This window comes from Salmo salar, chromosome ssa02, assembly GCF_905237065.1.
Source record: "Salmo salar chromosome ssa02, Ssal_v3.1, whole genome shotgun sequence".
Lineage (NCBI taxonomy): Eukaryota > Metazoa > Chordata > Actinopteri > Salmoniformes > Salmonidae > Salmo > Salmo salar.
The window spans coordinates 18455309-18599487 of record NC_059443.1 but is presented as its reverse complement, the minus strand read 5'-3'; the positions used below and the strand labels follow the sequence as shown (position 1 = coordinate 18599487).

General features: G+C 46.1%; 5 protein-coding genes and 1 long non-coding RNA gene across 13 annotated transcripts in view; 2 read left to right on the top strand and 4 right to left on the bottom strand.

Annotated features, from left to right (window-relative positions):
- The window catches only part of LOC106605884 (small conductance calcium-activated potassium channel protein 2), a 128870-nt gene extending 126198 nt beyond the window's left edge, over positions 1–2672 (bottom strand). Inside the window, exons 1-2 of the mRNA XM_045698956.1 lie at positions 1988–2672; positions 223–1345 (exon numbers count right to left, since the gene is read on the bottom strand). Of these exons, the coding sequence (XP_045554912.1) occupies positions 223–1311 (1089 nt within the window). The 5' untranslated portion in view covers positions 1312–1345; positions 1988–2672. The remainder of the gene's footprint in view (positions 1–222; positions 1346–1987) is intronic.
- Positions 2673–39188: 36516 nt separating this feature from the next.
- Positions 39189–62388, bottom strand: LOC106573969 (double-stranded RNA-specific adenosine deaminase). 4 transcript variants are annotated; one of them, XM_045698936.1, is made up of 16 exons: positions 62290–62388; positions 56592–58382; positions 56017–56264; positions 55633–55822; positions 55304–55452; positions 54533–54668; positions 53990–54222; positions 53645–53801; positions 53309–53477; positions 53100–53193; positions 52624–52740; positions 45815–45942; positions 45284–45466; positions 43312–43424; positions 41091–41290; positions 39189–40922 (listed from the first exon to the last, which is right to left on the bottom strand). In XM_045698936.1, exons 2-16 carry the CDS (start codon positions 58236–58238, stop codon positions 40553–40555), a joined length of 4134 nt encoding a protein of 1377 aa, XP_045554892.1. In that variant the 5' UTR covers positions 58239–58382; positions 62290–62388; the 3' UTR covers positions 39189–40552. The 4 variants fall into 4 exon arrangements, with proteins under 4 accessions (XP_045554892.1, XP_045554893.1, XP_045554891.1 ...); XM_045698937.1 differs by having other exon boundaries at positions 56592–58535; positions 62290–62381; XM_045698935.1 differs by lacking the exon at positions 62290–62388 and adding an exon at positions 59989–60165.
- LOC106605885 (neuronal acetylcholine receptor subunit alpha-7) lies at positions 59907–98625 on the top strand. Of its 3 annotated transcripts, none has more exons than XM_045698944.1 (10): positions 59907–60159; positions 80685–80824; positions 80940–80984; positions 81122–81231; positions 91355–91434; positions 92160–92327; positions 92423–92617; positions 93231–93317; positions 93404–93513; positions 96936–98625. In XM_045698944.1, exons 2-10 carry the CDS (start codon positions 80747–80749, stop codon positions 97836–97838), a joined length of 1776 nt encoding a protein of 591 aa, XP_045554900.1. In that variant the 5' UTR covers positions 59907–60159; positions 80685–80746; the 3' UTR covers positions 97839–98625. The 3 variants fall into 3 exon arrangements, with proteins under 3 accessions (XP_045554900.1, XP_045554906.1, XP_045554898.1); XM_045698942.1 differs by lacking the exon at positions 59907–60159 and adding an exon at positions 73088–73397; XM_045698950.1 differs by lacking the exon at positions 80685–80824 and having other exon boundaries at positions 59968–60159.
- A 17349-nt stretch (positions 98626–115974) lies between these two features.
- Positions 115975–120476, top strand: LOC106605886 (neuronal acetylcholine receptor subunit alpha-7). The gene is made up of 9 exons (XM_045713613.1): positions 115975–116148; positions 116307–116351; positions 116491–116600; positions 116741–116820; positions 116969–117136; positions 117234–117428; positions 118479–118565; positions 119285–119394; positions 119650–120476. Exons 1-9 carry the CDS (start codon positions 116071–116073, stop codon positions 120457–120459), a joined length of 1683 nt encoding a protein of 560 aa, XP_045569569.1. The 5' UTR covers positions 115975–116070; the 3' UTR covers positions 120460–120476.
- A 7340-nt stretch (positions 120477–127816) lies between these two features.
- On the bottom strand, positions 127817–130078 carry LOC123739014 (uncharacterized). Its single transcript, XR_006767595.1, has 3 exons — positions 129719–130078; positions 127890–127947; positions 127817–127833 (listed from the first exon to the last, which is right to left on the bottom strand). It is a non-coding gene; the product is annotated as an uncharacterized lncRNA (long non-coding RNA).
- Positions 130079–135174: 5096 nt separating this feature from the next.
- LOC106605892 (sorting nexin-27) overlaps positions 135175–144179 on the bottom strand; it is a 77960-nt gene continuing 68955 nt past the window's right edge. Inside the window, exons 9-13 of one of the 3 annotated variants that reach the window (XM_045698913.1) lie at positions 139331–139480; positions 139033–139161; positions 138856–138915; positions 136095–136157; positions 135175–135963 (exon numbers count right to left, since the gene is read on the bottom strand). In XM_045698913.1, the coding sequence (XP_045554869.1) occupies positions 135919–135963; positions 136095–136157; positions 138856–138915; positions 139033–139161; positions 139331–139480 (447 nt within the window). In that variant the 3' untranslated portion in view covers positions 135175–135918. The remainder of the gene's footprint in view (positions 135964–136094; positions 136158–138855; positions 138916–139032; positions 139162–139330; positions 139481–144179) is intronic. The other 2 variants (XM_045698911.1, XM_045698922.1) reach the window with 2 other exon arrangements.

The window sequence follows — 144179 nt, the reverse complement described above, 5'->3', positions numbered from 1 at the left end:
GCCAACCATTTCTCACATCAAGTTCAGCAGGTACAAATGAGAACACATTCTGAAATGGAAAACAGAAATCATCATTCTAATTGGACAAGTTATTGGACAACCGTTTTTAAGCCTACTGCACCATGACACTGGACACATCCATTATTAAGCACACCCATTATTAAGCACACCCATTATTAAGCACACCCATTGGGTCAGATGAACCCCTCCCCTTCAGCTCACCTTGTTGTAAACACCCCAGGACAGCTCTGTCTCGATCACCATGACGACGATGCCAAACATTCCAAAGATGAGTGCGTAGTCGCTCAGCCTCTTCCTCTTTTCGAACAGCGCCCTCCGGTGGCCCAGTTTATAACCAATGTTCTGGTTCTTACGTTTAGAACTAGAAGCCTTGGAGCAGCTCCCCCTCGGCCCTACAGCCCCAACACCTCCTACACCTCCCTGCCTGCTGCCCCCTACCCCGCCTCCTGTGCCCCCGGCACTGCTTAAACCTCCCCTACTCCCCGCCAAGGCGTGGTTCTGATGGTATATTGACATCTGATTGGAGGATGAGTCGGTGATATCATAACCCCTTGCGTATGGCGAGTCCTCTTTTGATGAGATCACTATCTCTGGAGGATTCTGGGTTGGTTGATTGGAGGATGGCAAGGATGAGGAAGTGGGTGGAGCCTCTCTGTCCCGGTCCCGCCCTCCAATGGCAGTTGTGCCGGTAACAGGTGCTGCCCCGCCCTCTTTGGTGTCGCTGCCGCTGTCTGATTCGATGAGGTTGCGTCTGGAGGCGCTGAGGCGACTGAGAGGTTTCATCACGCCGCCTGTGTATTTACAGGAGCTCATGGCGATCTCCGTGAAAGGGTTGCTGTCTCTCCGATGGACCAGCGGGCTGGCCTGGCGGTGCTTACATCCCCTCTCTCTATCCCTGTCCCTCTCTCTCTCCATGGAAGGGGAGTGTGAGGAGTAGAAGAGGGCGTTGTAGACTGGGGAGTTGTCTCCACTCAGGCTGTGCTGGGAACCCAGGCACGAGGACAGAGGGGTGCTGGTGGGGTGAAGGGCATTGGGGAGGGGGGGCAGGGGTTGACCCCCCACTGAGGACAGAGGCAGTTTGGGGAGGGAGGCCTTGGGCATGTTAGGTGTGGTGGGGGACCCATTCAGCCGGTCCAGGCTGGATCCCCCCCTGTGGTTGGAGTGGTTTGATCCCGGGTAGTTGCCGGTCATGGAGGAGTGGGAGATTCCACTCAGAGGGAGGGGGAACCGTGGGTCCTCGTCCTCACTGCCTCCCAGGAGAGTCAAGCTCAGAGAGGGAGGGGGCTCCATGGTGGGGGCCGGAGGGTGACAGGCCACTCTCTACCTAATGGAGAGACAGAGGGAGGAAAAGGAGAGAGAAAAATGGGAAGAGAAGTACAGAAGAAACATTAGAATTAGAAGAGAGATGTGGTTTAATTAGGAAACAATGGAGAGAGGAAGGAAGAGAGAGATGGAGGAAGGGAGGCGTGGAAGAGATGGAGCACATGATGGATGAGAAGTTGAAATTAGTAGAGAACTGATCAGCTTCGGAGAGAATATTGACTTCCCTATTGCACTGAGTCAACTGTCCCTGTCATCCTCACATCTCCCCCTCCCTTTCTCTCTCTCTCTTTCTCTCACTCTTTCTCCCACCTTCCACCAATCTCTGTCATACTAATGTAATCTGTTCTACATTCAGATAGGATAGACTATAGCAAATTATCTGGACGTGACTAAAAGCAAATCAAATCATTAATGTTTCACAAATTATTATTTTCAAAGTATTTACTTTATTGAGCGCACAGTTGAATACTGGTCCCCCTAGAATGCATGCTTCCGTTAAAACACGGCAAGGATCTTTCAATTAACTTTTATTCATTCTTAAACTACCTTCCTAAAATCTCACAGATTATCTCCCACCCAAACACCATGCATTATTTGTCTTTCTCTCCCCAAAACCCCCCTCTCTCTCTCTTCCTCCTCCTACCTTCTCTTCCCCTTCTCTGTCCCCCAGGTCAGTCGTGTTGAATCACTGGCTGGATGAAAATAGACCCCCACACTTTTTCTTTTTCATGTTGTCACGGCCATTCCATCATCTTTTGCTTCCCTTCTTCTAGGTGCTAGACCAGCGACAGGTCCTCACAGGAGACAGAGCGCCTTGATTTCTCCCAAATAATTCACTGGTTCCCTTCCTTCCCTCTGTGCTGGATGATTCCTTCCCTCAATTCGCCGTTGGAAAATCAATCCGTCTTTATCTCCGTCAGTCCAGGGATCAATGAATTGATATCACGCATATCGATTATTTCAAATGTCCTTAAAAATGAAAGAACTGAATAATCTTTCATGATTATTTTATGAACCTACTGTTGATATGAAAATCTCCGTCAGCATTCTCACCATATAAAATAACTGAATCGCTAGACTACTCGACATCTACATGCAAACATGCTATGCTAAACGGAGAAAGGTTGCCTATAAATGACAAATATGATTTCCTATGCAACTCTTCCTTTACCTCACTCACTCATTCTATCGCTCACACTGTCTCTCCGAATATGTCTCTCTCAACTTCACTCTCTCTCGCTTGCTCTCGCTCTCTGCCTTCCCTCCCTGTAATTCTCATTGGACAGTCACTGGGTAATTATGAAGACAAGAAAAACTACAAATACATTTTTATCAAGCCATCCAGACGTTCTTTCCCGTTGAACCCCATAATAACAACGCGAATATAAATGATATTACGCTATTATGGATCATGATCATATAGGCTAATATTGCTACTAGCTTATGTAATGCAACTGTTACATTTGCTCCCAGTTCTCCGGGAAACTGTGTCATATAGCCCGCATCCTCTCCGACAGGGTGAGTAATTCATTCGTTCACGGGAGTAGCCTACACACAACTTTGTATTTATTATTCAGCAGCTCGTGAGCATGGGTGAACACGTTTTTTTATTTTTACAAAAATAAGTCTTATTTTCTAATATTTTATTTAACTTTTTATTTTTTACAATAAACAAAAACATACACAGACAAAAACAATAGACAAGTCTTATTTTGACGGGCAGAATTAGACAGCTACAGGTGAAAACCATTAGGCTTTTCGACCTTTAAGCTAATGTCAGCAAACGCTGTCAAATTAAGATAGGCCTAACTGAATGATGGAAAACGGGTCATTGCTCGACAACAATTCATTGTTCACTAGTAAACAAAGACATAGAGAGCTCAATAGTCAAGAGAGTGGGAGATATAGAGGGGCGCGCCTCTGCTAAGTGAGCGGGCGGATGAGGCCGCCTCCGGCAAGTTTCCTGTGGTCTCTGATTGTGGTCACTTACGGCAACTGGAGTCTACCTTCTCGAGGGGTAAATTGTCCGTGGTCAGTCCGATATAAGACATCGCAATCAGGATGAGGGAAATGAAGGTGCTGAGTTTGCAGAGCGACACAGGAGACTTAGAGACGCGTAATAATAGGCCTATTCCCAATCAGAGTTAGACCGAGGAGCGGCTGTTAGCCCACCTATCTGATAGCCAGTGGTGGAAAAAGTACCCAATTGTCATACTTGAGGTAAAGTAAAGAAACCGTCATAGAAAATGACTCAAGTAAAAGTCACACAGTAAAATCTACTTGAGTAAAAGTGTAAAAGTATTCGGTTTTAAATATACTTAAGTAGTATCAAAGTAAATGCAATTGCTAAACTATACAAAAAATAAAAGTACAAATAATTTCAAATTCTTTATATTAAACAAACCAGACAGCACAATTTTTGTTTTAATTTACTGATAGCCAGCAGCACACTCCAACACTCAGACATAATTTACAAATGAAGCATTTGTGTTTAGTGAGTCCGCCAGATCAGAGGCAGTAGGTATGACCAGGGATGTTTTCTTGATAAGTGAATAAATTGGACCATTTTCCTGTCCTACTAAGCATTCAAAATGTAATAAGTACTTTTGGGTGTCAGGGTAAATGAATGGAGTAAAAAGTACATCATTCTCTTCAGGAATGTAGTAAAGTAAAAGTACAAAATATAAATAGCAAAGTACAGATGCCCCAAAAAACTACTTAAGTATCTATTTTACACCACTGCTGATAGCCTACATCAAGAGTCATAATCAGCCTACATAGTCCTATAGTGCATGATGCTTATGATAGGGCTATAGCCTTCTAGCCTATCATCAGATTGCAGGGCCATTTATATGAAAAACAATAAGCGCTAATATAAATGTTACTTGATTGAGCCATGCTTATAGGCTGATAGGATAGTATAGCCATGGTGTTACAGCCTAGTTTTTCCTTCACATAGGCTACCTCAACCAGCCTTAGGAGTTTTGATGTCATAGCATATTATCTAAGTAATTATCTTATTTTCAATCATGAGCCTATGATTATGCACAGTGTAGGGCTATACACACTCTCATGTGTTTTCCATATTGTGCTTTTTCTTAACAGAATATTAAGCCTATGCGCTCTAACCGGATGAGGGAATAATGTGCGCGTGGAATTGTGTTGTGTAGGAGAAGATTATGAAATGTGACAGCACCTTTTCTCCCTGTAGCCTAATAATCTTCTTTGCGATTAGGGAATATTGCAGATAGTAAAGCGCATCATGTCGTCTGGGGTACGATTCCAACGGATTACTAAACTATTACGGCACCTGCCATATGTCAACTCTCCTTCCCTGTAGGGAAAAATGTAAATGATACCTGTATCACAGCCGGTGCCTCATCGCCGACCGACCGTAGTCATGGTAATAGAGACGATGGGGGCAAAACTTCCGGACCTTAACAGTGAACTGAACAGTCATGATAATATTAAATGGCAGTTTGTAGACGGGCAGAGAGGTATGGAGAAATAGAGGAGATGCCACTGAATTCACAGCTTGGGAAAGAGAGAGAGAGCCAGGAGAGGGGAAGAGGAGGAGGGAAAGTGCAGGAGTGTGGAGCGAGGATGCTCTGGGGTCGGGGCGACAGGTCACCATGGGAGAGTGGCGGGTCCAGCGATCGCGCGACCAAGATAAAAGCCTCGGGGAAAGGTTGAGGGTCACGGGGAGAGAGAGACATCCCAGGAAGAATACAGTGACGTCAAGGGACGTCGCTGTCCATACAACTTTACCAGACAGAGAGAGAGAGAAACTAGACGGAGACAATCAGTGGTCAGAGGGGGAGGGCAGGCCCAGAAGGAGAGGGCAGGCCCAGAAGGAGAGGGCTGGCCCAGAAGGAGAGGGCTGGCCCAGAAGGAGAGGGCTGGCCCAGAAGGAGAGGGCTGGCCCAGAAGGAGAGGGCTGGCCCAGAAGGAGAGGGCTGGCCCAGAGAGAGGTGGGGAGAGGTGAGTGATCAAGAGAGAAATTGGGAAAGACAGAAAAATGGAGGTGGATACCTATGCCCCCCATAAAGGTTAGGGGTCTGCAAGAAAGATGGAGAGATTGGTGTAAAGACCTTGAGAAAAAGTGATTTGGGTGCTTTGTATTGGAAAGGTTAAGCCACACCTCTGAAGCATATGTCACACATGGTGTGAAACAGATGTGACAGAGGAATAATACAACAGATAGAGCAATAATGGTTGGAAAGGCAGTTGCTATGCCAACCCCACAGTATACAGATTCATTCTCCCCCTTCTCTGTCTGTAAAAGCATGTACAAAGCAACACAGCGTTGTTGTGTTCTAAGGACAGCAAATGACATACGGATTTAGCTACGAAACAGAGAAAGGGGAGATGGACAGGCAGAAGGGAGAGAGCGATCAGCCCATCCATGGATCCGATCAGCCATAACACACACACACGTTCGTTCACTCTTACTCTGTTTCTTTCATTCCTCCAATCTCTCGTAGTCCCCTCAACCTTTACAAGCGGGATGAGAGGCACAGGTACCCCCCAAACACACACACACACAAGCACACAGTGTTGTTTGTGCAACGCCCGTTCCTTCCTTCCTTCTAACCTTGTCACAGACCTTAACAACTAACCCTGAATTATCATGTTCATGTTCCAGAGCCTTTGACTAAGTCGTCATGACGAACAAACAGTGGCACTGAGCAGATGGCCACAGATCAAATGTGAACTGATGAGCAAGTGAAGTATAGGACCTCCTCAATAAAGCACTAGACAGGGCCTCAGTCCATCAGACAGTCAGTTACAGCTGAGCTCCACAGCTTCCATCATATCCTAATGGTTGTGATTGCATTAGTGGCCTGAGAGCTGTGTGGGCTCACCCAGGGCTTCATACTAATCACTGTATGCAGATGGATCCAGCCACAGCCCAGCGTTCTGCTCTCTATCTGATGGCTTAATCAAGTAGAACAGAGAGAGAGAGAGAGAGAGAGAGACGGAGGAGAGAACAGAGACAGTGAAATGATAGAGAAAATATAAAGAGAGGGAGAGAGAGAAATAGAGGTAGGGGAAATATAGTGAAGGATGAGAGTGAGAGCGGGAGAGAATGGAGGGAGAGAGCTCTCCGTAATGTGTTCCTGCTCCCATCTAAGTGGAGGGCCAGCAGCGCAGAACATCTCACCTTTTAATGAAAGGACACTACATATAACACACACACGCACGCACGCACGCACGCACGCACACACACACACACACACACACACTAAAGGCCCTTCCATTCTCATACTGCGTTTTGAGCTAGGTGTCATAGCGTCAGTGAACAGGGAGACACAGTCACAGCTATTTGACAGTATGTCAGTAGTGAATACAGTCCAATTCACAATGATTTAGTGAATAGTAGTCAGGTTACAAAGGGTTTTGTATGCTGATAATGGGATTAATTGATACAGTGGCTATGCCAGTCATAGAAGTCTTCTCTATTGCCAAACTTTGTCAACAGACTCATGCACCAGTTTGAGTATCTGTTTCTTTATTATTCCAGGTTTTTGATCATAAAGCAACACTGATTATTTCTCCCTAAGCAGCTGAATATATTTTGATGTCCAGTTTGTTCTTGCTACTTGCTGACAAAAGCCCACTAATGCAGCTATGATGCAGCCTCACCATGTGCTGCCTGTGTTTGCAGGTTTTATTGTCACGTGGACAAGGACAGTGAAATGCCAATCAGTGTAGGTGAAGGGGAGGAGACAGGTTAAAGAAGGATTTTTAAGCCTTGAGACAATTGAGACATGGATTGTGTATGTGTGTCATTCAGAGGGCAAGACAAAAGATTTAAGTACCTTTGAACGGGGTATGGTAGTAGGTGTCAGGCACACCAACCAGTTTGTGTCAAGAACTGCAACGCTGCTGGGTTTTTCACGCTTACCCGTATCAAGAATGGCCCACCACCCAAAGGACATCCAGCCAACTTGACACAACTGTGGGAAGCATTGGAGTCAAAATGGGCCAGCATCCCTGTGGAACGCTTTCGACACCTTGTAGAGTCCATGCCCTGATGAATTGAGGCTGTTCTGAGGGCCAAAGGGCGTTCCTAATGTTTGTACTCCCTGTAGAAGTGTGAGTGTGTGAGAGAGTGAATATAAGAGGGTGTGTAGGTGTGTATGTTGGGGAGGATCAACCGTTTGAAGTTGAGGTGCCATTGCCATGAGCTGTTGGGGATGTCACATCAGAGGAGTCAGTGTGTCTGTCACTAATGCTACTTGGAAGTGTCTGAGGAGTTCAGAGGCTAACCAGTATTTTGCAGTGTCAGTGTGAGACAGGAGGAGAGTGTGTGAGCGTACACGGGGGTGGAGTGTGTGTGTGTGTGTATTTGAAAGGGTGTTACATATTCTTACTTAGTCAGCTGTCTGCAACCTTTCGGCTAAGTGACACTGACAGATTCTCTCTCAACCACACACACACACGCATACACACACACACACACTCTCTTTCTCATCCTCCCATTGTTCCTACAAAGTGATCCCTCTCTCATGCTCTTCACCACTGTAGCCATGACTACCATACACACTTTTCTCCTCTCTTATTGTTTGCTATTCTTTCTGGTCATTTCTGTCTACTTCTCCCTCTTGTATTCCCTTATTCCCTTCTCTCATTTATTTCCATCTGAGTGCATTGATAAGCCATTCAGTCTGGACTAATATTTCACTCTATCCCCCCAGCTCTCTCTCCCTCTCTCTCATTAGTCACGCCTTCCTCCCCTCTAAAGGTGACTGATTGCATTGGAGAGACAGAATAAATCCACCTGACAGGTCAAGAGATTGTGGTGGAAGTATATTATATAGAACATTTTAAGTAGACCCACACAAGTGCACATAGGCTGGACACAGGAGGTCAGGAAACACACACACTAAAGGCCTTTTCTTTCTCATACCGCGCTTCGAGGTAGGTGTCCTAGCGTCAGTGACCAGACAAAGTGAACAGATAAACACACACACACAGAGCAGCTTGATAGAGCAGACAGACTCGCCAACAGAGCATGTTTATCATTGTTTTATGAGTTATTTGAAGCGAAAAATAGATGTGTAATGAATTCAAATCAAACCAAATAGGGCTTCATAACACGGCTTAATCTGGTTTACTGATGTAATACGCAGAAAACAAGGTACTCATAAGACAAGTCTCTCACAGATTCTGTCTGTTTCTAACAGGTTGTTAAGCATGTGACTGATGCATACTGACACACACACCATCTGGGCCTGCAGTTGGTGATTAGGCTCCATCTGGTGGTGAGTGATGGCACTGCAGATCTGTCTTCTGGTCAGACTTTCCACAGACCTAGCCTGACGTTCATTTCACACAGCTCTCCAGACCTAGTCAAATCAAATCAAATGTATTTATATAGCCCTTCTTACATCAGCTGATATCTCAAAGTGCTGTACAGAAACCCAGCCTAAAACCCCAAACAGCAAGCAATGCAGGTGTAGAAGCACTGTGGCTAGGAAAAACTCCCTAGAAAGGCCAAAACCTAGGAAAAAACCTAGAGAGGAACCAGGCTATGAGGGGTGGCCAGTCCTCTTCTGGCTGTGCCGGGTGGAGATTATAACAGCACATGGCCTAGATGTTCAAATGTTCATAAATGACCAGCATTGTCAAATAATAATAATCATAGTAGTTGTCGAGGGTGCAACAAGTCAGTAACACAAGAGTAAGTGTCAGTTGGCTTTTTCATAGCCGGTCTTTGAGAGTATCTCTATTGCTCCTGCTGTCTCTAAAGAGTTGAAAACAGCAGGTCTGGTACAGGTAGCACGTCCGGTGAATAGGTCAGGGTTCCAGCAGGTCTGGGACAACAGGTCTGGGACAGGTAGCAAGTCCGGTGAACAGGTCAGGGTTCCATAGCTGCAGGCAGAACAGTTGGAACTGGAGCAGCAGCACGGCCAGGTGAACTGGGGACAGCAAGGAGTCATCAAGCCAGGTAGTCCTGAGGCATGGTCCTAGGGCTCAGGTCCTCCGAGAGAGAGAAAGAAAGAGAGAATTTGAGAGAGCATATTTAAATTCACACAGGACACCGGAAAAGACAAGAGAAATACTCCAGATGTGACAGACTGACCCTAGCCCCCAGACACATAAACTACTGCAGCATAAATACTGGAGGCTAAGACAGGAGGGGTCAGGAGACACTGTGGCCCCATCCAATGAAACTCCCGGAGAGGGCCAAACAGGTAGAATATAACCCCACCCACTTTGCCAAAGCACAGCCTCCACACCACTGGAGGGATATCTCCAACCACCAACATACTATCCCGGGACAAGGCCGAGTATAGCCCACAAAGATCTCCGCCACGGCACAGCCCAAGGGGGGGCACCAACCCAGACAGGAAGACCACGTCTGTGACTCAACCCACTCAAGTGACGCACCCCTCCCAGGGACGGCATGGAAGAACACCAGTAAGCCAGTGACTCAGCCCCCGTGATAGGGGTAGAGGCAGAGAATCCCAGTGGAAAGAGGGGAAACCGGCCAGGCAGAGACAGCAAGGGCGGTTCGTTGCTCCAGCCTTTCCGTTCACCTTCACACCCCTGGGCCAGACTACACTTAATCATAGGACCTACTGAAGAGATGTGTCTTCAGTAAAGACTTAAAGGTTGAGACTGAGTCTGCGTCTCTCACATGGGTAGGCAGACTATCCCATAAAAATGGAGCTCTATAGGAGAAAGCCCTGCCTCCAGCTCTTTGCTTAGAAATTCTAGGAACAATTAGGAGGCCCGCGTCTTGTGACCGTAGCGTACGTGTAGGTATGTACGGCAGGACCAAATCGGAAAGATAGGTAGGAGAAAGCCCATGTAATGCTTTGTAGGTTAGCAGTAAAACCTTGAAATCAGCCCTTGCCTTAACAGGAAGCCAGTGTAGGGAGGCTAGCACTGGAGTAATATGATCACATTTTTTGGTTCTAGTCAGGATTCTAGCAGTCGTATTTAGCACTAACTGAAGTTTATTTAGTGCTTTATCCGGGTAGCCGGAAAGTAGAGCATTGCAGTAGTCCAACCTAGAAGTAACAAAGGCATGGATTAATTTTTCTGCATCATTTTTGGACAGAAAGTTTCTGATTTTTGCAATGTTACGTAGATGGAAAAAAGCTGTCCTTGAAACAGTCTTGATATGTTCTTCAAAAGAGAGATCAGGGTCCAGAGTAACACCGAGGTCCTTCACAGTTTTATTTGAGACGACTGTACAACCGTCCAGATTAATTGTCAGATTCAACAGAAGATCTCTTTGTTTCTTGGGACCTAGAACAAGCATCTCTGTTTTGTCCGAGTTTAAGAGTAGAAAGTTTGCAGCCATCCACTTCCTTATGCCTGAGACACAGGCTTCTAGCGAGGGCAATTTTGGGGCTTCACCATGTTTCATTGAAATGTACAGCTGTGTGTCATCCGCATAGCAGTGAAATTTAACATTATGTTTTCGAATGACATCCCCAAGAGGTAAAATATATAGTGAAAACAATAGTGGTCCTAAAACGGAACCTTGAGGAACACCGAAATGTACAGTTGATTTGTCAGAGGACAAACCATTCACAGAGACAAACGGATATCTTTCCGACAGATAAGACCTAAACCAGGCCAGAACTTGTCCATGTAGACCAATTTGGGTTTCCAATCTCTCCAAAAGAATGTGGTGATCGATGGTATCAAAAGCAGCACTAAGATCTAGGAGCACGAGGACAGACGCAGAACCTCGGTCTGACGTCATTAAAAGGTAATTTACCCCCTTCACAAGTGCAGTCTCAGTGCTATGATGGGGTCTAAAACCAGACTGAAGCGTTTCGTGTACATTGTTTGTCTTCAGGAAGGCAGTGAGTTGCTACGCAACAGCTTTTTCTAACATTTTTGAGAGGAATGGAAGATTCGATATAGGCCGATAGTTTTTTATAATTTCTGGGTCAAGATTTGGCTTTTTCAAGAGAGGCTTTATTACTGCCACTTTTAGTGAGTTTGGTACACATCCGGTGGATAGAGAGCCGTTTATTATGTTCAACATAGGAGGGCCAAGCACAGAAAGCAGCTCTTTCAGTAGTTTAGTTGGAATAGGGTCCAGTATGCAGCTTGAAGGTTTAGAGGCCATGATTATTTTCATCATTGTGTCAAGAGATATAGTACTAAAGCACTTTAGTGTCTCCCTTGATCCTAGGTCCTGGCAGGGTTGTGCAGACTCAGGACAACGGAGCATTGGAGGAATATGCAGATTTAAAGAGGAGTCCGTAATTTGCTTTCTAATGATCATGATCTTTTCCTCAAAGACATTCATGAATTCATCACTGCTGAAGTGAGAGCCATCCTCTCTTGGGGAATGCTGCTTTTTAGTTAACTTTGCGACAGTATCAAAAAGAAATTTCGGATTGTTCTTATTTTCCTCAATTAAGTTGGGAAAATAGGATGATCGAGCAGCAGTGAGGGCTCTTCGATACTGCACGGTACTGTCTTTCCAAGCTACTCGGAAGACTTCCAGTTTGGTGTGGCGCCATTTCCGTTCCAATTTTCTGGAAGCTTGCTTCAGAGCTCGTGTATTTTCTGTATACCAGGGAGCTAGTTTCTTATGACAAATATTTTTTGTTTTTAGGGGTGCAACTGCATCTAGGGTATTGCGCAAGGTTAAATTGAGTTCCTCGGTTAGGTGGTTAACTGATTTTTGTCCTCTGACGTCCTTGGGTAGGCAGAGGGAGTCTGGAAGGGCATCAAGGAATCTTTGGGTTGTCTGAGAATTTATAGCACAACTTTTAATGCTTCTTGGTTGGGGTCTGAGCAGATTATTTGTTGCGATTGCGAACGTAATAAAATGGTGGTCTGATAGTCCAGGGTTATGAGGAAAAACATTAAGATCCACAACATTTATTCCATGGGACAAAACTAGGTCCAGAGTATGACTGTGGCAGTGAGTAGGTCCAGAGACATGTTGGACAAAACCCACTGAGTCGATGATGGCTCCGAAAGCCTTTTGGAGTGGGTCTGTGGACTTTTCCATGTGAATATTAAAGTCACCAAAAATTTGAATATTATCTGCGATGACTACAAGGTCTGATAGGAATTCAGGGAACTCAGTGAGGAACGCTGCATATGGCCCAGGAGGCCTGTAAACAGTAGCTATAAAAAGTGATTGAGTAGGCTGCACAGATTTCATGACTAGATAGCTCAAAAGCTATACTGTTACCTAGTGTAACAGTATAGCTTCTGTCTCTCTCCTCGCCCCTACCTGGGCTCGAATCAGGGACCCTCTGCACACATAGACAACAGCCACCCTCGAAGCATCGTTACCCATCGCTCCACAAAAGCCGCGGCCCTTGCAGAGCAAGGGGAACAACTACTTCAAGGTCTCAGAGCGAGTGACATCACCGATTGAAACGCTATTAGCGCGCACCCCGCTAACTAGCTAGCCATTTCACATCGGTTACACTAGCTTGACAACATTCAGTTCACACAGCTCCCCAGACCTAGCTTGACAACATTCAGTTCACACAGCTGTCTGTCTGTGTCTTCCTGACTGGTGGTTATTTACATACTTCTTGAACTGTCTGTATCCTCCTGACTGGTGGTTATTTACATACCTCTTGAGCTGTCTGTATCCTCCTGACTGGTGGTTCTTTACATACCTCTTGAGCTGTCTGTATACTCCTGACTGGTGGTTCTTTACATACCTCTTGAGCTGTCTGTATCCTCCTGACTGGTGGTTCTTTACATACCTCTTGAGCTGTCTGTATCCATCTGACTGGTGGTTATTTACATACCTCTTGAGCTGTCTGTATACTCCTGACTGGTGGTTCTTTACATACCTCTTGAGCTGTCTGTATCCTCCTGACTGGTGGTTCTTTACATACCTCTTGAGCTGTCTGTATCCTCCTGACTGGTGGATTATTTGCATACCTCTTGAGCTGTCTGTATCCTCCTGACTGGTGGTTATTTACATACCTCTTGAGCTGTCTGTGTCTTCCTGACTGGTGGTTATTTACATACTTCTTGAACTGTCTGTATCCTGCTGACTGGTGGTTATTTACATACTTCTTGAACTGTCTGTATACTCCTGACTGGTGTTTTTTACATACCTCTTGAGCTGTCTGTATACTCCTGACTGGTGGTTCTTTACATACCTCTTGAGCTGTCTGTATCCTCCTGACTGGTGGTTCTTTACATACCTCTTGAGCTGTCTGTATACTCCTGACTGGTGGTTATTTACATACCTCTTGAGCTGTCTGTATCCTCCTGACTGGTGGTTATTTACATACCTCTTGAGCTGTCTGTATCCTCCTGACTGGTGGTTATTTACATACCTCTTGAGCTGTCTGTATCCTCCTGACTGGTGGATTATTTGCATACCTCTTGAGCTGTCTGTATCCTCCTGACTGGTGGTTATTTACATACCTCTTGACCTGTCTGTATCCTCCTGACTGGTGGTTATTTACATACCTCTTGAGCTGTCTGTATCCTCCTGACTGGTGGTTATTTACATACCTCTTGAGCTGTCTGTATCCTCCTGACTGGTGGTTATTTACATACCTCTTGAGCTGTCTGTATACTCTTGACTGGTGGTTATTTACATACCTCTTGAGCTGTCTGTATCCTCCTGACTGGTGGTTCTTTACATACCTCTTGTGCTGTCTGTATCCTCCTGACTGGTGGTTATTTACATACCTCTTGAGCTCTCTGTATACTCCTGACTGGTGGTTATTTACATACCTCTTGAGCTGTCTGTATACTCCTGACTGGTAGTTCTTTACATACCTCTTGAGCTGTCTGTATACTCCTGACTGGTGGATCTTTACATACCTCTTGAGCTGTCTGTATACTCCTGACTGGTGGTTCTTTACATACCTCTTGAGCTGTCTGTATACTACTGACTGGTGGTTCTTTACATACCTCTTGAGCTGTCTGTATACTCCTGACTGGTGGTTCTTTACATACCTCTTGTGCTGTCTGTATCATCCTGACTAGTGGTTCTTTACATACCTCTTGAGCTGTCTGTGTCTTCCTGACTGGTGGTTCTTTACATACCTCTTGAGCTGTCTGTATACTCCTGACTGGTGGTTCTTTACATACCTCTTGAGCTGCCTGTATCCTCCTGACTGGTGGATTATTTGCATACCTCTTGAGCTGTCTGTATCCTCCTGACTGGTGGTTATTTACATACCTCTTGACCTGTCTGTATCCTCCTGACTGGTGGTTATTTACATACCTCTTGAGCTGTCTGTATCCTCCTGACTGGTGGTTATTTACATACCTCTTGAGCTGTCTGTATCCTCCTGACTGGTGGTTATTTACATACCTCTTGAGCTGTCTGTATACTCTTGACTGGTGGTTATTTACATACCTCTTGAGCTGTCTGTATCCTCCTGACTGGTGGTTCTTTACATACCTCTTGTGCTGTCTGTATCCTCCTGACTGGTGGTTATTTACATACCTCTTGAGCTCTCTGTATACTCCTGACTGGTGGTTATTTACATACCTCTTGAGCTGTCTGTATACTCCTGACTGGTAGTTCTTTACATACCTCTTGAGCTGTCTGTATACTCCTGACTGGTGGATCTTTACATACCTCTTGAGCTGTCTGTATACTCCTGACTGGTGGTTCTTTACATACCTCTTGAGCTGTCTGTATACTACTGACTGGTGGTTCTTTACATACCTCTTGAGCTGTCTGTATACTCCTGACTGGTGGTTCTTTACATACCTCTTGTGCTGTCTGTATCATCCTGACTAGTGGTTCTTTACATACCTCTTGAGCTGTCTGTGTCTTCCTGACTGGTGGTTCTTTACATACCTCTTGAGCTGTCTGTATACTCCTGACTGGTGGTTCTTTACATACCTCTTGAGCTGTCTGTATACTCCTGACTGGTGGTTCTTTATATACCTCTTGAGCTGTCTGTATACTCCTGACTGGTGGTTCTTTACATACCTCTTGAGCTGTCTGTATACTCCTGACTGGTGGTTCTTTACATACCTCTTGAGCTGTCTGTATCCTCCTGACTGGTGGTTATTTACATACCTCTTGAGCTGTCTGTATCCTCCTGACTGGTGGTTATTTACATACCTCTTGAGCTGTCTGTATCCTCCTGACTGGTGGTTATTTACATACTCTTGACTGGTGGTTATTTACATACCTCTTGAGCTGTCTGTATACTCCTGACTGGTGGTTCTTTACATACCTCTTGAGCTGTCTGTATCCTCCTGACTGGTGGTTATTTACATACCTCTTGAGCTCTCTGTATACTCCTGACTGGTGGTTATTTACATACCTCTTGAGCTGTCTGTATACTCCTGACTGGTAGTTCTTTACATACCTCTTGAGCTGTCTGTATACTCCTGACTGGTGGATCTTTACATACCTCTTGAGCTGTCTGTATACTCCTGACTGGTGGTTCTTTACATACCTCTTGAGCTGTCTGTATACTACTGACTGGTGGTTCTTTACATACCTCTTGAGCTGTCTGTATACTCCTGACTGGTGGTTCTTTACATACCTCTTGAGCTGTCTGTATCATCCTGACTAGTGGTTCTTTACATACCTCTTGAGCTGTCTGTGTCTTCCTGACTGGTGGTTCTTTACATACCTCTTGAGCTGTCTGTATACTCCTGACTGGTGGTTCTTTACATACCTCTTGAGCTGTCTGTATACTCCTGACTGGTGGTTCTTTACATACCTCTTGAGCTGTCTGTATACTCCTGACTGGTGGTTATTTACATACCTCTTGAACTGTCTGTATCCTGCTGACTGGTGGTTATTTACATACTTCTTGAACTGTCTGTATACTCCTGACTGGTGGTTATTTACATACCTCTTGAGCTGTCTGTATACTCCTGACTGGTGGTTCTTTACATACCTCTTGAGCTGTCTGTGTCTTCCTGACTGGTGGTTATTTACATACTTCTTGAGCTGTCTGTATCCTGCTGACTGGTGGTTCTTTACATACCTCTTGAGCTGTCTGTATACTCCTGACTGGTGGTTCTTTACATACCTCTTGAGCTGTCTGTATACTCCTGACTGGTGGTTCTTTACATACCTCTTGAGCTGTCTGTATCCTCCTGACTGGTGGTTCTTTACATACCTCTTGAGCTGTCTGTATCCTCCTGACTGGTGGTTATTTACATACCTCTTGAGCTGTCTGTATACTCTTGACTGGTGGTTATTTACATACCTCTTGAGCTGTCTGTATACTCCTGACTGGTGGTTATTTACATACCTCTTGAGCTGTCTGTATACTCCTGACTGGTGGTTCTTTACATACCTCTTGAGCTGTCTGTATACTCCTGACTGGTGGTTCTTTACATACCTCTTGAGCTGTCTGTCTTCCTGACTGGTGGTTCTTTACATACCTCTTGAGCTGTCTGTATACTCCTGACTGGTGGTTCTTTACATACCTCTTGAGCTGTCTGTATACTCCTGACTGGTGGTTATTTACATACCTCTTGAGCTGTCTGTGTCTTCCTGACTGGTGGTTATTTACATACCTCTTGAGCTGTCTGTATCCTCCTGACTGGTGGTTATTTACATACCTCTTGAGCTGTCTGTGTCTTCCTGACTGGTGGTTATTTACATACCTCTTGAGCTGTCTGTATCCTCCTGACTGGTGGTTCTTTACATACCTCTTGAGCTGTCTGTATCCTCCTGACTGTTGGTTCTTTACATACCTCTTGAGCTGTCTGTATACTCCTGACTGGTGGTTCTTTACATACCTCTTGAGCTGTCTGTATACTCCTGACTGGTGGTTCTTTACATACCTCTTGAGCTGTCTGTATACTCCTGACTGGTGGTTATTTACATACCTCTTGAACTGTCTGTATCCTCCTGACTGGTGGTTCTTTACATACCTCTTGAGCTGTCTGTGTCTTCCTGACTGGTGGTTATTTACATACTTCTTGAGCTGTCTGTATCCTGCTGACTGGTGGTTATTTACATACCTCTTGAGCTGTCTGTATACTCCTGACTGGTGGTTATTTACATACCTCTTGAACTGTCTGTATCCTGCTGACTGGTGGTTATTTACATACTTCTTGAGCTGTCTGTATCCTCCTGACTGGTGGTTATTTACATACCTCTTGAGCTGTCTGTATACTCCTGACTGGTGGTTTTTTACATACCTCTTGAGCTGTCTGTATACTCCTGACTGGTGGTTATTTACATACCTCTTGAGCTGTCTGTGTCTTCCTGACTGGTGGTTATTTACATACCTCTTGAGCTGTCTGTATACTCCTGACTGGTGGTTCTTTACATACCTCTTGAGCTGTCTGTGTCTTCCTGACTGGTGGTTATTTACATACTTCTTGAGCTGTCTGTATCCTGCTGACTGGTGGTTATTTACATACCTCTTGAGCTGTCTGTATCCTCCTGACTGGTGGTTATTTACATACCTCTTGAGCTGTCTGTATACTCCTGACTGGTGGTTTTTTACATACCTCTTGAGCTGTCTGTATCCTCCTGACTGGTGGTTCTTTACATACCTCTTGAGCTGTCTGTATACTCCTGACTGGTGGTTCTTTACATACCTCTTGAGCTGTCTGTGTCTTCCTGACTGGTGGTTATTTACATACCTCTTGAACTGTCTGTATCCTCCTGACTGGTGGTTCTTTACATACCTCTTGAGCTGTCTGTATCCTCCTGACTGGTGGTTTTTACATACCTCTTGAGCTGTCTGTATACTCCTGACTGGTGGTTCTTTACATACCTCTTGAGCTGTCTGTATCCTCCTGACTGGTGGTTCTTTACATACCTCTTGAGCTGTCTGTATACTCCTGACTGGTGGTTATTTACATACCTCTTGAGCTGTCTGTATCCTCCTGACTGGTGGTTATTTACATACCTCTTGAGCTGTCTGTATCCTCCTGACTGGTGGTTATTTACATACCTCTTGAGCTGTCTGTATCCTCCTGACTGGTGGATTATTTGCATACCTCTTGAGCTGTCTGTATCCTCCTGACTGGTGGTTATTTACATACCTCTTGAGCTGTCTGTATCCTCCTGACTGGTGGTTATTTACATACCTCTTGAGCTGTCTGTATCCTCCTGACTGGTGGTTATTTACATACCTCTTGAGCTGTCTGTATCCTCCTGACTGGTGGTTATTTACATACCTCTTGAGCTGTCTGTATACTCCTGACTGGTGGTTATTTACATACCTCTTGAGCTGTCTGTATCCTCCTGACTGGTGGTTCTTTACATACCTCTTGTGCTGTCTGTATCCTCCTGACTGGTGGTTATTTACATACCTCTTGAGCTCTCTGTATACTCCTGACTGGTGGTTATTTACATACCTCTTGAGCTGTCTGTATACTCCTGACTGGTGGTTCTTTACATACCTCTTGAGCTGTCTGTATACTCCTGACTGGTGGATCTTTACATACCTCTTGAGCTGTCTGTATACTCCTGACTGGTGGTTCTTTACATACCTCTTGAGCTGTCTGTATACTCCTGACTGGTGGTTCTTTACATACCTCTTGAGCTGTCTGTATACTCCTGACTGGTGGTTCTTTACATACCTCTTGTGCTGTCTGTATCATCCTGACTAGTGGTTCTTTACATACCTCTTGAGCTGTCTGTGTCTTCCTGACTGGTGGTTCTTTACATACCTCTTGAGCTGTCTGTATACTCCTGACTGGTGGTTCTTTACATACCTCTTGAGCTGCCTGTATCCTCCTGACTGGTGGTTATTTGCATACCTCTTGAGCTGTCTGTATCCTCCTGACTGGTGGTTATTTACATACCTCTTGAGCTGTCTGTATCCTCCTGACTGGTGGTTATTTACATACCTCTTGAGCTGTCTGTATCCTCCTGACTGGTGGTTATTTACATACCTCTTGAGCTGTCTGTATCCTCCTGACTGGTGGTTATTTACATACCTCTTGAGCTGTCTGTATACTCTTGACTGGTGGTTATTTACATACCTCTTGAGCTGTCTGTATCCTCCTGACTGGTGGTTCTTTACATACCTCTTGAGCTGTCTGTATCCTCCTGACTGGTGGTTATTTACATACCTCTTGAGCTGTCTGTATACTCCTGACTGGTGGTTATTTACATACCTCTTGAGCTGTCTGTATCCTCCTGACTGGTGGTTCTTTACATACCTCTTGAGCTGTCTGTATACTCCTGACTGGTGGTTCTTTACATACCTCTTGAGCTGTCTGTATACTCCTGACTGGTGGTTCTTTACATACCTCTTGAGCTGTCTGTATACTCCTGACTGGTGGTTCTTTACATACCTCTTGAGCTGTCTGTATACTCCTGACTGGTGGTTCTTTACATACCTCTTGTGCTGTCTGTATCATCCTGACTAGTGGTTCTTTACATACCTCTTGAGCTGTCTGTGTCTTCCTGACTGGTGGTTCTTTACATACCTCTTGAGCTGTCTGTATACTCCTGACTGGTGGTTCTTTACATACCTCTTGAGCTGTCTGTATACTCCTGACTGGTGGTTCTTTATATACCTCTTGAGCTGTCTGTATACTCCTGACTGGTGGATCTTTACATACCTCTTGAGCTGTCTGTATACTCCTGACTGGTGGTTCTTTACATACCTCTTGAGCTGTCTGTATACTCCTGACTGGTGGTTATTTACATACCTCTTGAGCTGTCTGTATCCTCCTGACTGGTGGTTATTTACATACCTCTTGAGCTGTCTGTATCCTCCTGACTGGTGGTTATTTACATACTCTTGACTGGTGGTTATTTACATACCTCTTGAGCTGTCTGTATACTCCTGACTGGTGGTTCTTTACATACCTCTTGAGCTGTCTGTATCCTCCTGACTGGTGGTTATTTACATACCTCTTGAGCTCTCTGTATACTCCTGACTGGTGGTTATTTACATACCTCTTGAGCTGTCTGTATACTCCTGACTGGTGGTTCTTTACATACCTCTTGAGCTGTCTGTATACTCCTGACTGGTGGATCTTTACATACCTCTTGAGCTGTCTGTATACTCCTGACTGGTGGTTCTTTACATACCTCTTGAGCTGTCTGTATACTACTGACTGGTGGTTCTTTACATACCTCTTGAGCTGTCTGTATACTCCTGACTGGTGGTTCTTTACATACCTCTTGAGCTGTCTGTATCCTCCTGACTGGTGGTTCTTTACATACCTCTTGAGCTGTCTGTGTCCTCCTGACTGGTGGTTCTTTACATACCTCTTGAGCTGTCTGTATCCTCCTGACTGGTGGTTCTTTACATACCTCTTGAGCTGTCTGTATACTCCTGACTGGTGGTTCTTTACATACCTCTTGAGCTGTCTGTATCCTCCTGACTGGTGGTTCTTTACATACCTCTTGAGCTGTCTGTATCCTCCTGACTGGTGGTTATTTACATACCTCTTGAGCTGTCTGTATACTCCTGACTGGTGGTTATTTACATACCTCTTGAGCTGTCTGTATACTCCTGACTGGTGGTTCTTTACATACCTCTTGAGCTGTCTGTGTCCTCCTGACTGGTGGTTATTTACATACCTCTTGAGCTGTCTGTATCCTCCTGACTGGTGGTTCTTTACATACCTCTTGAGCTGTCTGTATCCTCCTGACTGGTGGTTCTTTACATACCTCTTGAGCTGTCTGTATACTCCTGACTGGTGGTTCTTTACATACCTCTTGAGCTGTCTGTATCCTCCTGACTGGTGGTTCTTTACATACCTCTTGAGCTGTCTGTATCCTCCTGACTGGTGGTTATTTACATACCTCTTGAGCTGTCTGTATACTCTTGACTGGTGGTTATTTACATACCTCTTGAGCTGTCTGTATACTCCTGACTGGTGGTTATTTACATACCTCTTGAGCTGTCTGTATACTCCTGACTGGTGGTTCTTTACATACCTCTTGAGCTGTCTGTATACTCCTGACTGGTGGTTCTTTACATACCTCTTGAGCTGTCTGTCTTCCTGACTGGTGGTTCTTTACATACCTCTTGAGCTGTCTGTATACTCCTGACTGGTGGTTCTTTACATACCTCTTGAGCTGTCTGTATACTCCTGACTGGTGGTTATTTACATACCTCTTGAGCTGTCTGTGTCTTCCTGACTGGTGGTTATTTACATACCTCTTGAGCTGTCTGTATCCTCCTGACTGGTGGTTATTTACATACCTCTTGAGCTGTCTGTGTCTTCCTGACTGGTGGTTATTTACATACCTCTTGAGCTGTCTGTATCCTCCTGACTGGTGGTTCTTTACATACCTCTTGAGCTGTCTGTATCCTCCTGACTGTTGGTTCTTTACATACCTCTTGAGCTGTCTGTATACTCCTGACTGGTGGTTCTTTACATACCTCTTGAGCTGTCTGTATACTCCTGACTGGTGGTTCTTTACATACCTCTTGAGCTGTCTGTATACTCCTGACTGGTGGTTATTTACATACCTCTTGAACTGTCTGTATCCTCCTGACTGGTGGTTCTTTACATACCTCTTGAGCTGTCTGTGTCTTCCTGACTGGTGGTTATTTACATACTTCTTGAGCTGTCTGTATCCTGCTGACTGGTGGTTATTTACATACCTCTTGAGCTGTCTGTATACTCCTGACTGGTGGTTATTTACATACCTCTTGAACTGTCTGTATCCTGCTGACTGGTGGTTATTTACATACTTCTTGAACTGTCTGTATCCTCCTGACTGGTGGTTATTTACATACATCTTGAGCTGTCTGTATACTCCTGACTGGTGGTTTTTTACATACCTCTTGAGCTGTCTGTATACTCCTGACTGGTGGTTATTTACATACCTCTTGAGCTGTCTGTGTCTTCCTGACTGGTGGTTATTTACATACCTCTTGAGCTGTCTGTATACTCCTGACTGGTGGTTCTTTACATACCTCTTGAGCTGTCTGTGTCTTCCTGACTGGTGGTTATTTACATACTTCTTGAGCTGTCTGTATCCTGCTGACTGGTGGTTATTTACATACTTCTTGAGCTGTCTGTATCCTCCTGACTGGTGGTTATTTACATACCTCTTGAGCTGTCTGTATACTCCTGACTGGTGGTTTTTTACATACCTTTTGAGCTGTCTGTATCCTCCTGACTGGTGGTTCTTTACATACCTCTTGAGCTGTCTGTATACTCCTGACTGGTGGTTCTTTACATACCTCTTGAGCTGTCTGTATACTCCTGACTGGTGGTTCTTTACATACCTCTTGAGCTGTCTGTATCCTCCTGACTGGTGGTTCTTTACATACCTCTTGAGCTGTCTGTATCCTCCTGACTGGTGGTTATTTACATACCTCTTGAGCTGTCTGTATACTCTTGACTGGTGGTTATTTACATACCTCTTGAGCTGTCTGTATACTCCTGACTGGTGGTTATTTACATACCTCTTGAGCTGTCTGTATACTCCTGACTGGTGGTTCTTTACATACCTCTTGAGCTGTCTTTATACTCCTGACTGGTGGTTCTTTACATACCTCTTGAGCTGTCTGTCTTCCTGACTGGTGGTTCTTTACATACCTCTTGAGCTGTCTGTATACTCCTGACTGGTGGTTCTTTACATACCTCTTGAGCTGTCTGTATACTCCTGACTGGTGGTTATTTACATACCTCTTGAGCTGTCTGTGTCTTCCTGACTGGTGGTTATTTACATACCTCTTGAGCTGTCTGTATCCTCCTGACTGGTGGTTCTTTACATACCTCTTGAGCTGTCTGTATCATCCTGACTGGTGGTTCTTTACATACCTCTTGAGCTCTCTGTATACTCCTGACTGGTGTTTTTTTACATACCTCTTGAGCTGTCTGTATCCTCCTGACTGTTGGTTCTTTACATACCTCTTGAGCTGTCTGTATACTCCTGACTGGTGGTTCTTTACATACCTCTTGAGCTGTCTGTATACTCCTGACTGGTGGTTATTTACCTACCTCTTGAGCTGTCTGTATCCTCCTGACTGGTGGTTCTTTACATACCTCTTGAGCTGTCTGTGTCTTCCTGACTGGTGGTTATTTACATACTTCTTGAGCTGTCTGTATCCTGCTGACTGGTGGTTATTTACATACCTCTTGAGCTGTCTGTATACTCCTGACTGGTGGTTCTTTACATACCTCTTGAGCTGTCTGTATACTCCTGACTGGTGGTTTTTTACATACCTCTTGAGCTGTCTGTATCCTCCTGACTGGTGGTTATTTACATACCTCTTGAGCTGTCTGTATACTCCTGACTGGTGGTTCTTTACATACTTCTTGAGCTGTCTGTATCCTCCTGACTGGTGGTTTTTTACATACCTCTTGAGCTGTCTGTATCCTCCTGACGTGTGGTTCTTTACATACCTCTTGAGCTGTCTGTATCCTCCTGATTGGTGGTTATTTACATAGCTCTTGAGCTGTCTGTATCATCCTGAATGGTGGTTCTTTACATACCACTTGAGCTGTCTGTGTCTTCCTGACTGGTGGTTATTTACATACCTCTTGAGCTGTCTGTATCCTCCTGACTGGTGGTTATTTACATACCACTTGAGCTGTCTGTGTCTTCCTGACTGGTGGTTATTTACATACCTCTTGAGCTGTCTGTATCCTCCTGACTGGTGGTTCTTTACATACCTCTTGAGCTGTCTGTATCCTCCTGACTGGTGGTTATTTACATACCTCTTGAGCTGTCTGTATACTCCTGACTGGTGGTTATTTACATACCTCTTGAGCTGTCTGTATACACCTGACTGGTGTGTTTTTACATACCTCTTGAGCTGTCTGTATACTCCTGACTGGTGGTTATTTACATACCTCTTGAGCTGTCTGTATACTCCTGACTGGTGGTTCTCTACATACCTCTTGAGCTGTCTGTATCCTCCTGACTGGTGGTTCTTTACATACCTCTTGAGCTTTCTGTATCCTCCTGACTGGTGGTTATTTACATACGTCTTGAGCTGTCTGTATCCTCCTGACTGGTGGTTATTTACATACTCTTGACTGGTGGTTATTTACATACCTCTTGAGCTGTCTGTATACTCCTGACTGGTGGTTATTTACATACCTCTTGAGCTGTCTGTATCCTCCTGACTGGTGGTTCTTTACATACCTCTTGAGCTGTCTGTATCCTCCTGACTGGTGGTTATTTACATACCTCTTGAGCTGTCTGTATACTCCTGACTGGTGGTTATTTACATACTCTTGACTGGTGGTTATTTACATACCTCTTGAGCTGTCTGTATCCTCCTGACTGGTGGTTATTTACATACTCTTGACTGGTGGTTATTTACATACCTCTTGAGCTGTCTGTATACTCCTGACTGGTGGTTATTTACATACCTCTTGAGCTGTCTGTATCCTCCTGACTGGTGGTTCTTTACATACCTCTTGAGCTGTCTGTATCCTTCTGACTGGTGGTTATTTACATACCTCTTGAGCTGTCTGTATCCTCCTGACTGGTGGTTATTTACATACCTCTTGAGCTGTCTGTATACTCCTGACTGGTGGTTCTTTACATACCTCTTGAGCTGTCTGTATACTCCTGACTGGTGGTTCTTTACATACCTCTTGAGCTGTCTGTATCCTCCTGACTGGTGGTTATTTACATACCTCTTGAACTGTCTGTGTCTTCCTGACTGGTGGTTATTTACATACTCCTTGAGCTGTCTGTATCCTCCTGACTGGTGGTTATTTACATACCTCTTGAGCTGTCTGTATACTCCTGACTGGTGGTTATTTACATACCTCTTGAGCCGTCTGTATACTCCTGACTGGTGGTTCTTTACATACCTCTTGAGCTGTCTGTATACTCCTGACTGGTGGTTCTTTACATACCTCTTGAGCTGTCTGTGTCTTCCTGACTGGTGGTTATTTACATACCTCATTGAGCTGTCTGTATCCTGCTGACTGGTGGTTATTTACATACCTCTTGAGCTGTCTGTATCCTCCTGACTGGTGGTTATTTACATACCTCTTGAGCTGTCTGTATCCTCCTGACTGGTGGTTCTTTACATACCTCTTGAGCTGTCTGTATCCTCCTGACTGGTGGTTCTTTACATACCTCTTGAGCTGTCTGTATACTCCTGACTGGTGGTTATTTACATACCTCTTGAGCTGTCTGTATCCTCCTGACTGGTGGTTATTTACATACCTCTTGAGCTGTCTGTATACTCCTGACTGGTGGTTCTTTACATACCTCTTGAGCTGTCTGTATACTCCTGACTGGTGGTTATTTACATACCTCTTGAGCTGTCTGTGTCTTCCTGACTGGTGGTTATTTACATACTCATTGAGCTGTCTGTATCCTGCTGACTGGTGGTTATTTACATACCTCTTGAGCTGTCTGTATCCTCCTGACTGGTGGTTATTTACATACCTCTTGAGCTGTCTGTATCCTCCTGACTGGTGGTTATTTACATACCTCTTGAGCTGTCTGTATCCTCCTGACTGGTGGTTCTTTACATACCTCTTGAGCTGTCTGTATACTCCTGACTGGTGGTTATTTACATACCTCTTGCGCTGTCTGTGTCCTCCTGACTGGTGGTTATTTACATACCTCTTGAGCTGTCTGTATCCTCCTGACTGGTGGTTCTTTACATACCTCTTGAGCTGTCTGTATCATCCTGACTGGTGGTTATTTACATACCTCTTGAGCTCTCTGTATCCTCCTGACTGGTGTTTTTTTACATACCTCTTGAGCTGTCTGTATCCTCCTGACTGTTGGTTCTTTACATACCTCTTGAGCTGTCTGTATACTCCTGACTGGTGGTTCTTTACATACCTCTTGAGCTGTCTGTATACTCCTGACTGGTGGTTATTTACCTACCTCTTGAGCTGTCTGTATCCTCCTGACTGGTGGTTCTTTACATACCTCTTGAGCTGTCTGTGTCTTCCTGACTGGTGGTTATTTACATACTTCTTGAGCTGTCTGTATCCTCCTGACTGGTGGTTATTTACATACCTCTTGAGCTGTCTGTATACTCCTGACTGGTGGTTTTTTACATACCTCTTGAGCTGTCTGTATCCTCCTGACTGGTGGTTATTTACATACCTCTTGAGCTGTCTGTATCCTCCTGACTGGTGGTTATTTACATACTCTTGACTGGTGGTTATTTACATACCTCTTGAGCTGTCTGTATACTCCTGACTGGTGGTTATTTACATACCTCTTGAGCTGTCTGTATCCTCCTGACTGGTGGTTCTTTACATACCTCTTGAGCTGTCTGTATCCTTCTGACTGGTGGTTATTTACATACCTCTTGAGCTGTCTGTATACTCCTGACTGGTGGTTATTTACATACCTCTTGAGCTGTCTGTATACTCCTGACTGGTGGTTATTTACATACCTCTTGAGCTGTCTGTATCCTCCTGACTGGTGGTTATTTACATACCTCTTGAGCTGTCTGTATCCTCCTGACTGGTGGTTCTTTACATACCTCTTGAGCTGTCTGTATCCTCCTGACTGGTGGTTCTTTACATACCTCTTGAGCTGTCTGTATCCTCCTGACTGGTGGTTCTTTACATACCTCTTGAGCTGTCTGTATACTCCTGACTGGTGGTTATTTACATACCTCTTGAGCTGTCTGTATCCTCCTGACTGGTGGTTCTTTACATACCTCTTGAGCTGTCTGTATACTCCTGACTGGTGGTTCTTTACATACGTCTTGAGCTGTCTGTATCCTCCTGACTGGTGGTTATTTACATACCTCTTGAGCTGTCTGTATACTCCTGACTGGTGGTTCTTTACATACCTCTTGAGCTGTCTGTATACTCCTGACTGGTGGTTATTTACATACCTCTTGAGCTGTCTGTATCCTCCTGACTGGTGGTTCTTTACATACCTCTTGAGCTGTCTGTGTCTTCCTGACTGGTGGTTATTTACATACTTCTTGAGCTGTCTGTATCCTGCTGACTGGTGGTTATTTACATACCTCTTGAGCTGTCTGTATACTCCTGACTGGTGGTTCTTTACATACCTCTTGAGCTGTCTGTATACTCCTGACTGGTGGTTTTTTACATACCTCTTGAGCTGTCTGTATCCTCCTGACTGGTGGTTATTTACATACCTCTTGAGCTGTCTGTATACTCCTGACTGGTGGTTCTTTACATACTTCTTGAGCTGTCTGTATCCTCCTGACTGGTGGTTTTTTTACATACCTCTTGAGCTGTCTGTATCCTCCTGACGTGTGGTTCTTTACATACCTCTTGAGCTGTCTGTATCCTCCTGATTGGTGGTTATTTACATAGCTCTTGAGCTGTCTGTATCATCCTGAATGGTGGTTCTTTACATACCACTTGAGCTGTCTGTGTCTTCCTGACTGGTGGTTATTTACATACCTCTTGAGCTGTCTGTATCCTCCTGACTGGTGGTTATTTACATACCACTTGAGCTGTCTGTGTCTTCCTGACTGGTGGTTATTTACATACCTCTTGAGCTGTCTGTATCCTCCTGACTGGTGGTTCTTTACATACCTCTTGAGCTGTCTGTATCCTCCTGACTGGTGGTTATTTACATACCTCTTGAGCTGTCTGTATACTCCTGACTGGTGGTTATTTACATACCTCTTGAGCTGTCTGTATACACCTGACTGGTGTGTTTTTACATACCTCTTGAGCTGTCTGTATACTCCTGACTGGTGGTTATTTACATACCTCTTGAGCTGTCTGTATACTCCTGACTGGTGGTTCTCTACATACCTCTTGAGCTGTCTGTATCCTCCTGACTGGTGGTTCTTTACATACCTCTTGAGCTTTCTGTATCCTCCTGACTGGTGGTTATTTACATACCTCTTGAGCTGTCTGTATCCTCCTGACTGGTGGTTATTTACATACTCTTGACTGGTGGTTATTTACATACCTCTTGAGCTGTCTGTATACTCCTGACTGGTGGTTATTTACATACCTCTTGAGCTGTCTGTATCCTCCTGACTGGTGGTTCTTTACATACCTCTTGAGCTGTCTGTATCCTCCTGACTGGTGGTTATTTACATACCTCTTGAGCTGTCTGTATCCTCCTGACTGGTGGTTATTTACATACTCTTGACTGGTGGTTATTTACATACCTCTTGAGCTGTCTGTATACTCCTGACTGGTGGTTATTTACATACTCTTGACTGGTGGTTATTTACATACCTCTTGAGCTGTCTGTATACTCCTGACTGGTGGTTCTTTACATACCTCTTGAGCTGTCTGTATCCTCCTGACTGGTGGTTCTTTACATACCTCTTGAGCTGTCTGTATCCTCCTGACTGGTTGTTATTTACATACCTCTTGAGCTGTCTGTATACTCCTGACTGGTGGTTATTTACATACCTCTTGAGCTGTCTGTATCCTCCTGACTGGTGGTTATTTACATACCTCTTGAGCTGTCTGTGTCTTCCTGACTGGTGGTTATTTACATACTCCTTGAGCTGTCTGTATCCTGCTGACTGGTGGTTATTTACATACCTCTTGAGCTGTCTGTATACTCCTGACTGGTGGTTCTTTACATACCTCTTGAGCTGTCTGTATACTCCTGACTGGTGGTTCTTTACATACCTCTTGAGCTGTCTGTATCCTCCTGACTGGTGGTTATTTACATACCTCTTGAGCTGTCTGTGTCTTCCTGACTGGTGGTTATTTACATACCTCTTGAGCTGTCTGTATCCTCCTGACTGGTGGTTATTTACATACCTCTTGAGCTGTCTGTATCCTCCTGACTGGTGGTTATTTACATACCTCTTGAGCTGTCTGTATCCTCCTGACTGGTGGTTCTTTACATACCTCTTGAGCTGTCTGTATACTCCTGACTGGTGGTTATTTACATACCTCTTGAGCTGTCTGTATCCTCCTGACTGGTGGTTATTTACATACCTCTTGAGCTGTCTGTATCCTCCTGACTGGTGGTTCTTTACATACCTCTTGAGCTGTCTGTATACTCCTGACTGGTGGTTCTTTACATACCTCTTGAGCTGTCTGTGTCTTCCTGACTGGTGGTTATTTACATACCTCATTGAGCTGTCTGTATCCTCCTGACTGGTGGTTATTTACATACCTCTTGAGCTGTCTGTATCCTCCTGACTGGTGGTTATTTACATACCTCTTGAGCTGTCTGTATCCTCCTGACTGGTGGTTATTTACATACCTCTTGAGCTGTCTGTATCCTCCTGACTGGTGGTTCTTTACATACCTCTTGAGCTGTCTGTATACTCCTGACTGGTGGTTATTTACATACCTCTTGCGCTGTCTGTGTCTTCCTGACTGGTGGTTATTTACATACCTCTTGAGCTGTCTGTATCCTCCTGACTGGTGGTTCTTTACATACCTCTTGAGCTGTCTGTATCCTCCTGACTGGTGGTTCTTTACATACCTCTTGAGCTGTCTGTATCCTCCTGACTGTTGGTTCTTTACATACCTCTTGAGCTGTCTGTATCCTCCTGACTGGTGGTTCTTTACATACCTCTTGAGCTGTCTGTATACTCCTGACTGGTGGTTTTTTACCTACCTCTTGAGCTGTCTGTATCCTCCTGACTGGTGGTTCTTTACATACCTCTTGAGCTGTCTGTGTCTTCCTGACTGGTGGTTATTTACATACCTCTTGAGCTGTCTGTATCCTCCTGACTGGTGGTTATTTACATACCTCTTGAGCTGTCTGTATACTCCTGACTGGTGGTTTTTTACATACCTCTTGAGCTGTCTGTATCCTCCTGACTGGTGGTTATTTACATACCTCTTGAGCTGTCTGTATCCTCCTGACTGGTGGTTATTTACATACTTACTGTCCTCTTGAGCTGTCTGTATCCTCCTGACTGTTGGTTCTTTACATACCTCTTGAGCTGTCTGTATACTCCTGACTGGTGGTTCTTTACATACCTCTTGAGCTGTCTGTATACTCCTGACTGGTGGTTATTTACCTACCTCTTGAGCTGTCTGTATCCTCCTGACTGGTGGTTCTTTACATACCTCTTGAGCTGTCTGTGTCTTCCTGACTGGTGGTTATTTACATACCTCTTGAGCTGTCTGTATCCTCCTGACTGGTGGTTCTTTACATACCTCTTGAGCTGTCTGTATCATCCTGACTGGTGGTTCTTTACATACCTCTTGAGCTCTCTGTATACTCCTGACTGGTGTTTTTTTACATACCTCTTGAGCTGTCTGTATCCTCCTGACTGTTGGTTCTTTACATACCTCTTGAGCTGTCTGTATACTCCTGACTGGTGGTTCTTTACATACCTCTTGAGCTGTCTGTATACTCCTGACTGGTGGTTATTTACCTACCTCTTGAGCTGTCTGTATCCTCCTGACTGGTGGTTCTTTACATACCTCTTGAGCTGTCTGTGTCTTCCTGACTGGTGGTTATTTACATACTTCTTGAGCTGTCTGTATCCTGCTGACTGGTGGTTATTTACATACCTCTTGAGCTGTCTGTATACTCCTGACTGGTGGTTCTTTACATACCTCTTGAGCTGTCTGTATACTCCTGACTGGTGGTTTTTTACATACCTCTTGAGCTGTCTGTATCCTCCTGACTGGTGGTTATTTACATACCTCTTGAGCTGTCTGTATACTCCTGACTGGTGGTTCTTTACATACTTCTTGAGCTGTCTGTATCCTCCTGACTGGTGGTTTTTTACATACCTCTTGAGCTGTCTGTATCCTCCTGACGTGTGGTTCTTTACATACCTCTTGAGCTGTCTGTATCCTCCTGACTGGTGGTTATTTACATACCTCTTGAGCTGTCTGTATCATCCTGAATGGTGGTTCTTTACATACCACTTGAGCTGTCTGTGTCTTCCTGACTGGTGGTTATTTACATACCTCTTGAGCTGTCTGTATCCTCCTGACTGGTGGTTATTTACATACCACTTGAGCTGTCTGTGTCTTCCTGACTGGTGGTTATTTACATACCTCTTGAGCTGTCTGTATCCTCCTGACTGGTGGTTCTTTACATACCTCTTGAGCTGTCTGTATCCTCCTGACTGGTGGTTATTTACATACCTCTTGAGCTGTCTGTATACTCCTGACTGGTGGTTATTTACATACCTCTTGAGCTGTCTGTATACTCCTGACTGGTGTGTTTTTACATACCTCTTGAGCTGTCTGTATACTCCTGACTGGTGGTTATTTACATACCTCTTGAGCTGTCTGTATACTCCTGACTGGTGGTTCTCTACATACCTCTTGAGCTGTCTGTATCCTCCTGACTGGTGGTTCTTTACATACCTCTTGAGCTTTCTGTATCCTCCTGACTGGTGGTTATTTACATACGTCTTGAGCTGTCTGTATCCTCCTGACTGGTGGTTATTTACATACTCTTGACTGGTGGTTATTTACATACCTCTTGAGCTGTCTGTATACTCCTGACTGGTGGTTATTTACATACCTCTTGAGCTGTCTGTATCCTCCTGACTGGTGGTTCTTTACATACCTCTTGAGCTGTCTGTATCCTCCTGACTGGTGGTTATTTACATACCTCTTGAGCTGTCTGTATACTCCTGACTGGTGGTTATTTACATACTCTTGACTGGTGGTTATTTACATACCTCTTGAGCTGTCTGTATACTCCTGACTGGTGGTTATTTACATACTCTTGACTGGTGGTTATTTACATACCTCTTGAGCTGTCTGTATACTCCTGACTGGTGGTTATTTACATACCTCTTGAGCTGTCTGTATCCTCCTGACTGGTGGTTCTTTACATACCTCTTGAGCTGTCTGTATCCTTCTGACTGGTTGTTATTTACATACCTCTTGAGCTGTCTGTATACTCCTGACTGGTGGTTATTTACATACCTCTTGAGCTGTCTGTATACTCCTGACTGGTGGTTCTTTACATACCTCTTGAGCTGTCTGTATACTACTGACTGGTGGTTCTTTACATACCTCTTGAGCTGTCTGTATCCTCCTGACTGGTGGTTATTTACATACCTCTTGAACTGTCTGTGTCTTCCTGACTGGTGGTTATTTACATACTCCTTGAGCTGTCTGTATCCTGCTGACTGGTGGTTATTTACATACCTCTTGAGCTGTCTGTATACTCCTGACTGGTGGTTATTTACATACCTCTTGAGCTGTCTGTATACTCCTGACTGGTGGTTCTTTACATACCTCTTGAGCTGTCTGTATACTCCTGACTGGTGGTTATTTACATACCTCTTGAGCTGTCTGTGTCTTCCTGACTGGTGGTTATTTACATACTCATTGAGCTGTCTGTATCCTGCTGACTGGTGGTTATTTACATACCTCTTGAGCTGTCTGTATCCTCCTGACTGGTGGTTATTTACATACCTCTTGAGCTGTCTGTATCCTGCTGACTGGTGGTTCTTTACATACCTCTTGAGCTGTCTGTATACTCCTGACTGGTGGTTCTTTACATACCTCTTGAGCTGTCTGTATCCTCCTGACTGGTGGTTATTTACATACCTCTTGAGCTGTCTGTATCCTCCTGACTGGTGGTTATTTACATACCTCTTGAGCTGTCTGTATACTCCTGACTGGTGGTTCTTTACATACCTCTTGAGCTGTCTGTATACTCCTGACTGGTGGTTATTTACATACCTCTTGAGCTGTCTGTGTCTTCCTGACTGGTGGTTATTTACATACTCATTGAGCTGTCTGTATCCTCCTGACTGGTGGTTATTTACATACCTCTTGAGCTGTCTGTATCCTCCTGACTGGTGGTTATTTACATACCTCTTGAGCTGTCTGTATCCTCCTGACTGGTGGTTATTTACATACCTCTTGAGCTGTCTGTATACTCCTGACTGGTGGTTCTTTACATACCTCTTGAGCTGTCTGTATACTCCTGACTGGTGGTTATTTACATACCTCTTGCGCTGTCTGTGTCTTCCTGACTGGTGGTTATTTACATACCTCTTGAGCTGTCTGTATCCTCCTGACTGGTGGTTCTTTACATACCTCTTGAGCTGTCTGTATCATCCTGACTGGTGGTTCTTTACATACCTCTTGAGCTCTCTGTATACTCCTGACTGGTGTTTTTTTACATACCTCTTGAGCTGTCTGTATCCTCCTGACTGTTGGTTCTTTACATACCTCTTGAGCTGTCTGTATACTCCTGACTGGTGGTTCTTTACATACCTCTTGAGCTGTCTGTATACTCCTGACTGGTGGTTATTTACCTACCTCTTGAGCTGTCTGTATCCTCCTGACTGGTGGTTCTTTACATACCTCTTGAGCTGTCTGTGTCTTCCTGACTGGTGGTTATTTACATACTTCTTGAGCTGTCTGTATCCTGCTGACTGGTGGTTATTTACATACCTCTTGAGCTGTCTGTATACTCCTGACTGGTGGTTTTTTACATACCTCTTGAGCTGTCTGTATCCTCCTGACTGGTGGTTATTTACATACCTCTTGAGCTGTCTGTATCCTCCTGACTGGTGGTTATTTACATACTCTTGACTGGTGGTTATTTACATACCTCTTGAGCTGTCTGTATACTCCTGACTGGTGGTTATTTACATACCTCTTGAGCTGTCTGTATCCTCCTGACTGGTGGTTCTTTACATACCTCTTGAGCTGTCTGTATCCTCCTGACTGGTGGTTATTTACATACCTCTTGAGCTGTCTGTATACTCCTGACTGGTGGTTATTTACATACCTCTTGAGCTGTCTGTATACTCTTGACTGGTGGTTATTTACATACCTCTTGAGCTGTCTGTATACTCCTGACTGGTGGTTATTTACATACCTCTTGAGCTGTCTGTATCCTCCTGACTGGTGGTTCTTTACATACCTCTTGAGCTGTCTGTATCCTCCTGACTGGTGGTTATTTACATACCTCTTGAGCTGTCTGTATACTCCTGACTGGTGGTTATTTACATACCTCTTGAGCTGTCTGTATACTCCTGACTGGTGGTTCTTTACATACCTCTTGAGCTGTCTGTATCCTCCTGACTGGTGGTTATTTACATACCTCTTGAGCTGTCTGTATACTCCTGACTGGTGGTTCTTTACATACGTCTTGAGCTGTCTGTATCCTCCTGACTGGTGGTTATTTACATACTCCTGACTGGTGGTTATTTACATACCTCTTGAGCTGTCTGTATACTCCTGACTGGTGGTTATTTACATACCTCTTGAGCTGTCTGTATACTCCTGACTGGTGGTTCTTTACATACCTCTTGAGCTGTCTGTATACTCCTGACTGGTGGTTCTTTACATACCTCTTGAGCTGTCTGTATACTCCTGACTGGTGGTTCTTTACATACCTCTTGAGCTGTCTGTATACTCCTGACTGGTGGTTCTTTACATACCTCTTGAGCTGTCTGTATCCTCCTGACTGGTGGTTATTTACATACCTCTTGAACTGTCTGTGTCTTCCTGACTGGTGGTTATTTACATACTCCTTGAGCTGTCTGTATCCTGCTGACTGGTGGTTATTTACATACCTCTTGAGCTGTCTGTATACTCCTGACTGGTGGTTATTTACATACCTCTTGAGCTGTCTGTATACTCCTGACTGGTGGTTCTTTACATACCTCTTGAGCTGTCTGTATACTCCTGACTGGTGGTTATTTACATACCTCTTGAGCTGTCTGTGTCTTCCTGACTGGTGGTTATTTACATACTCATTGAGCTGTCTGTATCCTGCTGACTGGTGGTTATTTACATACCTCTTGAGCTGTCTGTATACTCCTGACTGGTGGTTATTTACATACCTCTTGAGCTGTCTGTATACTCCCTGACTGGTGGTTCTTTACATACCTCTTGAGCTGTCTGTATCCTCCTGACTGGTGGTTATTTACATACCTCTTGAGCTGTCTGTATCCTCCTGATTGGTGGTTCTTTACATACCTCTTGAGCTGTCTGTATCCTCCTGACTGGTGGTTATTTACATACCTCTTGAGCTGTCTGTATACTCCTGACTGGTGGTTCTTTACATACCTCTTGAGCTGTTTGTCTTCCTGACTGGTGGTTATTTACATACCTCTTGAGCTGTCTGTATACTCCTGACTGGTGGTTCTTTACATACCTCTTGAGCTGTCTGTATCCTCCTGACTGGTGGTTCTTTACATACCTCTTGAGCTGTCTGTATACTCCTGACTGGTGGTTCTTTACATACCTCTTGAGCTTTCTGTATCCTCCTGACTGGTGGTTATTTACATACTCTTGACTGGTGGTTCTTTACATACCTCTTGAGCTGTCTGTATCCTCCTGACTGGTGGTTATTTACATACCTCTTGAGCTGTCTGTATACTCCTGACTGGTGGTTCTTTACATACCTCTTGAGCTGTCTGTATCCTCCTGACTGGTGGTTCTTTACATACCTCTTGAGCTGTCTGTATCCTTCTGACTGGTGGTTATTTACATACCTCTTGAGCTGTCTGTATACTCCCTACTGGTGGTTATTTACATACCTCTTGAGCTGTCTGTATCCTCCTGACTGGTGGTTATTTACATACCTCTTGAGCTGTCTGTATACTCCTGACTGGTGGTTCTTTACATACCTCTTGAGCTGTCTGTATACTCCTGACTGGTGGTTATTTACATACCTCTTGAGCTGTCTGCATCCTCCTGACTGGTGGTTCTTTACATACCTCTTGAGCTGTCTGTATACTCCTGACTGGTGGTTCTTTACATACCTCTTGAACTGTCTGTATACTCCTGACTGGTGGTTCTTTACATACCTCTTGAGCTGTCTGTATACTACTGACTGGTGGTTATTTACATACCTCTTGAGCTGTCTGTGTCTTCCTGACTGGTGGTTATTTACATACCTCTTGAACTGTCTGTATACTCCTGACTGGTGGTTATTTACATACCTCGTAAGCTGTCTGTATACTCCTGACTGGTGGTTCTTTACATACCTCTTGAGCTGTCTGTATACTCCTGACTGGTGGATCTTTACATACCTCTTGAGCTGTCTGTATACTCCTGACTGGTGGTTCTTTACATACCTCTTGAGCTGTCTGTATACTCCTGACTGGTGGTTATTTACATACCACTTGAGCTGTCTGTGTCTTCCTGACTGGTGGTTCTTTACATACCTCTTGAGCTGTCTGTATCCTCCTGACTGGTGGTTCTTTACATACCTCTTGAGCTGTCTGTATCCTCCTGACTGGTGGTTATTTACATACCTCTTGAGCTGTCTGTATACTCCTGACTGGTGGTTATTTACATACCTCTTGAGCTGTCTGTATACACCTGACTGGTGTGTTTTTACATACCTCTTGAGCTGTCTGTATACTCCTGACTGGTGGTTATTTACATACCTCTTGAGCTGTCTGTATCCTCCTGACTGGTGGTTCTTTACATACCTCTTGAGCTTTCTGTATCCTCCTGACTGGTGGTTATTTACATACGTCTTGAGCTGTCTGTATCCTCCTGACTGGTGGTTATTTACATACCTCTTGAGCTGTCTGTATACTCCTGACTGGTGGTTATTTACATACCTCTTGAGCTGTCTGTATCCTCCTGACTGGTGGTTCTTTACATACCTCTTGAGCTGTCTGTATCCTCCTGACTGGTGGTTATTTACATACCTCTTGAGCTGTCTGTATACTCCTGACTGGTGGTTATTTACATACCTCTTGAGCTGTCTGTATACTCCTGACTGGTGTGTTTTTACATACCTCTTGAGCTGTCTGTATACTCCTGACTTGTGGTTATTTACATACCTCTTGAGCTGTCTGTATACTCCTGACTGGTGGTTCTTTACATACCTCTTGAGCTGTCTGTATCCTCCTGACTGGTGGTTCTTTACATACCTCTTGAGCTGTCTGTATCCTCCTGACTGGTGGTTATTTACATACCTCTTGAGCTGTCTGTATCCTCCTGACTGGTGGTTATTTACATACGTCTTGAGCTGTCTGTATCCTCCTGACTGGTGGTTATTTACATACTCTTGACTGGTGGTTATTTACATACCTCTTGAGCTGTCTGTATACTCCTGACTGGTGGTTATTTACATACCTCTTGAGCTGTCTGTATACTCCTGACTGGTGGTTCTTTACATACCTCTTGAGCTGTCTGTATACTCCTGACTGGTGGTTATTTACATACCTCTTGAGCTGTCTGTATCCTCCTGATTGGTGGTTCTTTACATACCTCTTGAGCTGTCTGTATCCTCCTGACTGGTGGTTATTTACATACCTCTTGAGCTGTCTGTATCCTCCTGATTGGTGGTTATTTACATACCTCTTGAGCTGTCTGTCTTCCTGACTGGTGGTTCTTTACATACCTCTTGAGCTGTCTGTATCCTCCTGACTGGTGGTTATTTACATACCTCTTGAGCTGTCTGTATACTCCTGACTGGTGGTTATTTACATACCTCTTGAGCTGTCTGTATCCTCCTGACTGGTGGTTCTTTACATACCTCTTGAGCTGTCTGTATACTCCTGACTGGTGGTTCTTTACATACCTCTTGAGCTGTCTGTATCCTTCTGACTGGTGGTTATTTACATACCTCTTGAGCTGTCTGTATACTCCTGACTGGTGGTTCTTTACATACCTCTTGAGCTGTCTGTATCCTCCTGACTGGTGGTTCTTTACATACCTCTTGAGCTGTCTGTATCCTCCTGACTGGTGGTTCTTTACATACCTCTTGAGCTGTCTGTATCCTCCTGACTGGTGGTTATTTACATACCTCTTGAGCTGTCTGCATCCTCCTGACTGGTGGTTCTTTACATACCTCTTGAGCTGTCTGTATACTCCTGACTGGTGGTTCTTTACATACCTCTTGAACTGTCTGTATACTCCTGACTGGTGGTTCTTTACATACCTCTTGAGCTGTCTGTATACTCCTGACTGGTGGTTATTTACATACCTCTTGAGCTGTCTGTATCCTCCTGACTGGTGGTTATTTACATACCTCTTTAGCTGTCTGTGTCTTCCTGACTGGTGGTTATTTACATACCTCTTGAACTGTCTGTATACTCCTGACTGGTGGTTATTTACATACCTCTTAAGCTGTCTGTATACTCCTGACTGGTGGTTCTTTACATACCTCTTGAGCTGTCTGTATACTCCTGACTGGTGGTTATTTACATACCTCTTGAGCTGTCTGTATACTCCTGACTGGTGGTTCTTTACATACCTCTTGAGCTGTCTGTATACTCCTGACTGGTGGTTCTTTACATACCTCTTGAGCTGTCTGTATACTACTGACTGGTGGTTCTTTACATACCTCTTGAGCTGTCTTTGTCTTCCTGACTGGTGGTTATTTACATACCTCTTGAACTGTCTGTATCCTTCAGACGGGTGGTTATTGTTTTTAAGAAACTAAATATGCTTCTCTGCATCTCAGCTAAAATCTGTGGAAAAGATTGAAAGCAATGTCTTACTCATTTCATTTAGTAATTGTTTGCTTTTCTAAAGTCTATCAATCTTGCCAGCAGGCATGCCAGCTAAATAGACACACCAGCTACTCTAACTTGAACAGCCCTAGCCTAACAATATTCAGTTCAGCCAGAGCTCTTCTGGTCACTCACAGCTCCCCCAGGCCTAGCCTGGCAATATTCAGTTCAGCCAGAGCTCTTCTGGTCACTCACAGCTCCCCCAGGCCTAGCCTGGCAATATTCAGTTCAGCCAGAGCTCTTCTGGTCACTCACAGCTCCCCCAGGCCTAGCCTGGCAATATTAAGTTCAGCCAGAGCTCTTCTGGTCACTCACAGCGCCCCGGGCCCGGCCATACTCAGCTGTCAGAGAATATCAACTAGACAGAGGGACTGAATAACTGGTAAACACACACACACACCACTCTTATTCCATTCACTGCATCAGTGTTGTGTAAAGATCAACCCTCCACCAGACATCCTCTTTGAAGACAAACAGTAGAATCCATAACACACACGCCACTAGTGAGTCCATAGCTTAAATGACCAATTACTCTTTCTGCACATTAGACAAACAAGACTGAAGAAACACACAAACATTCTGAAACGTGTGTTGACCGTAGTGTTTATACTTGGCTAACAGTCTGTACCCACGGTTATGAGGGCTTTAGTATACATTTAAAAAAAGACAAACACATTTCAGCTTTTACAAAGCCGGTCTTTATAATCACTTAAAACTTGACAGAATTTCCATCCATAAAAAGAAAAAAAATGCTTTCTGTCATCCATTTGTTAAAACGTTTCAAAAAAATAGTCAATAGAAAATCAATTTTAGGCATGACTTACAAAATATATACATAATATATACATATACATACACACACAGAGATATATACATACCCTACACAAACATTGTTATTGCATATACATCTGTGTATTTATGTATTTGTATGTACATGATGTATATATTGCTTCACCCTTGAATGTATTTGATCAGACTGAACTAAAACATAAAAACAAACCAGTCTTTCTCCCTGTCCGCCTAAAACCCGCTGGCCACATTCTGGCCACGCTAGGAAGGACAAGAGTGCAAAGCCTTTCTCTTCTCTTTTTTATCACAACTACGAGTAATCACTTATCCTAACCTGAACTTTGACCCCCCCCAACATGAATCCTAAAATGAGAACAAGTAGCTGATTTACTTGTTCTCAGCAGTTCTCAACGTCACCGTTGTCCTTTCTGACGTGGCCCTCGAGTGACACCAAAAAAACTCAAGAACAATAGCGAAACACACCACAGGACACAACAATAACAGAAGAATTATGATCTAGGCTAGTTAGTCATCATCAAATCTATGTTACAGTCAAGAGTTATGGGATGGACCAGGCTGTGACCTGTAGATGTAGCCATAGCATTAACAACAGTGTAAAGGGGTGGGTTACTAGGTCGGGGAGTAGCTAAACGTTACAAGGCTGGTTTATATATATATAAAGTGTGATCACTACTATCCATGCTCAGGCTGATAAGTACAGATTAAACTAGTCATGCGTGATTGAATGTCTGGCTGGCGAGTAGGACAGGGTCAGGTGTAGGGTGTCTGAACTAGAGAGACAGGGCTGTGTGCGTATGAGAAGGGCAGGGAGGGTTTTTCCTGTATGTAAATGTGAGGATAGAGTGTGCTGGAGCTACTGTTACAGTGGAGCAGTAGTGCATGCTATGCAGCTCTGAATGTCACTACATCACATAGTCATCATGTTTACTAACCCCCCTATTCTCCCCTCTCTTTCTATATTCTGGTAGTTTTGTGTAGCAGTAGCAACCCCTTCTCTCTCTCCATTTCTCTTGCTGCTGTCTGACCCTCACCCCTTGGGCTGGCCTGTTATCCCCTTCCCTCCCTCCATCTCAGTAACTCTGTCCTTTCCAATCTCTGTCTGACCTCTACCCCTTCTTTCAAGAAGATACAGTACTCGCTGCTAGCTCCTATTTCCTCTCCTCCCTTCCCCCCTGTCCTCCAGGCTCATGTCCTTCCATCTCTAGCCAACCCTCCCTTCTCCCTCCTTTCTACATGGCCTGTGTGTACGCACTACTACCCCACTGGCTGCTGTTATAGTCAGTGGTTGTGCTTCCATAGCTATTGTTGTTGTTGTATCCCTGGTTGTTATTAGCAACACTTCCTGCCCCTTGGCCATCGAAGGCCGCCGCTTCGTCAAAGCTCTTCTCCTCCAATGGCTTGCCAATCCAGGCTCCGTAACCATGGCTACCGAGCGCATCGAAGAACTGCTGCTTGGCGACCTGGAAGGACATGGCGGCCATCTTGGCTTGGGCGTAAGACGGGAGGGCCAGCAGGTCCTGGCGCCCGCACTGTTGGCATAACGACCGGAATTGACGGAAGATGTTGGACTTGGAGACCCGCGATACGTCCAGTTTGGGGCTAGAGGGAAGACAAACAGGGTTTAGGAATACACAGAAGCTACTGCGCTGGGATTGAAACATTTTCAACATGTTTTTCATATGAATGAAATGCCACTACTTGATATGGAGAATAAATAGTGATAGCTATTCTACTGAAATGGGGCCCTGTGTAGCCCAGGTTAACCACCTGGTGCTGCTATCTGGATGAGGGTGGATGAGGTCTGAGGGTCTGGTTCTAGTTGTGGTGCGGGGTGCGTACCCGTCCAGTTTGCCCTTGGTCCCATCCAGCACCTCCACAGTGATGTGGTCTGGGTGACTCCAGTTCACGCTGGACTCCTTGGTCTTCCCTGTGTGACGCGTCGAGTCATACACACTCACCCTGCCCACCTGAAGGGAGACAGAGAGATGGAGAGAGAGAGAGATGGATAGAGAGAGAGATGAGAGAGAGAGATGGAGAGAGATGGAGAGAGAGAGAGATGGAGAGAGAGAGAGATGGAGGAGTAAAGGGAGAGGAAGAGGGTTTGTGTTCAATTATAGGCATTTCACTACACCCGCAATAACAGCTGCTAAATATGTGTATGTGACCAATAACATTTGGTTTTGATTTGAAATTAGACTAAATAAGTCCTTTCAGATGAATTAACAATTTTAAACAGAGGGGAAAGCAATGTTTGTGTACTGTGTGTGTGTGTATGTGTACCTCGGGGTGGTTGAGTGTGTTTCTGTATGTGTACTGTGTGTGTGTGTGTACCTCGGGGTGGTTGAGTGTGTTTCTGTATGTGTACTGTGTGTGTGTGTGTGTGTCGGGATGGTTGAGTGTGTTTCTGTATGTGTACTGTGTGTGTGTGTGTGTGTCGGGATGGTTGAGTGTGTTTCTGTATGTGTACTGTGTGTGTGTGTGTGTGTGTGTCACCGGGGTGGTTGAGTGTGTTTCTGTATGTGTACTGTGTGTGTGTGTGTGTGTGTGTGTGTGTGTGTGTGTGTACACCTCGGGGTGGTTGAGTGTGTTTCTGTATGTGTTTCTGTATGTGTACTGTGTGTGTGTGTGTGTGTGTGTTGTGTGTGTGTGTGTGTACCTCGGGGTGGTTGAGTGTGTTTCTGTATGTGTACTGTGTGTGTGTGTGTACCTCGGGGTGGTTGAGTGTGTTTCTGTATGTGTACTGTGTGTGTGTACCTCGGGGTGGTTGAGTGTGTTTCTGTATGTGTACTGTGTGTGTGTGTACCTCGGGGTGGTTGAATGTGTTTCTGTATGTGTACCTCGGGGTGGTTGAGTGTGTTTCTGTATGTGTACCTCGGGGTGGTTGAATGTGTTTCTGTAGTGTACCTCGGGGTGGTTGAGTGTGTTTCTGTATGTGTACCTCGGGGTGGTTGAATGTGTTTCTGTAGTGTACCTCGGGGTGGTTGAGTGTGTTTCTGTATGTGTACCTCGGGGTGGTTGAGTGCGTTTCTGTATGTGTACCTCGGGGTGGTTGAGTGCGTTTCTGTATGTGTACCTCGGGGTGGTTGAGTGTGTTTCTGTAGTTTACCTCGGGGTGGTTGAGTGTGTTTCTGTATGTGTACCTCGGGGTGGTTGAATGTGTTTCTGTATGTGTACCTCGGGGTGGTTGAGTGTGTTTCTGTATGTGTACCTCGGGGTGGTTGAATGTGTTTCTGTAGTGTACCTCGGGGTGGTTGAGTGTGTTTCTGTATGTGTACCTCGGGGTGGTTGAATGTGTTTCTGTATGTGTACCTCGGGGTGGTTGAATGTGTTTCTGTATGTGTACCTCGGGGTGGTTGAGTGTGTTTCTGTAGTGTACCTCGGGGTGGTTGAGTGTGTTTCTGTATGTGTACCTCGGGGTGGTTGAGTGTGTTTCTGTATGTGTACCTCGGGGTGGTTGAGTGTGTTTCTGTATGTGTACCTCGGGGTGGTTGAGTGTGTTTCTGTATGTGTACCTCGGGGTGGTTGAGTGTGTTTCTGTATGTGTACCTCGGGGTGGTTGAGTGTGTTTCTGTATGTGTACCTCGGGGTGGTTGAATGTGTTTCTGTATGTGTACCTCGGGGTGGTTGAGTGTGTTTCTGTATGTGTACCTCGGGGTGGTTGAATGTGTTTCTGTATGTGTACCTCGGGGTGGTTGAATGTGTTTCTGTATGTGTACCTCGGGGTGGTTGAGTGTGTTTCTGTATGTGTACCTCGGGGTGGTTGAATGTGTTTCTGTATGTGTACCTCGGGGTGGTTGAGTGTGTTTCTGTATGTGTACCTCGGGGTGGTTGAGTGTGTTTCTGTATGTGTACCTCGGGGTGGTTGAGTGTGTTTCTGTATGTGTACCTCGGGGTGGTTGAATGTGTTTCTGTATGTGTACCTCGGGGTGGTTGAATGTGTTTCTGTATGTGTACCTCGGGGTGGTTGAGTGTGTTTCTGTATGTGTACCTCGGGGTGGTTGAGTGTGTAGGGAGCAGGTAGACTCTTGGAGAAGGCTTCGCCGTCTCTGGCCAATCGGCAGCAGACAGCACGTGTCAGGTGGCCATGGCTGTACAGGTAGCCTGGAAGGACAAATATAAAAGACAAGGACAGGGAAAACAGAAGATAGAGAGAGAGGAAGAGATGCGATAGAGGAGGGGGGGCGAGAGAGAGAGAGGTGAGAGGGGGGGTGAGAGAGTGACAGGGAAAGAAGGAGGGAGAGAAAGAGAATGACAGAAGAGTGTGTAAGTCAGTGTATTTCCATGTTAACAAGGCTGAGCATTCACATCATAGAGAACTCTGACAAGGAGAGGTGAGTAACTTAAAGAGATGTATGAGGGGGTCAGCCAGGGACTGTCTGGGTGGAGAGTTAGCTGGTCATGATTCCTACAGTATAAGGACAGTGTCAGCCAGGGACTGTCTGGGCGGATAGTTAGCTGGTCATGATTCCTACAGTATAAGGACAGTGTGACAGGGACTGTCTGGGCGGATAGTTAGCTGGTCATGATTCCTACAGTATAAGGACAGTGTCAGCCAGGGACTGTCTGGGTGGATAGTTAGCTGGTCATGATTCCTACAGTATAAGGACAGTGTCAGCCAGGGACTGTCTGGGTGGACAGTTAGCTGGTCATGATTCCTACAGTATAAGGACAGTGTCAGCCAGGGACTGTCTGGGTGGATAGTTAGCTGGTCATGATTCCTACAGTATAAGGACAGTGTCAGCCAGGGACTGTCTGGGTGGATAGTTAGCTGGTCATGATTCCTACAGTATAAGGACAGTGTCAGCCAGGGACTGTCTGGGTGGATAGTTAGCTGGTCATGATTCCTACAGTATAAGGACTGTGTCAGCCAGGGACTGTCTGGGCGGATAGTTAGCTGGTCATGATTCCTACAGTATAAGGACAGTGTCAGCCAGGGACTGTCTGGGCGGATAGTTAGCTGGTCATGATTCCTACAGTATAAGGACAGTGTCAGCCAGGGACTGTCTGGGCGGATAGTTAGCTGGTCATGATTCCTACAGTATAAGGACAGTGTCAGCCAGGGACTGTCTGGGCGGATAGTTAGCTGGTCGCGATTCCTACAGTATAAGGACAGTGTCAGCCAGGGACTGTCTGGGCGGATAGTTAGCTGGTCATGATTCCTACAGTATAAGGACAGTGTCAGCCAGGGACTGTCTGGGCGGATAGTTAGCTGGTCATGATTCCTACAGTATAAGGACAGTGTCAGCCAGGGACTGTCTGGGCGGATAGTTAGCTGGTCATGATTCCTACAGTATAAGGACAGTGTCAGCCAGGGACTGTCTGGGTGGATAGTTAGCTGTATAAGGACATGTATCAGGACAGTTAGCTGTATAAGGACATGTATGAGGACAGTTAGCTGTATAAGGACATGTATGAGGACAGTTAGCTGTATAAGGACATGTATAAGGATAGTTAGCTGTATAAGGACATGTATAAGGACAGTTAGCTGTATAAGGACATGTATAAGGACAGTTAGCTGTATAAGGACATGTATGAGGACAGTTAGCTGTATAAGGACATGTATGAGGACAGTTAGCTGTATAAGGACATGTATGAGGACAGTTAGCTGTATGGACGGACAGTCTGTATAAGGACATGTATGAGGACAGTTAGCTGTATAAGGACATGTATGAGGACAGTTAGCTGTATAAGGACATGTATGAGGACAGTTAGCTGTATAAGGACATGTATGAGGACAGTTAGCTGTATAAGGACATGTATAAGGACATGTATAAGGACAGTTAGCTGTATAAGGACATGTATAAGGACATGCCAACGGTGACCGTTGACCCCCCCTCTCCCTTTACTCCCACACTCAATCTATCCTCCCTCAAATCAAACCTGTCCCCTCCCTCATCTCTTCTCTCCTTCCACCAATCTCTCTCTCTGTACTATCGTTCCCTCCTCCCCTCCCCCCTCACCCAGGGTGATTGAAGCCAGGTAGATAGGATGGAGGAAGTTGGAGAGCAGGGCTCCCTGCAGACCCAGGACGTTCCAGCGAAGGATCTTGTCGCTGCAGCTCATGGTCCTCAGACGCTCGCCGTGCTGGATGCCGTCCCAGGTGGGCACGATGGTCGATGACTCTACCGGGATGGTGCCCTCACCTACACATGGCACAGACACTCTTGAGGTCAACTTTTGACTCCAAAGACAAAGCCATGCAGTATGAGGAATTGGGTGTATGAGAGAGACAGTGGTCAAAGTGATGGTTGTACACTAGAATCACACAGTCCATGTTCTAGACTGGAACATTCAAATCCATTGGGATATTTGTCCTTTCTACCAGGTGTGTTTGTGGCAGCAGCAGCAAATGAGGTGTGAATGTGTAGTCATGCTCTGTTTGGCCTGCAGAGAAGGGAGTTAAGCAACATGGTGGCTCTATGTGCTTGTCCTCAGTAACAGAGGGGATCCTCATGGAACAGTCCTGCAGATGGCATCTGGCTGTAACTCACCATTCTCCACCTTGGTGCGCAGCTTGCCCTGCTTGGCGTTCTCAAACAGGGGCTGGTGGCCCTGGCCGTCCCCCGCGTCTTCGCTGCATGACTTATCAAACAACGCCCCGTCTCCACACGGAGCAGTACTGGGGGAGAGGTAGAGTGAGGTAGCGCGAGAGAGGTAGCGCGAGAGAGGGAGAGAGAGGTAGCGCGAGAGAGGTAGCGCGAGAGAGGTAGCGCGAGAGAGGGAGGGAGAGCGAGAGAGCGAGAGAGAGAGAGAGGTAGAGCGAGGTAGAGCGAGAGAGGTAGCGCGAGAGAGGTAGCGCGAGAGAGAGCAAGAGAGAGAGGGAGAGGTAGAGCGAGAGAGAGCAAGAGAGAGAGGGAGAGGTAGAGCGAGAGGTAGAGCGAGAGGTAGAGCGAGAGGTAGAGGTAGAGCGAGAGAGAGAGGTAGAGCGAGAGAGAGAGGGAGAGCGAGAGAGAGAGGGAGAGCGAGAGGGTAGAGCGAGAGAGGGAGAGCGAGAGAGCGAGAGGTAGAGCGAGAGAGCGAGAGGTAGAGCGAGAGAGCGAGAGAGAGAGGAGCGAGAGAGCGAGAGGTAGAGCGAGAGAGCGAGAGTAGAGCGAGAGGTAGAGCGAGAGAGAGAGCGAGAGGTAGAGCGAGAGAGGAGAGGTAGAGCGAGAGAGGGAGAGGTAGAGCGAGAGAGGGAGAGGTAGAGCGAGAGAGGAGAGGTAGAGCGAGAGAGAGAGGGTAGAGCGAGAGAGAGAGGTAGAGCGAGAGAGAGAGAGGTAGAGCGAGAGAGGGAGAGTTAGCGAGAGAGGAGAGGTAGGCGAGAGAGGAGCGAGAGAGAGGTAGAGCGAGAGAGGTAGCGCGAGAGAGGGAGGTAGAGCGAGAGGAGGTAGAGCGAGAGAGAGAGGGAGAGGTAGAGCGAGAGGTAGAGGTAGAGCGAGAGAGAGAGGTAGAGCGAGAGAGAGAGGTAGAGCGAGAGAGAGAGGTAGAGCGAGAGAGAGAGGTAGAGCGAGAGAGAGAGGGAGAGGAGGAGAGCGAGAGGTAGAGGGAGAGAGAGAGAGGTAGAGCGAGAGAGGGAGAGAGCGAGAGAGAGAGGGAGAGAGAGAGAGAGCGAGAGAGAGAGAGAGGGAGAGCGAGAGAGAGAGGAGGAGAGCGAGAGAGGGAGAGAGGGAGCGAGAGGGAGAGCGAGAGAGCGAGAGAGAGAGGGAGAGAGGGAGAGAGAGCGAGAGAGAGAGAGGTAGAGCGAGAGAGAGAGGGAGAGCAGGGAGAGCGAGAGAGAGGGAGAGGAGAGCGAGAGAGAAGGAGAGCGAGAGAGAGGGAGAGGGAGAGAGAGGGAGAGCGAGAGCGATGGGAACGGAGAGAGGAGAGAGAGGAGAGGCGAGAGGAGAGGGAGCGGGAGAGCGAGGTGCGGAGGGGGGGGGGGCGGGGAGCGAGAGAGAGAGAGAGCGAGAGAGAGAGCGAGAGAGCGAGAGAGAGGGGTAGAGCGAGAGAGAGGGGTAGAGCGAGAGAGGGAGAGAGCGAGAGAGGGAGAGAGAGAGAGCGAGAGAGGTAGGGAGAGCGAGAGCGAGAGGGAGAGCGAGAGAGAGAGGGAGAGCGAGAGAGATAGGGAGAGCGAGAGAGATAGGGAGAGCGAGAGAGATAGGGAGAGCGAGAGAGGGAGAGGGAGAGAGGGAGAGGTAGAGCGAGAGAGGGAGAGGTAGAGCGAGAGAGGGAGAGGTAGAGCGAGAGAGGGAGAGGTAGAGCGAGAGAGGGAGAGAGAGAGCGAGAGAGGGAGAGAGGTAGAGCGAGAGAGGGAGAGGAGAGCGAGAGAGGGGGAGAGCGAGAGAGGGAGTAGAGCGAGAGAGGGAGAAGCGAGAGAGGGAGGTAGAGCGAGAGAGGGAGTAAGCGAGAGAGGGAGGTAGAGCGAGAGAGGGAGAGCGAGAGAGGTAGAGCGAGAGAGGGAGAGCGAGAGAGGGAGAGCGAGAGAGGGAGAGCGGTAGAGCGAGAAAGGGAGAGGTGAGCGAGAGAGGGAGAGGGGCAGAGCGAGAGAGGGAGAGCGAGAGGTAGAGCGAGAGAGGGAGAGCGAGAGGTAGAGCGAGAGAGGGAGAGCGAGAGGTAGAGCGAGAGAGGGAGAGGTAGAGCGAGAGAGGGAGAGGTAGAGCGAGAGAGGGAGAGGTAGAGCGAGAGAGGGAGAGTTAGCGCGAGAGAGGGAGAGGTAGAGCGAGGGAGGGAGAGCGAGAGAGATAGCGAGAGAGATAGGGAGAGCGAGAGAGAGAGCGAGAGGGAGAGCGAGAGGGAGAGCGAGAACGATAGGGAGAGCGAGAGCGATAGGGAGAGCGAGAGCGATAGGGAGAGCGAGAGAGATAGGGAGAGCGAGAGAGATAGGGAGAGCGAGAGAGATAGGGAGAGCGAGAGAGATAGGGAGAGCGAGAGAGATAGGGAGAGCGAGAGAGATAGGGAGAGCGAGAGAGATAGGGAGAGCGAGAGAGATAGGGAGAGCGAGAGAGAGGGAGAGAGAGCGAGAGAGCGAGAGAGATAGGGAGAGCGAGAGAGATAGGGAGAGCGAGAGAGATAGGGAGAGCGAGAGAGAGAGAGCGAGAGAGATAGCGAGAGCGAGAGAGATAGCGAGAGCGAGAGAGATAGCGAGAGCGAGAGGGAGAGCGAGAGGCAGAGCGAGGCGAGAGGGAGAGGGAGAGAGATAGCGAGAGCGAGAGCGATAGCGAGAGAGAGGGAGAGCGAGAGAGAGGGAGAGCGAGAGAGATAGGGAGAGCGAGAGAGAGGAGAGCGAGAGAGAGGAGAGCGAGAGAGAGGGAGAGCGAGAGAGAGGGAGAGAGGAGAGCGAGAGAGGGGCGAGAGAGAGAGGGAGAGCGAGAGAGGGAGAGCGAGAGCGAGAGAGAGGAGAGGCAGAGCGAGAGAGGAGAGAGGTAGAGCGAGAGAGGGAGAGGCAGAGCGAGAGAGGGAGAGGTAGAGCGAGAGAGGGAGAGTAGAGAGCGAGAGAGGGAGAGGAGAGCGAGAGAGGGAGAGGTAGAGCGAGAGAGGGAGAGGCAGAGCGAGAGAGGGAGAGCGAGGCAGAGCGAGAGAGGGAGAGGTAGAGCGAGAGAGGGAGGTAGAGCGAGAGAGGGAGGTAGAGCGAGAGAGGGAGAGCGAGAGGTAGAGCGAGAGAGGGAGAGCGAGAGAGGAGAGCGAGAGAGGGAGAGCGAGAGGGCAGAGCGAGAGAGGGAGAGCGAGAGGGCAGAGCGAGAGAGGGAGAGCGAGAGGCAGAGCGAGAGAGGGAGAGCGAGAGGTAGAGCGAGAGAGGGAGAGCGAGAGGCAGAGCGAGAGAGGGAGCGAGAGGCAGAGCGAGAGAGAGCGAGAGGAGGCAGAGCGAGAGAGGGAGAGCGAGAGAGGAGGCAGAGCGAGAGAGGGAGAGCGAGAGGCAGAGCGAGAGAGGGAGAGCAGAGAGGCAGAGCGAGAGAGGGAGGAGGCAGAGCGAGAGAGGCAGAGCGAGAGAGGGAGAGCGAGAGGCAGAGCGAGAGAGGGAGAGCGAGAGGCAGAGCGAGAGAGGGAGAGCGAGAGGCAGAGCGAGAGAGGGAGAGCGAGAGGCAGAGCGAGAGAGGGAGAGCGAGAGGCAGAGCGAGAGAGGGAGAGCGAGAGGCAGAGCGAGAGAGAGAGGCAGAGCGAGAGAGGGAGAGAGCAGAGAGGCAGAGCGAGAGAGGGAGAGCAGAGAGAGAGAGCGAGAGAGGAGAGAGCGAGAGGAGAGCGAGAGGAGAGAGAGGCAGAGCGAGAGAGAGAGCGAGAGGCAGAGCGAGAGAGGGAGAGCGAGAGAGGGGAGAGCGAGAGAGGGAGAGCGAGAGAGCGAGAGCGAGAGAGGGAGAGCGAGAGGGAGAGCGAGAGAGAGGAGAGAGCGAGAGAGAGAGCGAGAGAGAGGAGCGAGAGAGAGAGCGAGAGAGAGCGAGAGAGATAGGGAGAGCGAGAGAGATAGGGAGAGAGCGAGAGAGAGAGAGCGAGAGAGATAGGCGAGAGCGAGAGAGATAGGGAGAGCGAGAGATAGGGAGAGCGAGAGAGAGAGCGAGAGAGAGAGCGAGAGAGAGGGAGAGCGAGAGAGGGAGGGAGAGCGAGAGAGATAGGGAGAGCGAGAGAGAGGAGAGCGAGAGAGAGGGAGAGCGAGAGAGAGGTAGAGCGAGAGAGGGAGAGCGAGAGAGGGAGAGCGAGAGAGGAGAGCGAGAGAGGGAGAGCGAGAGAGGGAGAGCGAGAGAGCGAGAGAGGAGAGGAGAGCGAGAGAGGAGAGCGAGAGCGAGAGAGGGAGAGCGAGAGAGGGAGAGCGAGAGGTAGAGCGAGAGAGGGAGAGCGAGAGGGAGAGCGAGAGAGGGAGAGCGAGAGGTAGAGCGAGAGAGGGAGAGCGAGAGGTAGAGCGAGAGAGGGAGAGCGAGAGGTAGAGCGAGAGAGGGAGAGCGAGAGGTAGAGCGAGAGAGGGAGAGCGGTAGAGCGAGAGAGGGAGAGAGGGAGAGCGAGAGAGGGAGAGAGGTAGAGCGAGAGAGGGAGAGAGGTAGAGCGAGAGGTAGAGCGAGAGAGGGAGAGCGAGAGAGCGAGAGAGAGAGCGAGAGCGAGAGAGGGAGAGCGAGAGGCAGAGCGAGAGAGGGAGAGCGAGAGGCAGAGCGAGAGAGCGAGCAGAGAGGCAGAGCGAGAGAGCGAGAGAGAGCGAGAGGCAGAGCGAGAGAGGGAGAGCGAGAGGCAGAGCGAGAGAGAGGAGAGCGAGAGGCAGAGCGAGAGAGCGGAGAGCGAGAGGCAGAGCGAGAGAGGGAGAGCGAGAGGCAGAGCGAGAGAGGGAGAGCGAGAGGCAGAGCGAGAGAGGGAGAGCGAGAGGCAGAGCGAGAGAGAGCGAGAGGCAGAGCGAGAGAGGGAGAGAGGCAGAGCGAGAGAGGGAGAGAGGCAGAGCGAGAGAGGGAGAGAGGCAGAGCGAGAGAGCGAGAGCGAGAGGCAGAGCGAGAGGCAGAGCGAGAGAGCGAGAGAGGCAGAGCGAGAGGAGAGCGAGAGAGGCAGAGCGAGAGAGCGAGAGGCAGAGCGAGAGAGGAGCGAGAGAGAGCGAGAGGCAGAGCGAGAGGCAGAGCGAGAGGAGGGGAGAGCGAGAGGCAGAGCGAGAGAGGGAGAGCGAGAGGCAGAGCGAGAGAGGGAGAGCGAGAGGCAGAGCGAGAGAGGGAGAGCGAGAGGCAGAGCGAGAGAGGGAGAGCGAGAGGCAGAGCGAGAGAGGGAGAGAGAGAGGCAGAGCGAGAGAGGGAGAGAGGCAGAGCGAGAGAGGCAGAGCGAGAGAGGGAGAGAGGCAGAGCGAGAGAGGGAGAGCGAGAGAGGGAGAGAGGCAGAGCGAGAGAGGGAGAGAGGCAGAGCGAGAGGCAGAGCGAGAGAGGGAGAGAGGCAGAGCGAGAGGGCAGAGCGAGAGAGGGAGAGCGAGAGGCAGAGCGAGAGGGAGAGCGAGAGAGAAGGGCGAGAGAGCGAGAGGCAGAGCGAGAGAGGGGGAGAGCGAGAGGGCAGAGCGAGAGAGCGAGAGCGAGAGGCAGAGCGAGAGAGGGAGAGAGCGAGAGGCAGAGCGAGAGAGGGAGAGCGAGAGGCAGAGCGAGAGAGGGAGAGCGAGAGGCAGAGCGAGAGAGGGAGAGCGAGAGGCAGAGCGAGAGAGGGAGAGCGAGAGAGGCAGAGCGAGAGAGGGAGAGCGAGAGGCAGAGCGAGAGAGGGAGAGCGAGAGGCAGAGCGAGAGAGGGAGAGCGAGAGAGGCAGAGCGAGAGAGGGAGAGAGGCAGAGCGAGAGAGGGAGGAGAGAGGCAGAGCGAGAGAGGGAGAGAGGCAGAGGGAGAGAGGCAGAGCGAGAGAGGGAGAGGCAGAGGGAGAGAGGCAGAGCGAGAGAGGGGAGAGAGGCAGAGCGAGAGAGGGAGAGAGGCAGAGCGAGAGAGGGAGAGAGGCAGAGCGAGAGAGGGAGAGAGGCAGAGCGAGAGAGGGAGAGAGGCAGAGCGAGAGAGGGAGAGAGGCAGAGCGAGAGAGGGAGAGAGCGAGAGAGGGAGAGCGAGAGGTAGAGCGAGAGAGGGAAAGAGGCAGAGCGAGAGAGGAGAGAGAGAGAGAGAGAGAGAGAGAGAGAGAGAGAGAGAGAGAGAGAGAGAGAGAGAGAGAGAGCGCGAAGGGAGAGAGAGAGAGAGGGAGAGAGGGAGAGAGGTAGATATATATATGTGGATAGGAGCAGGTCATTAACTAGAAGCATCTTCCAGGGTTTTATCTGGATCAAAATGAGGCTTAGATGGTGGGCGTGGCCAACTACATTTTAGAGACCCTCCTGTTGGCCAGTGACAAAACTTGCAATTCTACAATTGTTTTCATGGCTCATTTTATCTGAGGGACTCAAACTTTATAACAAAATCAATAGGGCCCCATGCCATGACAAAAATACTCCTGAGTGGGAATTTCATTTTGGGAATTTTTATTCCCCCTGACTATTTGGGTCATTGTTAGTTCTCAAAGAGGATCTTATTATAGAATATATAGTGCCATTATATTTTCTACACACTTTATATCTGGTTTTAGTCTTAAGTTTACACTGACAACGTTTTTCCACCCCGGAAATCATTATCTAAACATTACATTTTTTATTTTACTGTTTTGACATACGTGGCCCGAAAACACTTAAGCGGCCCGCCCAAGACTTTTCTATGCAGAAAAAAACCCTGGCTTCTCAAACTCCTAGAACAATGTGTGTGTGGAGGTGGGTTGGTGGCCCAGTTGAGTTCCAGGGCACAGAAGGAAAGGGGAGAGAAGACAGTAGGTTGAAAAGAATGAGCCATGGGGTGAAGGGTCAAAAAGCGAGGAAGAGACATCTTCCGTAGGCCCACCTGATATAGAGGTGGAAGGTGGTGTCAGGTTTGATCCGGAGCTTGTTCTCCTCAGCTGGCTCAAATATGCTGTCCTCTGATCCTTCACAGTGCTTCAGCAACTCAGCATACAGAAACCTGGAGAGAGAGGGGGGGTGAGAAGAAAGGTACAATCCATAATTGAGTGATTGAGATAGATCAGTGCCAGTGTCCAGGATCCAACACACAGATAAAGGGAGACTGGTGGAGAGGATCTGGTAAGTGGCGTTAATACACTCTACAACTAACCAGATGGACTCCACAGACACATTAACACACATCATAGTCTGTAATGACTTCACAGCTGACATATGACACCCTGTAGAGAGAGAGGGAGGTTTCAGAAAGGCAGGGAGAGTAGCTATAAAGGAATCAAAACGAAGAGCAAAGGAGGAAGGGGAAGACTGGTTATATAAAAGGACAGAACGGAAGATAAATGAGCAGCAGTAACTTCCTACCTGATAAATCCTCTCCTGGAGATGATTTCTGCGTGGCAGTCATTAACGGTGTCCCCTTTAAGACTCAGCTCCTCCCCTTTAACACAGCGATTTCCTGAGGAGAAAATCAAACAAAAAATAAATGTATTTATCTCAAAGGGTTAAAAATCATTCCAAAAGGCTTGTTATTTTCTCTCGCGTACACACACACACACACACACGGCAGGTACCTGTTCCCAGGCTGACCACGGTCCCCAGCCCTTCCCCCCTCTTCATGACGATGGTGGCGAGGATCTTCCTTCCCAGAAGACTGTGCTGTATGCGTGTGGTGAGGGCGTTGAAGCGCTGGTGACTCAACATGGCGATCTGGTCATGGATTGTCCCACCACTCAGTGGCAGCTAGAGACAGAAACAATAACAGGATATGGACGGCCCACCAGGTACAAAAGTAGGTTCTAGCAGAATCATAGTATTAACAGTGTATTCATAGTATAGCAGCCATTCTTAAACTTTTTCAGCTCGAGACCCAATGAGAAAACCACTGTCCTCCCGTGACCCAAATTGACCTCTGCAGGGGTTAGTTCCCCGGTGCGGGCAGCCTTCTCTGCCTCTCCAATCAGAACCCTCAGAGCTGCATCAGCTGCTTCCTGTTTCCCTTGCTTCTTATTGGAAGCACAGACAGGAGGGAACCAGCGACCCCCTAGTTTAGCCTGGTAGGTAAACCTGAAAGAGAGTGGAGAGTTAAGCATCCATGTTCACACAGCCACGTTTTACAATATTCAACCGTTGGCTTTCATAGTGTTATATGTCACAATGGACCGCGGGACTACCGCAGCTCTGCAGCTGGGGACTCTGAATTACACTTTAGAGTGTGTATGTTAGTGTGTGTGGGCAAGAATGTGTGTACTGACTTGGGCTCGTGTGGTGGTCCTGACTGGCCGACCAGTCGTATCTCTGCAGCGAAGCCCCTGGCCCGGGCGTACTCCAGCAGGCCTGACACGGCGTTGTTGTTTAGGTGGCTGATGAGGTCACCAACCCCCGCCTCGTGGGCAGAACGCAGCTCCTCCTCTGTCAGCGGGGGCAGGGAGGGGCAAGCGGGCATGAAGCCCCCTTCATCACCAGACAGACACAGGGGAAACTGGGGCTGGAGAGGACAGGGTAATGGAGATCGAGGGAGGAGAAGAGAGGTAAGGCAGTGAAAAGATGGAGGAGAGGAGGTGGGAGGAGAGGGAAGAGTGATCTTAGTGTTCAGAGGATCTTTTCTTAGAATCGCGGCCTGGAGGCACAATGAGAAGTCCACACGCCTGGGTCTTATGACATTCTGTCAGTCCATAGATAAACAACTAGCTAGCTTGTCAAGCCTAAATCCTAAATAGATGGGGTAGTGTTTTTTTCAGGGAACCATCCATTTAGTTTAAACATCTTTCAGTCCCATGTTTGGGTCCTTTACTCACCTTGTTGAGCTGCAGTCTCCCGTCGGCCATTAACTCCTTGACTGCCTCCTCTGCAGCCAGCTGCCTGGCAGCCTTCTTACTGGGGGCTGAGCTCTCAGCACACAGGCTTTCCCCTATCTTCACCCTGAACATGAACCTGAGGAGGGAGCAGAGACTAACTTATACACCCTAAACATACATCGGTGAGAGAGGTAAGAGGACATTCCTCTCTAACCACATGGGGGCATCAAAGAGTAGAGCTGTGAATCTGCTTCAGAGACTACAGCGCTCAGGAAGAGGAGGGAAAGAGAGGGACAAAGATGGTCACACTTCCCAGTATCAGATTACTGCGGGACAGTACTGTAGGTGCCTAGGGGGAAGGTTAAATGCAGAGAGAGACAGAGGTGCTGTTGTATCATCCAGTCAGCAGACTGCTGCAGTATGAAAGTCATCCAGGACACACATAACTGCTCCCGAGGGAGAGAGGTGAGGGCAGGCCCACCTTCCCTAATGATTCATGTATAGAAGAGAACCAGGAAGAGAAAAATGAGAAGCAGGGTTGGGCTCAATTCGAATTGAAGTCACTCAATTCAGGAAGTGATTTGAATTTAAATTCAAAAATTGAAAAACTTGAAATAAATAGCTTGTCCTTTCCAGTTTATAGAGAAATCATTGAAAATGGATGCTATTTCTTCAATTATTGAATTGGAATGTCAGTTTATTTCCTAAATTGACTGACTTCATTTCGAATTGACCCCATCCCTGATGAGAAGGATGTAGACAGATGGATACCGTGGGTCGTGAGGTGGGCCCTCCTGTCCAGTGTTGATGAACTCGATGGGGTTTCCAGTGCGCTGACTGTACTCCATCAGCATGGACACGGGGTTCTTACCCCCCGGCAGGGAACGGGACAGGGCCTGGGGCGGACCCTCCACTACCTCCTGACAGAGACGGAGAGCGAGACAGCGAGGGAGGGAGAGAGCGAGACAGAGAGCGAGGGAGAGAGCAATAAAAGGATTGAACAAAAGAAGACATAAATCTTCAGCCTTTACAACACAATCAAACACAACAGAGCACATTGATTATTACTAACCTCCACACACACACACACACACACTTACAGGGACGTCAGAGGTGGGGTCCATGGCCTGGTCCACCCCTGCAGTGAGCCCCTCCTCAGCCCCTCCACCCTCTATCTCACGCAGCAGAATCCTCAGGGTTGCTGCGGCAGCATCTTTCTTAGCCACCTTTTTATTAGATGCCTCAGCAACAGGAAACAACCTGCCGTCCAGCATGACCTGCATACGGAATCTGAGAGACAGAAAAATACAAGGGAGTGAGAGGTAACAAGAAAGAGCAGGGACAACACACTTTTTTATATTTCTTCGTCACACTTTCTCTTGCAATTTTTTTTTCTGAATTTACTAAATCAATCAGCTAGTTTCCTCTAGACATACCAGCAACGGCCAACCATGATTGGTTGGGAGCATTATGACATCACTGACCTGGGGTCATGTGAGGGCCCTGATTGGTCGAGGAGCAGGAACTCGCAACTGTGTCCCTGGTACTGGGCAAACTCCATCAGGCCGCTGACGGGGTTCTTGGCCCTCACCTCCTGGAGTTTGGCACGGAGGTTCTGAGGTGGGGGCGCTGCCAGGGAGACTGCTACTGTCCCCCCTCCATCCCGGCTGATGGCGTTGAGGAATTCTGGGATATCGTCGGTCGCCCACTGCCCTCCATTCGACTCGTCCTCCTGATAGAGGGATGAAGAGGAGGAAGTAGGTGAGGAAAGAAAGAAGTGGAGCAGAAGTTGGAGGGTCAGTGGGATCGGTGTCAGGCGGGGTGAAGGGCTCCAGACCTGGCATTCTCAGCTCGGAATCTACAGAGCTATGTTCACCCCTCAATGTTCCAACCAACATTATGTTACTAGGGTAACTGCCACACTCATCCTCCCCTTCCAACTCTTCGTAGGAGACGGGCTCCAAGTGAGGGAGGGGGTTTCCCAAATTCAGGAAGACGTCAATGAATTGCCCAACCCAACTCCCCCCCACCCCCCCTCGCTGTGTGAGTGTCCACCTACCGCCTCAGCGTTGGCCTCCAGAGACTCCAATCCGGGTGGCACCGCCTGGAATCCGGACCCCATTCCTTCGACCCTTGCAGGGGCGCTGCGCTCGGCCTTGAGGCTCCTCTCCATCCTCTCCCTGCGATGGACAGATAGCTCCCAGATGTGAGGGGTCACCTCTGCGTTGCGGCTCACGTCGCCCTGCTTCTCCATGGCGTACAGGGTGGGGTTGACCTGCTTGGCGCCCCTCAGGCCCAGGTTCTTGGAGATCACCAGGGCCGTGGCCTCCCCTGCCTCCAGCAGATACTGCAGGATCAACTCCTTCTGATTACTGCCGCAGTCCGCCATGTCGCTCTCGTCAAGGTCGAGGTCAAGCTCTTCGTTACTGCTGCTGTTGATACTGGGTTGTTGGGTTTGGGACTGGGAATGTTGCCGATATGACTCAGATGGTTCTGAGGAAGAGGAGTGTGAATCGGATTCTACGTAGTAATCTTCTTCTTTGTCGCCCTCAGGACCCTGCGCTTCAATTTGCTGGATCTCAGCTTCGATGACAACGTCCTCCTCCTTCACAGACAGGAAGTGAGAGCAATCTTCTGAAGGCCTTTCCTGTGACTCCACAGAATGTTCCCTCGGTTGGGAACGTGGGCTTTCCGGATCAGAATCTCTACTTTCCGGTTCTTCCTGTGGTTCTACGTAGACAGTCCACTCTGGAGGACTTTCACCGTGTTTTGAAGCTTTCTTATCACGCTCGAGACCGTAAAGGGCCTGGTTGATAAACTTTTTGGGCAACCGCAGCGTTTTCGCCAAACACTTTGCTTGTAGCTTCTCCCCGGGGATCAGATCTGCTAAGGCTTGCAAAACTTGCTCTCGGATGTCGGGTGGCTGAAATGTAGGGCCACTCTTGTTGTTTGAATTATTACTACTACAGACAGAAGCTTTGTCAAAGCTGTCGCCTCTGTCAACTCTTCCTCTGTAGGACCTCTCTCTGTCTAAGGATAAACTCTGAAAGCCTTCTGAGAAAGACGGCCCGTCAGCACAATCTGCATGAAGGCTCCACTGTCTGTTGAAGCCTTGCTTTTGGGTTGAAGTCTGCTTCTGGTTCCAGAATCTAGGGCCGGTTGGTCCTCTAGGGGGTCCCTGACTGGGTGGGTACCCGAAGTCCCTACCGTTCCCTCTGCCTCGCTCGCTGCTGTATCCCCCTCTCCCCCTAGAGCCGTTTTGGGAGTATCTGCTGTACCCTGCCTGGGCCTGGTTTGATTCGTTATAGAGTCCGTTCGGTCCCCCTCGACTCAAGCTCTGCGCCCCTCCTCTGGGGCTCACCCTAAACTGGGGAGCCTCAGTGTTCTGTCCCCTCAGGAAGTGGACCTGCTGCTGCCTGAAGGAGTTAGGACCACTGGGACAAGAGCTCTGCTGATTCAGGGCTGGGCTGTGACCGGATGGGGGAGGGGCGGAGGGGTAGAGAGGCTGAGAGTGGGCACTGGCTGGTACTAGAGGGGGGACTGGGCCTAGGTATGAATGGACGTTTGGGTGTGGGGCCTGTTGCGGGGGGGCTCTGGGGTGAAATCCCAGGGGTCCAGCTCTGTAGTATTGTTGCTTAGCCTGCAGTTGGGGGAGAGGGGGTCGGTGGTAATGCTCTATGGGGGGCCCTCCTCGTCCTCTGCTCATAGCGCAGGGGGCAGGTTGAGGGGGGACCAGGGCCGCCTGTTATGCAGCAGATAGGAGGATGTGTCTCTGTGTTGGATACTGATGCAACAACACAGTCTGGCAGAGCAGCCGGGTGGGCGATGATCGCAAAGTGGCAGTCAGCACCTGAGAGAGAGGACGAGATGGGTGTGAGCGAAAGCAAAAGTGACTGAGTGGGTGAGGAAAAGAGCCATGAAATAAAAAATAAAAGAGCCAAATATAAAGCAATATGAAGAAGAAACTAGGGACATAAGACGGGTCAAAATCTGGTGGAAAATCCTGATGGAAATGGAAAAAGTGTGGGAGAAAAACACAGGAAGTGTAGATCAAGGGCTTATGACAAATAACATATATTTTTTTACACACTACACAGTCTCACTGTACTCCATCCTGTCTCCAATACAGCCCCAGTGTCACATGCTGTTGGACCCAATTGGCCGCAACGAGAGCCATGTATAAAAGGTCAGAATGTATAATTCATGGTTGTGGCTTAACTGTTTTATTTCTGGTTTAACGGATGATTTGCAGCTTCACATAGGAAGTGAGAGTGAGGCAGAAGGAAAGATTCAAGGTGGTCAGTGAAGGACAGGAGTTGACAGGCTAAACACACAGCAAATAAGTCATAGACGTTGAACTTGATAAAAGGTTGGACATAGAACACACATTGGACAGGAAAAGGAGTAACGCTCGCTCACCATTAAAAATAAGTCATTTTATTAGACAAGTCTAAAAGATTGACGTTTCAGCCTTCAATGGCCTTCTTGAGAATAATCACAACAGGAATGGACAAGTTCGTATAGGGCATGGGGAAGACAATCAGGGAGAAAACTCTTCAGCTGGTAGTACTAATGAGAGTCCAATGATGTCTACACAGGTTGCACCTCTACTCACGTTGGTTGAGCACCGACTTCTTGCCATAGAACATACAGGAATATTTTCAAAGACCTTTTCATATTATGGTCACCTTCTAGTACAGCAAACCTGACATTCAATTCAAACATTCATTTGCTGGTTATTTTCTCAGCTGAAATATTTAATACGCACTAGTAATTTCACGCAGATGACATATAAATCTTTAGGGCATAGAATATGATGGGGCGGGGGTATTTTTAATGAAAATGCCACACCACAAAGCTTCTTCCCTGCACTCAATGATATCTGTCACTGACCACAGGAAGACACTCAACCCTGCTCCTCAGATTTCAGCCCTGCCAGGCATGGTGCTAGTCAACATAAACTTGTCTGTCATGCTGCTCCCGAAACGATTGCTATGAATGCACCTTATTAAAAATAATATAATGACGAGCGGGAGCGAGTTATTTCACGGCAATATTAACGGGCAGCAGCACTGGGTCCGGTGCCCCCGGGTCAAAGCGGGATCTGGCTGACCCTAATGTAAGCCGGCAACCGACGGCCAAAATAACAACCCAGCATGGCTCAAATTCAGTTGCCTCTGCTGCTTCCTTGGGTAATATGAATATTCAGAGCTGCGCATTAAATATTAGGACGTCTTTGACCCATGGACCAGACAGACATAGTTTGGCCTTGTTTTCGGTATGTTCCCGTTCCTAAAACACGCCGCGGTGTGGATTATTGATGAGTCATTTCTATTTGAATTACAGAATTGGGGTATACCCCCTGGACAAAGTGTTATAAATCAAGTTCATGCTTAGTGGGTTGCATAAACGACTCGATGCCAGTAGAAAGACATTAAGTAATTGAGTGAACGTACCTGAAAGTTCGCGGGATAAAACACAGATGTACTACCTCACCACCCGGCCTGAAGGCGGCAGAAAGGCGACTAGGTTTCAGTCACGTTTGAATGGCAGAGATCTTGAGGTCTGCACGCCTGCTGCCGGGGTCAGGAGTCTGACTACACTTCAAACAGTCTACAGATAAACTGGTACGTTCTATCAAAATACAACAAAAGTAATTAAACTAGTTGGCTAGATTTCTCAAAATTCTATGTATTTTACCATCCCCCCAAAACGTTTGTTTTTGTTGTTTATTTGTACATACCGCACGAGCGCTTCTCAATTTCAAAGGGACATCTAGTACCCCTACCGTTCAAGATACTTATACCAGACGTTACAATGTGAAATGATGGATAGGCCTATTAAAAACGCATAGAAAGTCTGAATTTACAGTTTCTTAACACGAGAAACAGCACGAAGGGGCAGAATAGTTTCGTTTTCCTTTCTCTAGACACGCTCTGTAGCCAGTCTGGTGAGTCACGTGATGCAGTAGTTTCTATCATAGGTTTCACTAGCTAGAGTAAGAATGTAGCCAAAACTGGTGCAAGCTCAAGGTCCCAAGGCCTAGGCTGTTATTTTTCTCACAACATGTGGATATTATAATAGAATTATGTCAACAAATAATACAAGATTCGGTCCTTGTCATGTGAATGAAAATGTGCCGTAGTGTTATGTCAAACAGGATGTATTTCTTGTTAGAGGATACAGTATATTGATTGAAATGCGAAGGCAATCGTTGTATTTATTTATTATCCAGTAAGACAATATTTATTATAAAACGCATCACCTCTAGACACAGACAATTACATTTTTAGAAAATATCAATCTGCACAAGAAAGCCTTCAGAAATTATGCCTATATATACACATAGGCTAACTCCAAAACATTCAACCCCCCTCCCTAAAAAAAAAAGTTACTAAATATGATAATTCAAGATCGCCTCTAGTTGTCATGTCTCACAGCTGCTGTTGCGTGAAACTATTGTTGTGACAAAAACACAACCAGAACAGTTTAATTGAGCAAGCAGCAGCTGCCGGATATATCTCGTGGCCACTGTACCCAAATCTTTGTGCTTTCAGGACAACTGGGAACTCAGGGGTAAAAAACGAGGTCAAATAATGACGTCAGTAATCTTGAGGTCGGTGTTTCCGACTTGGATGACCGTTCAAAAAAAAAAATCCTAGTCGGAGCTCGTTTTCCCCACGAGTTCGCAGTTGTCTCTAAACGCACTGAGGTATGAGATTTCAGAGTTCCCAATTGTTGTGAACGCAGCATCAAACCCAATTTCATCACGCAGGGATACGCATGCATGCAATGGTCAATCAAACACAGCCACGCGAGAGCATCTCTGTTTATTATCTCTGGCGCGGTTGAAAATGTTTATAAAACCTAACTAATAACCACTGCTGCCATCAGCTTGAGTGTGTAATTAAGGACGCCACTGAATAACCTTCATGTTTATTTTTTCTATGGGATGGTTCTGATGCACACCATTTTCAACCCCGCCCCCCCAGTCAAAGTGAACCCCGCACAACTAGTTAGCTAGGAGGATCAACTATCAATGTGCAATTTCATCCCGCCTCCGACCCCCAACGATGTCTGTCGCTTGATGGACATAGGATCCAATTGGTCATTTTACAGTCGTTTTTCAGTAAGTCCCCTTACTCCTCAATTCCCTTCTTACTGTCGCTCTCACACAGGCGTTTATCCCCCGACTGAAGTCCTCCATGAATATAACCTGAAATTAGCTATGCGTTAGGCAAGCTATCTTGGTTTTAACTGCTACACATTGAATACCCTGGTAAATATTTAATTTCTCTCAGCAACCCGCCGCAGAGATCAACTCAATTGCCATCATTGAATGGATGGTTGTCGTTTGGACTGCGCACGCATGTTCCGAACAAGATATTGCGCAGATGGAGTCTCCAAGCGGGTTCACTAGCTAGGTAACGTAGAACCGCGGTTGTCCATCGCAAATAACATGCACAACTGTCGATTTGTTCCAGAAACACGTTCCCAATCAACTCCCAAGTGCAAACAACTATGCATCGAGACGTCAAATGCAGTGAAAATAATGATAATTATGCATAGCGCGGATTGACTAGCTAGCTATATAGCTTGCAAGCTAACGTTAGCATTGATTGAGCATCACTGCGGCACAAGCGTGCAAACAACCATAGTCGCAGTTGGAAGCTATGCAGTTAGCGCGAAACAAAATATAGATCTCAATTGAACTAACACGAAAGGTAAATATAGAGTTCAAAATGTAATTAATTTACCTGGGTTTGCGATTGAAGCTTTGTATCAGTCCGAGTTCCTGCTTGCTAGCGACAGTGTCGACAAAGAAACAACGGGGTTAGGGGGGCGCATGATGACACCACTAGTTTGCGACAGTTTACCTGGCGCATTTGGAGTGACGCCGCCCGTTTTACTGCAGAGTGCCCCCCCAAAAAGAACACCAGACAAGGTGGAATACCTTTGCTGAGGCAGGTCGATTGGATTCATTTAGGCAGGTGAATAGGACATGGTAGAATAGCAGTACCTCCAAGCCACTGCTATTGCATTCCCATGTTTAGGATTGGGACTGGATTAATCAGATCTCAAATTAAAACATCTAGCAAATGTAATATGTATGCTACAAAACATCTAGCAAATGTATTTGCAACAAACCTAGTGGGTATGAACCCTGCAAAGAGCTAGTACATCTTATAAGGATTTACTTTCTATAAGAAACCTTGAGAGGAACCAGACTCAAGACCCAAAGCATGGCTGGCTGGATAGAGGTGAGAGAAGGCGGTAGGGGAAAAAGCCCCCATATATTGCAGGGGGAATCCAACAAAATACAAACATGAGGTCTGTATCTTGTAATGAACACGTTAGTGAACTATTTACAGCATGATACACAGAGGCTGTGGGAGCAGATCAGCACATCACAGCCTACTGCAGTGCCTGGACGCTCACCAACTCATAGAGCTATAGGCTGCTATACTATCCACCAATCAATGGATCAGACTGGATCCCTGTTCCAACTGTTTCCTGCAAATTGCACTTATTACATCCCCCAGTAGGTGTCAGCACCACGCCATTTAGTATCAGAATCACCTTCATTCGCCAAGTACATTTACTCATAACTGGAATTTGACTTAGTGAGAAGGTGCTGCCAGCAATAGACAATATACAAACAGAATACAAAAGTCCACATAGACGTCATACAAAAAAACACAAATCGTAAGTCGCTGTGGATAAAAGCATCTGCTAAATGACTTAATGTGAACGTAAAAAACATTAAACATAAACTTGGGTCCTCTGTCCTGCTCAAAGTCACAGCGGATCAAACTGAAATACATCACTGTAATGTCCAGTAGGCTACAGTCAGCGCATCATATTATCATAAGTCTTTCAGTCAAGTATAGAAACAAATGGCCATTTTCAAACAAACCCAAACTCTACCCCTTGGCACATGCCTATTGGGGGTTTGGTAATGGACAATGCAGTTGTTGTTTGTTGCTTGTTCATGATATAACTACTGTATATATGCATGTGTTTTGTGATACTGGTTGAGTTATATATTAACAAACTGGGTCTCTAGCAGGTGTGTTGGAGTGTATAATGACAATCTTGTCTCATCGCTGCAACTTCCGTACGGACTCGGGAGAGACGAAGGTCAAGAGTCATGCGTCCTCCGAAACACAACCCAGCTGCCGCTCTGCTTCTTGACACAATGCCCGCTTAACTCGGAAGCCAGCCGCACAAATGTGTGGGAGGAAACACCATACATACACCTGGCGACTGTGTCAGCATGCATTGCGCCCGACCCGCCACAGGAGTCGCTAGAGCGCGATGGGACAAGAACATCCCTGCAGGACAAACCCTCCCCTAACCCGGACGACGCTGGGCCAATTGTGCGCCGCCCCATGGGTCTCCCAGTCGCGGCCGGCTGCGACAGAGCCTGGACTCGAACCAGGATCTCTAGTGGCACAGCTAGCACTGCGATGCAGTGCCTTAGACCACAGTAATTAGAAGTTATAATGTGTGGCTGTGCCAACCGTCATCAGAGCAGTGTTCAATACTGCTGCCTTAGTTTTTTGGCCCTCTCTCTTTTCCCACCATCCTTCACTAACTATTTTCTATGTGTTACTTTTTAATCCCCCTCTCCCCGCTCATGCTAGCCTCCACACTTCATTGCTCCCCTTCTCAATGGAAACTGAAGATGAGGAGAAATAGGGGAGGGGGAAGGAGAGAGAGAGAGGGATAGAGACAGAGAAAGTGAGAGGAGTCAAAAGACAGGGAGAAAGGTGGGTGTAAAGAGAGTGAGACGGGTAGTGTGTTGGGAATGGACAATTCCATGGTAACTGGCTCCGATTGTTCACTTAAAATGTATGCCAAACAAATAAAATGTTTTCAAAGTTAAACCATCTATATGCATAAGAACCACTTTTAACAATTTACTTTGAAAATTTGACAAAAACACATTTACTGGAAGAACTGTGCAGATGCAAAGTTTGATAACAGAATTTAGGTAAATCTATTTTTTTTTTTATGTGACCACCTTTTCCAAAAACTCTTAATTATTTTCTCAGAATTAAGATTCAAAGACGTCTGCCAAAAAAATGGGGTGTCAGCTATGACATGTCACCTTGAGTTTGAAAAAATCTATTTTGGTTATTAAACAACAGTAAGGGAAGTGGATGTACACACAGTAACAGAATTGCAGTAACAGAATTTCATCTTGGGTCCCTGATCTGAACTACACAGAAATTAATAAACCAAATTGTATTTGTCACATGCACCGAAATTATTGCTTATGAGCCCTTCCCAACAATGCAGAGTAAAAAAGAAACATTTATTAAAACCCAAAGGGAATAAAATACACAAGAATGAAGTTATATACAGGGAGTACCAGTACCAGATCAATGTGCAGGGGTAGGAGGTATTAGATGTAGATACATTTACTGTATGTAAATAAAGGCAGGGTAAAGTGACATCACAATATACAGTATAATAACAAGAGTAATAATTATGGATATGAATGCCATTCTCTTCATGGTGATGTATCCTAAATAGGTACACAAAGATATGACATATTTCTATCTTCCTTTGCATATTTGGTTATTATTTTACACACTAGATATTATTTTAATAAGCTCCGCCACCAAACAAGACCAAATTTGGTTGTCTGGACCGGACCAAATCTGAACCAATCATAGATGTCTATGTTTCACATGTTTGGACATCAATAGCACAGTAGAGCTCAGGGCCCTTAACTGCCATTTGTTTCCTATTCCTCGAAAGGGTTATTGGAAATGTTCTTGTGCAATTTCTTATGTTTCTCCTTAAGCAAACATTTAAGAAGAAATTAGATTCTTGAAAATAAAGTTATTGGATTTGTTCTTAATTCCAAGATAACTAAAACCCTTGTCTTAAACTCTGGGCAGTGAGATAATATGCTCATGAAAGAAATTGAACATGTTTAATTCACTCAAACTTCATATGAAAGTTTCAGTATAGATTATTTTAAACCCAATAACATGTTTTTAAACAGTAATCTCAGTAGGAAATATGCTAACATGATTGCCATTGCTAGCTGGATAACTAGCTAAATCGGTTGCCTAGCAACAAACATCTTAAGAAGATTCGTAGGAAGATATTTGAGGAGTTCGTAAGAAAATCATTAATTCTTAAGATATTGTTGAGTAATTGCACTTGCAAACTATTTTATGAACTTCCTAGTACCCCTGGTTGGGAACCACTGCAGGAGAGTATAGTCAAGTAGAGTATAGTTCAGTACAGTACAGTGCAGTAGAGTAAAGTAGAGTATAGCTCAGTACAGTACATTATAGTGTACTCAACTCTAGTGTGCTGTACTATGTACTGTACTGAACTCTACTCTACTGTACAGGAATGTACTTTACTGAACTATACTCTACTTTTCTTTACTGTACCGCAATTAACAATACTCAACTTTCCTTTATTGTACTGTACTGTGCTCTGCTATACTGTAATGTACTGAAGTATACTCTACTTGTCTTTAGTGTACTGTTGTGTACTGTACTGTACTGTATGTGATGTCCAAACTTGTTAAACATAGACGTCTATGATTGGCTCAGATTTGGTCCAGACATCTGTGGATGTTGAAATCAAGGCCGGTCCGGTCCGAACCAAAGGACATTGTCTGTGGGCCGTGTCGGTCGGTGCTGAGTGGAAAGAAAGGGGGCTCATGGGTAGGTGTCAGTAAGAGCCGGGAGAGGTGACATTAATTGGAGAGAGAGAGAGCGAGAGAGGCAGAGAGAGGGAGGGGTTGACTTTTCACACTCTTGCTTTGACCACCAGGCGACAGAAAGAGAAAGGAAACTGTTATGAGCTGAATATAACAGTATGTTAGGTGGAAGGGAGGACAGTAGCAGGTGACCTAACTGTGGTTTGTGACTACTATGATTTACCATTGTAGACAATTCAAATGCATATTGCATGACTGATTTTTCTGAAATTCCATTTCCGGTTTGGTAACAGAATTTAATAATTCATAAACAAACTTGATATCAGTAAAAACACTATAATTCATCGATAGGCCTACCTTTACTTGTTACTTCTGTGAACTTTTATTATCCTCCCTCTGTAATATTCATATGGGAATACATACTGAATTATAATTGGATGCATTTTACCGCCGTATCATACTGTGCGGTGATTGGTTAAGACCACCCAGACGGTTAGGTCATGGGCAGTTGATCGTGGTTGGAGATAGGCTAACATGTAGTTGTAGCTAGTTAATAAAGAGTTATGTTAAGAAACATCCTGTAGTTCTGCGTTTTATTATTTTGTACAAAGTGTACAAAACAAGACATGGTGTCAGAGTTAATGGTCTAAAAGATGGATTTTTCTGGAGTTCCTTCACCTCGAATGGACTGGGAGTCTACAAACTTACCCGATGCATGGCGTAAGTACAAACAGCATGTGGAGCTAATGTTCACGGGTCCTCTGAAGGAAAGAGGAGAAGAGGAAAAATGTAGCTACCTGCTCCTCTGGATCGGTGAAAAAGGGAGAGATATTTACAACACATGGACACTTACTGAGGCTGAATCAAAGGTACTGAAAACATACTACGATCGTTTTGAAGCATATGTTGTGCCGAAGACTAATACAGTTTTCGCTAGGTACAAATTCCATGAGAAAGTACAGGGAGCTAGCGAGTCTTTTGAACAGTTTGTGACTGAGCTGCGTCTGCTTGTGAAAGACTGTGATTATGCAAACAAGGATGAGATGGTCAGGGACCGTATTGTATTTGGAATACACTCACTGCGAGTGAGAGAGAAACTTTTGAACGTTGGGTCTGAGCTAACGCTGGACAAAGCTATCGACATAGCCAGATCTCACGAGCTAGCACAGGCTCAGATGAAAACCATTTCGCGCGGCAGCACGAGCGCATCACGTGAACAAGCAGTGCACGCAGTCAGGCAGACATCAAAGCACACCTCCGGTGCCCAGAGAGAGCGTTTCAGAACGGAGAGAGACATAACTCCAAAACAGAGCGACACAGACTCAAAATGCCCCAAAACATGTGGATATTGTGGATAGAAAGTGCATGGCGAACAAGGAAATTGCCCAGCTAAAGGCAAACAGTGTACTAAATGTGGTAAATGGAATCACTTTGCAAAAGTGTGCAGAGCTTACCGTGGAAAAACAGTACACACAGTGAGTGAAGATGAAATGTCAATCAAAGAGTCAAATGATGATGAACTGTTTATTGATTCAGTGACACAGAAAAGTCACATATCAGAGACAGAGCAAGCCTTTGCTGACATTGAGATAGGAACACAAGGCACAAAGCTAAAGTTCAAACTAGACACTGGTGCACAAGTAAACATTATTCCTCTGAATAAGTACCGCAGCTTGACATCTGAGTGCGAGCTACAGCCCACCATGCGCAGACTGACTGGTTATGGTGGTGAACAGCTCCCAGTAAAGGCACATGCACTTTCAAATGCAAATACAAAGAAAGTGACATGATGTTGGACTTTTACGTTGTTGACACTAGAGCACCTGCAGTGCTAGGTCTTAAAGCATGTTTAGACATGCACCTCATCAAGCTAGTTTTATCAGTAACAGCACCAGTAGAGACAGAAAATGTACTGGAGGAGTTTGCTGATGTCTTTACAGGAATATGATTATTCCCAGGAGAATGTACCATTCACCTTGACCCAGACGCAACCCCTGTGGTCTACCCACCGAGAAAGATTCCCCTTGCTCTCCGTGCCCGTCTGAAGAAAGAGTTGGAGAGCATGGAGCAATCTGACATAGTCACCAAGGTTACAGAACCGACTGACTGGGTAAACGCGTTAGTGGTGGTGGAGAAACCACGCACAGGCAAGCTCCGAGTATGCCTCGACCCAAGAGACTTGAACAAGGCTATCAAACGGCCCCATTACCCTTTACCGACGCTAGATGGTATCACGCACAAGCTAGCGGGAGCACGCTACTTCAGTGTCATGGACGCTAGATCAGGCTACTGGGCTATCAAGCTCACAGAAGAGGCATCTAAGCTCACAACATTCAACACACCGTTTGGACGCTACAGGTTCCGTCGCCTGCCTTTTGGGATTATCTCAGCCCAAGACGAGTTTCAGCGAAAGATTGACGAAGTATATGAAGGCCTCGACGGAGTTGTGGCAATTGTGGACGACATCCTTGTTTATGGTCGAACCAAAGAGGAGCACGACCGAAACCTCCGCGCGATGCTGCAAAGGTCCCGCGAGAGAGGAGTCCGGCTCAACCCCGAGAAGAGCACAGTCAGCGCTACAGAGGTCAGCTACTTCGGACATCTTCTCACAGCGAATGGAATCAAGCCAGATCCACAGAAGATCTCAGCCATAAAAGAAATGGAGCCACCAAAGAACCGTGCAGAGCTGGAAACAGTGCTTGGCATGGTCAACTACTTAGCCAAGTTCGCACCCAGCCTCTCCAATGCTAATGCACCCCTGCGTCAACTGCTAAAGCAGTCCAGTGAGTTTCTTTGGGACAAGCAACACGACATTGCTTTCCAGAATGTGAAAGACTTGATCACGAGAGAACCAGGACCAATCCTTGCCTACTACGACCCCAACAAAGAGCTCAGACTCCAAGTGGACGCGTCGAAGTATGGACTAGGTGCAGTGCTACTGCAAGAAGGAAAGCCCATCGGCTACGCTTCCAAATCTCTCACAGACTGTGAAATCAACTACGCTCAAATCGAAAAGGAGCTGTACGCCATTCTGTTCAGATGTAAACGTTTCCATCAGTACGTATATGGACGACAAGTCATTGTGGAATCCGACCACAAGCCCCTTGAGTCAATCATGAGGAAACCACTAGCTGCAGCCCCGCCAAGGCTACAGAGAATGATCCTTCAACTACAAAAATACGACTTCACAATCACTCACCGTCCAGGCAAAGACATCCCTGTCGCAGACACACTCTCCAGGAAGTTTCTTACCTACAAGGACAGCAGCCTCAGTGAGGGCATGGACATGCAAGTGCACACTGTGTACAGCAACTTACCAGTTAGTGACACGAAACTGAAGGAGATCCAAGCTGAAACAGACAAGGACTCACAACTCACACAGCTGAGGAAAGTCATACAGGATGGATGGCCTGAGGAGAGGAGAAAATGCCCTCAGAGCGTCTCAGAATTCTGGAACCATCGTGATGAACTATCACAGATCAACGGAATCATTTTCAAAGGAGAGAAAATCATTATTCCTACCAGTCTCAGAGAAGAGATTTTGACAAAGATCCATGCTGGACACATGGGCATGGAAAAGTGCAAACAGAGAGCACGGGACATTTTGTTTTGGCCTGGAATGTGCAAACAAATAGAGGACATTGTTGGTAGATGCACCATCTGTCTTGAAAGACGCCCCTCAAACACCAAAGAGCCAATGTTACCTCACTGTATCCCAGACCGACCCTGGCAGGTTGTGGCAACCGATCTGTTCACCTGGAACAACGAGGACTACATCGTAACAGTGGACTACTACAGCAGATACTTCGAACTCGACAAGCTTCACAGCACCACATCTGCAGCTGTGATACACAAGCTGAAAGCAGCCTTTGCCAGGCATGGCATTGTAGAGACTTTAATATCTGACAATGGGCCCTGTTACAAATCAAATGAGTTTGAATCCTTCACAAAAGCATGGGAGTTCACACATGTCACCACAAGCCCACATTACCCTCAAAGTAATGGCCTTGCTGAAAAATCTGTGCAGATTGCTAAATCACTCATGGACAAAGCAAAAGCAGACAAGAGAGACCCCTACCTCAGTCTCCTTGAATACCGCAACACTCCAGTTGACAATTTCAAATCACCAGCCCAGCTGTTGATGAGCCGCAGACTTCGCTCAACCCTTCCCAGCACCAACCAGCAGTTGCAACCTGAGGTTGTCAGCTACAAGGAAATGCATGAAAAACGTGCACAGAGACAACAACAACAAAAGCGATACTACGACAGGTCAGCTAGACCACTGCCACCACTGATCGACGGAGAGTCAGTTAGAATCCAGGAGCATGGCCTCTGGAAACCAGCAGTCGTCATCCAGCCAGCTGACACTGAACGTTCATATCACGTCCGCACAGCAGAAGGAGCAGTGTACCGCCGCAATCGTCGTCACTTACTGAACACAAAAGAACAACACACTGATGAGATGAACTGTTCCCCTGAAAGAGAACGTGATGGACTAAACACACACACAGCACAACATACACCACACTTACCTGCAACACCACAAGAGCTGTTGACTGACACAGAAGCATGCTCAACATCATATCGCACAAGGTCAGGAAGAGAGGTCAAGCCCAGAGCTGTCCTAGACCTGTGAAATGTCAAAGGGTGTAGGCGGATCGCTGCCCTGAAAGAGTTCCAGACTGTAAACTTGTTATTGAAAGTTGACTTGACATGCTTTGATTTTGTATTTGTTTGAAATGTTAAGATGTAATTTCTACAGTGAAGCTGAGTTGCTGAGAATCCCTTGTTTGAAAAGTAACAGTATGTTGGATCATTGTTTCAGAGTCTATGTTGATTCAGTTGGTGTAGTATGCAATATAAATGGTTACTTACCTTGAGTTCAAACTACAGAGCATGTATCCAAAAGAAAAGCTTAGAATATGTAAAACATTTGTATTTTGTTTAAAAGAAGGGGGATGTAATATTCATATGTGAATACATACTGAATTATAATTGGATGCATTTTACCGCCGTATCATACTGTGCGGTGATTGGTTAAGACCACCCAGACGGTTAGGTCATGGGCAGTTGATCGTGGTTGGAGATAGGCTAACATGTAGTTGTAGCTAGTTAATAAAGAGTTATGTTAAGAAACATCCTGTGGTTCTGCGTTTTATTATTTTGTACAAAGCGTACAAAATAAGACACCCTCCTCATGAGGGAGAGAAATAATACAATATCTGAACGATACGTGGGTTTTTGGTAATGGAATTTCAAGGCACAAGGGCATTGTTTCTTAAACTTACAGAAGGCAGAAAAAAATTATACTAAATAAAATATAAATGTTGATATTAGTTGGCAGGGGTCTTCACTTAAGACTTTTTCTGGTAGATGTTTTCTAAGACCCCTTTTCCATCTTTTAGACAAGAAATCAAAGCCTTTGTTTATGCCACATTTTTGGGATGGAAAATGGTTGAAAAATGTATATATGCCTTAATTCCTAAAAAATATAGACTCATAGTTTTCATTTGACACCCAATTTGACATGTTCCTATGAACTTCACTTGTTGGTCCTCATGGGTCATTTAGCAAGGAAATTACCGAATGTATCAGGGCAATTCTCCCTCTTTCACACAGTCTCTCCATCCAGAACATAGTCTCTCCATTTGTATCAAAACAGCTTATTGCTTTCCTTCCTCTCTTCCCCTTTCCTCTCTGACCTCTCATTCGCCGTTGCTACTAACACCTGGCTCACTACCTCTCTCTACACTCTTAGAAAATGAAGATACTATCTAAAACTTAAAACGGTTCTTCGGCTGTCCACATAGGAGAACCCTTTGAAGAACCCCTTTTGGTTCAGTCCAGTCAATTTTTTCCACACCAATCTCGACAAGCAATTAATGTATGGACCTCACTTTGTGCACAGGGACATTGTCATGCTGAAACAGGAAAGGGCCCAAACTGTTGCCACAAAGTTGGAAGCACAGAATTGTCTAGAATATCATTGTATACTGCAGCGTTAAGATATCCCTTCACTGGAACTATGGGGCCTAGCCCGAACCATGGAAAACAGCTCCAGACCATTATTCCTCCTCCACCAAACTTTACAGTTGGCCCTATGCATTCGGGCAGGTAGCGTTCTTCTGGCATCCGTGAGATGGTGAAGTGTGATTCATCACTCCAGATAACATGTTTCCACTGCTCCAGAGTCCAATGCGCATGCTGATCTTAGGCTTGTGTGCGGCTGCTCGGCCATGGAAACTAATTTCATGAAGCTCCCGACAAACAGTTCTTGTAATGACGTTGCGTCCAGAGGCAGTTTGGAACTCAGTAATGTGTGTTTTGCAACCGAGGACAGACGATTTTTACGCGCTATGCGCTTCAGCACTCGCCGGTCCTGTTCTGTGAGCTTGTGTGGCCTACCACTTCGCGTCTGAGCCGTTGTTGCTCCTAGATGTTACCGCTTCACAATAACAGCACTAACAGTTCACCGGGGCAGAAATGTGTGCAGGTGACGAACTGACTTGTTGGAAAGGTGGCATCCTATGACGGTGCCATGTTGAAAGTCACTCAGCTTGTCAATAAGGCTATTCTACTGCCAATGTTTGTCTATGGAGAGTGCATGGCTGTGTGCTCCATTTTCCACACCTGTCAGCAACGGGTGTGGCTGAAACAGCTGAATCCACTAATTTGAAGGGGTGTCCACATACTTTTGTCTATATAGTGTAGTTCTACCTGGAAACAAAAAGGGTTCTCCTATGGGGACAGCCGAAGAACCTTTTTGGAACCCTTTTTTCTAAGAGTAACTACGGCCTCTTCTCCTCTTTCTCCCTCTCTCCCTCCATGTACCTCTCTTCCTGTGTTGCTCCCAGCTTCTCTCCCTCTCCACCAATCCAAACTCCCTTTTTCTCCCTCTGTCTTCCTATGCACTCAGCTTGTTTTTCTTCTTGCCTCTCTGCCTCCCTACCCTCCTTCTCTTCCTTGTCTCTCTCTCTCTTCTCTACGTCTGTTGCTGCCTGGCTTGCTCCTGACTTGTCCTGCCTCCCTCCCTCTCTATTCCACTCTACCCTGCCTCTCTCTCTCCGTCTCTGTTCTTCCCCATCTCTTTCTCTGCTCTCTATGTTCAGTAGTGCAACATGAGGCAGTCTGTGGCTATCTGTCTGCTTGGACTCTCAGCTCTGCTCCACGGTGAGTGACTTTCATGTTCTCTCTCTCTCTCTCTCTGTATGTGTGAGTGTTGTGTATGTGTTTCTACGTGTACGTGCAATATGTGCAAGTCCATTGATATATGAGAACTCAACCGCACAGTTCCAGCTGCATAGCAGAGAGAGAAGAGAGGAGAGGGAAAGGAACAGAGAGGGAGGAGAGAAGAGGAGCAGGAATAAAGAGAGACAACGGAGAGGAATGATCACAGAGCTTACAGATTAGGATGTTGTTCATCACAGTTGTAAAATCCAACCCTCCTGTCTTGTTTAATCCATCATCAGTTGATGTGTTCCTCTCTGCACCAGCAGCAGTATCTTAGATGGCTAACATCTTGTGACTGTATATTGATTTGTACCATCTTGTGACTGTATATTGATATAGTACCACCTGGAATGCTCTTTCTGTGGGGTGATATTCACCAGAGTAATACATTGCAATACAACACAACAAATGAATCTCCACAAAGGCCGTTTACAAGCATTGTGGTACATAATAGCATATTACATACAAACGCAACATGCTGCTATAAAGACTGTACTCTACTGTATGTGGGTCTACATTACATTCACTAGTTTTATATATTTCTTAATTCCTTTCTTTTACTTTTAGATTTGTGTGTATTGTTGTGAATTGTTAGATACTACTGCAGTACATGCTACACCTGCAATAACATCTGCTAAATATGTGTATGTGACCAATAACATTTGATTTGATTTTTAGTTAGACATTGCTACCGAATTTCAGCAACTGCACAGATACATTAAGTCTGATACAGTTGTGAAACAGGAATGAGTGAAGTCAGTCCACGATGGAGCTGCTAGAAGTGAGGTTCCTGGTCCTCCTGTCTGTCTGTCTGTCTGTCTGTCTGTCTGTCTGTCTGTCTGTCTGTCTGTCTGTCTGTCTGTCTGTCTGTCTGTCTGTCTGTCTGTCTGTCTGTCTGTCTGTCTGTCTGTCTGTCTGTCTGTCTGTCTGTCTGTCTGTCTGTCTGTCTGTCTGTCTGTCTGAGTGGAGGGTTTTAGTGTTTAATGCGACACTATTTCCAGTGTGGAATAGATCAGACGTTTTAACGGCCACAGAAAGACTAGTCAATCCCCTTAAAGGTAGAGTCAGCGGAATGACGTTGCACGAGCAGCACCGCAGATATTACGATGAGCAAGATGCAAGACTTTGCTCTCACACAGTCACACACAGTATCTGCTTTTGTGCACAGGTTCGCTTCACGCTATTACAATGTGGTAGCCACTGAACCAAAAGAGGGGTTTAGCCTCACTCTCCAACATTCTTAGTTGTTGCGGAAATTGACCCACTATGCTGTTTACTTTGTTCAGCTACGTCGTATTGCTGACTCTAGCTTTAACAATTAATGGGCCTGTCTGGATACTATCTCCCTCTCTTCACTCTCTCTCTTCTTGATTATCCTCATTCTCCTTCTCTCGCCTCATCTTTCTCCCTCTTCACTCTCTCCTCTTGATTCTCCTCTTTCACCCTCTTTTCACGTCCTGCCTCTTCCAGTTATCTATAAATCTCTGTACTCGTTTTCAAAGCAGCTTTGTTTAAAACAATTTGAAACCGTTCCATTCAGATGATCTCTTCTTTTTTTTGTGTATTTCTTCTCATCATGTTTTTATTATTCTCACTCCCTTCTGTATTCATATCTTCTTCTCCTACAGCTCATCTCTTCCGCCTGTTTTAGATATTCTTCATCTCTATCGGTGCAATCATATCACTTTCGTTCTAATCCTTTCTCTATATATTTCTCTCTCTCATTTTTCCAGGGGTGCAACTTTCACTGGGGGCGGAGGGGTAATGACACCCCCACATTCTGAAAATGCATTTTTGTCCCCCCCAGTTTTATCATTGCACTGTGATACGAAAAACAACACCTGTGTGCTTTCGGACTATGCGGACACCTTAGAGCAGTTGGGTAGGCTGTTTGGAGGTTTAAGCCAGCTGGATTTAGGACCACGCGGCCACCACAGAGCAGGCTGGCTGGACCAGCACTGGAAAGTTGAACAGAGACAGATGCTGTCAGTCCATATGTGTTGCGCTCTTTCTCCGAGTTGTAAAAGCAAGCAGAGCAGAAACTGACTACTCTTTACTCTTGACTTATGTACAATTGAAGTCGGAAGTATACATACACGTTAGCCAAATACATTTAAACTCAGTTTTTCACAATTCCTGACATTTAATCCTAGTAAAAATTCCCTGTCTTAGTTCAGTTAGGATCACCACTTTATTTGGAGAATGTGAAATGTCAGAATGATAGTAGAGAGAATGAGTTATTTCAGCTTTTATTTCTTAGATCACATTCCCAGTGGGTCAGAAGTTTACATACACTCAATTAGTATTTGGTAGCATTGCCTTTAAATTGTTTAACTTGGGTCAAACGTTTCGGGTAGCCTTCCACAAGCTTCCCACAATAAGTTGGGTGAATTTTGGCCCATTCCCCCTGACAGAGCTGGTGTAACTGAGTCAGGTTTGTAGGCCTCCTTGCTCGCACACACTTTTTCAGTTCTGCCCACACATTTTCTATAGGATTGAGGTCAGGGCTTTGTGATGGCCACTCCAATACCTTGACTTTGTTGTCCTTAGGCCATTTTGCCACAACATTGGAAGTATGCTTGGGGTCATTGTCCATTTGGAAGACCCATTTGCGACCAAGCTTTATCTTCCTGACTGAGGTCTTGAGATGTTGCTTCAATATATCCACATCATTTTCTTCCCTCAGGATGCCATCTATTTTGTGAAGTGCACCAGTCCCTCCTGCAGCAAAGCACCCCCACAACATGATGCTGCCAACCTCGTGCTTCACAGTTTAGATGTTCTTCGGCTTGCAAGCATCCACCTTTTTCCTCCAAACATAACGATGGTCATTATGGCCAAAAAATTATGTTTTTGTTTCATCAGACCAGAGGACATTTCTCCAAAATGTACGATCTTTGTCCCCATGTGCAGTTGCAAACCGTAGTCTGGCTTTTTTATGGCTGTTTTGGAGCAGTGGCTTCTTCCTTGCTGAGCGGCCTTTCAGGTTATGTTGATATAGGACTCGTTTTACTGTGGATATAGATCATTTTGTACCTGTTTCCTCCAGCATCTTCACAAGGTCCTTTGCTGTTGTTCTGGGATTGATTTGCACTTTTCACGGCGTTCTGGATGAGTTGTAGGGGTTGAATGGCACAGGCAGGGAGCCCAGCCAACAGCGAGTTGCAGTAATCCAGACGGGAGATGACAAGTGCCTGGATTAGGACCTGCGCCGCTTCCTGTGTAAGGCAGGGTCGTACTCTGCGAATGTTGTAGAGCATGAACCTACAGGATCGGGTCACCGCCTTGATGTTAGCGGAGAACGACAGGGTGTTGTCCAGGGTCACGCCAAGGCTCTTAGCACTCTGGGAGGAGGACACAATGGAGTTGTCAACCATGATGGCGAGATCATGGAATGGGCAGTCCTTCCCCGGGAGGAAGAGCAGCTCCGTCTTGCCGAGGTTCAGCTTGAGGTGGTGATCCGTCATCCACACTGATATGTCTGCCAGACATGCAGAGATGTGATTCGCCACCTGGTTATCAGAAGGGGGAAAGGAGAAGATTAATTGTGTGTCGTCTGCGAAGCAATGATAGGAGAGACCATGTGAGGATATGACAGAGCCAAGTGACTTGGTGTATAGCGAGAATAGGAGAGGGCCTAGAACAGAGCCCTGGGGGACACCAGTGGTGAGAGCACATGGTGCGGAGACAGATTCTCGCCACGCCACCTGGTAGGAGCGACCTGTCAGGTAGGACTCAATCCAAGAGTGAGCCGCGCCAAAGATGCCCAACTCGGAGAGGCTGGAGAGGAGGATCTGATGGTTCACAGTATCAAAGGCAGCAGATAGGTCTAGAAGGATGAGAGCAGAGGAGAGAGAGAGTTAGCTTTAGCAGTGCGGAGAGCCTCCGTGACACAGAGGAGAGCAGTCTCAGTTGAATGACCAGTCTTGAAACCTGACTGATTTGGATCAAGTAGGTCATTCTGAGAGAGATGGCAAGAGAGCTGGCCAAGGACGGCACGCTCAAGAGTTTGAGAGAAAAGAAAGAAGGGATACTGGTCTGTAGTTGTTGACATCGGAGGGATCGAGTGTAGGTCTTTTGAGAAGGGGTGCAACTCTCGCTCTTTTGAAGACGGAAGGGACGTAGCCAGCGGTCAAGGATGAGTTGATGAGCGAGGTGAGGTAAGGGAGAAGGTCTCCGGAAATGGTCTGGAGAAGAGAGGAGGGGATAGGGTCAAGCAGGCAGGTTGTTGGGCGGCCGGCCGTCACAAGTCGCAAGATTTCATCTGGAGAGAGAGGGGAGAAAGAGGTCAAAGCATAGGGTAGGGCAATGTGAGCAGGACCAGCGGTGTCATTTGACTTAACAAACGAGGATCGGATGTCGTCAACCTTCTTTTCAAAATGGTAGACGAAGTCGTCCACAGAGAGGGAGGAGGGGGGAGGGGGAGGAGGCTTCAGGAGGGAGGAGAAGGTGGCAAAGAGCTTCCTAGGGTTAGAGGCAGATGCTTGGAATTTAGAGTGGTAGAAAGTGGCTTTAGTAGCAGAAACAATGGAAGAAAATGTAGAGAGGAGGGAGTGAAAAGATGCCAGGTCCGCAGGGAGGCTAGTTTTCCTCCATTTCCGCTCAGCTGCCCGGAGCCCTGTTCTGTGAGCTCGCAATGAGTTGTCAAGCCACGGAGCAGGAGGGGAGGACCGAGCCGGCCGGGAGTATAGGGGACATAGAGAGTCAAAGGATGCAGAAAGGGAGGAGAGGAGGGTTGAGGAGGCAGAATCAGGAGATTGGTTGGAGAAGGATTGAGCAGAGGGAAGAAATGTTAGGATGGAAGAGGAGAGAGTAGCGGGAGAGAGAGAGAGAGAGCGAAGGTTGCGACGGCGCAATACCATCTGAGTAGGGGCAGAGTGAGTAGTGTTGGAGGAGAGCGAGAGGGAAAAGGATACAAGGTAGTGGTCGGAGACTTGGAGGGGAGTTGCGGTGAGATTAGTAGAACAGCTGTTTAAAGGCACAGTCAACTTAGTTTTTTTACACTTCTTACTCACTGGAATTGTGATACAGTAAATTATAAGTGAAATAATCTGTCTGTAAATAATTGTTGGAAAAATTACTATTGTCATGCACAAAGTAGATGTCCTAACCAACTTGCCAAAACTATAGTTTGTTAACAAGAAATTTGTGGAGTGGTTGAAAAACAAGTTTTAATGACTCCAACCTAAGTGTATGTAAACTTCCGACTTATATACTGCTCAAAAAAATAAAGGGAACACTTAAACAACACATCCTAGATCTGAATGAAAGAAATAATCTTAGTAAATACTTTTTTCTTTACATAGTTGAATGTGCTGACAACAAAATCACACAAAAATAATCAATGGAAATCCAATTTATCAACCCATGGAGGTCTGGATTTGGAGTCACACTCAAAATTAAAGTGGAAAACCACACTACAGGCTGATCCAACTTTGATCTAATGTCCTTAAAACAAGTCAAAATGAGGCTCAGTAGTGTGTGTGGCCTCCACATGCCTGTATGACCTCCCTACAACGCCTGGGCATGCTCCTGATGAGGTGGCGGATGGTTTCCTGAGGGATCTCCTCCCAGACCTGGACTAAAGCATCCGCTAACTCCTGGACAGTCTGTGGTGCAACGTGGCGTTGGTGGATGGAGCGAGACATGATGTCCCAGATGTGCTCAATTGGATTCAGGTCTGGGGAACGGGCGGGCCAGTCCATAGCATCAATGCCTTCCTCTTGCAGGAACTGCTGACACACTCCAGCCACATGAGGTCTAGCATTGTCTTGCATTAGGAGGAACCCAGGGCCAACCGCACCAGCATATGGTCTCACAAGGGGTCTGAGGATCTCATCTCGGTACCTAATTGGCAGTCAGGCTACCTCTGGCGAGCACATGGAGGGCTGTGCGGCCCCCCAAAGAAATCCCACCCCACACCATGACTGACCCACCGCCAAACCGGTCATGCTGAAGGATGTTGCAGGCAGCAGAACGTTCTCCACGGCGTCTCCAGACTCTGTCACGTCTGTCACGTGCTCAGTGTGAACCTGCTTTCATCTGTGAGGAGCACAGGGCGCCAGTGGCGAATTTGCCAATCTTGGTGTTCTCTGGCAAATGCCAAACGTCCTGCACGGTGTTGGGCTGTAAGCACAACCCCCACCTGTGGACATCGGGCCCTCATACCACCCTCATGGAGTCTGTTTCTGACCGTTTGAGCAGACACATGCACATTTGTGGCATGCTGGAGGTCATTTTGCAGGGCTCTGGCAGTGCTTCTCCTGCTCCTCCTTGCACAAAGGCGGAGGTAGCGGTCCTGCTGTTGGGTTGTTGCCCTCCTACGGCCTCCTCCACGTCTCCTGATGTACTGGCCTGTCTCCTGGTAGCGCCTCCATGCTCTGGACACTACGCTGACAGACACAGCAAACCTTCTTGCCACAGCTCGCATTGATGTGCCATCCTGGATGAGCTGCACTACCTGAGCCACTTGTGTGTGTTGTAGACTCTGTATCATGCTACCACTAGAGTGAAAGCACCGCCAGCATTCAAAAGTGACCAAAACATCAGCCAGGAAGCATTGGAACTGAGATGTGGTCTGTGGTCCCCACCTGCAGAACCACTCCTTTATTGGGGGTGTCTTGCTAATTGCCTATAATTTCCACCTGTTGTCTATTCCATTTGCACAACAGCATGTGAAATTTATTGTCAATCAGTGTTGCTTCCTAAGTGGACAGTTTGATTTCACAGAAGTGTGATTGACTTGGAGTTTTTTTGAGCAGTGTGTGTATGTATATATATATATATATATCTACATATCTACATGACCAAAAGTATGTGGACACCTGCTCGTTGAGCATCTCATTCCAAAGTCACCCCCACCAAAGTTGCACCCCTGCATTTTTCCTTTTGTCTGCAGGAATGTAGCTGTCTCTTTGTAACTGTCCATTCTGTCTGCAGGAATGTAGCTGTCTCTTTGTAATTGTCCATTCTGTCTGCAGGAATGTAGCTGTCTCTTTGTAATTGTCCATTCTGTCTGCAGGAATGTAGCTGTCTCTTTGTAACTGTCCATTCTGTCTGCAGAAATGTAGCTGTCTTTTTATAACTGTCAGTTTTCTCTCCTCTGCTCCACTGTCTTCCAACCGCCTCATTGCCCTCTCTCTCCTGCTCTCCTCCTTCATCCTCATCCCTTTCCCTCCTTTCTACTCCTTATCCCCCTCCCCCTCTCTCTCCCTCCCCCTCTCTCAGTGTCTGAGCAGGGTCCCCACCAGCGTAATCTATTGAGGGATCTACTGAGGGACTATAACCGTATGGAGAGACCTGTTGCCAATGACTCTCTACCACTCACTGTCCGATTCTCCTACACTCTCTTACAAGTCATGAATGTGGTACGCTACCATGTTCTGTTACACACACACACACACACACACACACACACACACACACACACACACACACACACACACACCACCACCTAGTTTAACTGTCTTCATCTTATTCCAGGATGAGAAAAACCAGATCCTCACCACTAATGCCTGGCTTCAGATGGTGAGGATGACCCTGCATGTCTGTGTGTGTCCATGTTCATGTGTGTGTCCATGCGTGGTTGTGTGTGTGTGCGTGCGCATTTGTGTTTCTCCGTGTAACTTTAACAATTGATTAACTGATTGACTGGATTTATATAGCAATGGTTTGACCACTACCTTCAGTGGAACCAGTCAGAGTACCCAGGAGTGAAAACCCTTCGCTTCACTACTGACCAGGTCTGGATACCTGATATACTACTGTACAACAGGTGTGGGTCTCTCTCTCTCTAAAAATGTTTTTGTTTATTTAACTTAAAATATCAAGGCAACCAGCTGCAATAGGATTTATAGTTTGCTCAACAGTATAGGATAGATAGCAAGAGCTTTACACACCTGCATTGTACTATATACTGAGATAGGAAGGACACCTGTATCTTTGTAGTGACTGGGTGTATTGATACACCATCCAAAATGGAATTAATAACACCATGCTCAAAGAGATATTCAATGTCTGCTTTTTTTACGTCTCTACCAATAATGTTTTGCTTTCGCTGTAAAGCCTTTTTGAAATCGGACAATGTGGTTACATCAAGGAGAAGTGTATCTTTAAAATGGTGTAAAATAGTTGTATGTTTGAGAAAGTTGAATTTTGACATTTTGTTGTTTTGAATTTGCCGCCCTGATATTTCACTGGCTGTGTCCCGCAGGTGGGACGCTAGCGTCCCACGTAGCCCATAGAAGTTAACTTGTATGGGCTAGGTGGGACGTTAGCATCCCACTCTATTCAACAGCAGTGGAATCGCGTGGCGCGAAGTACAAAAACCTCAAAAATGCTATAATTTCAATATTTCAAACATACGACTATTTTACACCATTTGAAAGATAAGACTCTTGTTAATCCAACCACATTGTCTGATTTCAAAAAGGCTTTACAGCGAAAACAAAACATTAGATTATGTTAGGAGAGTACATAGACACAAATAACCACACAGCCATTTTTCAAGCAAGCATATATGTCACAAAAACCCAAAACACAGCTAAATGCAGCACTAACCTTTGATGATCTTCATCAGATGACACTCCTAGGACATTATGTTATACAATACATGCATGTTTTGTTCAATCAAGTTCATATTTATATAAAAAAACAGCTTTTTACATTAGTATGTGATGTTCAGAACTAGCATACCCACCGCAAACTTCCGGTGAATTTACTTAATTACTCACGATTAACGTTCACTAAATACATAACAATTATTTTAAGAATTATAGATACAGAACTCCTTTATGCAATCGCGGTGTCAGATTTTAAAATAGCTTTTCGGTGAAAGCACATTTTGCATTATTCTGAGTAGATAGCCCAGCCAAAATGCTGTTTTTGGATATAAATATGAACTTTATCGAACAAAACATACATGTATTGTGTAACATGATGTCCTAGGAGTGTCATCTGATGAAGATCGTCAAAGGTTAGTGCTTCATTTAGCTGTGTTTTGGGTTTTTGTGACATACAGTGGGGAAAAAAGTATTTGATCCCTTGCTGATTTTGTACGTTTGCCCACTTACAAAGAAATGATCAGTCTATAATTTTAATGGTAGGTTTATTTGAACAGTGAGAGACAGAATAACAACAAAATAATCCAGGAAAACGCATGTCAAAAATATTATAAAATTATTTCCATTTTAATGAGGGAAATAAGTATTTGACCCCTCTGCAAAACATGACTTAGTACTTGGTGGCAAAACCCTTGTTGGCAATCACAGAGGTCAGACGTTTCTTGTAGTTGGCCACCAGGTTTGCACACATCTCAGGAGGAATTTTGTCCCACTCCTCTTTGCAGATCTTCTCCAAGTCATTAAGGTTTCGAGGCTGACGTTTGGCAACTCGAACCTTCAGCTCCCTCCACAGATTTTCTATGAGATTAAGGTCTGGAGACTGGCTAGGCCACTCCAGGACCTTAATGTGCTTCTTCTTGAGCCACTCCTTTGTTGCCTTGGCCATGGGTTTTGGGTCATTGTCATGCTGGAATACCCATCCACGACCCATTTTCAATGCCCTGGCTGAGGGAAGGATGTTCTCACCCAAGATTTGACGGTACATGGCCCCGTCCATCGTCCCATTGATGCGGTGAAGTTGTCCTGTCCCCTTAGCAGAAAAACACCCCCAAAGCATAATGTTTCAACCTCCATGTTTGACAGTGATGATGGTGTTCTTGCGGTCATAGGCAGTATTCCTCCTCCTCCGAACACGGCGAGTTGAGTTGATGCCAAAGAGCTCCATTTTGTTCTTATCTGACCACAACACTTTCACCAGTTGTCCTCTGAATCATTCAGATGTTCATTGGCAAACTTCAGATGGGCATGTATATGTATTCTTGAGCAGGGGGACCTTGCGGGCGCTGCAGGATTTCAGTCCTTCACGGCGTAGTGTGTTACCAATTGCTTTCTTGGTGACTATGGTCCCAGCTGCCTTGAGATCATTGACAAGATCCTCCCGTGTAGTTCTGGGCTGATTCCTCTCAATTTTCATGATCATTGCAACCCCACGAGGTGAGATCTTGCATGAAGCCCCAGGCAGAGGGATATTGACAGTTCTTTTGTGTTTCTTCCATTTGCGAATAATCGCACCAAATGTTGTCACCTTCTCACCAAGCTGCTTGGCGATGGTCTTGTAGCCCATTCCAGCCTTGTGTAGGTCTACAATCTTGTCCCTGACATTCTTGGAGAGCTCTTTGGTCTTGGCCATGGTGGAGAGTTTGGAATGTGATTGATTGCTTCTGTGGACTGGTGTCTTTTTTACAGGTAACAATCTCAGCTCGTTACCTGTATAAAAGACACCTGGGAGCCAGAAATCTTTCTGATTGCGAGGGGGTCAAATACTTATTTCCCTCATTAAAATGCAAATCAATTTATAACATTTTTGACATGCGTTTTTCTGGATTTTTTTGTTGTTATTCTGTCTCTCACTATTCAAATAAACCTACCATTAAAATGATTGACTGATCCTGTCTTTATCAGTGGGCGAACGTACAAAATCAGCAGGGGATCAAATACTTTTTTCCCCCACTGTGTCTCCTTGCTTGGAAAAAGGTTGTGTGGTTATTTTTGTCTATGTACTCTCCTAAGATAATCTAATGTTTTGCTTTCGCTGTAAAGCCTTTTTGAAATCGGACAATGTGGTTACATCAAGGAGAAGTGTATCTTTAAAATTGTGTAAAATAGTTGTATGTTTGAGGAAGTTGAATTATGACATTTTGTTGTTTTTGTATTTGCCGCCCTGATATTTCACTGGCTGTGTCCCGCAGGTGGGACGCTAGCCCACGTAGCCCATAGAAGTTAAGGAGAAGTGTATCTTTAAAATGGTGTAAAATAGTCGTATGTTTGAGAAATTGAAATTATGATATTTTTGTTGTTTTGTATTTCGCACCATGCTATTTCACTGGCTGTTAACCTCTCTGGGCCAGTGGGACGTTAGCGTCCCACCCTATTCAACAGCCAGTGGAATCGCGTGGCGCGAAATACAAATACCTCAAAAATGCTATAACTTCAATTTCTCAAACATATATGACTATTTTACACCATTTGAAAGGTAAGACTCTCGTTAATCCAACCACATTGTCCGATTTCAAAAAGGCTTTACAGCGAAAGCAAAACATTAGATTATGTCAGGAGAGTACCCTGCCAAAAATAATCACACAGCCATTTTCAAAGCAAGCATATATGTCACAAAAACCAAAACCACAGCTAAATGCAGCACTAACCTTTGATCTTCATCAGATGACACTCCTAGGACATTATGTTATACAATACATGCATGTTTTGTTCAATCAAGTTCATATTTATATAAAAACGAGCTTTTTACATTAGCATGTGATGTTCAGAACTAGCATACCCACCAAAGACTTCCGGTGAATTTACTTAATTACTCATGATAAACGTTGACAAAATACATAACAATTATTTTAAGAATTATAGATACAGAACTCCTTTATGCAAACGCTATGTCAGATTTTAAAATAGCTTTTCGGCGAAAGCACATTTTGCAATATTCTGAGTACATAGCTCAGCCATCACGGCTAGCTAATTTGACACCCACCAAGTTTGGGACAACCTAAACTCAGAATTACTATTAGAAAAATTGGATTACCTTTGCTGTTCTTCGTCAGAATGCACTCCCAGGACTTCTACTTCAACAAATGTTGTTTTGGTTACAAATAATCCATAGTTATATCCAAATACCTCCGTTTTGTTCGTGCATTCAGGTCACTGTCCGAAGGGTAACCTGCGAGCGCATTTCATGACAAAAAAAATCTAAATATTACATTTTCGTACTTAGAAGCATGTCAAACGCTGTTTAAAATCAATTTTTATACTATTTTTCTCGTAAAATAGCGATAATATTCCAACCGGACAACGTTGTATTCATTCAAAGAGAAAAATAAAAAATGGCGAAGTCTCGTGAATGCGCATCTCCAGTGTCACTGTCCCCAGGCAGGCCACTTACAAACTCTGCTGCTATACTTTGCCCAGAGACAGGAGATGCGTCATTCCGCTTTCTAAAGGCTTTAGAGAGCCAATGGAAGCCTTAGAAAGTGTCACGTAACAGCACAGATGCTGTAATTTCGAGAGAGATGCAACAGAAGGACAACAAATTGTCAGATAGGGCACTTCCTGCATGGAATCTTCTCAGGTTTTGGCCTGCCATATGAGTTCTGTTATACTCACAGACACCATTCAAACAGTTTTAGAAACTTTAGAGTGTTTTCTATCCAAATCTACTAATTATATGCATATTCTCGTTTCTGGGCAAGAGTAGTAACCAGTTTAAATCGGGTAAGTTTTTTTTATCCGGCCGTGAAAATACTGCCCCCTAGCCCCAACAGGTTAAATAGTGTGGGATGGTCACGTCCCACCTTGCCCAGAGAAGTTAATCCACTGATGCATAGGCTGAGAAATGAACCCGAGCCTCCCGCATGGTAGTTGAGAATTCTACCGCTGAACCACCAACGCGCTATTAAAATGATGGAGACTCCTCACAAATAACCCTATTTTTAACCCTATTTATAATTGTCTGTAGTCGTAAAATTAGGCACGTACTACCGATACAATTTCCAGAAAATAGCCCTAATTTAAAGGTCTAAGCCTTTCTCCTGCGATTACTCTCCTTAATCTCGCTCCCGTTGACTCTGCCTCTCTCTTTCTCCCCCGATTGTCGCGCCTGTCATTCCCCTTATGTTTGCAATTTCGGTGGTTGTGTCCTACTCGGTCACAATGTTTACAGGGAGCCTTACACTCCCGGGCGAAATGTCCTGTCTCATCGCAATTGAAACATTTTCTATCGTCTGATCCTGTCCATTTTTTTCTCTCTTAACCACAATTACCCCGATTGTTACTGTTAGATGCTCTGACTCAAACTGTTCTCTCTTTTTACAGTCTCAGTGATTATGGCCTACTTTATTGCAGTGTTTACATGGTGCCTCACAATCTCTAGCAAAATGACCCGGTTTGTGACAGTTAAAGCATCTATCTCCCCCTTTCTTTTGACTGTCTCTATCCACTTTTCTTGACTTTCTCCACCTCTATCCACTTTCTCAATAAAGTTGCTAAATCCTGTTCTACTTTCTGTGTCTCTGTGAGGGCCTTGGGAGTCCTCTCCGTCTGAGAGGATTTACTACTCATGTTCGTTCAATTACTATCGTAGTTATTATGCATCTTCTCACAATCTATATTTACATGATATTAACCTCTATGTGTGTGCTTTATTTCGTTATTATCCTTAACCTATTTTGAAAAATACCTATCGTATTATGACACATTCATATCTCACACGTATATGACCATAAGTTATACTTATTTTCCTGTCGTTTCCTGTGACTCTTGACTGAACAATATATCTATCTCACACGCAAATAATTATCTTCTTATCTTTCCTAGAATTTTGGAATAATTATTCATATGAATCCTGACACAGTCATATCTCACACGTATACGACCATAAGTTATACTTATTTTCCTGTCGTTTCCTGTGACTGTTGACTGAACAATATATCTGTCTCACACGCAAATAATTATCTTCTTACTCTAGGTGTGTGCTTTTAAAACTCTAATTCAATTTATCACAATCTATGTGTCTCACAATCTATGTGTTGTATTAATCTCTATGTGGGTGTTCACACTCTATGCTCACGATCTATGTGCATGCTTGAAACTTTTTCTATAGAGGTGTCTGTTGATCGGACATTAGGACACATACGTCTGCAACTATAAGCTATTTTCCAGGGGTCGAAAAGCCCTAGTTAACGGCCTATTTATCTGTTACTCCTTATAATTTATCTCACTCCGCTATATTAGGTTTCCCTTCTTCAATGGATAATCAGACCTAGATTTGCGCCCCCCTAAAGATCTGACCATCCCCTTCTAATCGTCGTAATTTAGATAGGCGACCTATTTCGCCTTCCAATTTTAACGAATTTCCCCCTACGTCTGTTGACCCTTTTCTACGTTTTCAGGTCTCACCATAAGCTAGTTTTGTTTTCTGCAGTGGCCACAGTTGCACAGGGTCATTACGGACCCTGTTTCAAAGTTTTTGAATTTCCAACTAATTCCTGCCTCCATTTGCATAGAATACTTGGTTGCCTTTAACACATTTTTCTCCACCCAAACTTATAAAGACAGGTCACCAGATATAAACTCCACCCGGATATTCCAGCGTCTAACACCCAGAGTACATTAAAATCCTTTATAAACGCTCCCGCCTTGTACTCTCACATCACTCATTTCAACATTTAACCTGTTAGGGGTAGGGGGCAGTATTGACACGGCCGGATAAAAAACGTACCCGATTTAATCTGGTTACTACTCCTGCCCAGTAACTAGAATATGCATATAATTATTGGCTTTGGATAGAAAACACCCTAAAGTTTCTAAAACTGTTTGAATGGTGTCTGTGAGTATAACAGAACTCATATGGCAGGCCAAAACCTGAGAAGATTCTGAACAGGAAGTGGCCTGTCTGACAAGTTGTTGTTCATCGGGGCTCTTTTTATTGAAGACTGAGGATCTTTGCTGTAACGTGACACTTCCTACGGCTCCCATAGGCTCTCAGAGCCCGGGAAAAAGATGAATGATATCGAGGCAGCCTCTGGCTGAAACACATTATCGCGTTTGGCAAGTGGCCGATCAGAGGACAATGGGCTTAGGCGCGTGCACGAGTCGACCCCGTGCTTTATTTTCTTTCCTCTTTTTACCTAAACGCAGATTCCCGGTCGGAATATTATTGCTTTTTTACGAGAAAAATGGCATAAAAATTGATTTTAAACAGCGGTTGACATGCTTCGAAGTACGGTAATGGAATATTGAGATTTTTTTTTGTCACGAAATGCGCCATGCTCGTCACCCTTATTTACCCTTTCGGATAGTGTCTTGAACGCACGAACAAAACGCCGCTATTTGGATATAACAATGGATTATTTGGGACCAAACCAACATTTGTTATTGAAGTAGAAGTCCTGGGAGTGCATTCTGACGAAGAACAGCAAAGGTAATAACATTTTTCTTATAGTAAATCTGACTTTGGTGAGTGCTAAACTTGCTCGGTGTCTAAATAGCTAGCCCTGTGATGCCGGGCTATCTACTGAGAATATTGCAAAATGTGCTTTCACCGAAAAGCTATTTTAAAATCGGACATATCGAGTGCATAGAGGAGTTCTGTATCTATAATTCTTAAAATAATTGTTATGTTTTTTGTGAACGTTTATCGTGAGTAATTTAGTAAATTCACCGGCAGTGTTCGGTGGGAATGCTAGTCACATGCTAGTCACATGCTAATGTAAAAAGCTGGTTTTTGATATAAATATGAATTTGATTGAACAAAACATGCATGTATTGTATAACACAATGTCCTAGGGTTGTCATCTGATGAAGATCATCAAAGGTTAGTGCTGCATTTAGCTGTGGTTTGGGTTTATGTGACATTATATGCTAGCTTGAAAAATGGGTGTCTGATTATTTCTGGCTGGGTACTCTGCTGACATAATCTAATGTTTTGCTTTCGTTGTAAAGCCTTTTTGAAATCAGACAGTGTGGTTAGATTAACGAGAGTCTTGTCTTTAAAATGGTGTAAAATAGTCATATGTTTGAAAAATTGAAGTTTTTGCATTTTTGAGGTATTTGAATATCGTGCCACGGGATTACACTGGCTGTTGAGTAGGTGGGACGCAAGCGTCCCACCTAGCCCATAGAGGTTAATGCAATCATACAGGTGCTATCCCCCAAAAAGCTGAATAAAGCACACTGACCTTATTTTTTGCTTCTGAGATTTCAATGTTGGTAGGCTCTCGTCACCGCTTCTGTCGTATACCAATTCGCCACCGGCCTGTAAAGAACCCTCAGCAAGGGGCCAGGTCTTTAATCTACGGATATTTCATCCACCCGTGCACGGTTTCGGTGTCTCCATGGAACGACAGGAGCAGGTATTGAGTTCCGACTGTCGAAGGGCCAAGCTGTCACGGGAATTTTCGAATCCCAATGATAATAATTAACAATCAATAAGCCTTGACTAATCCCCAAGGTTTGTAAGACACTGGGTTAATAATAATTAGGCAAGGACTCATATTTCTGCAAAAGGTCTGTACAGTTTATTCAGAGAACGTTCTGAAGTACATTACACAAAAGTTCATTTTATGCGCCCTCCCCGCTTACGCACATACCTCCACACAAACAGTAGATATCCTACGCACATCCATACACACGAACAGTAGGTGAATAGTATCCCTCCCCAGACTTCTCACCACTGTTAATCACTATCCAGCGCTGCTTGTTCCTTTCCCCCGAGATTAGGGGGACCTTGAAGGTTACTCCCTGTTTCTTCTAAGCCTCTTCAGGTCAGGTCACACACACATGTCTACAGTTCCCTTAGGCCCACAAACACACACACATTTCTCTTCCTCCCGGGCCTCTACTAGGCCTTATGGGACTTAACGTTCAGTACTTTAATTATTCATCACACATGCTACACATCTACTAATTACTAATCAGTTATGTTTCAGGGAGGGATTCTTTATTAATTTACCTTTATTATATAATTTCCTTATCACCGACCCACACCTCATCTCTGTCTTGTCTCATTACGCACACCTGGTTCCCATTCCCCCTGGTTAGTAGGTTATATATGTGCCCTCTGTTCCCCATTGTCCTTGTCGGTTATTGTTACCATGTCCCTTGGTCCTGTGAGTACCTGTGCTATTGTTTCGGCTTCCATGATACGTGTTATTGTGCACTTGTTTTACGGGTCTCGTCCCATGTATTATTTAGACATTTCTACCTCGCTCTTATGTTTGGGTGGAGAGAATAAAACCCCCTATTACATATTCCTGCGCCTGTCTCCAATCATTAGACAACGTGAAAGGTTGTGAATGCTTTCTGAAGGCACTGTAAGTGAATATGTTTAAAATGAATCTCTTTATGGCATACATTATAATAAGTTACATATTAGTGATGAGTTGTTCGCAAATGAACAGCTCTTTTTGAACAGATCTTTTTGGTGAACGTCTGGAACCGTTTTGTATCTGTGAATGAGGCGTTCATTTGACTCCCTGCTACTACTGCTTTATGAGCTCCAGACAACCATTCTCTGAAGCTATTCATTCCTCACTGCAGGAACAGTAGGTAGTGAGGAGAGAGCCAAGCAATCTAATTTCGTCATTTAAAATGTATTTGAACTCACATTTCACTATCTGCATAATGGTAGGGAACATTTTAGGCTTTAAATTAGAAATATGCTATATTATTTTTTTTTCAAACATTTTTTTATGCACTACAAAATAAAGAGCCGTTTGGGAGCCAAATGAACGGCTCATTTAGGTGAACGGCGCCAATGATCTGGCTTCCCTAAAAATACTCATCACTAATTACACCCTAACACAGTGATCTGAAACTCCTGGTTTACAGGTCACATCAAGCCTGCAAGTCACATAATTGCTGGCTTGCAAAGTTGTGTAATTCCTATTAGAATCTAGCCAGAGTGAAGATATCCAGACTAATAGATTGGATTAGTTTAGAAAAATGCCTTTTGTCTTTGTGTAGCATAAGCTTTATCAACCAAACAATGTGTATGCAAAAACACAGGTATTAAAACACAATTCTGAAAATCATCCTGCAATAAAGCATGCTGGGAAATATGTTAATATGGGCATGGCTTTGAGCAAACTAGAATCTAGTGTTGAGAACTATAAATCCTATGGCAGCTGGTTGCCTTAATATTTTAATTTGAATCAACTTCAATGCTATTTTGAAGTTCACTCAACCCAGAGAATAACGCTGATTAAGCAACTTGTTAAGTTAAAGTACACACACACACACACCTTACTGATCTTTCTTTTTTGTCCTTCTCAGTGCCCATGATAAATTTGATGCCACCTTTAAGAGCTATGTGCTGGTCAACTCAAGTGGCTTCTGTGAGTACCTACCTCCAGGTAAGTCTATAGATCAACCTTTCTCTCTTTTTATTCTTCCCTGACCTTCCCCTCTCTCATCATAGTTTAACATATATATAGGGGAGAGTGGGGAAAGTTGAGACAAGGAGTAAGTTGAGCATAATAAATCATACACAACATTTATAATTTGATCAAATATTTAGGAAGAGGTCATTTCAAGGAGTCTGAAGGAAGAAACTACATGGAAAAAGTGGTAAGCAAGTTAGGTCCAAAAAAGTATTTTCACCAAGTCAAACAAATGTATTGTGTTAGAGGTTTCATGATGCTTATATCTAAACCAAAGTAGATCATTTAAAGATTGTTCTATACATCAGTTGGGGTCTCTGTAACCTTGAATATGGGGTCCTAAACCTAGCATGAAAGGGCATCCTTGTAGCTGTGTGGGCTAATATAATCCAAATGTTTGCCTTGGGGTAAGTCGGGCCAATGGCCATGGGCTAAGTTGAGCCTTTTTTTGGACAAGCTGTGTTTTCAAAACTGCTGATTTCCAGCGATACACAACATCCTGAAATATATGTAGATATCTTTATTAGAAAGAATACTATGTTTCCTTTGATGCTGAATGTAACAAATGGCTCAACTTACCCCACTCTCCCCTACTGGTAATGCACTTCTCTCTCATTCTCTTTTATTTTCTCCCCCTTTCCCTTCTCTCACTCCTTCTCCCCCCACATCTCTCACAACTCCCCTCTCTCCTGTCCCAGGTATTTTCAGCAGTGCGTGTGAAGTGGACGTGCGTTGGTTTCCCTTTGATGTCCAGCACTGTGAGCTGAAGTTTGGCTCGTGGACGTTTGACGGCTGGCTGCTGGACCTCCAGATGCAGGAGGCTGACCTGTCAGGATACATGTCCAATGGAGAGTGGGAACTGCTGGGTGAGAGAGCTCTGTCTGCCCCCGACCCTCTTGTATCTCTCTCCTCCATATTACTTTCTAATCTCTCACTCCCTCTTTCCTCCCCCCTCTTGTAGGTGTACCAGGTGATCGCCATGAGATATTTTATGAGTGCTGTACAGAGCCCTACTCTGACGTGACCTTTGTTGTGACCCTACGGCGGAGAACTCTGTTCTACGCTCTCAACCTCCTCGTCCCCTGTGTTCTCATCTCCTCCTTGACACTGCTGGTGTTCCTACTGCCAGCCCAATCGGGGGAGAAGATCGGTCTGGGTGAGGAGAGGGGGAGGAGGAAAGGGGGAGGGAGAAGAGGAGTATGAAAGGGAGAAGGGAGAGATGTTGGAGGTGAAAAGGGGAGGTCCGAGGCGCTGGAAAGTGTAAAATATGATGAAAAGAGGGAAGATGAGGAGGTGTAAGGGAAGATGATGAGGTGTAAGGGAAAGATAGAAGAGAAAGAAATGATAGTTCAGAGTGATGAAAAATAAACCAGGTGTTAGAGATGGAGAGATGAGATAATGGTCCTGCTGTATGTCTCTCTCTCTTTCTCTCTCTCTCTCTCTCCGTACCTGCCCTCTTTTTTATTGTTTCTCTGTCAGTAATTCTGCAGCGGTCCAAGAAAACCTCGTGATTTTTACAATCAGAAAGTGGGAGAGAGATGGAGGGAGAGAACGGTGTGGGTAGGGGAGGGACAGAGATGGAGGGAGAGAAGGGGGTGGGGAAGGGAGGGACAGAGATGGAGGGAGAAAAGGGGGAAGAGGAGGGACAGAGATGGAGGGAGAGATGGATGGGTGGGGTGAGTTGGCAGAGAGATGGAGAATTGTACTACCCACATGTATTGCTGTATTTCCCAGTGTAATAATATCCTATTCCCCATCTCTCTCTCCAGGCATTACAATTCTTCTCTCTCAGACTTTCTTCATGTTGCTGGTGGCTGAGATTATGCCAGCTACCTCAGACTGCATTCCACTGATAGGTCAGTGAATGTGTGTGTGTGTGTGTGTGTGTGTGTGGGTGTGTGTCTCTGTATAAGTGTACTATAATACTGTGTCTCCATCCTAGGTCAGTATTTTGTGAGCACCATGGTTACCGTAGGGATGTCTGTGGTGGCGACTGTAGTTGTACTTCAGTACCATCACCACGACCCCAACAGTGGAGACATGCCTCAATGGGTGAGGCTCTCGGTCTGACTACTGATTCTGAAGTGTATCTGTAACTGTCTGTGTATGTTCCTCTCATATCTGTGAATGTCTGGACATTGTGTGCGTCCTGTCCTTTTCTATCAGGTGCAGTTGGTTCTGCTGCAGTACATTCCCTGGTTCCTCTTATCTACTTACTTTACAGTGCATTCGGAAAGTATTCAGACCCCTTGACTTTTTCCACATTTTGTTATGTTACAGCCTTATTCTAAAATTGATTAAATCGTTTTTTCCCCATCAATCTACATCCAGTACCCCATAATGACAAAGCAAAAACAGGTTTTTAGAAATGTTTGCAAATGTGTGTGTGTATATACACTGCTCAAAAAAATAAAGGGAACACTTAAACAACACAATGTAACTCCAAGTCAATCACACTTCTGTGAAATCAAACTGCCCACTTAGGAAGCAACACTGATTGACAATAAATTTCACATGCTGTTGTGCAAATGGAATAGACAACAGGTGGAAATTATAGGCAATTAGCAAGACACCCCCAATAAAGGAGTGGTTCTGCAGGTGGGGACCACAGACCACTTCTCAGTTCCTATGCTTCCTGGCTGATGTTTTGGTCACTTTTGAATGCTGGCGGTGCTTTCACTCTAGTGGTAGCACGAGACGGAGTCTACAACCCACACAAGTGGCTCAGGTAGTGCAGCTCATCCAGGATGGCACATCAATGCGAGCTGTGGCAAGAAGGTTTGCTGTGTCTGTCATCGTAGTGTCCAGAGCATGGAGGCGCTACCAGGAGACAGACCAGTACATCAGGAGATGTGGAGGAGGCCGTAGGAGGGCAACAACCCAGCAGCAGGACCGCTACGTCCGCCTTTGTGCAAGGAGGAGCACTGCCAGAGCCCTGCAAAATGACCTCCAGCAGGCCACAAATGTGCATGGGTCTGCTCAAACGGTCAAAAACAGACTCCATGAGGGTGGTATGAGGGCCCGATGTCCACAGGTGGGGGTTGTGCTTACAGCCCAACACCGTGCAGGACGTTTGGCATTTGCCAGAGAACACCAAGATTGGCAATTTTGCCACTGGCGCCCTGTGCTCTTCACAGATGAAAGCAGGTTCACACTGAGCACGTGACAGACGTGACAGAGTCTGGAGACGCCGTGGAGAACGTTCTGCTGCCTGCAACATCCACCAGCATGACCGGTTTGGCGGTGGGTCAGTCATGGTGTGGGGTGGCATTTCTTTGGGGGGCCGCACAGCCCTCCATGTGCTCGCCAGAGGTAGCCTGACTGCCATTAGGTACCGAGATGAGATCCTCAGACCCCTTGTGAGACCATATGCTGGTGCGGTTGGCCCTGGGTTCCTCCTAATGCAAGACAATGCCAGACCTCATGTGGCTGGAGTGTGTTAGCAGTTCCTGCAAGAGGAAGGCATTGATGCTATGGACTGGCCCGCCCGTTCCCCAGACCTGAATCCAATTGAGCACATCTGGGACATCATGTCTCACTCCATCCACCAACGCCACGTTGCACCAGGAGTTGGCGGATGCTTTAGTCCAGATCTGGGAGGAGATCCCTCAGGAGACTATCCGCCACCTCATCAGGAGCATGCCCAGGCGTTGTAGGGAGGTCATACAGGCACGTGGAGGCCACACACACTACTGAGCCTCATTTTGACTTGTTTTTTTAGGACATTACATCAAAGTTGGATCAGCCTGTATTGTGGTTTTCCACTTTAGTTTTGAGTGTGACTCCAAATACAGACCTCCATGGGTTGATAAATTGGATTTCCATTGATTATTTTTGTGTGATTTTGTTGTCAGCACATTCAACGATGTAAAGAAAAAAGTAGTTATTAAGATTATTTCTTTCATTCAGATGTAGGATGTGTTGTTTAAGTGTTCCCTTTATTTTTTTGAGCAGTGTGTGTATATATATATATATATATGAAATATCACATTTACATAAGTATTCAGACCCTTTACTCAGTACTTTGTTGAAGCACCTTTATCAGCAATTACAGCCTTGGGTCTTCTTGGGTATGATGCTACAAGCTTGGCACACCTGTATTTGGAGAGTTTCTCTCATTCTTCTCTGCAGAACCTCTCAAGCTCTGTTAGGTTGGATGGGGAGCATCGCTGCACAACTATTTTCAGGTCTCTCCAGAGATGTTCGATCAGGTTCAAGTCCGGGCTCTGGCTGGGCTACTCAAGGACATTCAGAGACATGTCCTGAAGCCACTCTTGTGTTGTCTTGGCTGTGTGCTTAGGGTCATTGTCCTGTTGCAAGGCAAACCCTTGCCCCAGTCTGAGGTCCTGAGCGCTCTGGAGCAGGTTTTCATCAAGGATATTGCTGTACTTTGCTCTGTTCATCATTCCCTCGATCCTGACTAGTCTCCCAGTCCCTGCCTCTGAAAAACACCCCCACAGCATGATGCTGCCACCGCCATGCTCCACCGTAGGGATGGTACCAGGTTTCCTCCAGACGTGAGGCTTGGCATTAAGGCCAAGGAGTTCAATCTTGGTTTCATCAGACCAGAGAATATTGTTTCTCATGGTCTGAGAGTCCTTTGGGTGCTTTTTGGCAAACTCCAAGTGGGCTGTCGTGTGCCTTTGTCTGGCCACTCTACTGTAAAGGCCTGATTGGTGGAGTGCTGTAGAGATGGTTGTCCTTCTGGAGTATTCTTCCATCTCCGCAGAGGAACTCTGGAGCTCTGTCAGAGTGACCATCGGGCTCTCTGTCACCTCCCTGACCAAGGCCCTTCTCACTCGATTGCTCAGTTTGGCCGGGCACAGCTCTAGGAAGAGTCTTGGTGGTTGCAAACTTCTTCGCTTTAAGAATGATGGAGGCTACTGTGTTCTTGGGGACCTTCAATGCTGCAGAAATGTTTTGGTACCCTTCCCCAGATCTGTGTTTGACACAATCCTGTCTTGGAGTTCTACGGACAATTCCTACGATCTCATGGCTTGGTTTTTGCTCTGGACCTTATATAGACAGATGTGTGCCTTTCCAAATCTTGTCAAATCAATTGAATTTACCACAGGCGGATTCCAAACAAACTGTAGAAACATCTCAAGAATGATCAATGGAAACAGGATGCACCTGAGCAACATTTTTAGTCTCATAACAAAGGGTCTGAGTACTTAAGGTATTTTAAATAAGGTATTTCTGTTTTTTATATTTCATACATTTTCAAACATTTCTAAATACCTGTTTTTGCTTTGTCATTATGGGGTAATTTGTGTAGATTGATGCAGAAAAATGTTTGTTTAATACATTTTAGAATAAGGCTGTAATGTAACAAAATGTGGAAAAAGGAAAGGGGTCTGAATACTTTCTGAATGCATTGTGATCTGTGTGTGTCCTCTCCCTCTCTGTTGGTTTTGCCACAGAAGGTCCCTGGGTCCTCTTACTTACTGTGTGTGTGTGTGTGTGTGTCTCAGGTTGAGTTGGTTCTACTCCAGTGGGTTCCCTGGTTTCTGAGGATGAAGTGTCCAGAAGAGTGGGGTGAGCTCACACCCCACCACAGCCCCTCCAACCCCCAGACCAAGACCTGCTCCTCTCCCCACCCCACCACCACCCCAGCCCCCTTAACCTACCCCCAGAGCCTCACCTCTCTGCAGGCCAGTCTAAGCCAGCTCAGCCAGCCCCTACCACACCCACCTTCCAATCCTACCCTCCAGTCCTATCACAACTATAATCCAAACCCCCAGCCTAATATCCACCTGAACCCAAATCGATATCCCCAGCCCCTTAACCTACACCCCAACCTACACCCCAATCTCCCCTCCATCCCCCACGCTCAGCCCAATGGACACCTGCCATACATGGGCTTCCAGAGTCCTCCTGAACCTGACCCTGCTGTCACTTGGAGAGGAGGAAGAGGAGGAAGAGGAGGAGGAGGAGGAGGAGGAGGAGGAGAAGAAAGAAAGGGTTCTGACACCCGCATCCTCCACCACCACCCACCCTCCTCCACAACGTTGGGTAGCCCCCCGCCACAACCCCCCACATCTCCGGACCCTGACCCCTCATCCTCAGGTTCCAGCTGTGTAGAGGATGGGGCTGGGGCAAGTGGAGTGGGTACTTGCCATGCCCAGGCCAGGGTGTTCCAGGCTGGGGAAGCAGAGGCCCAGCTCCAGGCCCTGCTGGCGGAGGTGCGGTTCCTGGCCGAGGGTCTCCGTGAGCAGGACCGCAGGGTGAGCGTGGCGGAGAAGTGGCAGTTTGCAGCAGTGGTCATCGACCGTTTGTGTCTGGTGGGGTTCAGTGTGTTCAACATAATTTGTACCATCGCAATCCTCATGGCTGCACCCAACTTTGCGGAGGCCGCCTCCAAGGACTTCTTTTGAGAAGGAGCTCCGCTGCTTCTAAATCATTGCCGCCACTCCCCAAAAAATTGAAGAAATATATATCCACATTTCTGCCAAGATGCGCTTTTAAGATCAGATTGACAAGTTACAACGTATATTTATTGCATTTGATGCATTCAGAGTCTTTGGGGATTTTCATTTGGAGTAAATGGAGATTGGCAAACCCATACTTAAGCTTATTCAAAGCCGCTATGCTGCATCAGTTTGGCTACAGGTTATAATTCTTTTAAATATACATTTTGTAGAATGTCCTTTTAAAAAGTCACCAAAAGTGACCATCTAACAGTCCTAAAAAATATTAAAACACATTCCGGGGGGGACTGGAAAGGGACTGGGAGACTATGGAGCAATTTCAGTGGGAACATAAATTGTATTTGAATTCCATAATTTAGAATTTGTATTATGATATTGAATTTCAATTCTGTGCAATTACTGTGCATTTCTTCTGTTTTCTGGGTCTTCATGCCCAGTTTGGCTAATGTAGGGAGTTATGTGTCAAATCCTTCACTGATAATGATGTTATTGTCCTTTGGCCATGTGTTAATGAATGTGATATGTGTGATGATGGGAACTGGACAGAGAGGGGTCAGAAGTCATATTGGGCTGGCACCAGGTTCTGTGGCTTCAGCTCGCTCAGCATTGCTTCAAACAAAAGAACCATGAACACACTAATAAATAAAACATAACTGGTTGTTGACAGACTGGAGGAACTACAATAGGTGTCAGTCTACGTTTTGCATCTCAAAATAAATAATCTTATTTTCTACTTTTCTGTGTCTTTTCTGGACGGTCTCCCTCCGATCGAAGAGTAGTTAACAGGGACGCAGAGGGAGAGGTGGAGGAAGGGAAAGCGAGGGAGAGATACAGAGGCAAGGAGAAAATGCAGAAAGAGAGATATTCACAGAGAGAGAGTGAGTGATGTATGGTGAGATGGAAAGAAGAGAGATGGGCAGGAGGGGAGATATTGCGAAGAGAGATAAGGAAGGGGGGGTAGATAAAAGTGCTGACAAAGGAAACGGTAAAGACACAGGGTTTAATCTGATTTGTCATTACTGGAGGAGGGTGATTGGCGGCTAGTTCTCTCTCTGACGGCAGGACTCAACAGCTTCACTGTAGAGTAATGGGAGAGATACATACACACTGATGTGCACATACAAACGCATGCGCACACACACACCAGTGGAGGTTGGTGGGAGGAACTAGTTGGGGACAGGCTCCTTGTAATGTCTGGAATGGAATAATGGAATGGAGTCAAACGTGGTGTCCATATGTTTTATGTGTTTGATACTGTTCCATTGATTCCTTTCCAGCCATTACAATGAGCTGTCATCCTATAGCTCCTCACACAAGCCTCCTTTGACACACACACACACACACACACACACACACACACACACACACACACACACTGAATCTTTGGTCAATAAGGAGCCACCATCTGACTGTCCAATGGATAATTGTCTTACCGCTCTCATTAAAGGGATTGGGAGCAAGAGAGAGCGAGAGCAGCTGGGGTTTGTGATATGTCCATTCTGATTTTAGCTGTGAGAGAAACAGAGAAAGAGTGTGTGAGAGAGATATCGCAGATTAGAGGGAGAGATAGTAGGGACATGATTGACAAGTGAAGCAGCCTATGAGGCAGGATGATCCATTGAGTAAACAGACATGAAAAGTAAGCATGTTGGAGATTCGGTTCCCAATTCAATAATTTAATCACAATTCCATGTCACAGATAAAGGAAAGGGGAAAGGGGGACACCTAGTCAGTTGTACAACTGAATGCATTCAACTGAAATGTATCTTCCACATTTAACCCCTTTGAATCAGAGAGGTGCGGGGGGCTGCCATAATCAACATCCACGTCTTTGGCGCCCGGGGAACAGTGGGTTAACTGCCTTGCTCAGGGGCAGAACGACAGATTTATACCTTGTCAGCTCGGGGATTCGGTACAGCAACCACTAGGCTACCTGCCGCCCCAGGAAAACCCCACTGTATTTTAAAACTGGTGTGGTGTTGCCTCAACATCCACTGAAAACATCCACCAGAGGATATTGAATCAGGTGTGTTACTGCTTGGCTGGAGCAAAAGCCTGCACCCACACCGGCCCTCTGTTAGAATACTGGCCAGTCCTGTTCTATAGGAAGTGACCTAGTGTTTCACAGGGAAAGAGAGACCCCTGCAGGTCGTTCTAAGCACCGCAGCTTCTTCAGACACATCAGCAACTGAACCAGACACACATCTAAACTAACACCATACATATATCAATACATATAGGGATGGAATTTAAGGATCTGGGCACTGGTCAGCCGAGCTAGTGGACAGCAATTTTTACTAGCCCAGTTCCAAAATCTTTGCTATGGGATATTAGAAAAGGCAAAGGTTATAGTGCTAGTTTGGCACATTTTCTACTATACTGTTCCAAAAAGTACTAACCAACACCATAGACAGAGAGCAAGCAGTAGTGAGATTGGTCACTGACATGCCTCAAACTGACCACCCTCTACTGTAGGATCTCTTACAGGGAGAGACAGCACTGGCAGAGTCCTCCGCGAGCAGAATGAACTGTCCAGCATCAATGCAAGGACAAATGAACTGAAACATTTGACCATAACTACCGCTATCAGACTTTATCATAATCAAATGTGACTTTTAAACTGTAAATCCTTGTTAGCTACCTTTTTAACTGGATGTAGTATCTTATGTTTTTTTTAACTGGGCATTCTACATCACTCAGACTGCGAGCATATCAAAATCATAGAAAACAACTAAGGTTACGTATGTAACGACGGTTACGTGAGCGATCCGATCACTCCAATATGGTGTCCTTCCGCTCAGTAGGATACATTCTGAGTAAGAATTTCGGATTAGTCCCGTGTACCAGGTAGTGCTGTGGCTGACCCCTTAAATAGCTTCCATGCACTACTCCCACCTTGTGTCCTTTTCGGGCCGCCGTAGATCACCGACAAGATAATTGGAGTGATCCAATAGCTCACATAACCGTGATTACATACGTAACCTTCATTATGTAGCAGTATATTGGATCACTCCAATATGGTATCACAATACCAGATAAATCGATGAACTAGGCAAGGCCAGACAAGAGAAAAATCCCGTAGGACTGAGCTCAGCGCAGTCATTGTTGCTGTGTCCCTTCATCCCCCTCCAGGGATGTGGGGTCAACACCCAAAAAGGCCGTCCCGACCTGGTTGGCGGCAGCAACATTGACTCGATAGTACCTAGCAAAAGTGCTAGACGACGCCTGTGTCAATTCTGCTCCTGCCACACCCCCTAGTGGTCATCCGGTGTCTGCTTGACCTGCAGCCATTCCCCAGAACAACCTTTCTCTCTCTTTCCCCAACCCTTTCTGTTTGTGTGATTGTGTGGTTGGAGACAGGTGTGCTGGAGTCAGAGCAGATCCCTACCAGCTGCAACTCGTTCCATTATCAAGACCTCTACAAATACTCAGTCCTGCCACTTCCACTCTGCCAGATTGTGATCTCTGCTCAGTCAGTTTATCCTTCTAGCCATCATTATTATTCAAGATCCTGTTAATCTATTGTACCAGTATCCCTGCCTGACGCTGTTTATCCTCTCACTGCAGTTTTGCCACTCTGGCTCCTGTTCCACATCTCACCACCCTGCTACCTTGTTCTGGACTCACCACACCACCACTCCCTTGGATTCCCATCCAGACCTGTTTCCTCTGTCCCAACCCAGCTCACTCCAAATCTCAGCCTCCACTTCTGGTTTCCTACAACTCATCCGAGCTTCCCTGGATCTGCACTTCATCTCTCCCTGTGTACAATAAATATCTTGGTTCATTCATCCCTGTTTCCTGGTCTGAGTCTGCTCTTGGGTTCCCCTGTGCTGCTCTGCCTGACAGCCTGTGGTAGAAATTCTATAGGAAGAGAGACTGCAGATTCTTTCAAACAACAACTTTATTATAAGATTTGCAAAAATTGAGCAGTTCAACAATCCACACAAAGTGCACAGTTAAAAAGCCCCACGAACAGAGTTGGCTTTCTCCTTTTACAGAAAGTACATCCTCTTGTCTATGTGACAGTTAGCAGATTGCATAAACAGGGCCTGGGAACAGAGTTTACCATTATTTGTTCTCCCTGCAATTCCCACATAGCTACATTCCTGCTGGTCGTAAACACAGGAGGTCACACATTGCGGTCACACCCAAACGGCTCATAAATCTGTACGCTCAGATTTGACTAAGTTACACAAGACAAGTTTGTATCAGTAAAAAATACTGGCATATAACAATGGACAATCTTTAAGTAAAAAACAGCATTGTATGTGTAATTAAACAATATATAATATAAAATGAATATTCATTTCCTCCACACGCCCAACTGGCCGAGGCGCAATTTTCATCAAGAGGAACTCCTCGGAGCAGGGCCCACGATGTAGCTACCCCTCTAGTAGAATGCTTCACCACAGCGGACGGCAAAGTCCGGCTGGCCAACTGATATGCTGTAGTAATAGTGTCTACAATCCAATGTGAGAGTCTCTGTTTCGATAGGCTCTTCCCCAGAACTCTCTGACCACAACACACAAACAGCTGATCCAACTGTCGAATTGTCTTAGTCGGTGTAACGTAAGTGTCTAGTGCCCTCACCGGGCACAGCACACTTGGGAAAAATCCCAGCCCACTCACAGCCATGGGAGGTGCGTATGTGGACAAATGTAAGGGCCGCTCCACAGACAGGACCTTCGGCTAGAAGACAGGACCTTCGGCTAGAAAGAGGGGTTAGGCTGGAGGATATCACTCCCCTTGTCTGCACCCATTTGTAAACATTCAGCGCTCATTGAAAGAGCATGAAGTTCACCAACCCTCTTAGTAGAGGTAACGTGATAACACTCTCGGTAGCCGATGTGAGCAACACCTTTAAACAGGTCAACATTCACAAAGCCCGTGGGGCCAGATGGATTACCAGGACGTGTACTCAAATCATGCACGGACCAACTGGCAAGTGTCTTAACTGACATTTTCAACCTCTCACTGACCGAGTCTGTAATACCTACATGTTTCAAGCAGACCACCATAGCCCCTGTGCCCAAGGAAGTGAAGGAAACCTGCCTAAATTATTACCGCCCCATAGCACTCACGTCAGTAGCCATGAAATGCTTTGAAAGGCTGGTCATGGGTCACATTAACAGCATCCTCCCGGATACCCTAGACCCACTCCAATTCGCATACCGCCCCAACAGATCCACAGATGACGCAATCTCAATCGCACTACACACTGCCCTTTCCCATCTGGACAAAAGGAACACTTATGTGAGAATGCTGTTCATTGACTACAGCTCAGAGTTCAACACCATAGTGCCCACGAAGCTCATCACTAAGCTAAGGACCCTGGATTAAACACCTCTCTCTGCAACTGGATCCTGGACTTCCTGACGGGCCGCCCCCAGGTGGTAAGGCCCCTCAGGGGTGTGTACTTAGTCCCCTCCTGTACTCCCTGTTCACCCATTGCATGGCCAAACACAACTCCAACACCATCATTAAGTTTGCTGACGACACAACAGTGGTAGGCCTGATCACTGACAATGATGAGACAGCCTATAGGGAGGAGGTCAGAGAACTGGCAGTGTGGTGCCAGGACAACAACCTCTCCCTCAATGTGAGCAAGACAAAGGAGCTGATCGTGGCCTACAGGAAAAGGCGGCCGAACAGGCCCCCATTAACATTGACAGGGCTGTAGTGGAGCGGATCGAGAGTTACAAGTTCCTTGGTGTCCACATCACCAACAAACTATCATGGTCCAAACACACCAAGACAGTTGTGAAGAGGGCACGACAAAACCTTTTCCCCCTCAGGAGACTGACAGGATTTGGCATGGGTCCCCAGATCCTCAAAAAGTTCTACAGCTGCACCATCGAGAGCATCCTGACCGGTTGCATCACCGCCTGGTATGGCAACTGCTCGGCATCTGACCATAAGGCGCTACAGAGGGTAGTGTATACGGCCCAGTACATCACTGGGGCCAAGCTTCCTGCCATCCAGGACATATATAATAGGCGGTGTCAGAGGAAAGCCCATCAACTTGTCAGAGACTCCAGGCACACAAGTCATGGATGGTTTTCTCTGCTGCTGCACGGTAAGTGGTACCAGAGTGCCAAGTCTAGGACCAAAAGGCTCCTTAACAGCTTCTACCCCCAAGCCATAAGACTGCTGAACAATTAATCAAATGGCCACCGGACTATTTACATTGACCCCCCCTTCATTTGTTTTGTACACTGCTGCTACTCATTGTTTATTATCTATGCATAGTCACTTCACCCCTACCTTCACCCCTACCTACAAATGACCTCATCTAACCTGTACCCCTGCACACTGACTCGAGACCGGTAACCCCTGTATATAGCCTCGTTATTGTTATTTTATTGTGTTACTTTTTATTATTTTTAACTTTAGTTTATTTGGTAAATATTTTCTTAACTCTTTCTTGAACTGCACTGTTGGTTAAGGGTGCTGACAGTACCACGTCAAGGTCCCAGTTTGGCCCCGAAAGGGCCTTCGCTGGAAGCAGATGTCATTAACTTGGAGAGCAATGGATGGCCACCCATGGGTCCCTCCAGGCCATCGTCATGGCACGCCGGAATTGTGGCCAAATAGATGCAGTTCAGCCCACATCAAGCAGTGATTGTAAAAAGTGTAAAACCGTTTGTACATCACATGACTCGGGGACAACATTATGACCCTCACACCAAGAACAGAATATGCCCCACCGCATTTTATATGACGCATTGGTGGAGGAATCTCTGGTGTTCTCTTTGGGTACTGGCCCAATGCTCTAACCACTAGGCTACCTGCCACCCAATATTTCCTCTACAGCAGTCTCACAACTCAATCGCTGGTTGAAAACTGTTTTCTGCCGCTCCCAAAAGATAGAATTTGCAGATAATTGGCCCTCTTTCCGGGACTCACCCACAAACAGGACCAAGCCTGGCTTGCTGAGGAGTGGCGGACTCCATCCTAGCTGGAGGGGTGCTCTCATCTTATCTATGAACATAGACAGGGCTCTAACTCCTCTAGCTCCACAATGAGATAGGGTGCAGGCCAGGCAGCAGGCTGTTAGCCAGCCAGCCTGCCAGCTTTGTGGAGTCTGCCAATAGCACAGTCAGTGTAGTCAGCTCAGCTATCCCCATTGAGACCTTGTCTGTGCCTCGATCTAGGTTGGGCAAAACTAAACATGGTGGTGTTCGCCTTAGAAATCTCACTGGAATAAAGACCTCCTCCATTCCTGTCATTATTGAAAGAGATTGTGATATCTCACATCTCAAAATAGGGCTACTTAATGTTAGATCCCTCACTTCTAAGGTAGTTACAGTACCTTGCAAAAGTATTCATCCCCCTTGGCATTTTTCCTATTTTGTTGCATTACAACCTGTAATTTAAATTGATTTTTATTTGGATTTCATGTAATGGACATACACAAATTGTCCCAATTGGTGAAATAACTTGTTTCAAAAAATTCTAAAAAATTCTAAACTGAAAAGAGGTGCGTGCGTATGTATTCACCCCCTTTGCTATGAAGCCCCTAAATAAGATCTGGTGCAACTAATTACCTTCAGAAGTCACTTCAGAAGTGTCACTTCAGAAGTGTCACATGATCTGTCACATGATCTCAGTATATATAGACCTGTTCTGAAAAGCCCCAGAGTCTGCAACACCACTAAGCAAGGGGCACCACCAAGCAAGTGGCACCATGAAGACCAAGGAGCTCTCCAAACAGGTCAGGGACAAAGTTGTGGAGAAGTACAGATCAGGGTTGGGTTATAAAAAAATATCCAAAACTTTGAACATCCCACGGAGCACGATTGAATCCATTATTAAAAATGTAAAGAATATGGCACCACAACAAACCTGCCAAGAGAGGGCCACCCACCAAAACTCACGGACCAGGCAAGGAGGGTATTAATCAGAGGCAACAAAGAGACCAAAGATAACCCTGAAGGAGCTGCAAATCTCCACAGCGGAGATTGGTGTATCTGTCCATAGGACCACTTTAAGCCGTACACTCCATAGAGCTGGGCTTTACGGAAGAGTGGCCAGAAAAAATCCATTGCTTAAAGAAAAAAATAAGCAAACGTGGGAGACTCCCCAAAGCATGTGGGAGACTCCCCAAACATTTGGAAGAAGGTACTCTGGTCAAATGACACTAAAATTGAGCTTTTTGGCCATCAAGGAAAACGCTATGTCTGGCGCAAACCCAAAATCTCTCATCCCTCGAGAGCACCATCCCCACAGTGAAGCATGGTGGTGGCAGCATAATGCTGTGGGGATGTTTTTCATCGGCTGGGACGGGGAAACTGGTCAGAAATGAAGGAATGATGATGGTGTTAAATACAGGGAAATCCTTGAGGGAAACCTGTTTCAATCTTCCAGAGATTTGAGACTGGGACGGAGGTTCACCTTCCAGCAGGACAATGACCCTAAGCTTACTGCTAAAGCAAAACTCAAGTGGTTTAAGGGGAAACATTTAAATGTCTTGGAATGGCCTAGTCAAAGCCCAGACCTCAATCCAATTGAGAATATGTGGTATGACTTAAAGATTGCTGTACACCAGCAGAACCAATCCAACTTGAAGGAGCTGGAGCAGTTTTACCTTGAAGAATGGGCAAAAATCCCAGTGGTTAGATGTGCCAAGCTTATAGAGACATACCCCAAGAGACTTGCAGCTGTAATTGCTGCAAAAGGTGGCTCTAGAAAGTATTGACTTTGGGGGGATGAATAGTTATGCACGCTCAAGTTTTCTGTTTTTTTTGGTCATATTTCTTGTTTGTTTCACAATAAAAAATATTTTGCATCTTCAAAGTGATAGGCATGTTGTGTAAATCAAATGATACAAACCCCCAAAAAATCTATTTTCATTCCAGGTTGTAAGGCAACAAAATAGGAAAAATTAGGGGGGTGAATACTTTCGCAAGCCACTGTAGGCCTGTATCTTCTCCAATCTCACCTGAGGGAGACGTGCTCTCACAAGAGTTGAGTCGATCAACATCCCCAGGAAGACCACCATCTGTGAGGGAGTCAGGTTGCTTTTTTCCCTGTTTAGGGCGAGGCCCATGTCTTGAATGTGCTTCAAGATTAGCCTTGTGTCTGCTGTAGCTTGCTCTCTTGATTGAGCACACACCAGCCAGTCATCCAGGTAGTTCAGCACTAGAATGCCCTGGGCATGATAGGCGCTAGGACTGTGTCCATGCATTTTGTGAATGTACGCGGCACCAGTGAGAGGCCGAACGGGAGGCATTTGAATTCATAAGCTATTCCTTTGAAGGAAAACCGGAGGTACTTCCAGTGATCTCGATGAACAGGAACATGGAAGTATGCATCCCTCAGGTCGAGCGTGTTGAACCATTGGCCGCTTGAGACTGCCTGCAACACCCACACTGGCGAGAGCATCTTCAGCTTGAGCTCCTTTAAACATTTGTTGAGGCAGCGCAGGTCCAGGACCGGCCGAAAGCTGCCGTCCTTTTTTGGATCTATGAAATACGTGGAGTGGAACCCACTTAACCGTTCTAGCAGCTCTATCTTCCTATCTCCAACTGGAGCACCTCCTTCCTCACCCCATCTGCCAACAAGGTGACCCAGATGCCCCTGTAGGATGACGGTCGGCATCAGAACTGGAGTTTGTATCCCTCCAGGACTGTGCTCAGTACCTAGGGAGACTCCACCTGCCTCTCCCATTTTTCCCTTTGGGCCTGGGACAGATGGCCGAGGCCAACCACCAGCACCTGCTGGGGCCCATCCTTCTTAGCCGTGTGCTGCTGCTTGCAATGGTGGTCACGATGCCTGTCATTCTGCTGTCGGGGTATAAAACGCCTGTTCCCATTTCCCTGTCCCTGCTGCCTTGGTGGGGGTGCGAAGACATTACTGGAGCGCCCTCGAGACATCCCTCCCTGTATTCCAGCTCCTTCAAGGGGCGGTGGTAGGGCGCCCAGTTGCCAAGAACTTCTGCAAAGTCTCTCTGTTTTTGCACAGTTTTGTAGTCTGCTGTATGATGTTGTTGACCCACGGCCCAAAAGTGGAACCTGGTGTGAAGTGGAGCTCCAAGAGTGTCTTCTGAACTGGCGGTGGCAGTTTAGACTGTGCCAGCCAAAGATGGTGGCGTGAAGTCACCACTGAAGCCAAAGACTTACCGTTGGCACGTGCCATGTCCATCTGGAGCATAGTGTACAGCCTTGACACCTCTGTGGCCTCCTTAAGAAGCTTGTCACCACCCCCCTGGGAGGCGAGGGATCAGCAGGGCGAGGTAGGATTGCAGCATCGTACCCACGTTTACGAGGCGCACCATGATGGAGAGGGTCCTGAAAGTGCTTTGCAGCCGTTCATTGCTTACTCTTTCAGGTCCTGGTTTGAGGCTAGACACCTTTACAACGATATCCTATTCAGGGAGGATCATGGCAGCCACCATGTGATCCATCACCGGATAGTGGTCTAGCCCCGAGGAGAGCCAACGGCCTGGTCTGGTTGTCGCAATGGGGAGCTGCTCAGATGGTGCTTACCAGCTTGATATCAAGGGCGGTAGCTACTCTAGTTAAAAGCTCCCGTGTTGCTTCTATCACCACTGGGAGTGCCTTTGTAGCCGTACTCCCAGCTACGGGCGCTGTGGACTGGGTCGATACCTGATGTGCTCGGAACACTGAAGCACTGTCACCCAACTCCAACTCGTCTCCAGCGTGGAGCGACAGGGCATCATCGCCGTCATCATCTCCCCGTAAAGCATCCACTTCCTCCCGCAGGTTTTCCACCTGACGTTCGAGGCGGATCAACTCCTCAGCCGTACTGAGTTTGGAGCGGGGGGCCCCAAAGCGGCCTAAGGTGTGCTGCCATGACGATGCATCACCCCAGAGGGGGGAATACGTCATCAGATAGGGAGGACTGTAATGTGGCCATCATCCCCTCCCGGCGTGCTAAGCGAATACGTTCTCTAAAGGCGGCGCAGGCCAAACAACTATTGGGTTCTCTAACCACTGTCCGTGCATGATCTAACCCAAGACAGGTCATGCAGACAGAGTGTGTATATCCCGTAGGCAGGGGTACCCCGCATCACTCACAATGAAACACCATAATAGTTATGCAGTTTCTCTGTGAAAGTGAAGCCAACAGTGTGATATTACTATGTATCTGTAGTATACATTGCACAATACTGTAATAGTCAGATACTACAGCCTTAGTCTCAGACACTATCTGAAAGAGAAGAGATGTGAGCAGGGTGTGAACTGCCTGATCATGGGGGGAGGGGCAGAGCACACAAACTCACACACACGTTAGCTCAATCTTTGCTTATACTTGTGGGTCGGCTGTAACTAACGCCACGTAATAGTTTATTCTACTATACGTGGGGGTGTTGGCAGGACGTAAGGAGTGTGCTTAGTCCTGCCGTGGTCTGATCTTGTTAAGCTAGCTGCTGCATAGCTCGTTCACTGTTGAACACACAAGAGTCTAGGCAAGATGGCTGCTCCCTGTGAGTTACCAGCGTGGTACTACACGTGGCACACTCTCCGAGGAGAACTGCAAGCCTGCCGGAGCGAAACATACACAGACTATGCAAGCCTGCTGAGCGGAAGGATACCATATTGGAGTGACTGGTCATTCAACTGAGACTGCTCTTCTCTGTGTCACGGAGGCTCTCCGCACTGCTAAAGCTAACTCTCTCTCCTCTGCTCTCATCCTTCTAGACCTATCTGCTGCCTTTGATACTGTGAACCATCAGATCCTCCTCTCCACCCTCTCCGAGTTGGGCATCTCCGGCGCGGCTCACTCTTGGATTGCGTCCTACCTGACAGGTCGCTCCTACCAGGTGGCGTGGCGGGAATCCGTCTCCTCACCACGTGCTCTCACCACTGGTGTCCCCAGGGCTCAGTTCTAGGCCCTCTCCTATTCTCGCTATACACCAAGTCACTTGGCTCTGTCATATCCTCACATGGTCTCTCCTATCATTGCTACGCAGACGACACACAATTCATCTTCTCCTTTCCCCCTTCTGATAACCAGGTGGCGAATCGCATCTCTGCATGTCTGGCAGACATATCAGTGTGGATGACGGATCACCACCTCAAGCTGAACCTCGGCAAGACGGAGCTGCTCTTCCTCCCGGGGAAGGACTGCCCGTTCCATGATCTCGCCATCACGGTTGACAACTCCATTGCGTCCTCCTCCCAGAGTGCTAAGAGCCTTGGCGTGACCCTGGACAACACCCTGTCGTTCTCCGCTAACATCAAGGCAGTGACCCGATCCTGTAGGTTCATGCTCTACAACATTCGCAGAGTACGACCCTGCCTCACACAGGAAGCGGCGCAGGTCCTAATCCAGGCACTTGTCATCTCCCGTCTGGATTACTGCAACTCGCTGTTGGCGGGGCTCCCTGCCTGTGCCATCAAACCCCTACAACTCATCCAGAACGCCATAGCCCGTCTGGTGTTCAACCTTCCCAAGTTTTCTCACGTCACCCCGCTCCTCCGCACACTCCACTGGCTTCCAGTTGAAGCTCACATCTGCTACAAGACCATGGTGCTTGCCTACGGAGCTGTGAGGGGAACGGCACCCTTCAGGCTCTGATCAGTCCCTACACCCAAAGAAGGGCACTGCGTTCATCCACCTCTGGCCTGCTCGCCTCCCTACCTCTGCGGAAGCACAGTTCCCGCTCAGCCCAGTCAAAACTGTTCGCTGCTCTGGCACCCCAATGGTGGAACAAGCTCCCTCACGACGCCAGGACAGCGGAGTCAATCACCACCTTCCGGAGACACCTGAAACCCCACCTCTTTAAGGAATACCTGGGATAGGATTAAGTAATCCTTCTAACCCCCCCCCCCCCCCCAAAAGATATAGATGTACTATTGTAAAGTGGTTGTTCCACTGGATATCATAAGGTGAATGCACCAATTTGTAAGTCGCTCTGGATAAGAGCGTCTGCTAAATGACGTAAATGTAAATGTAAATAGTGCTACATAACTGTATAAGCCCTGTATCAGTCCAAGGTCCTGTTTGCTAGCATGTGTGTCGATACAAACAATGGGGTTAGGGGGCACAAGATGACATCACTAGGGGCACAAGATGACATCACACTATATGGAGTGAGGCATTCCGTTTTACTTCAGACTGCGGCCCCCCAAAATAACAATGGTTGCGTACCATGCCATGGACTGTGCCGTAAGGCACCAGATTGCTATAACATATGATGTGGTTAGCTGATACGTAAAATACCTATCCAGGTGTTATAAGATCTGGCATACGTCAGCAACGTCTGAGCAGGGGAACACGGCCACTTTCATCAGATTCCGTCATTCTAACGCCAGACGCTGTTGCCATTGCTGCATTCTGTTCGATTAAGCAATTGCTACGTTGCGTGACGGTTTCTACTGAACAACACATTTCCCCAAAACGTTGTTCAACGTTCTTGAACAGACTTTAAAGTACATTTGCTCCGTTTGGTGGGTGTGACTTGAACCAATGAATGACAGTTTTAAAGGGCAGCGGTACACAACCCAACCCCTTCACGTTTTCAATTGGTCTTTCAGAAATGCACCATTTTAGTTTAATTGAACGTTGCACATCGTTTTCTCGTGCTGAACGCAGCCCAGGAGAAACAGTGATGGGGATAATTAATGCTGATAATTCATAGAGGAATATGTCATGCCTTTTAAAAGGTTAAAACGTTTTGGTCTTGTAATTACTGTCAAGTTTAAAAGAGTAATAATAAATAAGAATAATAAGCCATTGACATTGAGAAATGTGACAATACTGGTTTATGGAACAATTGTATAAGCTATGTAATTCTGAGAAAGGGATATTGTGCACTTGTGAAACATTCTATTACCTATGTTTGATGATTGCATGCAATTTATTAATTACAGCTGACTCAAGTTGATGCTATGTCTCCGTGTTGAATCATTTCTCTTATTTCCCCCCTTTCAGGGGTATATAACACCTTCATCTTGTAATGAACACTTGTGAACTATTTAACTAACTATTCAAAACAAACATAAACAGAGGCAGTGGGAGTGGGAGCAGATCAGCACATCACAGCCTAGTGCAGCGCCTGGACGCTCACCAACTCATAGAGCTATAGGCTGCTATACTATCCACCAATCAATGGATCAGACTGGATCCCTGTTCCAACTGTTTCCTGCAAATTGCACTTATTACATCCCCCAGTAGGTGTCAGCACCACGCCATTGGGTCCTCTGTCCTACTCTGTCCTGCTCAAAGTCAGCAGATCAAACTGAAATACATCACTGTAATGTCCAGTAGGCTACAGTCAGCGCATCATATTATCATAAGTCTTTCAGTCAAGTATAGAAACAAATGGCCATTTTCAAACAAACCCAAACTCTACCCCTTGGCACATGCCTATTGGGGGTTTGGTAATGGACAATGCAGTTGTTTGTTGCTTGTTCATGATATAACTACTGTATATATGCATGTGTTTTGTGATACTGGTTGAGTTATATATTAACAAACTGGGTCTCTAGCAGGTGTGTTGGAGTGTATAATGACATTCTAAAGTAGAAGCTATGGTACAGTATACTGCTTACGTTCAGTGTCACTTCCTTACTGTAATTAGAAGTTATAATGTGTGGCTGTGCCAACCTTCACCAGAGCAGTGTTCATTACTGCTGCATCAGTTTCTGTCCCTCTCTCTTTCTCTAACGTCCTTCACTAACTATGTTCTGTTACATTTGAATCCCCTCTCCCCACTCATCCTAGCCTCCACACTTCATTAATCCCCTCTCACTGGAGGCTGAAGAGGAGAAATAGGGGAGGGGGAGGGAGAGAGAGAGAGGGGGATATAGACAGAGAAAGTGAGAAGAGGGGAAAGGGGAAAGGCAGTGAGAAAGTCTTTCTGAGCAGAGAGCGAGGTTAAGGGGTGGGTGGAGAGAGATGAGCAGTGTATTGGGAATGTATTGGGTATTGGGGTGATTCTGCCTCTCTCTTAGTCTCAACCTCTCTCTGTTTTCATCAGAACTGCTCATTCCTTTCCTCACTCTCTTCCCCTCTCCCTCTCCCTTTGTTTCTGCCACTGCCTGGCTACCTCTCTGCTGCCTCTTCCTCTCTCTTCCCCTCTCCCTCTGTTTCTGCCACTGCCTGGCTACCTCTCTGCTGCCTCTTCCCCTCTGTTTAACTCTCTCCCTCTGTTGCTGCCAGCTTCTCTTCCTCTCTACCACCCCAACCTCCCTCCCTGCCCCACTCTCCTTGTTTCTCTCTCTGTCCCCCTCCTCCTCCTCCTCCTCATCCCCTCCCTCCCTCTGTTGCTGCCCGACTTGCTCCTGACTTGTCCTCCCTCCCTCTGTATTCCATGCTACCTTGCCTCTCTCCGTCTCGGTGGTTCCCTTTCTCTTTCTCTGCTCTCTATGTTCAGTAGTACAACATGAGGCAGTCTGTGGCTATCTGTCTGCTTGGATTCTCAGTTCTGCTTCACGGTGAGTGTCTTTCATGTTCTCTCTCTCTCTGTGTGTGTTTGTGTTTGTATGTGTGTGTGTATTTGTTGTATGTGTTTGTGTGTCTGTAGGTATGTGTCTGTCCGTGTACGTAGTGTGTGTGTGTGTGTGTGTGTGTGTGTGTGTGTGTGTGTGTGTGTGTGTGTGTGTGTGTGTGTGTGTGTGTGTGTGTGTGTGTGTGTGTGTGTGTGTGTGTGTGTGTGTGTGTGTGTGTGTGTGTGTGTGTGTGTGAGAGAGAGAGAGAGAGAGAGAGAGAGAGAGAGAGATCACTGTATGCGTAGTGTCACTGCAGTGACAGTGAATTTACACAACTTTCTATAGACAGGGACACACAGTTTGTATGTCTGGGTGCACGGCCATTGATATATGAGAACTCAACCGCACAGTTCCAGCTGCATAGCAGAGAGAGAAGAGAGGAGAGGGAAAGGAACAGAGAGGGAGGAGAGAAGAGGAGCAGGAATAAAGAGAGACAACGGAGAGGAATGATCACAGAGCTTACAGATTAGGATGTTGTTCATCACAGTTGTAAAATCCAACCCTCCTGTCTTGTTTAATCCATCATCGGTTGATGTGTTCCTCTCTGCACCAGCAGCAGTGTCTTAGATGGCTAACTGTGTATTGATATGGGCATCTCCATGCCCCATGTAAAGCTCATAATGGGGAGCACATCAAAAACTAATAGTCAATATTTTTGAGAACAGACAGTGCCTTCAGAAAGTATTCAGACACCTTGGCTATTTCCACATTTTGTTACGTTACAGGCTTATTCGAAAATGGATTAAATAAATAAAAATACTCAACAATCTGCACACAATACCCCATAATGACAAAGCAAAAACTGTTTTTGCAAATGTATAAAACATTTCCATAAGTATTCAGACCCTTTGCTATGAGACTCGAAATGGAGCTCAGGTGCATCCTGTTTCCATTGATCATCCTTGAGATGTTTCTACAACTTGATTGGAGTCCACCTGTGGTAAATTCAATTGATTGGACCTGATTTGTAAAGGCACACACCTGTCTATATAAGGTCCCACAGTTGACAGTGCATGTCAGAGCAAAAACCAAGCCATGAGGTCAAAGTTATTGTCCATAGAGCTCCGAGACAGGATTGTGTTGAGGCACAGATCTGGGAAAGGGTACCAAAACATTTCTGCAGCATTGAAGGTCCCCAAGAGCACAGTGGCCTCCATCATTCTTAAATGGAAGAAGTTTGGAATCACCAAGACTCTTCCTAGAGCTGGCCACTTGGCCAAACTGAGCAATCAGGGGAGAAGGGCCTTAGTCAGGGAGGGGACCAAGAATCCAATGGTCACTCTGACAAAGCTCCAAAGTCCCTCTGTGGAGATGGGAGAACCTTCCAGAAGGACAACCATCTCTACAGAACTCCACCAATCAGGCCTTTATGGTAGAGTGGCCAGACGGAAGCCACTCCTCAGTAAAAGGGTAAAAGGCACATGACAGCCCACTTGGAGTTTGCCAAAAGGCACCTAAAGGACTCTCAGACCATGAGAAACAAGATTCTCTGGTCTGATGAAACCAAGATTGAATTGTTTGGCCTGAATGCCAAGGTCACGTCTGGAGGAAACCTGGCACCATCCCTACGGTGAATCATGGTGGTGGCAGCATCATGCTGTGGGGATGTTTTTCAGTGGCAGGGACTGAGAGACTAGTCAGAATGGAGGGAAAGATGAACAGAGCAAAATACAGAGAGATCCTTGATGAAAACCTACTCCAGAGCGCTCAGGACCTCAGATTGCAGCGAAGGTTCACCTTCCAACAGGCCATACAACCATAAGCACAGAGCCAAGACAATACAAGAGTGGCTTCAGGACAAGTCTCTGAATGTCCTTGAGTGGCCCAGCCAGTGCTGAGTAAAGGGTCTGAAAACTTAAGTAAATGTGAAATTTCCCAAAATGTCCCATTTACCTGTTTTTGCTTTGTCATTATTGGGTGTTGTGTATAGATTGATTAGGGGAAAAAAGAATTTAATCAATTTTAGAATAAGGCTGTAACATAACAAAATGTGGAAAAAGTCAAGGGGTCTGAATACTTCCTGAATGCACTGTATAGTGTACTGTATGTGGGCCTACAATCCCTTGTTAGACGTTGTCTGTTTGTCTGCCTGTCCGTCCGTCCGTCCGTCTGTCTGAGTGGAGTGTGTTTGTGTTTAATGTGTCACTATTTGAAGGACTCAAGCAGACGTTTTAACGGCCAGAGAAAAGACTCTTGTCTGTTACTGATCGAGTCACTTAACAATTAACGGGCCTGTCTGGATACTTTCTCCCTCTCTTCACTCTCTCTCCTCTTGATTCTCCTCTTTCTCCCTCTCTTCACTTCGTGCCTCTTCCAGTCATCTATAAATCTCTGTACTCGTTTTCAAAGCAGCTTCGTTCAAAACTATTTGAAACTGTTCCGTTCAGATGCTCTTCTTTTTTGATGCATTTGTTCTCATCATGCATTTGTTTTTTCACTCTCCTCCTTTTCTATATATTTCTCTCTCTCATTTTCCTTCTGTCTTCTGGAATGTAGCTGTCTCTTTATAACTGTCAGTTTTCTCTCCTCTGCTCCACTGTCTTCCAACCCCCTCATTGCCCTCTCTCTCTCCTGCTCTCCTCCTTCATCCTCATCCCTTTCCCTCCTTTCTACTCCTTATCCCCCTCCCCCTCTCTCTCCCTCCCCCTCTCTCAGTGTCTGAGCAGGGTCCCCACCAGCGTAATCTATTGAGGGATCTACTGAGGGACTATAACCGTATGGAGAGACCTGTTGCCAATGACTCTCTACCACTCACTGTCCGATTCTCCTACACTCTCTTACAAGTCATGAATGTGGTACGCTACCATGTTCTGTTACACACACACACACACACACACACACACACACACACACACACACACACACACACACACACACACACACACACACACACACACACACACACACACACACACACACACACACAAGTTGAACTGTCTTCATCTTATTCCAGGATGAGAAAAACCAGATCCTCACCACTAATGCCTGGCTTCAGATGGTGAGGATGACCCTGCATGTCTGTGTGTGTCCATGTTCATGTGTGTGTCCATGCGTGGTTGTGTGTGTGTGTGCGTGCGCATTTGTGTTTCTCCATGTAACTTTAACAATTGATTAACTGATTGACTGGATTTATATAGCAATGGTTTGACCACTACCTTCAGTGGAACCAGTCAGAGTACCCAGGAGTGAAAACCCTTCGCTTCACTACTGACCAGGTCTGGATACCTGATATACTACTGTACAACAGGTGGGTAGGACACACACACACACACACACACACACACACACACACACACACACACACACACACACACACACACACACACACACACACACACACACACACACACACACACCTTGCTGATCGTTCTTTTTTGTCCTTCTCAGTGCCCATGATAAATTTGATGCCACCTTTAAGAGCTATGTACTGGTCAACTCCAGTGGCTTCTGTGAGTACCTACCTCCAGGTAAGTCTATAGATCAACCTTTCTCTCTTTTTATTCTTCCCTGACCTTCCCCTCTCTCTCATGCACTTCTCTCTCAATGTCTGTTTCATCTTCTCTCTTCTCTCACTCCCTCTCTCCTACGCTCTCACCTTCCCCCTCTCTGTCCCAGGTATTTTCAGCAGTGCGTGTAATGTGGACGTGCGTTGGTTTCCCTTTGATGTCCAGCACTGTGAGCTGAAGTTTGGCTCGTGGACGTTTGACGGCTGGCTGCTGGACCTCCAGATGCAGGAGGCTGACCTGTCAGGATACATGTCCAATGGAGAGTGGGACCTGCTGGGTGAGAGTGCTCTGTCTGCCCCCGACCCTCTTGTATCTCTCTCTCCTCCATATTACTTTCTAATCTCTCACTTCCTCTTTCCTCCCCCCTCTTGTAGGTGTACCAGGTGATCGTCATGAGATATTTTATGAGTGCTGTACAGAGCCCTACTCTGACGTGACCTTTGTTGTGACCCTACGGCGGAGAACTCTGTTCTACGCTCTCAACCTCCTCGTCCCCTGTGTTCTCATCTCCTCCTTGACACTGCTGTTGTTCATACTGCCAGCCCGATCGGGGGAGAAGATCGGTCTGGGTGAGGAGAGGGGGAGGAGGATAATAGGGGGAAAGCGGGAGAGGGGGAGATGGAGGACAGGGGGAGGGGGGTGAAAGGGAGCAGGGATGGAGACAGGAGAGATGTTGGCGGTGAAAAGGGGAAGGCTGAGGCGGTCTCTCCCTCTCTTTCTCTACTCTCTCCTTTCCTCTCTTTTACTGTTTCTGTGTCAGTAATTCTGCAGCGTTCCAAGATAAACTCTATTAAATGTTTACGATCAGAAAGACAGAGAGCAGAGGGGAGGGACAGAGATGGAGGGAGAGAAGAGGGGGGCAGGGAGGTGAGGGACAGTGATAGAGGGAGAGAAGGGGAGGGGAGGTGAGGGACAGTGATAGAGGGAGAGAAGGGGGGCAGGGAGGTGAGGGACAGAGATGGAGGGAGAGAAGGGGGGGCGGGGAGGTGAGGGACAGTGATAGAGGGAGAGAAGGGGGGCGGGGAGGTGAGGGACAGTGATAGAGGAAGAGAAGGGAGGGCAGGGAGGTGAGGGACAGTGATAGAGGGAGAGAAGGGGGGCAGGGAGGGGAGGGACAGTGATAGAGGGAGAGAAGGGGGGAATGGAGGGGAGGGACAGTGATAGAGGGAGAGAAGGGGGGCAGGGAGGTGAGGGACAGTGATAGAGGGAGAGAAGGGGGGGTGGGGAGGTGAGGGACAGTGATAGAGGGAGAGAAGGGGAGGCGGGGAGGTGAGGGACAGTGATAGAGGGAGAGAAGGGGAGGGCGGGGAGGTGAGGGACAGTGATAGAGGGAGAGAAGGGGAGGGTGGGGAGGTGAGGGACAGTGATAGAGGAAGAGATGAGGGGGCAGGGAGGTGAGGGACAGTGATAGAGGAAGAGATGAGGGGTGGGGAGTGGAGCGTAGCAGAGGGAGAGAGATGGGGAGAGAGAAGGAGAGTGTGGAGGGGAAGGACAGTGATGGAGGGAGAGAGAGATGGATGGGTGGGGTGAGTTGGCAGAGAGATGGAGAATTGTACTACCCACATGTATTGCTGTATTTCCCAGTGTAATAATATCCTATTCCCCATCTCTCTCTCCAGGCATTACAATTCTTCTCTCTCTGACTGTCTTCATGTTGCTGGTGGCTGAGATTATGCCAGCTACCTCAGACTCCATACCACTGATAGGTCAGTAACTGTGTGTGTGTATGCAAGTGTGTGCGCATGCGTGGTGTGCGTACGCATTTAACTAGCCTGCTAATATATACAGTGACTTTGGAAAGTATTCAGACCCCTTGAATTTTTCCACATTTTGTTAGGTTACAGCCTTATTAAACATTTATGAAATCGTTTTTTCCTCCTCATCAATTTACACACAATATCCCATAATGACAAAACAAAAACAGGTTTTTAGAAATGTTTGCTAATTTGTAAATATAAAATGTACATAAGTATTCAGACCCTTTACTCAGTACTTTGTTGGAGCACCTTTGGCAGTGATTACAGCATTGAGTCTTGGGTATGACACTACAAGCTTGGCACAGCTGTATTTGGGGAGTTTCTCCCATTCTTCTCTGCAGATCCTCTCAAGCTCTGTCAGGATGGATGGGGAGCGTTGCTGCACAACTATTTTCAGGTCTCTCCAGAGATGTTCGATCGGGTTCAAGTCCGGGCTCTGGCTGGGCCACTCAAGGACATTCAGAGACTTTTCCCGAAGCCACTCCTGATTGCTCGCACCTGTGGACTTATGAAGGCTTCCTGGCAGAGCGCAGTCCTGACCCTGTTGGTGCTGCCCCCTGGGGATGGAGTGTGGAAGTGGTAGTGGTAGTGTCTAATCATGCTCCTAAGACCTAATCAACGGAACCTATTCCATTACAGTGTACTATAATACTGTGTCTCCATCCTAGGTCAGTATTTTGTGAGCACCATGGTTACCGTAGGGATGTCTGTGGTGGCGACTGTAGTTGTACTTCAGTACCATCACCACGACCCCAACAGTGGAGACATGCCTCAATGGGTGAGGCTCTCGGTCTGACTACTGATTCTGAAGTGTATCTGTGACTGTCTGTGTATGTTCCTCTCATATCTATGAATGTCTGGACCTTGTGTGTGTGTGTGTCCTTTCCTTGTTTCTCTTGTGCAGTTGGTTCCGCTGCAGTACATTCCCTGCTTCCTCTTATCTATGTGTGTGTGTCCTCTCCCTATCTCTGTTTCTAATGCCACAATGGGTCCCTGGGTCCTCTTGCCTACTCTCTCTGTGTGTGTCTCTCAGGTTGAGTTGGTTCTACTCCAGTGGGTTCCCTGGTTTCTGAGGATGAAACGTCCAGGAGAGTGGGGTGAGGTCACACCCCACCACAGCCCCTCGAACCCCCAGACCAAGACCTGCTTCTCTCCCCCTACCACCACCACCACCCCAGTCCCCTCCACCCTCCCCCAGAGCCTCACCTCTCTGCAGGCCAGTCTAAGCCAGCTCAGCCAGCCCCTACCACACCCACCGTCCAACCCAACCCTCCAGTCCTATCCCAACCATATCCCAAACCTCCAGCCTAATATCCACCCTAACCCCAATCTCCCCACCACCCCCCACCCTCAGTCCAATGGACACCGGCCCTACATTGGCTTCCAGAGTCCTCTTGAACCAGACCCTGCTGCCACCTGGAGAGGAGGAGGAGGAAGGGGTTCTGACACCCCAATCCTCCACCACCCACCCTCCTCCACAATGTTCAGTAGCCCCCCTCCACAACCCCCCACATCTCTGGACCCTGACCCCTCAGGCTCCAGCTGTGTGGAGGCTGGGGCTGGAGCAGTAGGAGCGGGTGCATGCCATGCCCAGGCCGGGGTGTTCCAGGCTGGGGTTGTGAAGGCCCAGCTTCAGGCCCTGCTGGCGGAGGTGCAGTTCCTGGCCAATCGTTTCCGTGAGCAGGACCGCAGGGTGAGCGTGGCGGAGAAGTGGCAGTTTGCAGCGGCGGTCATCGACCGTCTGTGTCTGGTGGGGTTCAGTGTGTTCAACATCATCTGTACCATCACCATCCTCATGGCCGCACCCAACTTTGTGGAGGCCGCCTCCAAGGACTTCTTCTGAGAACGAGAGAGGGGGAAGAGGAGGGAGGGGGAAGAGGAAGGAGGGGGAAGAGGAGGGAGGGGGAAGAGGAGAGAGGGGGAAAAGGAAGGAGGGGGAAGAGGGAAGAGGAAGGAGGGGGAAGAGAAAGGAGGGGGAAGAGGAGGGAGAAGATGGGAGAGGGGGAAGAGGAGTGAGGAGAGGACCGTTGCTATCTTAATGGTCCATGGCTGTACAGACTTACCATGTGGAAACTGGACAGTCACTTGAGTTACTTGTCATATCATGTTACAAAAAGTGAACTTGTGATTCTACATGGTAGAACTGTTTTAAATACTGCTGTTCATCTGAACTTTGTGGCTATGGATAAGAGTGTCACCTTAACGGTTAAAACATCAGTATAAATCAGATATGTGGCCTGCTCAAATTCAAAGTGCTTACTGTGCCTTTCTTCTGTCTTCATGCCCAGTTTGGCTAATGGAGGGAGTTATGTGTCCAATCCTTCACTGATGATGATGTTATTGTCCTTTGGCCATGTGTTAATGAATGTGATATGATGGTGAGAATTGGACAGAGTGGTCCGAGCTCAAACTGGGCTGGCCTCAGCTCAGCACTGCTGCAGCCAAAAGAACCACACACAGACGAACACACAGACGTGTGAATTATTCACAAAAAAAACATGTTAATTTTGGCACCAGATTCTGTCAAGAGAAACTTTCTCTGTTCCCTCTCTCTCGCTCACTGTCAATTTCTAATAATACTTTTAATAAATAAAACATAACTGGTTGTTGACAGACTGTCTGGAGGAACTACAATAGGTGTCAGTCTACGTTTTGCATCTGAAAATAAATTCTCTTATTTTCTATTTTTCTGTGTCTTTTCTGGACGGTCTCCCTCCGATCGAAGAGTAGTTAACAGGGACGCAGAGGGAGAGGTGGAGGAAGGGAAAGCGAGGGAGAGATGCAGAGACGGAGAGAGACAGAGAGAGAGGCAGAGAGAGATATGGGATAGAGATAGGCAGAGAGAGATTGAGTGATGCATTGTGAGATAGGGAGAGGACGAGAGAGAGATGCAGAGAGAGATATGTAGAGGGGAGAAATGGGGATAGAGGAAAGTGCTGACAACGCAAGTGGTAGAGAAACAGGGTTTTAACTGATTGGTCGTTAATGGAGGAGGGGACTAGGGGGAGAGGGTGATTGGCGATTCTATATTTGACAGCAGTACTAAACAGCTTCAATGTAGCGTTATGAGCGAGACAGGGCCTTATTGAGCGGACAGAGAAAAAAAGGTTGAACACATACAGTGCCTTCAGAAAGTATTCAAACACCTTGACGACTTCCACATTTTGTTGTGTTACACCCTGAATTCAAAATATATTTTCTCACCCATCTACACACAATGACAAAGTGAAAACATGTTTGATTACAGCTGTGAGTCTCTCTGGGTAAGTCTCTAAGAGCTTTCCACACCTGGATTATTATTTTCAAAAGTCTTCAAGTTCTGTCAAATTGGTTGTTGATCATTGCTAGACAACCAGTTTGAGGTTTTGCCATAGATTTTTAAGTCGATTTAAATCAAAACTGTAACTCGGCTACTCAGAAACATTCACTTCTTATTGGTAAGCAACTCCAGTGTATAATATTTGACCATATGTTTTATGTTATTGTCCTGCTGAAAGGTGAATTCATCTCTCAGTGTCCAGTGGAAAGCAGACTGAACCAGGTTTTCCTCTAGGATTTTTCCTGTGCTTGGCTCCATTCCATTTCTTTTTTTATCCTGAACCACCCGCCCCCAGTAATGTGTTGTATTGGATTTGCCCCAAATATTCAGGACAAAAAGTTAATTGTTTTACCACAATCAATTTTTGCAGTATTACTTTAGCAGCTTGTTGCAAACAGGCCGCTTGTTTTGGAAAATGTTATTCTGTACAGGCTTCCTTCTTGTCCCTCTGTCAATTAGATAAGTATTGTGGAGTAACTAAAATGTTGTTGATCCATCCTCAGTTTTCTCCTATCACAGCCATTAAACTCTGTAACTGTTTTAAAGTCGCCATTGGCCTCATGGTGAAATCCCTGAATGAGTTCCTTCCTCTCCGGCAACTGAGTTATGAAGGACGCCTGTATCTTTGTAGTGACTGGGTGTATTGCTACACCATCCAAAGTGTAATTAATAACTTCACCATGCTCAAAGGGATATTCAGCGTCCAGAACAGACAATGGGAGGCACACAGTACTACAGTACATGGACCCATGGCTACAACTCTATTCCACATCAGGTAACTGATGCAAGCAGTAAGATTAGATTTAAAAAACATAAAAATACACCTTATGGAACAGCGGGGGCTGTGAAGATAGGCACAGACACATGATAACACACACTCTACACACACACACACATGGATTTTGTATTGTAGATATGTGATAGTAGAGTAGTGGCCTGAGGGAACACACTTAATATGTTGTGAAAAGTGTAATTACATTTTACATTACATTTACGTCATTTAGCAGACGCTCTTATCCAGAGGGACTTACAAATTGGTGCATTCACCTTATGATATCCAGTGGAACAACCACTTTACAATGAAATGTAATGTCATTTAAGGTCATATTTTTTATTGTATATAACTACCTTAATGTTCTGGAACCCAGGAAGAGAAGCTGCTGCTTTGGCAGCTAATGGGGAGCCTTAATAAATACAAACTTTTTTTTATTTTTACCCATCTACCAATAGGTGCCCTTCTCTATGAGGCATTGGAAAACCTCGGTCTTTGTGGTTGAATCTGTGTTTGAAATTCATTGGTCGAACGAAGGACCTTAAATATAATTGTATGTGTGGAGTACAGAGATGAGGTAGTTATTCAAAAACCATGTTAAAACACTTTTATCCCACACAGAGTGATTCCACGCAACTTATGTGAAGAACATTTTTACTCCTGAACTTATTTAGGCTTGCCATAACAAAGGGGTTGAATACTTATTGACTCTACATTTGTTAAAACATAATTCCTCTTTGACATTATGGGGTAATGTGTAGGCCAGTGACAAAACAATCTCTATTTAATTCATTTTAGAATAAGGCTGTAATGTAACAAAATGTGGAAAAAGTCAAGGAACGTGAATACTTTCTGAAGGCACTGTACATACAGATGTGCTCTTAAATGTGAACATGCACACACACAGGAGCACTAGTAACACAGTGCCAGGATGTGACTGCACCAAGTCCTCTGTCCTGTTACAGTTCACACATTTGCACAGGGATGCATCCACACACACACACACACACACACACACACACACACACACACACACACACACACACACCTCTTTGTGCATTGCTGTCAGATTTTGTGTCTGCTCAGTTGGAAAATGAAAAAATAGGGAAAATAATTAATGAAGATAAATAATTATGATTTATAGTCGCATTGAAAATATGTTCTAGCCACGTTATAGGGACGTCCAGGTTGGATTTCTCCTGGGCTAAAGAACCCAAAGACATAGCAACTGAATCTTTTCTGTTTAGAGATGAGAGCCAACTTTTCAAGTCTCTGTTTCAAAACAGAGTGTATATTTAGTGTCTCTCTGTCTCAGTCAGATAGTGGTATGTGATATCAACACCCCCTCTAATCAATACTGCTTGATTAGTGGTTGTAGATGGCTTTCTGTGGGTCGATAAGGAGACACTTTCTGTCTGACTTTCTGTCCAGCGGATAATTGTCTTACCACTCTCATTAGAGGAAAAGAGAAAGAGGGGGAGGAAAGGCAGAGAAAGAGAGAGCAGCTAGGGGTTGTAATATGTCCATTCTGATTTAAGATGTGAAGAAAACAGTGTAATACTGTAAATGGTCCATTCTGTGTGCAGCAGAAAACGTACTTCTCTTAGATAGCATTTGGCTTCAGTGGAACAATACATTATTATCTCTCCATCACCCGATATCTACCAGGGTGTTTATCAATGAAATAATCGATGGACAAACACAAATCACAGACTGGTGTCAAGTGACCCCCCCCTCCACACACACACACACACACACACACACACACACACACACACACACACACACACACACACACACACACACACACACACACACACACTTTTCATTGTTGTGCACAAGTGCACTAGAAACTAGGCAATTAAGATTAGAGTTGGAGACACCAAAGGAGAGAAGACATCAATGTTTTGCATTAATAAATAATTTCATTTAAAATAATGTTACAATATTTCAATAAGTTAAATGACTAAATGACTTCAGCTTTCATCAATTCAACCCTGTGTGGTTCTCTTCAGATTGTTTTATTTTCTCATCTGCTTGATTTGTCAGACAGGTGAAGATACTGTAGGATAAGAGAAGTAGAGCTTGCTTAATATCTTACTTAAATAAAGAGTTGACGATGAGAGAGAGTGTTTGAGAGAGAGAGATCGCAGATTAGAGGGCGAGATAAAGACATGATTGACAAGCACCATCTAAACCTCTGCAATATATTTTTCCATAACCAGAAAGATTGTATTTTCAGCCGTCTGAAACTGGTGTACAAAACAAAATAAAAGATGAAAAACTAAACTTAAGAATGGGAAGCATAGAAATAGTGCACATAGAATAGATCTACCACTTATTAGACTTGCTTTCAATGATAATGACAGATCTTTAACTCACATTTCTGTGTGAACTTGTTGGGTCGCCCAAAGTTACATATTGCAGCTTTAATTAGGACGTTTTCTTTGGGAAAGCATTTGGAAATGTTCATTCAAAACAGCACATGACTGAATTGAACACTGCAAAGATTCAACCAAGACTTTGGACCAAACTGTTTCAATACCTGGTTTGCTTACCCGTTGTTATTTGATTTGATTCATTTAACCTTTATTTAACTAGGCAAGTCCTACCTACCATACCAGCTGTGAGCTGCTCCATGGGACAACCAGCTGCGGCTCTTACTGCCATGAAATTCTGCTGAAATTTGGCTGTGTGCAGCACACATGTGAATATATTTTACGTGCTTTGCGATTGTGAGGGCTATTTTCTCCATTGTACCACATAATTGATACAGTTTATACCACCACTACACTACTTTGATACGCATCAGTAGGGATTAAGAAGTGACTATAACCAATGTCCACTGAACAAAAAGTGGGTTTCATGCATATTTATTTTATTTAACCTTTATTTAAACCTCTGTGGGGTTCAGGGCGTATACCTCCGTGTAGCTCCTACTACACCACTGTTTAAACCTCTGTGGGGTTCAGGACGTATACCTCCTACTACACCACTGTTTAAACCTCTGTGGGGTTCAGGACAATATACCTCCTACTACACCACTGTTTAAACCTCTGTGGGGTTCAGGACGTATACCTCCGTGTAGCTCCTACTACACCACTGTTTAAACCTCTGTGGGGTTCAGGACATATACCTCCTACTACACCACTGTTTAAACCTCTGTGGGGTTCAGGGTGTATACCTCCGTGTAGCTCCTACTACACCACTGTTTAAACCTCTGTGGGGTTCAGGGCGTATACCTCCGTGTAGCTCCTACTACACCACTGTTTAAACCTCTGTGGGGTTCAGGACATATACCTCCTACTACACCACTGTTTAAACCTCTGTGGGGTTCAGAGTGTATACCTCCGTGTAGCTCCTACTACACCACTGTTTAAACCTCTGTGGGGCGCAGGGCGTATACCTCCGTGTAGCTCCTACTACACCACTGTTTAAACCTCTGTGGGGTTCAGGACGTATACCTCCGTGTAGCTCCTACTACACCACTGTTTAAACCTCTGTGGGGCGCAGGGCGTATACCTCCGTGTAGCTCCTACTACACCACTGTTTAAACCTCTGTGGGGTTCAGGACGTATACCTCCGTGTTGCTCCTACTACACCACTGTTTAAACCTCTGTGGGGTTCAGGACGTATACCTCCGTGTAGCTCCTACTACACCACTGTTTAAACCTCTGTGGGGTTCAGGACGTATACCTCCGTGTTGCTCCTACTACACCACTGTTTAAACCTCTGTGGGGTTCAGGACGTATACCTCCGTGTAGCTCCTACTACACCACTGTTTAAACCTCTGTGGGGTTCAGGACATATACCTCCTACTACACCACTGTTTAAACCTCTGTGGGGTTCAGGACATATACCTCCGTGTAGCTCCTACTACACCACTGTTTAAACCTCTGTGGGGTTCAGGGCGTATACCTCCGTGTAGCTCCTACTACACCACTGTTTAAACCTCTGTGGGGTTCAGGACGTATACCTCCGTGTAGCTCCTACTACACCACTGTTTAAACCTCTGTGGGGTTCAGGACGTATACCTCCTACTACACCACTGTTTAAACCTCTGTGGGGTTCAGGGCGTATACCTCCGTGTTGCTCCTACTACACCACTGTTTAAACCTCTGTGGGGTTCAGGACGTATACCTCCGTGTAGCTCCTACTACACCACTGTTTAAACCTCTGTGGGGTTCAGGACAATATACCTCCTACTACACCACTGTTTAAACCTCTGTGGGGTTCAGGACGTATACCTCCGTGTAGCTCCTACTACACCACTGTTTAAACCTCTGTGGGGTTCAGGGCGTATACCTCCGTGTAGCTCCTACTACACCACTGTTTAAACCTTTGTGGGGTTCAGGACGTATACCTCCTACTACACCACTGTTTAAACCTCTGTGGGGTTCAGGACATATACCTCCTACTACACCACTGTTTAAACCTCTGTGGGGTTCAGGACATATACCTCCTACTACACCACTGTTTAAACCTCTGTGGGGTTCAGGGTGTATACCTCCGTGTAGCTCCTACTACACCACTGTTTAAACCTCTGTGGGGTTCAGGGCGTATACCTCCGTGTAGCTCCTACTACACCACTGTTTAAACCTCTGTGGGGTTCAGGACATATACCTCCTACTACACCACTGTTTAAACCTCTGTGGGAGGCAGGGCGTATACCTTCGTGTAGCTCCTACTACACCACTGTTTAAACCTCTGTGGGGTTCAGGACGTATACCTCCTACTACACCACTGTTTAAACCTCTGTGGGGGTTCAGGGCGTATACCTCCGTGTAGCTCCTACTACACCACTGTTTAAACCTCTGTGGGGCGCAGGGCGTATACCTCTGTGTAGCTCCTACTACACCACTGTTTAAACCTCTGTGGGGTTCAGGACGTATACCTCCGTGTAGCTCCTACTACACCACTGTTTAAACCTCTGTGGGGTTCAGGGCGTATACCTCCGTGTAGCTCCTACTACACCACTGTTTAAACCTCTGTGGGGTTCAGGGCGTATACCTCCGTGTAGCTCCTACTACACCACTGTTTAAACCTCTGTGGGGTTCAGGGCGTATACCTCCGTGTAGCTCCTACTACACCACTGTTTAAACCTCTGTGGGGTTCAGGACGTATACCTCCGTGTAGCTCCTACTACACCACTGTTTAAACCTCTGTGGGGCAGGGCGTATACCTCCGTGTAGCTCCTACTACACCACTGTTTAAACCTCTGTGGGGTTCAGGACGTATACCTCCTACTACACCACTGTTTAAACCTCTGTGGGGTTCAGGGCGTATACCTCCGTGTTGCTCCTACTACACCACTGTTTAAACCTCTGTGGGGTTCAGGACGTATACCTCCGTGTAGCTCCTACTACACCACTGTTTAAACCTCTGTGGGGTTCAGGACGATATACCTCCGTGTAGCTCCTACTACACCACTGTTTAAACCTCTGTGGGGTTCAGGACGTATACCTCCGTGTAGCTCCTACTACACCACTGTTTAAACCTCTGTGGGGTTCAGGACGTATACCTCCGTGTAGCTCCTACTACACCACTGTTTAAACCTCTGTGGGGTTCAGGACGTATACCTCCGTTTGCTCCTACTACACCACTGTTTAAACCTCTGTGGGGTTCAGGACGTATACCTCCGTGTAGCTCCTACTACACCACTGTTTAAACCTCTGTGGGGTTCAGGACATATACCTCCGCTTACTACACCACTGTTTAAACCTCTGTGGGGTTCAGGACATATACCTCCGTGTAGCTCCTACTACACCACTGTTTAAACCTCTGTGGGGTTCAGGGCGTATACCTCCGTGTAGCTCCTACTACACCACTGTTTAAACCTCTGTGGGGTTCAGGACGTATACCTCCGTGTAGCTCCTACTACACCACTGTTTAAACCTCTGTGGGGTTCAGGACGTATACCTCCTACTACACCACTGTTTAAACCTCTGTGGGGTTCAGGGCGTATACCTCCGTGTTGCTCCTACTACACCACTGTTTAAACCTCTGTGGGGTTCAGGACGTATACCTCCGTGTAGCTCCTACTACACCACTGTTTAAACCTCTGTGGGGTTCAGGACAATATACCTCCTACTACACCACTGTTTAAACCTCTGTGGGGTTCAGGACGTATACCTCCGTGTAGCTCCTACTACACCACTGTTTAAACCTCTGTGGGGTTCAGGGCGTATACCTCCGTGTAGCTCCTACTACACCACTGTTTAAACCTTTGTGGGGTTCAGGACGTATACCTCCTACTACACCACTGTTTAAACCTCTGTGGGGTTCAGGACATATACCTCCTACTACACCACTGTTTAAACCTCTGTGGGGTTCAGGACATATACCTCCTACTACACCACTGTTTAAACCTCTGTGGGGTTCAGGGTGTATACCTCCGTGTAGCTCCTACTACACCACTGTTTAAACCTCTGTGGGGTTCAGGGCGTATACCTCCGTGTAGCTCCTACTACACCACTGTTTAAACCTCTGTGGGGTTCAGGACATATACCTCCTACTACACCACTGTTTAAACCTCTGTGGGAGGCAGGGCGTATACCTTCGTGTAGCTCCTACTACACCACTGTTTAAACCTCTGTGGGGTTCAGGACGTATACCTCCTACTACACCACTGTTTAAACCTCTGTGGGGGTTCAGGGCGTATACCTCCGTGTAGCTCCTACTACACCACTGTTTAAACCTCTGTGGGGCGCAGGGCGTATACCTCTGTGTAGCTCCTACTACACCACTGTTTAAACCTCTGTGGGGTTCAGGACGTATACCTCCGTGTAGCTCCTACTACACCACTGTTTAAACCTCTGTGGGGTTCAGGGCGTATACCTCCGTGTAGCTCCTACTACACCACTGTTTAAACCTCTGTGGGGTTCAGGGCGTATACCTCCGTGTAGCTCCTACTACACCACTGTTTAAACCTCTGTGGGGTTCAGGGCGTATACCTCCGTGTAGCTCCTACTACACCACTGTTTAAACCTCTGTGGGGTTCAGGACGTATACCTCCGTGTAGCTCCTACTACACCACTGTTTAAACCTCTGTGGGGCGCAGGGCGTATACCTCCGTGTAGCTCCTACTACACCACTGTTTAAACCTCTGTGGGGTTCAGGACGTATACCTCCTACTACACCACTGTTTAAACCTCTGTGGGGTTCAGGGCGTATACCTCCGTGTTGCTCCTACTACACCACTGTTTAAACCTCTGTGGGGTTCAGGACGTATACCTCCGTGTAGCTCCTACTACACCACTGTTTAAACCTCAGTGGGGTTCAGGGCGTATACCTCCGTGTAGCTCCTACTACACCACTGTTTAAACCTTTGTGGGGTTCAGGACGTATACCTCCTACTACACCACTGTTTAAACCTCTGTGGGGTTCAGGACATATACCTCCTACTACACCACTGTTTAAACCTCTGTGGGGTTCAGGGTGTATACCTCCGTGTAGCTCCTACTACACCACTGTTTAAACCTCAGTGGGGTTCAGGGCGTATACCTCCGTGTAGCTCCTACTACACCACTGTTTAAACCTTTGTGGGGTTCAGGACGTATACCTCCTACTACACCACTGTTTAAACCTCTGTGGGGTTCAGGACATATACCTCCTACTACACCACTGTTTAAACCTCTGTGGGGTTCAGGGTGTATACCTCCGTGTAGCTCCTACTACACCACTGTTTAAACCTCTGTGGGGTTCAGGGCGTATACCTCCGTGTAGCTCCTACTACACCACTGTTTAAACCTCTGTGGGGTTCAGGACATATACCTCCTACTACACCACTGTTTAAACCTCTGTGGGAGGCAGGGCGTATACCTTCGTGTAGCTCCTACTACACCACTGTTTAAACCTCTGTGGGGTTCAGGACGTATACCTCCTACTACACCACTGTTTAAACCTCTGTGGGGGTTCAGGGCGTATACCTCCGTGTAGCTCCTACTACACCACTGTTTAAACCTCTGTGGGGCGCAGGGCGTATACCTCTGTGTAGCTCCTACTACACCACTGTTTAAACCTCTGTGGGGTTCAGGACGTATACCTCCGTGTAGCTCCTACTACACCACTGTTTAAACCTCTGTGGGGTTCAGGGCGTATACCTCCGTGTAGCTCCTACTACACCACTGTTTAAACCTCTGTGGGGTTCAGGGCGTATACCTCCGTGTAGCTCCTACTACACCACTGTTTAAACCTCTGTGGGGTTCAGGGCGTATACCTCCGTGTAGCTCCTACTACACCACTGTTTAAACCTCTGTGGGGTTCAGGACGTATACCTCCGTGTAGCTCCTACTACACCACTGTTTAAACCTCTGTGGGGCGCAGGGCGTATATCTCCGTGTAGCTCCTACTACACCACTGTTTAAACCTCTGTGGGGTTCAGGACGTATACCTCCGTGTTGCTCCTACTACACCACTGTTTAAACCTCTGTGGGGTTCAGGACGTATACCTCCGTGTAGCTCCTACTACACCACTGTTTAAACCTCTGTGGGGTTCAGGACGTATACCTCCGTGTAGCTCCTACTACACCACTGTTTAAACCTCTGTGGGGTTCAGGGCATATACCACCTACTACACCACTGTTTAAACCTCTGTGGGGTTCAGGACATATACCTCCTACTACACCACTGTTTAAACCTCTGTGGGGTTCAGGACGTATACCTCCGTGTAGCTCCTACTACACCACTGTTTAAACCTCTGTGGGGTTCAGGACGTATACCTCCGTGTAGCTCCTACTACACCACTGTTTAAACCTCTGTGGGGTTCAGGACATATACCTCCTACTACACCACTGTTTAAACCTCTGTGGGAGGCAGGGCGTATACCTTCGTGTAGCTCCTACTACACCACTGTTTAAACCTCTGTGGGGTTCAGGACGTATACCTCCTACTACACCACTGTTTAAACCTCTGTGGGGGTTCAGGGCGTATACCTCCGTGTAGCTCCTACTACACCACTGTTTAAACCTCTGTGGGGTTCAGGGTGTATACCTTCGTGTAGCTCCTACTACACCACTGTTTAAACCTCTGTGGGGTTCAGGACGTATACCTCCGTGTAGCTCCTACTACACCACTGTTTAAACCTCTGTGGGGTTCAGGACATATACCTCCTACTACACCACTGTTTAAACCTCTGTGGGGTTCAGGGCATATACCTCCTACTACACCACTGTTTAAACCTCTGTGGGGTTCAGGGCGTATACCTCCGTGTAGCTCCTACTACACCACTGTTTAAACCTCTGTGGGGCGCAGGGCGTATACCTCCGTGTAGCTCCTACTACACCACTGTTTAAACCTCTGTGGGGTTCAGGGTGTATACCTCTGTGTAGCTCCTACTACACCACTGTTTAAACCTCTGTGGGGTTCAGGACGTATACCTCCGTGTAGCTCCTACTACACCACTGTTTAAACCTCTGTGGGGTTCAGGACGTATACCTCCGTGTAGCTCCTACTACACCACTGTTTAAACCTCTGTGGGGTTCAGGACGTATACCTTCGTGTAGCTCCTACTACACCACTGTTTAAACCTCTGTGGGGTTCAGGACGTATACCTTCGTGTAGCTCCTACTACACTACTGTTTAAACCTCTGTGGGGTTCAGGGTGTATACCTTCGTGTAGCTCCTACTACACCACTGTTTAAACCTCTCTGGGATATGTGGGACGCTAGTGTCCCACCTCGACAACAGCCAGTAAAAATTGCAGGGCGCCAAATTCAAAACAGAAATCTCATAATTAAAATTCCTCAAACATACAAGTATTATACACCATTTTAAAGATAAAGTTCTTGTTAATCCAGCCACAGTGTCTGACTTCAAAAAGGCTTTACGGTGAAAGCATACCATACGATTATGTTAGGTCAGCGCTTAGTCACAAAATAAATCATACAGCCATTTTCCAGCCAAAGAGAGGAGTCACAAAAAGCAGAAATAGAGATAAAATTAATCATTAACCTTTGATGATCTCTTCATGTTACACAATAAATGTGTTTTGTTCGATAAAGTTCATATTTATATCCAAAAATCTCAGTTTACATTGGCGCGTTATGTTCAGTAACGTTTTGCCTACAAAACATCCGATGATTATGCAGAGAGCCACATTAATTTACAGAAATACTCATCATAAACTTTGATGAAAGATACAAGTGTTATGCATAGGATTATAGATAAACTTCTCCTTAATGCAATCGCTGTGTCAGATTTCAAAAAAGCTTTATGGTGAAAGCACACCATGCGATAATCTGAGCACAGCGCTCAGCCACCAAAACAAGCCATACAGATACCCGCCATGTTGTGGAGTCAACAAAAGTCAGAAATAGTGTTATAAATATTCACTTACCTTTGATGATCTTCATCTGAATGCACTCCCCAGGAATCGCAGTTCCACAATAAATGTTTGTTTTGTTCGATAAAGTTAATCTTTATGTCCAAATATCTCCTTTTCCCCCCGCGCGTTTAGTTCACTATTCTAAATGCACAAGGCGCAGGCACTAAGTCCAGATGAAAAGACATAAAAGTTCCATTACAGTTTGTAGAAACATGTCAAACGATGTATAGAATCAATCTTTAGTATGTTTTTATCACAAATATTCAATAATATTCCAACCGGACATTTCCTTTGTCTTTAGAAATGAAAGGGAACGGAGTTCGTGCCCACGGCTGCACGCGTGACTAAACTAAAGGCTTTCACCTGAGCCATCTGCTTAGAGTGCTCTTATTCGCTCCCCTTTCACAATAGAAGCCTGAAACAACTTCTAAAGACTGTTGACATCTAGTGGAAGCCATAGGAAGTGCAATCTGACCAAATTTAGACTGTATATTGGACAGGCAATCACTTGAAAAACTACAAACCTCAGATTTCCCACTTCCTGGTTGGATTTTCACCTGCCATATGAGTTCTGTTATACTCACAGACATCATTCAAACAGTTTTAGAAACTTCAGAGTGTTTTCTATCCAAATCTACTAATAATATGCATATCTTAGCTTCTGGGCCTGAGTAGCAGGCAGTTTACTCTGGGCACGCTTTTCATCCGAACGTGAAAATACTGCCCCCCAGCCCAAAGAGGTTAACCCTCTGTGGGGCGCAGGGCGTATACCTTCATGTAGCTCCTACTACACCACAGGGAAACCCTGCTGTAGTTTAACACTGCATTTAAAGATGTGTGTGGTGTTGCATCAACATCCAATGATAACATCCACCAGAGGATATTGAATCAGGTGTGTTTCTGCTTGGCTGGAGCAAAAGCCTTCACCCACACCGGCCCTCTGTTAGAATACTGGCCAGCCCTGTTCTATAGGAACTGATCTAGTGTTTCTCAGTGGGAGGGAGACCCCTGCAGGTCGTTCTGAGCACTGCAGCTTCTTCAGATACACAAGGACCAATATATCAATTGAACCAAAGATGCAGCTAAACCAACACCATAGACATATCCTACAGACTGACAATCACGGTGTGTTTTCCAAAGCATCACACTTTTTCTCAAGAACAGAAAGACACAAAACATGTAAACGAGATGCACTTCTGAGTTCAGTGTTATTTACAACCCAGTATAAATACAGTCTTCATGAGACCCCACGATCAGGCATCAGCAGAACAGAAAGCTTAGGCTAGCATAGAATGAATACATATTGAGCTTAACGTGGTCAACATCTTACAGGGTTCTTTTTGTGCTATTCTGTCCAATGTCTGAAATATCCACATTACAAATTATATATATATATATATATATATATATATATATATATATATATATATATATATATATATATATATATATATATATATATAGATATAGGAGGTACACAAAACACACAGGTGAAGTAAACATGTTCATTGTTCAGGTATCTGTCAAAATGGCAGAATACTTCCTGGGATCCAATTCATACATGATGAGCATTCTGTGTGTGTTTTTTTATGAGAAGGTTTTTGTATTAAAAAAATGGCTTCAGGGCAATTTCAGCATCTGTAAACCAAAACAGAACCAGCAGCTGAAACACACATACTATCCTTGGTTCTGCTCGGCCCAATACTCACACAAATAAAGGAAATGTATGGTCTCTCTCTCTAATAGTCTCTTCAGTAGATCTCTTTGAAATGGAGATAGTGGCTACAAACAGGAGATAATATCTATGTCAATATGTCTGTGTGGTTCATATGAGTCCAGTCTCTTATATCATGGGGCCGTTTCCCTCCGTCTGTCTAGACTCATTCTGGGAGTTCAGTTCAGAGTTGGGTTGTGTTTCTACCTCCAGGGTTCCAACCTAGACTCTCACAGCTCAGTCCATAATCAGTCCACACACACACACACACACACACACACACACACACACACACACACACACACACACACACACACACACACACACACACACACACACACACACACACACACACACACACACACACACTTCCTGTTTTTGAACTTTTCAGATGAGTCTCCTCAGTCCATCACCACCAGCCGTTTCCTCTTTTAGAACAGGTTGTTCCATCACCACCAGCCGTTTCCTCTTTTAGAACAGGTTGTTCCATCACCACCAGCCGTTTCCTCTTTTAGAACAGGTTGTTCCATCACCACCAGCCGTTTCCTCTTTTAGAACAGGTTCTGTTCCAGCATCTGTATCCCTCTTTTGTTCTCTTCTTCCACTGCACTCTGTTCCAGTCCAGAGCATTCCAAAGTGGCCACAAAACACCCAATGGCCTTGCACGTGTCAAATCCCTTGTCCAATATCGTCCCAGAGAACCATCTCCTTCATCCAATCCCACCACAAGCCAATAGTCACAGGTCTCCATGGAGTTTTGACCAAAGAGGTGATGTGATGTATGAAGGCATGTATCTAAGTCTTTAGAGTTATTTATTCACCTGTACAAAACTGCTATATGTTTCCACTGTAGCTTCCTGTTGTCTTGTCTAGTGGGTTTATATCGTGTGGTTGGGTTGTATTCAAGGGTTCATGGTGAATAACAGCTTAAGTTGTAGTGTGCATCGTTGTTTCTCCTTCAGACAGTCCAGAAGTTGTTCATTTGTAGTTTGATGGTGTTTAGTGGTTGTTGATCTGTAGTTGCTGTTATTGGTATGTAGAAGTTGTAGTTTGTTGGTTTGTAGTTGGTGTAGTAGTAGTTGTGTGAGGACAGGTAGTGGTGGTAGTTCAGGCCGAGCCAGACCAGAGCGATGGATGGAGGAGAGCATGTTTAGGAGGTGATGATCTCTCCTCCTAGGTGCCTCCATCCCTTCTGTGTCTCAACAGCTGGAAGATATTCTGAAACAGACACAGGGCTCAGGAAATGACAACATGCGCAGGCTGGCAGAAATGCACACGCACAATCGCATACACACACACTCTCACACAGGCCCAGGCCGCTGCTGCACCAGAGGCAGGCAACGCCTTACCTTGCTACACATACCATCTTTACTGCAGTTCTTATTGTCTTTATCCACATCCTCCTCTTCCACCTGGAGACACACAATATGTTCATCAAACAATATCACTGGACAACATTCCCAGAATATTAGCCAGTGAAATGTGCACCATAAGACTGCTGGTTAGCCAGTAGATGGCAGTATAGGACTGCTGGTTAGCCAGTACATGGCAGGATAAGACTGCTGGTTAACCAGTAGACAGTACATGGCAGTATAAGATTGCTGGTTAGCCAGTAGACAGTATATGGCAGTATAAGACTGCTGGTTGACCAGTACATGGCAGCATAAGACTGCTGATTAGCCAGGAGACAGTACATGCCAGTATAAGACTGCTGGTTAGCCAGTACATGGCAGAATAAGACTGCTGGTTAGTCAGTACATGGCAGCATAAGACTGCTGGTTAGCCAGTAGACAGTACATGGCAGCATAAGACTGCCGGTTAGCCAGTAGACAGTACATGGCAGCATAAGACTGCCGGTTAGCCAGTAGACAGTACATGGCAGCATAAGACTGCCGGTTAGCCAGTAGACAGTACATGGCAGCATAAGACTGCCGGTTAGCCAGTAGACAGTACATGGCAGCATAAGACTGCCGGTTAGCCAGTAGACAGTACATGGCAGCATAAGACTGCCGGTTAGCCAGTAGACAGTACATGGCAGCATAAGACTGCCGGTTAGCCAGTAGACAGTACATGGCAGCATAAGACTGCCGGTTAGCCAGTAGACAGTACATGGCAGCATAAGACTGCCGGTTAGCCAGTAGACAGTACATGGCAGCATAAAACTGCTGGTTAGCCAGTAGACAGTACATGGCAGTATAAGAGTGCTGGTTAGCCAGTAGACAGTACATGGCAGTATAAGACTGCTGGTTAGCCAGTAGACAGTACATGGCAGTATAAGACGGCTGGTTAGCCAGTAGACAGTACATGGCAGTATAAGACTGCTGGTTAGCCAGTAGACAGTACATGGCAGTATAAGACTGCTGGTTAGCCAGTAGACAGTACATGGCAGTATAATACAGTACATGGCACCATAAGACTGCTGGTTAGCCAGTAGACAGTACATGGCAGTATAAGACAGTACATGGCAGTATAAGACTGCCGGTTAGCCAGTAGACAGTACATGGCAGTATAAGACTGCTGGTTAGCCAGTAGACAGTACATGGCAGTATAAGACTGCTGGTTAGCCAGTAGACAGTACATGGCAGCATAAGACTGCCGGTTAGCCAGTAGACAGAACATGGCAGCATAAGACTGCCGGTTAGCCAGTAGACAGTACAGGGCAGCATAAGACTGCTGGTTAGCCAGTAGACAGTACATGGCAGCATAAGACTGCCGGTTAGCCAGTAGACAGTACATGGCAGCATAAGACTGCCGGTTAGCCAGTAGACAGTACATGGCAGCATAAGACTGCTGGTTAGCCAGTAGACAGTACATGGCAGCATAAGACTGCTGGTTAGCCAGTAGACAGTACATGGCAGTATAAGACTGCTGGTTAGCCAGTAGACAGTACATGGCAGCATAAGACTGCCGGTTAGCCAGTAGACAGTACATGCCAGTATAAGACTGCTGATTAGCCAGTACATGGCAGAATAAGACTGCTGGTTAGTCAGTACATGGCAGCATAAGACTGCTGGTTAGCCAGTAGACAGTACATGGCAGTATAAGACTGCTGGTTAGCCAGTAGACAGAACATGGCAGTATAAGACTGCTGGTTAGCCAGTAGACAGTACATGGCAGTATAAGACTGCTGGTTAGCCAGTAGACAGTTCATGGCACCATAAGACCGCTGGTTAACCAGTAGACAGTACATGGCAGCATAAGACCGCTGGTTAACCAGTAGACAGTACATGGAACTATAAGACTGCTGGTTAGCCAGTAGACAGTACATGGCAGTATAAGACTGCTGGTTAGCCAGTAGACAGTACATGGCACCATAAGACTGCTGGTTAGCCAGTAGACAGTACATGGCAGCATAAGACTGCTGGTTGCCAGTAGACTGTACATGGCAGTATAAGACTGCTGGTTAGCCAGTAGACAGTACATGGCAGTATAAGACTGCTGGTTAGCCGGTAGACAGTACATGGCACCATAAGACTGCTGGTTAACCAGTAGACAGTACATGGCAGTATAAGACTGCTGGTTAGCCAGTAGACAGCACTTGGCAGTATAAGACTGCTGGTTAGCCGGTAGACAGCACATGGCAGTATAAGACTGCTGGTTAGCCAGTAGACAGCACATGGCAGTATAAGACTGCTGGTTAGCCAGTAGACAGCACATGGCAGTATAAGACTGCTGGTTAGCCAGTAGACAGCACATGGCAGTATTAGACTGCTGGTTAGCCAGTAGACAGTACATGGCAGTATTAGACTGCTGGTTAGCCAGTAGACAGTACATGGCAGTATTAGACTGCTGGTTAGCCAGTAGACAGTACATGGCAGTATTAGACTGCTGGTTAGCCAGTAGACAGTACATGGCAGTATAAGACTGCTGGTTAGCCAGTAGACAGTACATGGCAGTATAAGAGTGCTGGTTAGCCAGTAGACAGCACATGGCAGTATAAGACTGCTGGTTAGCCAGTAGACAGTACATGGCAGTATAAGACTGCTGGTTAGCCAGTAGACAGTACATGGCAGTATAAGACTGCTGGTTAGCCAGTAGACAGTACATGGCAGCATAAGACTGCTGGTTAGCCAGTAGACAGTACATGGCAGTATACAACCCTCTTCTCACCTCTTTCCTCCACTTGAGTTCACAGAAGACTCTCTCAACGCACTCATGCAGGTAGTTGAACTGGACACAGGACACAGCACAACAAAGGGTTAACTCTCTGCACATTGATACATCATGTTCAGACATTCGTTGGGACTCTCAAAGGGTGTGTGTACTGCAAGTGTGTGTGAGACTCACGTAGGGAGTGAAGATCTTGACCCAGCGAGGTTTCTTGTCTCCCCTGGCGTACTCGAAGCAGAAGGCCATGCCCTCCTCATCAGTGTCCCATCGCTGCATCTCCACCCACTCAAACACGATCACCTGGTTCTGTTATAGAGAGAGACAGGGTCAACACACACACACACACACACACACACACACACACACACACACACACACACACACACACACACACACACACACACACACACACACACACACACACACACACACACACACACACACACACACACACACACACAGCAGTTTTCCGTACCTCTAGCGTTCCCTCCTCTGTGCAGGCATGCAGTTTAAAGTGGTGTATGCTGATGGCTGTGATGACGTGGCCTTTGCGTCGGGAGTCACAGGAGCAGTGTGGGAAGATGATCTCATTGTAGCCGTCACAGCCCCGTAACATACTGAGATACTGGGGGAAAGAACATTTAGGGGGTCAGACAACTGCTTCTACAAACCATCCTATGTTCCATGTCTATTTGGTCATATGTGCCATGTATATACCAAGTCTTACGCTACACGTACTAGTTCATTCCATCTATTACAACCTCACCCTTAACCAGAATGGAAGACCAGTCATGTACTAGTTCATTCCATCTATTACAACCTTACCCTTAACCAGAATGGAAGACCAGTCATGTACTAGTTCATTCCATCTATTACAACCTCACCCTTAACCAGAATGGAAGACCAGTCATGTACTAGTTCATTCCCATCTATTACAACCTCACCCTTAACCAGAATGGAAGACCAGTCATGTACTAGTTCATTCCCATCTATTACAACCTCACCCTTAACCAGAATGGAAGACCAGTCATGTACTAGTTCATTCCCATCTATTACAACCTCACCCTTAACCAGAATGGAAGACCAGTCATGTACTAGTTCATTCCCATCCATTACAACCTCACCCTTAACCAGAATGGAAGACCAGTCATGTACTAGTTCATTCCATCTATTACAACCTTACCCTTAACCAGAATGGAAGACCAGTCATGTACTAGTTCATTCCATCTATTACAACCTCACCCTTAACCAGAATGGAAGACCAGTCATGTACTAGTTCATTCCCATCTATTACAACCTCACCCTTAACCAGAATGGAAGACCAGTCATGTACTAGTTCATTCCATCTATTACAACCTCACCCTTAACCAGAATGGAAGACCAGTCATGTACTAGTTCATCCCATCCATTACAACCTCACCCTTAACCAGAATGGAAGACCAGTCATCTATTACAACCTTACCCTTAAAACCTGTTAGGGCTAGGGGGCAGTATTGACACGGCTGGATAAAAAACATACCCGATTTAATCTGGTTACCACTCCTACCCAGTAACTAGAATATGCATATACTTATTACATATGGATAGAAAACACCCTAAAGTTTCTAAAACTGTTTGAATGGTGTCTGTGAGTATAACAGAACTCAAATGGCAGGTCAAAACCTGAGAGATTCCTTTACAGGAAGTGGCCTGTCTGACCATTTCTTGAACTTCTTTTCCATCTCTATCTTTTACTAAGGATCTCTGCTCTAACGTGACACTTCCTACGTCGTCCATAGGCATTCAGAGCCCGGGAAAAAACAGAATGTCGTCATCCCAGCCCCAGGCTGAAACACATTATCGCCTTTCTCAAGTGGCCGATCAAGGGACTCTGGGCTTAGGCGCGTGACCCGACCGCCCCCGCCTTTGTGATTTTTTCCTCTGTTTGCCGAAAAGGAGATTCCCTGTCGGAATATTATCGCTTTTCTACGAGAAAAATGGGGTAAAAATGGACTTTAAACAGCGGTTGACATGTATCGAAGTACGGTAATGGAATATTTAGAATTTTTTTGTCACGAATTGCGCCATGCGCACGACCCTTCTTTACCATTTTGGATAGTGTCTGGAACGCACGAACAAATCGCCGCTATTCGGATATAACGATGGATTATTTTGGACCAAACCAACATTTGTTATTGAAGTAGCAGTCCTGGGAGTGCATTCTGACGAAGACAACAAAAGGTAATCAAACTTTTATAATAGTAAATATGATTATGGTGAGTGCTAAACTTGCCGGGTGTCTAAATAGCTAGCCCGTGATGCCTGGGCTATGTACTTAGAATATTGCAAAATGTGCTTTCACCAAAAAGCTATTTTAAAATCGGACATATCGAGTGCATAGAGGAGGTCTGTATCTATAATTCTTAAAATAATTGTTATGCTTTTTGTGAACGTTTATCGTGAGTAATTTAGTAAAATGTTAGCGAATTCCCCGGAAGTTTGCGGGGGGTATGCTAGTTCTGAACGTCACATGCTAATGTAAAAAGCTGGTTTTTGATATAAATATGAACTTGATTGAACAAAACATGCATGTATTGTATAACATAATGTCCTAGGGTTGTCATCTGATGAAGATCATCAAAGGTGAGTGCTGCATTTAGCTGTCTTCTGGGTTTTGGTGACATTATATGCTTGCTTGAAAAATGGGTGTCTGATTATTTCTGGCTTGGTACTCTGCTGACATAATCTAATGTTTTGCTTTCGTTGGAAAACCTTTTTGAAATCGGACAGTGTGGTTAGATTAACGAGAGTCTTGTCTTTAAATAGCTGTAAAATAGTCATATGTTTGAGAAATTGAAGTAATAGGATTATTAAGGTTTTGAAAATCGCGCCACAGGCTTCAAGTGGCTGTTACGTAGGTGGGACGAATTCGTCCCGCCTAGCCCATAGAGGTTAACCAGAATGGAAGACCAGTCATGTACTAGTTAATTCCATCTATTACAACCTCACCCTTAACCAGAATGGAAGACCAGTCATGTACTAGTTCATTCCATCTATTACAACCTTACCCTTAACCAGAATGGAAGACCAGTCATGTACTCCCCAATAAAGGCCATGCAGTCAAAACGTGTCAGAGATTTTAAACTTTGTTTCCATTGAACAAGCCATACAAAAAAGGCATTTTATTTATTTATTATCTGAAGAGGGCCTTGGTCCTGCTTTCTTTTTGACAGTAATGTACTGTACTTGCTCATTAGTTGTGACAGTAACGACTGTTGTAGCATGGCCATCTAGTGACTAGCAGAGAGAGAGAGAGAGACACTAACCATGGCCATCTAGTGACTAGCAGAGAGAGACACTAACCATGGCCATCTAGTGACTAGCAGAGAGAGAGAGACACTAACCATGGCCATCTAGTGACTAGCAGAGAGAGAGAGACACTAACCATGGCCATCTAGTGACTAGCAGAGAGAGAGAGAGACACTAACCATGGCCATCTAGTGACTAGCAGAGAGAGAGAGAGAGACACTAACCATGGCCATCTAGTGACTAGCAGAGAGAGAGAGAGACACTAACCATGGCCATCTAGTGACTAGCAGAGAGAGAGAGAGACACTAACCATGGCCATCTAGTGACTAGCAGAGAGAGAGAGAGACACTAACCATGGCCATCTAGTGACTAGCAGAGAGAGAGAGAGAGAGACACTAACCATGGCCATCTAGTGACTAGCAGAGAGAGAGACACTAACCATGGCCATCTAGTGACTAGCAGAGAGAGAGAGAGAGAGAGAGAGACACTAACCATGGCCATCTAGTGACTAGCAGAGAGAGAGAGAGAGAGACACTAACCATGGCCATCTAGTGACTAGCAGAGAGAGAGAGAGAGAGACACTAACCATGGCCATCTAGTGACTAGCAGAGAGAGAGAGAGAGACACTAACCATGGCCATCTAGTGACTAGCAGAGAGAGAGAGAGAGACACTAACCATGGCCATCTAGTGACTAGCAGAGAGAGAGAGACTAACCATGGCCATCTAGTGACTAGCAGAGAGAGAGAGAGAACACTAACCATGGCCATCTAGTGACTAGCAGAGAGAGAGAGAGAGACACTAACCATGGCCATCTAGTGACTAGCAGAGAGAGAGAGAGAGAGAGACACTAACCATGGCCATCTAGTGACTAGCAGAGAGAGAGAGAGAGACACTAACCATGGCCATCTAGTGACTAGCAGAGAGAGAGAGAGAGACACTAACCATGACCATCTAGTGACTAGCAGAGAGAGAGAGACACTAACCATGGCCATCTAGTGACTAGCAGAGAGAGAGAGAGAGACACTAACCATGGCCATCTAGTGACTAGCAGAGAGAGAGACACTAACCATGGCCATCTAGTGACTAGCAGAGAGAGAGAGAGAACACTAACCATGGCCATCTAGTGACTAGCAGAGAGAGAGAGAGAGACACTAACCATGGCCATCTAGTGACTAGCAGAGAGAGAGAGAGAACACTAACCATGGCCATCTAGTGACTAGCAGAGAGAGAGAGAGACACTAACCATGGCCATCTAGTGACTAGCAGAGAGAGAGAGAGACACTAACCATGGCCATCTAGTGACTAGCAGAGAGAGAGAGAGACACTAACCATGGCCATCTAGTGACTAGCAGAGAGAGAGAGAGACACTAACCATGGCCATCTAGTGACTAGCAGAGAGAGAGAGAGAGCACTAACCATGGCCATCTAGTGACTAGCAGAGAGAGAGAGACACTAACCATGGCCATCTAGTGACTAGCAGAGAGAGAGAGAGACACTAACCATGGCCATCTAGTGACTAGCAGAGAGAGAGAGAGACACTAACCATGGCCATCTAGTGACTAGCAGAGAGAGAGAGAGACACTAACCATGGCCATCTAGTGACTAGCAGAGAGAGAGAGAGACACTAACCATGGCCATCTAGTGACTAGCAGAGAGAGAGAGAGAGAGAGAGAGAGAGAGAGAGAGAGAGAGAGAGAGAGAGACACTAACCATGGCCATCTAGTGACTAGCAGAGAGAGAGACACTAACCATGGCCATCTAGTGACTAGCAGAGAGAGAGAGAGACACTAACCATGGCCATCTAGTGACTAGCAGAGAGAGAGAGACACTAACCATGGCCATCTAGTGACTAGCAGAGAGAGAGACTAACCATGGCCATCTAGTGACTAGCAGAGAGAGAGAGAGACACTAACCATGGCCATCTAGTGACTAGCAGAGAGAGAGAGAGACACTAACCATGGCCATCTAGTGACTAGCAGAGAGAGAGAGAGACACTAACCATGGCCATCTAGTGACTAGCAGAGAGAGAGAGAGA

Coding starts and splice junctions, on each gene's coding strand:
- LOC106573969 (XM_045698936.1), bottom strand. CDS start 58,238: ATGAGCAGAGGACGAGGAGGGCCCCCCATAGAGCATTACCACCGACCC. Junction 54,669..55,303: donor GGCCCACCTCACGACCCACG/GTATCCATCTGT, acceptor CTCCCTCCTCAG/GTTCATGTTCAGGGTGAAGA. Junction 40,923..41,090: donor CATCCAGATAGCAGCACCAG/GTGGTTAACCTG, acceptor TCTTCCCTCTAG/CCCCAAACTGGACGTATCGC.
- LOC106605885 (XM_045698942.1), top strand. CDS start 73,346: ATGAGGCAGTCTGTGGCTATCTGTCTGCTTGGACTCTCAGCTCTGCTC. Junction 80,825..80,939: donor TCTTACAAGTCATGAATGTG/GTACGCTACCAT, acceptor ATCTTATTCCAG/GATGAGAAAAACCAGATCCT. Junction 80,985..81,121: donor CTAATGCCTGGCTTCAGATG/GTGAGGATGACC, acceptor GGATTTATATAG/CAATGGTTTGACCACTACCT.
- LOC106605886 (XM_045713613.1), top strand. CDS start 116,071: ATGGAGAGACCTGTTGCCAATGACTCTCTACCACTCACTGTCCGATTC. Junction 118,566..119,284: donor AGACTCCATACCACTGATAG/GTCAGTAACTGT, acceptor TCTCCATCCTAG/GTCAGTATTTTGTGAGCACC. Junction 119,395..119,649: donor GTGGAGACATGCCTCAATGG/GTGAGGCTCTCG, acceptor TGTGTCTCTCAG/GTTGAGTTGGTTCTACTCCA.